Source organism: Chamaea fasciata, unplaced genomic scaffold (genome assembly GCF_029207755.1).
Source record: "Chamaea fasciata isolate MVZ Bird 193981 ecotype frontalis unplaced genomic scaffold, bChaFas1.0.hap1 SCAF_1, whole genome shotgun sequence".
Lineage (NCBI taxonomy): Eukaryota > Metazoa > Chordata > Aves > Passeriformes > Sylviidae > Chamaea > Chamaea fasciata.
This window is the reverse complement of record NW_027094086.1, coordinates 25723088-25845088: the sequence shown is the minus strand read 5'-3', so window position 1 is coordinate 25845088 and position 122001 is coordinate 25723088. Positions and strand designations below refer to the sequence as shown.

At 39.1% G+C, this 122001-nt stretch overlaps 2 protein-coding genes across 2 annotated transcripts; one reads left to right on the top strand and one right to left on the bottom strand.

Annotated features, from left to right (window-relative positions):
* The first annotated feature begins 2377 nt into the window (after positions 1 to 2377).
* On the top strand, positions 2378 to 18288 carry DECR1 (2,4-dienoyl-CoA reductase 1). The gene is made up of 10 exons (XM_066179065.1): positions 2378 to 2444; positions 5637 to 5836; positions 6793 to 6850; positions 7006 to 7092; positions 9458 to 9605; positions 12848 to 12947; positions 14267 to 14339; positions 16186 to 16332; positions 16649 to 16711; positions 16805 to 18288. The coding sequence occupies exons 1-10, from the start codon at positions 2379 to 2381 to the stop codon at positions 16862 to 16864; spliced, it is 1002 nt and encodes a 333-aa protein (XP_066035162.1). The 5' UTR covers position 2378; the 3' UTR covers positions 16865 to 18288.
* Positions 18289 to 23582: 5294 nt separating this feature from the next.
* CALB1 (calbindin 1) lies at positions 23583 to 40946 on the bottom strand. The gene is made up of 11 exons (XM_066179052.1): positions 40774 to 40946; positions 40400 to 40476; positions 35920 to 35994; positions 31235 to 31318; positions 31091 to 31147; positions 28054 to 28131; positions 25563 to 25618; positions 25384 to 25423; positions 25243 to 25296; positions 25038 to 25109; positions 23583 to 24624 (listed from the first exon to the last, which is right to left on the bottom strand). The coding sequence occupies exons 1-11, from the start codon at positions 40853 to 40855 to the stop codon at positions 24511 to 24513; spliced, it is 789 nt and encodes a 262-aa protein (XP_066035149.1). The 5' UTR covers positions 40856 to 40946; the 3' UTR covers positions 23583 to 24510.
* Positions 40947 to 122001: the final 81055 nt, after the last annotated feature.

Here is a 122001-nt window from a genome sequence, read left to right as displayed (position 1 = left end):
GCCGTGCAAAACCAATACATTCAGTCATATCATCTTGTTCACTTTCACCATTATTTCACAGGTAGCTGTTCGGCACATTCGTATTTTCCAATGTGTAGTTTGTTTCCTCTTGGCAGCATTGTTCCAGTGAAACTTCCTAAATTCTGTAGCATTTGGCAATTTAAAAGCGCTCTTGAACTATACACACTATTTCTCCAACTTTCTTTTTCTTTTTGGCAGTTTATTTCTTGGGGTTCTTTGTTTGTTTGTTTGTTGTTTTTTCTGTTCAGTGATAACAGATGACTTGAGACTCAGTGTGGTTGAATTAACTGATTGTAATGGAATGTTACTATGTAAGTCTTAGAGCCACTCTCTAACTCTTACCAGATACATTCCATGTGCTGCTTTAATGATAAATGTGGCAACTACTGCCCAGCAGCGTGGCACTATTGCTTCAATGACTGCCATACAGTGTACGGAATTATGAAGTTGTTACCTACTCTGGAGCTTACTATACCAACAGAGCATCAACTTTTTTTTTTTTTCCTAAATGCTGAATATTTAGAGAAAATGGTTGTTTCGCCATTTTTACACAGGGCAATGATGACCAAGCAGTAGGATTGAAATTCTGCTTCCTCTGAACTCCCGCAGTGTTGTGTAATCAGTTCACCTGGAATTCTTAATTCAAAAGCTGATAGTCCGGACCCATTGATAGATTTGTTGTCTTTCATACCAAGTTTTGTTACTGCATAGATTTATCAAGTGTGGTGTCCTCCCCTCAAAACCTGAAGCTTTATTAAATCTGTAGGTTCTTACGGCTCCTATGCTACTCCCACAACTCATTTCCCTTCCTTATGGGTAGATAGGACTCTGCAGGTTTCTTTGTCTGATTACCAAGGCTGTGCAAATGGGTGGGTATCAGTCAGTCATTACTTTTTCCATCAGCCAGTCTCTGTGCTCAACAGAGATAAATCAAGTGTCTTGTTATCTCAACATAATCCCCTGTAGCTGAGTATGGTCTGATGTTCACAGACTGCTTAGGCTGTTTCTGGACTCCACTAACAGCACTGAATTTGAAATGAGGATTTCTGATCTTTCTGGTAAACCTTGTTTCACAGCAGTCAGACAGTGTTGATGTGTGCGATGGAGCCAGAATGGAGCCTCTCTCGGCTGCTCAGGAGTGATCAGTGAATGCACAATTTCACCTCAAATCAGGCCCTGCCTTATCCACTCCATCTGAACTCCAAGCTAATATTCTCAGCCACCTCTTTTCTCATATTTCTTTAACAAACAACTCCTATCGCCCCAAAACACATGACAAGATCTGGCTGTCACACTATTGGTAAAGGGCACAGCAATTCTGGGTTTACATACCAGAAGGAAAGCAAACAAAGAAAACCACCAAACCCCCCACCAAACAAGATAGTTATTTAGTATCCTTTAAATAGCATTTAGTAAATCACTTGCAAGAGTAAAATTCCAACCCAGTGTAGCACATGGACTGAACCAAGTATTCTCCAACTCTCACAGCTGGAACTGGAGGCACCAGGGTGGTGACAGTGCCTGAGAAGGTGCCCCTGTATAGTTCCAGTATAGATTCTTTCACCTGGTGTGCAAGAGGCCAATCCACATTTGGTTTACAGTTCTGTGCAGAAAGGGGTATTGGGTGACAAATCCACAAAACGGGCACAAGGACTACCAAAACTTTTCAGTATTTAAACATATTAGCAAACACGGGCATTCATGTTCATTATCTACCAGTTACCCAGTTTTCTTATTAATTAGTATTCTATCTTCTGTTGGTTAATGATTCTCTCACTTCTCCTGCTGTTTAGTCCATATGCTCAGTCTTTCTCTTCTTCTGGATCAGTGGGCAATGCCCCCCATCAGAAATACCTTTTACCCAGCCGGAGCTGACTTGAGCGAAGTTGCTAAGTTGCCTTCATTATTTTTTTCCCTTATCTTGGGGATTCTGCCAAATGCCCTTGTATCCCGTAAATTCTGCATTCTTTGTGTCCACTGTCAGTGGTACATCCCTCTTCGCAAGTTTTGTTAATCACCAGCTAGGTCTCAGATCACGGAAACCTGTCAAGCCCGAAGCCTTAACAAAGCAATTCCACCGACAAGTAATTTGTCTATCACCTGGACATCGCTTAGCGCTTGTTTCCTCCTTTCTTTTTGATTAGGCTTGACAGTATACAAAGATCAAACATCAAAAATCAAACATCACAGAACGTCCTTTCTTAAGAAAATTTTTACATATTCTGTGTTCTGCAAGCCCTGGGGCAGGGGCGGTCCCGCCGGTTCCCCGATCCCCGCGGCTGCCGGCGCCCGCCCGGTGCCCGCCAGGCGGGGCCGCTCCTCCCCCGCGGAGCAGGCGCAGAGCGCGGCGGGGCAAGATGGCGGCGGCGGCGCGGCTGTGGCGGTGCGGGTTGCGCGGCCCCTGTGTGTCCGGCGCCGGGCGGGTAAGGCGCTCCCCGTGCTGCCGGGGTAAGGGCGGGCGGACGGAGCCGCGGAGGAGTTCCGCCACCTCCTGCCCCCGCCGCTCCGGCTCTGCCCCCGCGCCGTTGTCCTGTCAGAGAGAGGGCACTGCGGGGCTCTGCGGTCCTGGCTGCCGGGGTTGGGAAGACAGCCGGGAAGGGAACACCCCCGGTTCTCCTTGGCTCCCGAGCCTGTCCGCCGCGGAGCCCCCCAGAGGTGCGGGCTGAGCTCCCCGGCTTGCGGCCTCCTGCCCCACCGCCGGGCACTGCCGTGTCTCCCCAGAATGGTCCGGCGCCCTTTGGCCCCGATAGCGCAGCTGTGCAGGGCCGTTTAGGTAAATCGCTGGAATATTGCTGTCCAGGCAGTGGCGTGGCTTGACTTGTGACCGAGTTAACCTTATGGCAGCCTTCCAGTACCTGAAGGGAGCCTACAAGAAATCTGGAGGAGAACTTTTTGCAAGGGCCTGTAGTGACAGAACAAGGGGGAATGGATTCCGATTGAAAGAGGGTGCTTTGGGTTAGATATGATCATGTTGCCCAGAAAAGCTGCCCCATCTGTGGAGGTGTTCAAGGCCAGGCTGGATGGATCTCTGGGCAACCTGTTATAGTGGAAGGTGTCGTGCCCATGGCAGGGGGGTTGGAACAAGATGTTCTTTAAGGTCCTTTCCAATCCAAAGCATTCTGTGATTCTGTGACTGTGTGGATGTTGCTGGAGGCCATTTCTAGTGAGTTTTCCGTGAGCTTCTTGCCAGTGACTGTGTGTTTCTGAGATGGCTTTGTGCAGTAATCTCACAATTCACTTCCACCCCCTGGGTGAGGGTTGTTTTGGGGTTTGTCAGTGATTTGTCTGTTTGTTCTTTGATGTTTGGGGGCTTTTTAAAGGTGTTTACTGGCTTCTTTATACCTCTGTTTACACCTGAGATTTAATTTAAAACCTCAGCCTTAAGTAGTGGAATGATTAAATTGCGTGGATGCTGTCATAGACGCCTCTTGTGCAAGCCAATAAGGAGACGATAGCAGTCTGACTAAAAGATTGCTCAATAATACCAACTTTACTGGCTGGTTATCATTACCGTACTTTATTAATCTTGGTGCAGCCTTCTGCTTTCCTCTGCTGTGGCATGTCATAATCTTCCCCCTTCAGAAGCAAAGGGAAAGCTGCTTGCAGTGTTTCTTTCATGGAGAGCAAGAAGATGGGCTGTGTCTGTCACTAACAGAGCACCAGATCAGGGAGTCTTAGTACTCACAGGAGTTATCTCCATATCCTGAAGAAAGGGGGAGCCCAAATGCCGTCATGATTTGCAGTCTCTGCCGTAAGCTGAAATTCTCCAGAGGGAGCTTTTTTTTTTTTCTCAAGAGAGATGAGTAGGGGACTGCTGAGAAATTCCCTGAAGAGAACCTTCACACTTCCCTTTCCTGAAGGCTTAATAGTATTCTGGTACTCCATGAAAGCATGCAAATTTTATTTTCAGTGGGAGAATTATAAAACAGTAGTGTTTTACAGATGTGGTAGTTCCAGATTTAGCTCAAGCTTTGCTTTCTGAATTTTGTCCTATGTAGTGGCTTCAGCTCTTCAATTCAACTCAATTTTAGTTTTTGACAGAACATTCTGAGCTGGGAGGGACCCACAAGGATCGACTCTCACTCCTGAGTGAATGTCCCATACAGGGATGGAGCCCGTGACCCTGGTTTTACTAATACCATGCTTTAAATGGCATTAAATTGTCTGTGCATTTCCATGATTGTTCTGTCTGCTTTCACCTGAGTTACTTATGCTAATTTATGTATTACCACACAGAAAGATTCATGTGCACACTTCTGCAGGCCAACTTCAAGCTCTGATGCATTGTAACTGTGGGAAGTACAAAGTAATTGTCTACCACTAAATATATTGTCTCTTATTTTTAGTGTTCAAAGTGTGAATTAGTAAACAGGACAATAAGTTGTAATATTTTTACTAGTTTAAAACTACCTTTCTTCTTCATGTCAGTCTATTGAACAATTGCATGGTTTTATTAACAGGATCATACAAGAATAACCATTCAGTCTTCTTTTCCAAAATTGTATTAGATTTTTTTTTGTATTAAAATAAACTCATTAAAGGCCCACGTACAAGGTAAAACCAGAGAAAATAAGTATAACTTACAGTCATCTAATTGTTTTGCACATCAAAAATAAAGTAAATCTAGTTTTGTCGTACTTGGAAGCATTTGCAGCTTCAGGTTAAGGTAACTTGTATTTTAAATAATAAGGGAATTTCTGAATTATTACTGTAATGCTGCTGTCCTAAGGCATTTAATTCAATACTTAGATTAGGGCTTGTGTTAGTTTAGCATATTAGGATGCTGGAAATATCCTGTTGGCTATTTTTGCTGCAACTTTCTTGGTGACATCACAAATTTCCCATTACATTAGTGGGGTATTTTCTTGCTTAACATAGTTTTCTAGATGTAATGAATTTTCTTCTTTTTTCATATCTGTTTTTAAACATGTTCCAACCGTGTGTCTTTTTGCAGGGACCAATCCTTCTGAGGCTGATTTACTGTAGATGGTATTTCTGCTGGGACAGAGTGTGATGCTGATCACCTAACCCTGCCCAGTTTTGTCTGAGAGATGGCATTGCTTTCCTTAGCAGCTCCAGTGGCCATTAGGGCAGGTCTTGAGAAGTTTGGTTTTTGTCCTGTTCTCCAGTAAAGAAGGTTTGGTTGGATGCAGTAGTAAAGGATTAAAATCATGCAGCTGTTGCTGAAGATTTTAAATTTGTAAATACATGTGTAACCTAAAATCACATGAATTTGTTTATGCATAAATTGCAGTGCATATATCAACCTGAAGCCCAAGTCCTTCTGTACTGAGTTGTTAATGGTTTGCCACATGCTTTAGTAAAAGTGATAGATACAAAATATGCACAAAGTAGCAAGAAGCAGGACTAAAGTATTTTTCAGTGGAATGTATAAAAATAACTCAGGTGCTTTCCTAGTCTAGTGATAGCATTTACTTAAAGGCCCAGGTGTGTTGTTATAATGCAATCTAGTCATTCTTATATAAATATATATATACTTATAATAAGGGAGTTATGGTTGTTACCTGCACTGCCATAGGAAAATCTGATCTTGCATAACAATCCTGCATACAGAAAGGAGAAAAAACTAACTTCTCTGGGTTTTTTTCTTTCAGTTTTTCAGCCGTGGGCATGTGCTGCATCAAGACAGCAGTGCACCACAAGCTGCCTTCTTCTCACCTCTTCAAAAAGTGATGTTGCCACCAAATACCTTCCAAGGGAAAGTGGCCTTTATAACTGGTGGAGGTACTGGGCTTGGCAAAGGGATGACAACAGCTTTGTCCAGTTTAGGTGCCAAGTGTGTTATAGCAAGCCGGTAAATATTAATGGAGATGTTTTAGAACTTTCATTTCGTACTGACTGCTGAATGGATGTGTTTTCTTCCTTGCAAACCAGAAAAAAAATATTCTATTTATTCTGTTACAGTATACTTTTAAATTACAATGTCATGTTGTTGATTCTAGAAATTCGCAGATTTATCTGCAAACGTTTAATGGTATAAAAATCAGTAGGAAGAAATAACTAAGCACATTTTCATGAAATGTAGAAGCAAAATAAAGAGCCTCAAATAGTATGTATGAATTCGACTAAAACCTTTGTATGAATTCAAACAAAAATTTGCAGTGGGCAGTGTTGAACAGTAATAAATGTTATTACAGGTGTTCTTGATACAGATTTAAATTACAATAAAGATTTAAATCCATTCCTCTTTTGACTTTCAACAAGATCCCTGAGTTTCCTTTAATGATGATTTTTTACAGTTCTCTTAAGTACTGAAGTAGAGTCTAGATGCACTTCAGTAAAGTCCAGGAAAACAATCTCATTTTAAATCAAAATAAACAAAAGCATTGTGACATTCATCCTAACAGTAATTGAATTATTTAGTTTTAAATGTGAATATGTTTGTTTCTTATTAATGCTAGTAGACTAGTAGCTAAAACTGCATTTGTTATGATCATGTGTTTTTTTATGGCTTACCACATGTTGATTAGCTTTAGTCTCTTAGCACTGTCACTTCTGAGTTGCTGTAAAGTAGCACTAACCATAAATTAAAGTTTTTTTTTGTTTGATTTTTTGTTTTTGTTTTTTTCAGAAAGTTAGTGGTTAAACATAGTCTTAATCTTAAAGCTCAATTTTCATGAAAATCAACAACTTGCATGCGCACACACAAATTTCAAGTTTTAATTCATATTTGCTCAGGGGAAAAAATGTTTTAGTAATCTGAATTGTAATTGCATTTTAACTGGTATAAGAGATGTTGATACTTTTTAGGAAGCTGGATGTTTTGAAAGGAACAGCAGACGAAATTTCTTCTAAAACAGGGAATAAGGTACATTTTTTGCAGAACTATGAATATGTTACTTATGATATTCTGGATTTTACTGGATTTATTTTTTTTTTGCATTTGTATGCTTCTATGGACTTGTTTAATTTAACATTGATACAGTTTTTAAGTCTTTCAACTGCCTTTCTATTACTCTTTAGGTTCATGCCATCCAGTGTGATGTGAGAGATCCAGTTTCAGTTAAGAATGCTGTTGCTGAAGCAATCCAAGTGGCAGGACATCCTGATGTAAGTCTTCTAGGGAAAGGCAAGAACTCATTCTTCATGACTGAAAATACTTTGCATAGTAGGTATGAAGAAATTTACAAAGATAGAAAGTTAATGGAATCCATAAAGACACTAGACAGAACAATGGCAGTACTGCAAGGTAAAGCTAACATTCATAGTTAGACCTGTTACTCTCTTCCTGAGGGTCTTAAAATATTTAGTGGCCAAGCAGACAAAACATTTTTACCCTTACTCTGAGGATTAGCATCTTGTTTCAAATAATGGGACAATTCTGGAGGGATTCTTTGAATTAAGGAAATGGAATATTTCCCGTAAATCTTCCTGAAAAGGTGATTTACCTGTGTTTACTGAATTGCATCTTAAAACAATGCCTCACAAATTAGAAATGGAAGTAACCAAAAATGTCTTCTTTGGTCCTTGCTTAGCTTATTCATATACACAAAGAAGGTTCCAATTTGAAGATTAAGTTCTCATAAAATGGAGAAAAAAAGTCTTCAGTCAAACCAAGCATCTGTTTTTTAATAGTTTGGCACAAAGCAGCAGAGCTCATTACGTCAGATTGTGAGGAGGGTGATGTGGTGGAGTCTGAAGGATGATAATCACCAAATTCTGATATGATTGTGAGATAACAACTTGGATTCTGCTAGCTGATAGCAGATGTGATAATGTAGCATTATTGTAAAAGACAGTCAGATTAAAAACTGTTTACTGTAAATTTAAAACTGTTTTATGTGTGTTGTAGACAATTTGCAGTCACGAGGAGCTTCCTATAGATGTGGTAGAGAACCTCCTGAATTTTAAATATTGTAAGAAGTTGAGAAATTGTGTGCTGTATAGCTGTATGCTATAACAGTGCTAGAAATAAGGCAACTCACTGTCCTGATTTGTAGACAAGATTCTCTGGATATTATTTTGACTATTAGTTAACACAGTTTTTTGGCCAAAGTCAAAATCATGATCTTCACTTTTATGTGTGTGCAGAGAGGGAGGAGATCTCTTCCTGAATAGTACATTTTAGAGCACCAATAACTTTCTGAATAAATTCTTCCCATGACTTGTTCTTTACAAGCATTTACCTTCCTTTTAATTTCACATATTTTGTGTGTTTAAGGTAGACTGCAGAGTAAATTGAATATTCAGTTCATTTTGTCCAGTTTTTCTCTTAGTTGCAGACATGAGATGTCGGTTTATGAGTCCTGAGTATCACTCACTGCCACACCGCGTGTGAGGTGAGATCTCAAAGACAGAATTTCATGGCAGTCACTTGAAAGTCTTTCCAGCTTTGTTTTGTTCTTTCCATTCCCAAGAGTGTTACTCCCAATTAGAATGCAATCAATTTTTTTGTTGTGGCTTATTTTGGCAGTCCTACATACCTCAAAGATCATATTGTACAGTTGTTAGTTCAGTAGTTTTATTATTGTGTCTTTCCTGTATTTATTCAGTGATTTGAGTGACCTCCTCAGTATCTCAAGGTGTTTGGATTTTTTTCCTTTAAATTTCAAGGAGGCCTTTAAATTGAATTTGCTGTCCATATGTATAATTTATGACTGTTGTATGTGATTAATTTTACATTCATGTAATATGTACTATGCTCTGTTTTGTTACTGAAAATTCTAATATCTTCATTAGAATTTAGCCCTGAAGTTTTTCAGGACAAAGAGTTTGTCTTATGTGCAAACCTACATGAATCAAGGTGCCATTGCATTAACAGTACATCATTTTATTGCTTCAGCACATTATATCATTAAATATAGATCTCGCCAGCTAGATCTGGCTACATAGTTTTTGGTTTAAATACTGCTAATGTGATGCTTAGTCCCTTGAAATAAAAGTATCCTCTAGCTGATGATTGTTCATAGGAAGGGACAGATGTACATCTATTCGACAAAAGTTTTGTAGTGGTTGTTTGCAGTACACTGTAACATAATACTCTCATCACAACTGATTTGAATTCCTGTTGTGCAACAGTCACTTCATCCAGACTTTAGTTATCAGGTTGCTGCATTTTGCTTCTATTCCCATGCATCCATTATATTAAATAAACATGATGCTGGAATTTGGTGGGGGCAAACTTTTCTGTTAGGATGCACTTGAGACACTCTGGAAAACAGTGACTTAAGTCAGCCTCTACGTTACAGTTCCTCAGTACAGTAGTTTGGAAATACAGCTCATTTTCTGTTACTGATACTTTATCTATGCTGTAGATGTTAAAATTCCTTACAGATTATTCTCCCTGTTCCCCTTCCCCTGTACCTCATTTGATGAGAATATTTTTACTTTTGTCCCTGGAAATGCTAAAAAGTTCCTTATAAAATGTTTACTTTTGTCTCAGGAAGAGTACCTCTTTTCCTTTTATGTGTTTTAGGTTGTGATAAACAACGCAGCTGGAAACTTTATTTCCCCTTCTGAACGACTTTCTGCTAATGCCTGGAAAACAATAACTGATATTGTACTTAATGGTACTGCTTTTGTAACTCTGGAAATTGGAAAGGAGCTCATTAAAGTACAAAAAGGTATCTTAAGCATTGTGACATAGTATTACTTGCTTTCCTTGCCTTACTATTATTATAACCAGTTTTGAAAGTTCATATGAGAAGAGAAATACAATCATGTGAGAAGAGAAAGACAATTTTTAACATTCTTCTAGAAAGGAACTTTTTCAGTGAAAGCTGTACTTAAATGTCACACAGTAGACCTGGCTAACAATTGCTTCATTGTAGTATCAGGCCATGCAATTGGCTCCAGAGGTCAACTGAGGCCGAATATAAAAATCTAATTGCAGAGTTCTAGCTGTAAAACATTTTTTTAAAATGAAAAAAATAAAGCTTTGTGTAAAAAAAAAAAAAAAAAAAAAAAAAAAAAAAGGAGAAAAAGCTGTTATTTCATCTGAATTTTCTCTGTGTATGTTAATTTCACTGAACTGAGCATGGGATATTTCTCTAAATGAGCAGGAAATCCCTTTGAATTTTCAAAGCATATCCCTTTGAATTTTCCTCCTACAGTAAAATAAAATTTACAGCTGTGCTATTTGACTAGTAGTACTAGAGAATATTAACTTTAAGATAATTTGAAAAACAATTTTGAAATTGAAATCAGTATTAGATTTTATTTTCCCAGGTTTAATTCTTAATTCTGAACTACCTAGAAGTTTAATTCAATATCACAGCTTCACCTTAAAAATATGACAGTTCTTTTAATATACTATTTAGCCAACGATTTACTTAACCAGGTTATTGTCTTGAAAGGTGATGAATGCCCTTCTATATTATATAATAGATTATTTACAAAGAACTACTTTCATTTTACATTCCAGTTATAAATTGAAAAACAATGAGTTTATTTTATGAGATCAGAATAATATAATGTGAAATTCATTTAAAAGCAGTGAGATATAATTATGATTTTCCATGTGCCCTCACTTCTGAATCCAGTTTTCTAGGTACAGCCACTGTGTTGAAATACTACTTGTATATTTTCACTGAATTTCTTTAACCTCTGAATTTGCTGGCTTTCTTCAAAATCCTCTCCAAAAAGTACTCCATGAGCTTAATACCATTTAATTATAACAATATGAAGTTAAAGTTGTTTCAATGGCTCTGTAACAGTTTTTGTTAGTATGTAAGTATGTCCCTTCTATATTTTAGCAGCACATGAAATATTAATTTCCATTATTCTAGTGCTGATATTCACACATATGAAACCCATCTCCAGCTATGATTTACTATATCATTATGGCAGAATATTGAAATAGGTTGCCTTATGGTCTTCCAGGTGCATGTAGTGTGCCCATATAGTGATGTGAAATAGGAATTCAAGCATGCTTTTGTTTTTCCTATTGTTGAATAAAAAGCTGCTTTTCTCACTTCCATCCTCCAATTTGGTAAAATCCAGAAGTCATTCACCTTCATGTTTCCTTCTTTCTGTCACTTCTAAGCTTCCAAAACATGTGGATTTCTTTTGCTATTACTCGCATATCTTCTTTCTAGGGGAGTCCTTCTGTAAATAAGACTTTTCGTTTAAGGCTTTAAGACATGTTTTTGCATGGCAAGTAAGTCATGTGTTCCTGTTTGTCATCTCACCTTCGTTTTCTTTTTCTTTTTACTTGCCTTTTTTTTTTTTTTTTTTAGTTTGAGCAGAAACCTTAGTTTCTAAAGTGATGCTACCAACTGCAAATATTTAAGATCAGTCTGTCAGGGTGCTACAAATCTGATTGTTTCTAGAACACTGGGATGGCCTTTAGGTCTGCAGTGTGACCTACATTAAGTCTAATGTAGTAAATAATAAAACTTCTCTGCTATTAGACTGCAAGTTTATGCTGGTATTTAAAACGAATTTGTAATCTTCTAGCATGATACTTTTTTTTACAAACTGAGAGGAGTTAATTGATCAGTTATTGTCCATTTTATGAATATAGGCTTTAGAAATAAAAGTTGTGTATGAGCTGAAGTATTCTGTAAGTATCAGAGCTATAAATTTGTCAGTTTCTTTGTTAGGTTGACCTAACTTACCTCTATTTAACCTGAATTAAAAACAAAACAAAACAAAACAAAAAAACAGTGGTTGAATTCTACAAAATGTATAATTAACAATGATCTCTGGATAACTTCAAATTTGTTCTATGGTTTTTTGCCTGTGTGGATTTTCCCTTTCAATGTCTCTCAGTGAAGACTCCTTTTTTATAAATGGGGCCCACAGTTTCTGGGCATCTGTTGGCATTTCAATTAGTGCTTGTTTATGGTGCTCTTTAGTTTCTCTTGGGTCAGTATTACTGTAATTTTCTACCTGAGTGTCTACTTCCATGCAATCTATCAGTAGTGTATATTGTTTTAGAAATACTCCCTGGGTAGCTATTCTAATGAAATTATTTTTAAAGTATAGTAAGTGGAGCAGTTATTTTAGTTACTGTGACATAAGCAGTGAACTGTCATCCCTCATTCTTCGTTTCCCACCTACAACAAGCTCATGCCAGTCATTGGTCAGACATAATTTGCAGGGTACTATAAAAGAAAGATTAAATAAGCAGTTGCAGTTTCCATTGTATTCCAGTATGTTTTTGCTAATCTGGTATTAAATATAGCATATAAAAGAAAGTCGTTCTTTTGCAATAGAGTTTGTTGTGATAATAGTAGGAAAAGTTATGCAGGTTTACTCTGTAATTGGCTCTGCTGCTGAAAAAGCTTCTGAAAATTGCTTAAAAATCTTTATTTTTCTCCATAAACTTTAACTCAAGCCCTCAACTGTTAATTTGAGGTTATGCCAAACCTAACTGTTCATGTTGATTTTTTTCATTGTTTGAGGGCTTTTTTTGGTTTTTTCCCCCCCCACTCAGTAATTGGTGAATTTAGGGCAAAATATTTGGTTAGTGACAACTAGACTAGGGCAACTTCTGAAAAAACACTTTAAGATCTTAGCCCTTCATTCCAGTTAGACTAATTCATGCATTAAGTTCATTATCAGTAGAAGTCTGAGGGCTTAGACCTTCAGAGCCTAATCAATAGCTACTTGTACTTACCTGGAACAACTCTTAACACTCATGCAAAACAGGGAACTGAGATAAAAAGGCTTGCAAAGAAAGTTTCAAAGACTACTTTTAAAATGCCTTTTCACTGCCCAAAGTGAAAAGGTATCCCTAACACTTGAGTAGAAAACTTCTGTACCATTTAGCTTGCTTTTACCTGAACTTGTGAGTTTGATCTTCAGGGTTGTTTGGCTCATGTGGTGTGGATTGTTTTTTAAATATTTTTGCACCTTCTAGGAGCAGCATTCCTGGCTATTACAACAATTTATGCAGAGAGTGGTTCAGGATTTGTGTTGCCAAGTGCCTCTGCCAAAGCTGGTGTAGAAGCAATGAGCAAGTGAGTAATACAGCAAAACGTGTGCTTTGGTTTTCACATCCTTAAGATGGGGTGATTGGTCTATAAAAATTGTTGTCTAGCCTCCTATTTTACTGTGCCACAAGAGTTCAATCCAGGCTCCAATATCCTAGCAAGAAAATAGTATGTTGACAGCTTCTTACATAGGGAAATACTAACTGCTACTGTTTTTTTTCACAAGACCAAGATTAGGACAAGTAGAACTACTTACCTTGGCATTTGCAAATTCCAAAGTCTTTTTCACAGAGTTTTGATAATCAGGTTCTCTTGCATTCTCATAGGTGAACCAGCACCCAAAGACAGCTATTAGGGGGAACTGTTTGAGATCTGTAGCACTTTCCACATTCTTTTGTCTGAGGAAAATACATGCCTGTTATTTGGGTGCAGTTTACTGTGGCTTCAGCTCTGTTTAGATTCATCAACAAATTTGTTTCCTATCACTGTTTAAAATTAAGGTCTGCAGTTCTGCTTAGTTCAGAGCAGTATCACGTTGACGTATCCATGGTGCTCAGCAAACAAAAGGATTTCTCTCATTTTTGATTTCAGGCTAGTCCTTCACAGCACATAGATCTTCCTCTGCACTTCAGCAAAAAGAATTGAATAGATTGGCAGCCTTTCAGTAACTAGAATTCTTTATCTGGAAAAAAATGAGGGACTGAGTAATGGTCTTGATTTCTGTTCTATAGAGCTGTAAAGGAAATCTGTACTTTTCAGAGACTTCATGACTCAGCTAATTCATTCACCAGAGTAGATCCAAAGTACTCATCATGCAGAGAAAATGTCATAAAGCAAAACTATTCTAGTGGTCCTGTTTTGGAATGTATCCTCTGTTTTGTATTATTTCAAAACATATAATGTGAGACCTGTGTTGCAAATGTTAGAAATGTATACTTGTGGGATAGTCTAAATTGCTACAAAAAGATGATGGCCTAACAGTTGTTTGTAAAGGAATTCAGGTCCCAACACCATCTGTGATTTCTAAGGGAGAAAGAATTGCTCCTTCACACTGCTTTACCTAGAATCATAATTCCTCTATTAAATCAATAGAGGAATTAGAGGAAATTAATAGAAGAATCATAATTCCTCTATTAAATCAATATTCCTCTGTTGGTGAATGAGATTTTTTTCTGCTTCTCTGAAATTATTTTGTTAAGCACAAAAAAGCCCCTTAAAGTAGAAATTGTCTGTTTCAGGAATGTTCTAGTATTTACACATTTGATTAAATTTTAATTTATTTTTTTCTGAATAGGAATTACAATATTGTGTTTAAAATATTGATGCATTCTGTTAATGAATTTTAGGTCTCTTGCGGCTGAATGGGGTAGATATGGCATGAGATTCAATGTGATTCAACCAGGTCCAATAAAAACAAAGGTACATGGCATGAAGTGAAAGACAGCCTTGAATATGCTTTGTAGAACAGACTTAACTTTACAACAGTCTAACCTTTCTGTAGCTGTAAATTCTAATATGATTTCCTTGATAGTCAAGACTGTGCTGGAATATTGAACACACTTCCCTCTTAGTATTTTTGTAAAATAGTATTTCTTGAACTTCTGAGACCTGCCACTGTTCCCTCTACTACCCTTGATACATTTTTTTTAGTGTTTCAAAGAATTGATATATCAAAGTATTTAATGCTGATTGTTATTTCTGTGTACTTAGTATGTCAAGTGGAGTGACTTCTTACACATGTTGGAGTAAAGTTCCTGTTTCTTCCTGAACCCCTAATTTTTAAACAAATCATGTGATCAGTTCCAAAATCTTAGAATCTCTTTTAGGTATATGAGAACAGAATCTCGCTAGTGTTGTTGAAAATCTCAAAGCTAGAAGGAGACTAAGTTGGCAAGGAAATGAGAAGCTTTGAAGTGAGTGAGAAGGAGGACTGGAGGGTTTGAAGGAAGTAATCCAGAGCAGCAGGAACAGGAGGAAGTTCTACAAGAAGAGAAAGGAGGATCCATTTCCCATTGAATCAAATTAATTTGATTATGAGCACTAATAACTAATAATGGTATTACTTCTTCCTGTAAAATATTTCACAGTTGTTTTTGCTGTTGTTTTGGGAATAGGGGTGCAGAGTTGGTTCTTTTTTACTTTTTTGTTTGTTTGTTTATTTACTATTCCTTTTTCCCCTCTTGTCAGTTTTAGATGCCACTGGAAAACTTAGTTTTGACTCTTTTCACTAGAAAGATATATAAGTGGCAAAATTAGCAGGATTATAAGAATGTTGAAATACCCTTAGAGGATCAGACCAAAAGTTCTTCAGGCCTTGCATCTTGTGTATTTTTAAGTAAGAGTAGGAGAAAAACATTTGGCGAGTTAAGGGATTTAAATGTCTATAGTGCTGCCTCCAGTTGATGTTACTTTTTTGAACTAATTGTGTATAACCTGCTTGAGATAATGTGTGTTCTTAATAAAATGCTACATTTGGTGTATAGTTCCAACTTGAAATTTCCCTGAAAGCATAAAAATACAGACAGCACATTGCAAAATCAAGGTTTTCTGCTTTAGGGGCAATATCCATGGCTTTAAAACCTACTGTGTTAAGTCATGGTGGGAAAAGAACAAGGCATACAAGCACAACACGGTTAGGCCTGTAAACCTGCAATTAAAAACATGGCAATATAAGACTTAAATGGCATGCTTACAGCCATGATTACATGAATTACAGTGTGCTTTAAATCAGAACTCCAGCAATTCAACATAAATGTTACTGATACATTCCTGATTTTGAATGAGGAGGTTGTTTCCTTGTGGAGGAGCAGGGAAGAAAAAACCCCTTTTATTTCCCATGCCATTTTAAGCTATTTAAGTACTAAAGCTTCTGGTGACTTCCTTTAGCTTTAGCAGTTGCTGCAATTTAACTGAACTTGATGGGTTTTTTGTTTTCCATGTTATTTACTCTGTCATGTATAATTTCCTCAAATGTTTATCAAGGGTGTTTGAGGAAAAAACCTTTTTGTTTTTCACAGATAGATGGTGGGTGACTATCCCAAATGTGTTTAATCCCAACTTATCATCAGTAGATGCATATCAATGCAACAGGGATAAATTGCTTTTTCTTTTTGACTTCCTTCTTTTTCGTGCTACTGCCAATGAGGGTGTAGACAGCTTACTCACAAATACTAATTTCCATATTGTGTATGTGGAGTCAAATCTCTGTTGGATTTTATTTTCTGATGTAGTTATAACTTTTTTTAATGCTTCTTTTAATTCTCAGGGTGCTTTTAGCCGCCTTGACCCAACAGGCGCATTTGAGAAGAAGATGATTGAGAGGATTCCCTGTGGTCGTCTGGGAACTGTAGAAGAAATTGCAAATCTTGCTGCCTATTTCTGCAGTGACTATGCAAGCTGGGTTAATGGAGCAGTGAGTTTTGGTTGACTTTGTTTGTACAATTAACCTGATGATGGTGTGAGTATGGCTGATATTTTTTTAAAGCTCTGGTTTCAGTAATGAAACCTAGTATCTTACTTCAAAATTCTTTACAAATACTATCCATCTTTTAAGTGTAGTGCAGGGTTGTTATCACCTTTAAAAAGAACTTATAAAAGTGGTTGAATTGCATTATTTTGAGTATGGGCTTTTCTCACCCAAATCAGTAAAAGTTACTGTCACTGTTGATAACAAGGGAATACTACAGATATCCCACTATTACTGAATACACTGTTTGTGCTTTCTCTAGGTTATCAGAATGGATGGTGGAGAATATGTTTCTATGGCAGGAGAATTCAATGACTTGAAGAGGGTATTAATTTTCTTGCTTGCTATTTTACATTCAGACACTTTGATGTGTAATTATTATATGAAATTCCAATGCAATTCTCTTTTCTTTTGTTAGGTTACCAAAGAGCAGTGGGATATGATGGAAGCAATGATTAGAAAAACAAAAGGCTCCTAAAGTACATAACTTTATGGTGGAGATTCTTGGAAATGAACCACTACTTTTTCATTAATATTTAGAAATAACCAATTGAGAAATAGCCTTCAAAATCTTTTTTATGCTAATTTCAATAAAATCTTTTGAAACTGTTGTATTTGGAATATGGTTTGTATATTTTTCTAATCTAAAATCTATTCTGTTGCAATAGTGAACAACAGTTGGTTACTAAAATTTTGTTGTTCTTTAGGTTGTCTTACATAGCCGTGCCACGGTCTACAATCAGCCTTTTTTTTTAATCTTCTTTAAAAAATCTTTAATTTTTTTTCTCAGATATATGCAAGTGTCTCTTAATATTGTAATACCAATAGCATTTCAGTGCTCTCATAACTGAATGTAATCATTAATCTGAAAAGAGAAACAAAATATTAAGTCCTAATCTTCACACTTCAATAAGAAGTTTTAAACTTGCGAATATAGTTTCACATTATTAGCAGGACTACATACACTGAGAAAGGATATAATTCCTCTGGTTACTTCGCAAATCTTGAAATGCATAACCATCTTGGTCTCATCTTTTGTGACATTTTCAGTCTGTTAATTATCTTATTCTGAACTTTAAAATGGCATTTACAGACCCGCAGTGCCTTTCTGAGGAGCTGCTCTTTGTCATGATGAAGTTAATGTTCTTGAAAATGAGAAACCGAAAATCATTTGTTATTACATATGTGTGACTATGGCAGCTCTCCATAAAAAGTGGTTTATTTAAGACTATTAAAGGGATGTTGGTAAATTGGGACTGAAAGTGTTGGAACCTCATTTGTTGAAATTGACAAAAAATCCCTAGATTTCATTTGCATTCACAGGCTGGTACTAAAGGAACTTTAACATGGCATTACCTCTGAATCTAGTCAGTTTATCCATCCCAGATAAGCAGGTGACAAAAAAATTGCCCTCCTTCTTTTATCCAAATTTAGAGAGTTGGTAGATTTTGTCCCTCCTGCCTCAGTGCCTCAGACAATGGCTGGAATTCTTCAAAGAAACTATCAGCCTTTACAACCTTACCTGAAATCAGTGCTTTTTTTGTGTGTGTGTTTAACCAAAGCTCCAGCCTGACCCCACATACAAGCATGTACATGGTTTTGTATGCTTTGAGACTGATACAGTGATTTGTCAGGACAATAGAATCAATTTAAGGATGTCTTCCTTCAGGTGCTGGTGGCCATCATGTATTTTTCTATACAATCCATGACATACTTAACAATGCCAACATCTGACTTTGAAGTCTCTTGATCGGTTTATTACAAATCTGAAGCAAGCTGTATTCTGCTGAAAGCATGAACTGTATTAGTGTGGGTTTCCATGTGCCTTTCTCCTGTGACTGATGGTCCTGTGTGGGATTGAGTAACCACTGATAATAAAACAAATCAACTGTGTTTACCTTAGCAGCCTTCAAGGTGTTCTTGAGCATAATGTAAAGCTTTTTTATGGTAACTTGGGTTTGGTAGGTGTGTTGTCAAGATCAAATTCTGACATGACAGCCACATCTTTTCCCCAAAAAGTGATTGAATTGAGAAGTTAGGCCCATATATACTGGGGTTTTTTCTCATCATCCTTTGCCTATAATTATTTTGCCTCCTTGTATGGGACACAGTTGCATATATAAGACTTTGACACTTGAAAAAAAGTGCTTCAGAAAAAAATTCAAATGTATGTTTGTGAGATGTGGTAACATCAAATATTTCTCTGGAGTGTCTGGTAGGTTATCCTCTGGTGATAGGCAGTCAATAAAAATAAGTTCCTATCAGTCTCTTCGATCTGTGGGTTTTTGTGACTTACTATAGCACAGTGTGTCATGTGATTAAAGTACTGGGCTGAGTCTGGAGATAATCATGCTGAATCTCTGAAATTGCCTAAGACCTCATGTGACCTGAAGTCATTTCTGTAGCCTGTGAACAGCAGGGCAGGTGTACTTTGCAGTATTCCTTCAGAGCTGGTCATGGGAAGCAAGAAGACTGGCAAGTTCCTTTTAGCTCACAAAACATAGGTCCTGTGTGGGGCACAGTTGGAAAAGATTAAGAAAAGAAGCATATTCCAAGTCTCAGCATGAAGTTGGGATCCAGTTTATGCTTGGTTTTGGGAGCTAGGAAACACTTCTGCCTGTCATATAGCTCTCCTCCCTGTGTATGAAATAATAGTAACTTAGGATAGCAGATTTTGCTTCATCTGGTAAATTGAAATATTGAAAGCCTCTTAAAGCCTGTCTTGTAAAGAGATCCTGGGGATTTATTTACTGACAGAATGTTTGTCATTTGCAGAAATGGGTACTGCTTCTGAAGTACCCTCTTTTACCTGTTTACTGTTCATAGCTGAAGGAATTATTAATTGTAAAGTGGCAAACTACTTTTAAGGCGATGGAGCCAGAAAGCACATTTGAAGTTTTAATGAGCATCTATAATGATAGGATTTCTTTTATCTTGCCTATGCCAGTGACATCCATCTCAAACTACGCAAGCTAGTTGCTTTTATATGCTGAGCATTTTGTCTTGACAAGATGTATACAATATGTTGATGCAGGATTTAGAAATGGCATATAATGTTTTAAGAGTTACATGATTCTTAACTTACAAAATACTTTCTAATATATAGACTTAGTTAAGTGAAAAAATGTAACTCTGATCTTGTCATCCACTGCTGCAGGAGAATGGAATAGTCTGACTAGGACACATTTCCTTTAGTAAGTGTTGTTAGACTTGGTAGGGACAGGAAAGGAACAATATTATGAAGACATGAATCCTAAACATCTCAAGTTTATGTTTTGCCTAAATGCAACGTAATTGTTACTGAAGTAGCAACACATGATATCTGAACTCAGGAAAAGAACAAGAGAACAAAGCTTTATAGCTGCTACCTAACCCAGACAGTGTCTGATTTGGAAGCTCCAAAACAAGATGTTCTAAATGCTGATGAGGATTAGACTGTCCTGAAAAGGGCAGTCTAAAACCCAAGAGGTGTCCAGTCCGTAAGCATGCCCCACAGCTTTGTATTACTCACAGACTGACATAAAGTACAGTCATCACAGCTACTTTATTCCAAACATAGCTAAACTGGCAGGAGAGGTAGTGTCCATGCTGTCTTAGGCTGGCATCTTTGCCCTGAAATTATTACATTCCTCACCCTATCTGAGATTGCCAGAGAGCCACAATGTAAAGGGAAGGATGAAAATAAGTCTTGAATAAATTTCATTTTATGAAATTGGAGGGATGGGAGGGGGAAGGGATGAGTCAGAAAAGGCGCTGGTGTACACTGGAGATTGCAGCGAGATTCAGTAGGGTTGCAGAGGCAGTTTAATTTTCATGAATCACAAGGATACTTCCCTAAAATCCAAATGCATTTTTAAAAATTGCTTTTGCATCATCCATCAGTGAAAGGTGTTATCACTTCCATGGACTCAGCTTAGATACACCCACAAAGGGGATTCATTGTCTGTTAGCGACTGAGAAGTATGTCTTGTCTGCTTAATTAAATTTTGAAATTGCCCTGTTTATTTCTGCTGATTTACTGTCTTTGAACTTGTTACAATTTATTAGATTAATTCAGTGCTGCAAAAGTGGTATTGTGCTATAGTAGGGGCTTATCAACAAGTTATAAAAATCATTTAAAATTGCAAATGAGAGAAGCCTGTTATATTACCTCTTCACTATGATACCAGAACTGCTGTCAGTCTTTAGTTCTCCTAGTTCTGGGAACTCTCCTGAATATTTGAATTATGGTTGAGAATATTGTTTGTATTTCCCAAGTCGAGAATTTGCTTTACAAACAGAGGATGATACTGTTTGAGGAAACTCTGAGTTCCTAGCTGTCCATAGTGGCTTCCAAGTTCATGGGCATGTGAACTGCTCATTCATTTCTTTTTTTTCCTCATACTGATAACATGCATCTAAATGACACTGAATTGCAAGAAAGATTGTACCATTGTCTAACTCCATGGAGCATCTTGTGTTGTAACTACTGAATAAGTAATGCCACTTGAACAAAGGGAACTCCACAGTCTTTTATGTGATCATTTAATATGCCATAAAATAAAATAGTCTTTGGGATTTGAGTGTACTGACCTGCTTTTAGCTGCTGTAGAACAACTTCAGTTGATTTCAGAGGGAATTGGAGGTGCTCAACACTTCAGAAAATAAGGCCATGTATATTCAGGTGCCCAAGTATGCATTCTGTATCTTCCCAAATACACAGCAAGTGGGAGTGGATTTCAGTTGCCCTCCATAACCAGTGGCTATAACCATGATTATGATGAGGGCTTAGCAAAAACCAGAAAAAGCAAACCTTATGTAAAGAAACAAAGCCTTAATTGAGGTTTAAGGGGGGTTGAGCAGCAGTGTGTATGTATTTTATTCATTGACAAGGTTAATTTTGCATTTAAGTGCTGATGGCTGACAGCACCTTGGTCTGTATTTGATATTTGCCCATGGAATATGGTGTTCAGAAATTTCATCAGTTTGCATGGATAATCTTTTCAAAGATGGTTAACTAAGTTCTAAACAGGGAGGATTAGATCAGTGCTATGATACTGTGCATGAACAGTTGAAGATAGAACAGTGCAGCAGTGAAGGAAAATCAAAGTACTTGTTTCAAGGGCTGTGCTCAATCCTGATAAAGTTGTTGGTGAAAATTCACATTATGTTCTCCATATTGGCCAGCTGGGCAGTGTTAATGGGCCCTGAGGTGCCCTGATGGACAGTGGTGTGGGCCTAGGTGGAAGCAGGCACTCACTCTGCCCGACCTGCTACTGTTAAGGTTCACCTCTGTCAGCAAACTGCATTTATAATGCCAAGGGTTTATGAAGGGTCTCATAGTTACTATTGTTATTATCTTTCAGTTTGCTGGTTTGTGCTTTAAAATTTCTAGAAGATCACCTTCTTTGATTTGAATACCTAGTGCCATGTTAAGTTTTAATCTGTACATATTTAAGCTAGAATAGGCTAAAATATTTTACGGCATACTTGTAATTTGTACGACAATGGGTTTTGGTATTTGTTAGCTTGAGAGCTTCTTTGCATGTTTATTTTAATGAATTCTGTATTTATAGGCAGCAAAATGGTTAATAGCTTCAGTAAAGGGGATCCCAAGTCACTCTGTCTCAGTTTCTGTGGTTAGCTGCAATATGGCATACCTGAGCTACATCATGTAATTCATGTTCGTGCATGCTACGATTTTACTTTTCTTTGGTGACCAGATGTTTACCAGAAGAAAATCTTCCCTATCATCACCTCTTATTATTATCCCTTGCTCTGCCCCTACCCTGACGTTTAAAAATCAGTCTGCCCAGGAGTGATTTAGAGTTTAAAACCTGGAGGGTTCACAGTAGTTTTGACTGACCCATACTTGTCACAATTTACCTTGCACTGACAGTAGGCACTTTTGCCAGAACTGGGGTTTTAAATTGCTGTCCTTTAATCCACGTTTTATTTAAGAGAAACGACTGGAAGGAAAACATCCTGCCTGTGGGTGACTGAGACCTGCTTTCTGTGTTGTGCCCTGCAGCAGAGCCAGCTGGTAGGCAGTAGCAGTAGCACAAGGGTGGCTTCAGAATGGATCTGTGACAGTAACCTTTACTTATGTTCAGGAAGACAGACTTCAGTTTCTGTGGTGACTCTGTCAAAACACTTTAAAAGCTTTATCTGTCACTGTAATGATGTAGCAAACATATTTTTACACACAAGGTCTGGGGATTTTTTCTTTACCATTTTAAAATGTTAAAATAAGGCAAAATCCAGGGTTTCAAGTGCACAATATGAACAATATCAATCATTTATTGTACTGATAGGCAGATTCACTGTTCCTTCACTTAAATGTACACAATTGTATTTCACATTGCATAGAGAAAAGAGGAGACAAGCAGGTAAGACATTAAATCACTGTGCATGGAGTGGGAGGAAAACAGTGAGAATGAGCTGGCTTAAACTTATTTTTGTTTTTTGTGTGTTTTTTTTTCCCAGCAAGATCCCATCCAGCATCACCTACCCCTTAACTTTCCGAGGCTCAGCCTGGAGAGAGCCCAAGGCCATTAGGCCGTTCCTGAAATGGTTTTTAGTTGCTTGAGTTCACCTGAGGAATTCAAGGATTCATTTCAGTGGGAGTTCATTGACCGTAGTCTTGAAGGATTGAGCCTCATTGTTTGAGACACATTTCAAACAAAATGCATTTGCTTCCATTTGCTAAATAAGACACAGAAATGCATCTGAGAAGTTGTATATAGCTAACCTGCTAACCTGGAATTGCTTCCAAAACAGTTGTACATGGAGGCAGCATAGGTTTATTGGCTTTAAGACACAGCCCAATTTCCTTCCTTCTCCAGTACTTACTGGGAGCAGTGGCCTGGACATTCATGAAGTTCTGTGGCATAAAATTGGTGTAAAGTAAAAAGGGAACCAGGCAAAAAAAACCCCAAGGATGCAAGAAGACAGGGCTGCTTCATAGTATAGTTCCCATTTAAAAAATACATCTCTAATATAATAAAAAGCAGAGCCCACCAAGTAAACTAAATTACTAAATCGTTATAAAATCTGTACTATTTTTTTCTTCATTTAATGTCAAATTTTAATGCCAGTGAGATAGACTAGTAATTCAGTGTAAGATCCAAGGAGGCACATTTTTTAAAATAGTCAGTTTGTCCTTTACATGGTACAGGTACAAGAATCCAGGAGATACACAAACTAGACACCAATAATCTTAGGATATTAAATTTAATTATAGATTACACAGAATATGATGTAAAAACAGCAATTTACTAGAATAATTATAACCTGCAAAATGTGAAAATAGTTTAGAAAATGGATTGTCATATTCTCTGACACAGCAATAGTCATGAAAGGTACACTTATAATATATGTTAATCTGTGAATTAACTATACTACCTGCCATTTAGCCAGGATTTCAAGACAGATTAAAGGCATTTATTTCTGAAGTGCCTATGTTTAAATTCAGTAAAACAGCTAGATTGAGAACACTATATTTTTATCAACTACTGCATGGAGATCTATTCCAGATAAATACTTTGTCTATATGCTATGAATTTGTAATGAGAAGAGTAATTTTAAGACTGCAGAGAGTACAGACCTGTTAAGTGGGTGGTTTGACAACTGAAAATATTTCTTAGTGCCTTATTAAATATTTGAAATCAGACATGCCAATGTCTCTCCTATTTCATACATAGATCATATTTAATCTGAATTCATGTTTTATATTTAAAAACATCATGTTTATTTTTCGTGGGAAAGATATGTGTCAATCTTTTTGTTATGTAGTTTAACAAGAAATGTTGCGAGTGTCAAAGGATATGATGACCATAGCAATGTCAGCAGGTTTAATTTTTCTCCAGCTGTGTTTATGAAACCAAAAAATCCAACCAAAACCAACCCTGACATATTTAGTTTCTTTTTGAATATACAGACTGGCCCAAACACTGACATTCTCTTTATCAATCTTATTGTTACAAAAACTGTACATTACAAACAGTATAGAAACAAACTGAAAGGAATGTGCCACACATCCTGGCTAATTTTCTATATGCAGTTTAAAAATACAGCCTACTCCCTTATAGTGCACTGTTATTGTGTAGAGTACATCACTAGTTAAGTGGACATGATAGAAGAGCTCTAGTTTTCCTCAGCACAGAGAATAAGAGCCAATTCTGCTCGGTAAAGCTTTCCTCCATCAGACAAGGCCATGATGCTTTTCTTGTATGTTGCAAGGTTGGTAATGTCTAATTCCTATTTAAAGAACAGATAATGCTTTATAATCCTGTTTAGTTATCAGCATGAACAAGTTTACTTCCAATGGCAGGAAATGAGAAAGAATCCCAGGTATTCTCAGCCTGTCAAGACAGCAACATACTAAAATGTATTTATATATTTGTATATTAACCATATGATAGCCATATGTTAGTTTGCTGCTAGCTGCTGTCTCAGAAGCAAGCACGCTCTTGACAGTGTAACTGTGTAATCACAACTCCCCTGGTTCAGGATTTACACTGCTATTATTTCCACCACAATTTTTAGTTGTACTTTGACTTCAGGAATTATGACTTAGAAGCTCTATATTTATCTTATTAGGGTGGATTAAAGTGTCCTTAAAATCCAAATTAAATCTAATCTCTAAGGGGAAAGAAGCCCTCTAGGATTACCTTTTTGTTCTTTTCACAGAGATCCTTCAGTAGGGCATCAAGTTCATTTTCATCTATATAGCCGTTGCCGTCCTGAAAAATACCATTAAAGATAATTTTAACCATTTATTTTTAATTCCAGAGGATTATGGCTAGTTTTCCACAAATTCAGAAAATAAATGCCAATAAAATATGCCGTTAATAACAACATTTTTTTAAGACTTACTTGATCATACATCTCAAAGGCATTATTGAATTCTTTTGCACACATTTTGACACCCTAAATGCCAAAAGGAAAACAAACCCATTAATGACACCAGTTATGTGTGATGGGAACAGGTTACCTGAAGAATGTAAATATTCATACCTGAAATTTAATAAGAAAATTTTCCTGTACAGGGAGTAGTCTTTGGAGAGAAAAAAAAACAAAGGTCAAAATATTTAACTCTTCCTATTACAGCAGTATAGGTATATGATATTTGTTGTGAAAATGATATATGATATTTGGTATATGATATTTGTTGTGAAAAGAAACAGAAGACATACCTGGCCAGTTCAGTAAGCTCCAGCTTTCCATCATTGTTTGCATCGAACATCCTGAGCTGAAAGAATAAATTTACATTGCTATTCAAAATGAATCAACCTAATGAAGAAAACACTTATTTGGAAAACTTAAATCCAATTAACTTTGTCCTGAAATGATGTCACCAGGTCACATTTGCTGTGTAATATGTTTATTTTAAGTACTAGGTAATTTATAGTAATTAATTTTACTGCAAAATCTTGATAAGAAACCAGATGAGCAATTCTGATTAACCTGTGGTAAGGTAGGTCTTAATGTGCCTACACTGATTAATTAATGTCCTGTAGGAGAATTGTGCATGTAATTATTTATAAGTGACAGGAGTGTTGATGTGATAACATTTTACTTTTGACTTCATGTCTCTTGATTGGGTGATAGAATCATCATTCTCTATTCTTAAAGATGAAAAACTGTTTGGTTAAGTGCCATAGAAGCCAAGGCATTCAATTCCACAGATAGAAAACAACAGACATTTCATTCATTTGAATAGGTTTAAGTATATAAGTAAAGCTAATGTTTTGTTACTGTGATATATTAAAAAAAAGAAAAAAAGTGAACAGATGTTGCAGATAATCATATTTTCTTGATGGTATGAAAATGGGAAAATAAATGTCTCCAAAAAAGCATAGCTAAATTACAGTAATGACAATGTTAATACGATTTCACAAAATGAGTCATTATTATTTATAATAATTTTTCATATCTCTGCTATTAAAGTGTTTTCCTTTAAGGCCTTGAAAACATGAGCTCCTGCTACTTGAGAGGCACAAACAGCTTATAATAGCTATTAGCAGTAGATGAAGATATTGCTCCTGCATAGGACTTTCTCTTCCAGTATTTATGTCTGCGTAGTTCTATTTTTGTACTTTCAAACATTATATTACACTTGCTATATAAAAGAGTACCAAAAGCAGCAGAGTACAAAACATTGTATTGAAGGCACCATCACCCACATTGCATCCCATCACCTGCAATCCCAGTAATTTTAGATGTAATTTACAGATAAGAGGAAAAGCAACATCCTGTACAGACAGATACATAAACATATATCCTTTTAAAGAGGGGATTGATGTAATGCAATGAAAAGGACCTAATTTCACTTTATTAATACCACTAGACGACAAAGCACACCAGGAAAAAAAAAAGTGGCCAATTCTACAAATGTTTATTTCCACACAACAGCATGGTTCCTTTTCACACTTCCTTCCTTTATATAAAAGCATCTGCCTTGCCCGCATTTCCCAGGAAAACAGATTTGCATTTGGGGGAGGTAAGCAGTGGGAGCTGTGAACTTTATAATTTTATATTTTGATGAGTTGTTAGTGGCTGGCTCTGGCTGCCAGCAGCTGCTCAGGACTGTGCATTTTCTATTATCTTTCTGTTTTCTGAGGAGATGATTGGAGAGCTGGGCTTATTTTTTTTTCCTCTTATAACTAAATTCTTTGTCAATGTGTTTCTCTGCAGAGGCCAGAACTTAGAGCACACTTTAGGATGGAGGTCAAAAAGCTCCCTGAATGAAAATGTTATCTTCAGCAGTGAATGAACAGTGACAATTCTATGTAAATGGTTTATACTGGTACAACGAACCAGCGGGTTTTTCCAGGAGAAACACAAGTTTTGTTCAATCTTAAGTCAGTTTGATGGCTACTACATCTACCTAGCATATTTTTGATTGTTAAAAGTATTTTAGGATGAAAACAAGCTGGTAAAACAAAAAATGTAGAGTTATACACTTCCTGAAGACCAGAAATCTGTCTTTTTTTCTTGAAAAGCCCATGCAGAAGCCAGTACTGGTCCTTACCATGGAGTACCACAGTAATGGGATGGATGGATGGATGGATGGATGGATGGATGCATGGATGCATGGATGGATGGATTGTTTCAAGGATGGGCTGATTTTAGGCCAGGGAAGCAACAGTTTTTTATAATGTTTATCTAAAACATCAATTTATCTTTCTTGAAGCAAGGGGAGAAGAAAAGTGTGAGATGTTTGTAAATCTAAGGGAGCCACCATGACTTTTAAGACAAGAGACAGACATCACAGCACTGTAAGAAGGCAAAACATAGAAAGTAACACCAAATTAATTTGATCTAAACATAATAATATAATTATGACAAGAACAATTTTGCTCCCATGAAATGTGAAGACTTTGGTTTTCCAATTAGAGGCACAAGGAAGCAAAACAGGGAAAATACTATGGCATGGCATGATATTATATAAATACCAAGAAGGTTAAAAATTCCTGGGCTTTTCTTTTTAAGCAGTGCTGAGAACTGCCCATCAAAGCTCCATAGCTGCAGAAATACTTGCAGGCCCAGGTGCCACAGTTCTCTCTCTCTTGTAATGGCACAGTCTGACTGGGACCTGGTGGATCTCCAAGTCATTTGGAGCCTTCCAGTGGCTAAAGATAAACAGAGTTTGGATTAGCCCATTATGCCTGTAAATAAACTTACCATTATTTCTGTGTATTCTGTTAGCTTCGAGTCTTCAATCTGCTTATTCGCTTTCTGTAATAAATCTTTCAAGAAGCTCTGTTAAAATAAATAGAGTTTTAGGTGAATTTTTATCTACAGAATAAAATGTTTGACTTGCTAACTTCAGATTAAAGAAACAGAAAATACTATGTTACTTCCACTATAGTATTTACTACTGAAGTTCCAAATAAAGAGGAAAAAATAGTTATTAACAGCTAAGAATATATGTTTCTTTTGATAAGTTCAAGAATATTGCATTTTATTCAGAAAAAGCAACTAATAAAACTTCCTGCATTGTATGCCATTTGTTGTAATGTGAATTTGGAAAAGAAGTTTGGCTTTCAAGTATACTGCTTCTTAATCAGCTCTGGCAGTCAACTAAACTAATTAACCTTGGGTCTCCTTGAAAACTTGTATGCCTAATCACTTCTTGCAACATCGGAACATTTTTACAGAAAGGATCAATGATTAATCAAGTTTTGTCCTTGCCTATGGCAGTACCTGATGCTAGAAGTAAATATTGCTTCTTCCTACCTTGTGTTTTAATTGTGTGAAGCAAATTTCATTGCATTTTTGAATGAGAATTTGATGTCACATGACTTGAAACACCAGCCATTTTTACTTTAAAAAATAAGATGGTTTCCACCCATTCAGTGTTTTAAATTTCTGTACTAGATCCATGACATCAAAAAAAGAAAGACACCAAATTGTAAAGCAAGGACATTACAAGACCTGATGAAGGACCTAATTCCTGTCATCAGTTGGAGTGTCATTATTTTTGTACAAGTTTTGGCCACATTTCAAGATAGAAAATGGGAGAGCTTATAAGAAAATATCCTTGTATTCCTGAACCTGAATGCAACCATGTCAACAGTTGTATGACTAAACCCCATTACAGTTCTTTTAGCCTGGCCCACTCCATGCTGGAGGCCCTTCCTGGTAGCTTGTATAATGAAGAACACAACTGAATTGTTGTGAATGGATGTTACAGAAGAACGTTTAATTTTGTGTGCTTCAATGGAAAATAGAATTTGAAGGGAAATTAAAAGGCTATTCAGTCCACATCTCAAGAAAGGATTCTATCAATCTAAACTTCCTGAATTACTCTCTGATCTGAGCTATTGCCAAACCTTTTCTAAATACAGGCCGTGATGAAGAGTCTTCCTCCCCCTTAGACAATATACTGCCATTACTATTGTTAGAAAGTTTTCCTGATTTCCAGCTTAAATTTCACTTACAAAGTTGTAAGTGGGTGTACTCCTCCCATAGCAAATACTTAAAAATGTTTGGGCTTGCCAAGAAATACTGATCTAAAAATAAAACTGGCTATCTATGTCTTATTTTCAGTGTTAAAATGGATTCTTCCTCTGAGGCAAACAAAACCTCACAGTACAGGAGAGATGAACCATTAGAGATTTAGTTAAAACACCTTAATTCTTCAGCTGGCCCTCAATCAGCCCTGCCTTTTAAAATCTATTCTAAAATACAGCAGTCAGCAGGCATCATCTAACAGCTGGAGAGTTCTCAAGTGCTACCTTTTTCTGATCCTACCAACTTTAAATACACTGACCTGGTGCAACCAGTCAGCAGAAGAATGGGCTTGTCTGCCTGAGAGTTACCCTAAGCTTAGATCCTCAGCAAATGTCACACAGATATCAAACTCAAAAAAAAAAAAAAAAAAAAGGAAAAGGAAAAAAAGATTTTCTGTCATGAATTCTTTTTCTGAGCAGAAGAACAGTAAAGATTTTGAACAGTTTGATCTCCTGGTGCTTTATTTAAAACTTACATCACTCTTCTTTATACCACATATAGACAAAATAGTCCAAATTAGATGGATAAACATTGCTAGATCTTTCTCTTGCTATGAATTGCTTTGATTCCTTTGAATGTAAAGCTACAATAATGAATCAAATGCAGTTGAACTGTGGAAAATGGCACCTTTCTACTCAGAAAGCTGTTGTATATGAGCATCTCTTCTATGAAGAAAGGCAGAGAAAATTGGAACACTTAAGCTTGGAGAAGAGGAGCTTCAGGAGAACATCATCAAAGTATATAAATACTTCAAGGGAAGATGCAAAGAGGATGGAGCTAGGCTACTTGACAGGACCAGAGGCAGTGGTCACACAGTGAAATACAAAATGTTCCCTCTGAGCATCAGGAAATACATTTGCACTGCAAGGATTACACGGCGCTGGCACAGGTTGCCCATGGAGGCTGTGGAGTCTTCATTCTTGGAGACATGCAAAGGCCACCTGAACAAGGTCCTGGGCAACTGGTTCTGGGTGGTCTTGCTTGAGCACAGGGGTTGGACCAGATGACCTCCAGAGGTTCCAAACAACCACCCTGTGATTCCATGACACTAACTCAGCATCAACAAATTGATGTTGGTTCTATTACTAAGGAAATAAAATCACTCTTGTTTCAAGATTTCTGAACTGTGCAAGGCTGAGGTGGCTAAAGGGATAACCTCGATTCTGCTCTTATTTGTGCACATTAAAGCTGATACCAAAATCCTACTAGGTTAACTAAGCAGAGGCAGCACAATTCCATTTGTGTTAGTCTAACAGTAGTAGAGTAAGGAAATTGTAGGGTTACGTGGTACTTGAGACAGCATCAACTGTCCAGCAGCGTATTGATTAATAGTAGTGGTGCTCTTAAGAAAAAACACAAAAAAGCTGCTCTTTTCCCTAAGAGGCCTAAAAAATAACCAACATAGCTGTCAGAGACTCATCTTGCTTTCTTAACCTTTCTTACTTCTAAGCTACCTGGTTCCCTTAGTCATTTGATACCAACGCTGATCTGAATTAAAATATGGCTTAAAAAAAACATTGATCAGATTAGAGTTTCACTTTAAATAATTTACTGGTGATAAAAACATCAGCTAATTGTATTGCATTTTTTGTCACGTTTGAAATGCAAAAACATTCACAGTGGATATCTGAAGAAAGAGATAGCAGCACAGGCTGTAATCCAACACCTGTTCTCATGTTGATCATGCTCATAGATACTAATTTACCTTAAGTTCCTCAGAATCAATGAAGCCACTGTGGTCGCTGTCATATTTCCTCCATGTCTGCAATCAGAATGTGAATACTTTAATGACGTGTTTATGGCAAACAGGTCTTCGATGGTTTTACAACAGGCAATTTTCATACTGTACCTGCATGAAATCTTCACTTGACTTTAGCTGCTGGCATCTGAAGAACAACAGGAAATTCTCTTCCGTTGGCAATACCTGAGCAAGCTGTAAAAGAATTTAAGATTAAATTTTGGCTCTTCATTAGGCCAGCTGAGCCTGTAATGGAGCATGAAGATTTTTAAAAGTGTATGAAATTGTTTGTGCTCATACTGCCGCTGCCGTATTGTGGCCCGCTTGGAAGCTTCATCCTGCTAGCTGGAGTGTTTGGAAGATGCCTCTGAAAGGCTTCTGGCTCACAGCTTTGTCATAGTCATCAAGATCAAACAGAACTTGAGGTCGGAGAGAAGGGAGTGAAGTAGCACTTTACCAAAAGGATAGCTGGGGAAAGGGGAAAAAACTCACCCATGCAGAATTAGGATCTGTATCCATTGAATCAGCATGAAGGAAATCATAATACAAGGATTCACAGAGGATAAGTGTGAAGGACCATGAATTAGGAAACTGAGAAATACAGACTACTCAGATACCAAGGAAGAGCAAGAAAGAAAGGAACACTGACATGACAAACATGTGTGTAATGTAAATGGTTAAATATAAGGAAAAGCCAGGAGGAAAAAAAAAAAAAAAGAAAATAGGGAGGATAAGGGATGGCAGTTCTCATTTGTCAGTCACAGAGATGTGTTCATAAAGAGCTATAAATACCAGAAAGAAATCAAGAGGGCTTTTAGCCCTGCAAATCCAGGGATGGTTTTTCCAATGCCTTTTCTCTACAAAAGGGGTTTTTTAAAATCAGACATTATTGTACTGATTATTGAAAATGTTCATTTACTATAACTCAATTTTGGCAAGTGACAAATGTAGAAGATGGAAAGTATGCTGTATAATTTAATGTAAAATCATGATTTGTTTTTAACAAAAGCCCAAATTTTTTTCTGTCCTCAAAATGTATGAAATATGTTTTGATTAAAAAAAAAAAAACTTTTTACTTGAAGAATAGACCAGCTGTGCTTACTATGGAGAAAATGGAGAAAGATTTCTTAGCTGCATTCTTTTATGTGAAATGACATCTGCAGACTTTCTGGAGTTCCATCTTAAAATTTTGATTCAAATTTTTGTTTTTCTGCCTTCGTTTCACACCCTCAAATCTTTTGTTCTGCCTATTTCAGTGCTATTGCCTAATTGCTGAGGCTTTTTTATTGGAAACCAGCAGAGCCATAAGTGACTTCAGCTCTCGCCCCACAGACACAACAAAGTTATGGAGGCATAGCTCTTGTTTCTCTAAAATCATATATGCAAGGAATCAGTTAAATTCTTTTCATGTTGGTACAACTGAAAAGACACATCAGAGCACTCTCCTTACAGAACTGGCGCAGCTGATGACAGGCTGTCAGGCCCATCAGAGACTTCTGAGTGCTTTTGCCAGGCTGAACATGAAATCAAAATCAACCTAAGAAATGCGTTTTTGTCAGCAGCTTTCAAAACCTACTCCATTATAAATAGCATATACACGTATGGGTAAGTTTATATTTACGTGCACACAATAGTTAAATGTGTGTAGCTTAGTCCTGATTTATGAAAAAATGTCTTTATTTCTCTCATGACAGAAAAGCTTTGATTTTTAGAGTACACTCCTATTTAACAGCAAATGCTGAATGGAAGAACTGTTTAGAATGAAAAAGATAGTTTGGGACTGATTACAACAATGGGCAAGGATTTGCTTGTGTGGAAAATATAAATAAGATGTCATTCAATGACATAGCTAACTCCTGTGAATTTTGCAAGGGCACCATAAAATAGTAACTGTCCTATGACAGTAAGGATCCTATGATCATTAACAGCTTATTAGCAGTATCAAACTGTGTTTGAGGGACAGAATATATTACCTCTGGAAGAAAATTACCTAATTTTAAGCTATACTGCTCACCCTTTGTAAGTCTCAGGGGAAAGTATTAAATTGCTTTTTGTGGAAAACTCTGCAGTACTGAAGGGATGGGAAGATTGTGTGGAAACTGGTTCAACTTCCCAGTCCCAGTTTTAAACCACTACCAAGAAGAAAGATGGAAACCTGGTGTTATTTTCAGTGATGACTTCTTTGTGGGGATAAGCATAGGGGGATTTTGTGATAATGTTTGAGTAAGAGTGCAGATCACTGCAAGTCTGTGTATAGCAATAATAGTACATTAGTGAGCCTTGAGCTTTGCTGCTTTTATGGAGAAGGTTGGTTATCTCTGGATCACAAATAATAGAGGACAACTACAAAGCCTGAGACTGGTTTGACTCTCTGGTCAGCTGCAGGCTAGCAGAAAAAATACTCTCAGTACCTAAAACAATATCAGAACTATTTTCCAGACATTGTTCTCTAAGTAAATTCCATTGATATTTAATGCTATTTAAAATTCCTTTCACCTGAAAGAATGAATTTGCTGTTTAAAATCCCATAATAGAGCATGGGAGTACAAAGAATATTTTAGGCTAATAAGTAGATTTTATGGGAGCAGTAATCTTCAAATAATTTGAATGTGAAATTGCTGCAGTTCTGGGCTTTGAAATCTTGGGTTTCACAGCCACATTTTAGTAAAAGCATTGGTCTGAATGAGTGCAAAAGGTGAATTAAAGGTCTCTTACACAATGGCAAGAGAGTGGGCAGGTCAGGCTCTGCCTTTAGCTGGAGGACACTGGGTTACAGCCAGTGAACTAACTGCAGTGTGCTTGCAAAGAAAGAATCAACACTTAATCTGAGCTGAAAATCCACTTATTCCTCTGTGAAGCCTCCCAGGCCTCGTCTTTATCTCAGTCAACAGACCTTTCCTGAAAACTCACTATTGGCTGGCACATTCTTCATCAAATGCTGGGTGTTCATTTTGGGGGCTGGGAGTCTGAATGGCTTTACGTAAGCTTTCTTAAACAGTGCTCACACAATTTTTCAGAAAAACTATTTGATGTACTATGTAAATGAGAACAATCTGGAATTACTGGATAATTTTTTTTTTTTTATATATAAGGAAGGAGAATCTAGTCCAAATACCAACTTTAATACCATACTGCTCTGCACGTACCACACATTTCATGAGTCCCATCAGCAGTTTCCAAATCAAGCTTCATGCTGATGTAAGGGAAACAAAATATAGCTATTGGGTTTGGAAAGTGCTATATTAAGGGAGAAAGTCCCTTCAGTCACTGAACTCCATACTATCTCTATTCAGTTGCTTCCGTGGATGCTGAGCATGCTTGGCACTTCACTGGGGGTGGTGAGCCATATCAGACCCCATTGGATTTGCTCATCTTCCCTCATTAAGTCAGTATCAGAATCAGAAATAGAATTTGAAAGGTAGAACTTCAGTTATCTTTCCTAAGTGAAGAAGCACTGTCTTTTTCAGGCACTGTTCACACATTCTTCTTGCATCAGTGCTTGCTATACAGATATTGAAAAAAGACTAACTTAAATAAAATTCTTCAATAACAAATAAATTAGCATTATTTAGTCCAAAACAAAGAAAATTCTTATATCAAATAAACACTACTTCCCTCTAGATGCAAAGCTATTTGATCCATGCTAAGTAGTGTTAAAAGATGCACTTTTAAAAACCAATTGTGTCTGCAAGCGAAACAAATTGTTCGTATTTCTGTGGTAGTTTAGTCATAATTACATATGCCTTTAAACAAGTATATAAAATTCAGACATATGACAGAGGAGAAAAGGTATCTTGAAATGATCTGTTGTATCAGCAGTGATACTTTCTATTGACTTCTACAGATTCTATTCAGTCCTCTGTTTTAAAATTAGATACTGACCCAAAGCTGGTCACTGTAGAAATTTTGCAGGCCTGGCTTGTTTCCAAATGTTTTTTAATTAGCTCTCTAGGTCAGATTTCTTATTATCCAGAAAAAAAATATAATATCATTTAATAAGAAAACCGCAGTCTCACTGCACTCAGAGTGACACAAATGAGTCGATTTAAGCTCAGAGAAGTGACTCTCTCAGACTGTAACCCTATAGCCCCACAAACTCTCCTTTTTGACTTGCAGTGCTGAAGGGTGAAATTCAGAGAAAACACAATGGTTCCCCCCTTCCTAGCAAGTTGTCCAAGTTGTGCAATTGTTGAGCAGCTGTATGAGCAGAAACTGGTTATCTTCTGCCTCTTCAGAAAATGAGAGTAAGGAATGTAAGAATTTTCTGCCTGCAGTTCTGCTAAAGTTCGAGAAAGGAAATCCTAAGAAATTCTTCCTTAGTCATGATTAACATGCTGGCTTACCATATTTGGAGTTTTCTAGACTAGACTACACACAGTGACTGCCCAATTAAGTTCACTCGGCTGTTATCATCACTATTAGGAATGGTGACAGAGCATGAGCTCAAAATCACAAGTAGCACTACCTCACATTACTTTTCATCAAATTACCTTTATAATTTAAATTTCTAAACCAGATTTTTTTATCTGCTTTGTAGAAAATTTAAATTGCTGTCGATGCTTATTTGCATTGAATAAAGAGAGAAAAGTCAAATGACTTGTGGTGAAATGTCTGGAATGTGGTAAGTAATACATTAATTGTTAATTAAAAGGTTTCGTTAGTGAAAAGAAAAAGATCTTAAAGGAGAGGAAGAAATATTCTTGTATCTAAAATTCCAAAGTATTGGCATATTATGCTCACATTGTTCTGTGCTAAATGTATTTTCTTCAAGTAATGTTACAAAGTAACTGTCTTACCTCAACTATACCTATTTTGCCATCAGTAGACTTCCCGTATTGGTCCACAAAAGCTTTCATTTCAGGTGTTAAATCCTACAAAGTTACAAAGATAGAATTATTACTTTAAACTACAAGAAACATATGTAAACATACTTGAATAATCTATTATTTGCCAAATATATACCACATTTAATGAAGTACACCCACATTGCAGCTACACTCGCCAAGTGTAAATGAAAATGAGTGTTGTTTTTTGTCATAAATAACGTCATTCTGATAAATTTTACTTCCTAGGGAATTATAGCCGGAGTGAATGATTGGCATCTAAATACTTAGAACGCTATTTTAGTTTACAGAATGAAAAAATTATAAAGACAGATGTGTTGGAAGATGTGTCTAACAGTTCCTTTGTTTAAGATGGTGACAGTGAAGTTCATAGGCAATTATTACTCCATTTTCTCAGTTTTCATTTTTAAATTAGTAACTGGAAGGCAGTGCAGAATCTTTCAAAATACAGAAAAATTTTCAGTATGATACATCTGATCACCAAAATAGTCTTTCCACGTCTTTGAGTGGATTTTTCCTGAACAATAGATGCTATTTTAGTCTTAAAAGATCTCATCACAATATTATATTTTTCCCTGTTTAGTATTTGGTTATCATGGAAACAGAGTCAAAATGTCACTGCTTAAATGTAGAAAGGGAGATTTAGGCAGAAGAATACTTTAGGCAGTACCTTAAATATGACAGAATAAAGCCATCATTTTTGTCTATATAAATTATGGTCCCTGCTATACATCTGTTGACTAAAGACTATTCTCATTCTAGGTTATGGCAAAAAGTGCCAGCCTTGAGGTAAATATCTAAATATTTGATTTCACACTTCAACTTGACCTGCCTTTCTTTGATATGAGATGTCATCAACCTTTAATACTGATTAAGCTTTTAATTTTCATTGTCTTTCTCAGAGGTGGTAGCTTGTGAAACCATTCAGCAAGAATAGTTACAGTTATACTGAAACAGTGGGAAATTCTACAGTTATAGATGAAGTTACAGCAGACTTTGGAAATTAAAGATTTAGTTGTTATAATAGATCTGATTATACAGGACCTAAGTGATTTTCTCACTGGAGATACAGTGACTCCCAGCTGTACAAAGTCCATTGTAGCCTGTCCCAAATTTCACCTGCCAAAGCTAACTAAAATGTCAGTTCCTTGTAGCTGATACAGTCACGGCCTAGTATCCTATTTCTGTCAAAGTCATCCATAGCAGGTTAGTAATTTGCCATGGCTTTAATTAGAGATGTGGTTATTAATATAATGGACTTCAAAGTCACCTTTCATCTAATGATCCCAAAGTGGGGACAAGTTTGCTTAGCAGATAGAATGGAGAATTAGACACTTGGATTTTAATTAGTCCTGGTTAAATATTTTACTAATCTTTCTAATAGCAGCTCTGCAGTGCCAGACAGTGTCCAGCCATTGAAGGAGGCATAGTTGATTACAGGTTAAACAAAACAGGAAACTTATCCTCTAGTTCCTTATTTAGAAATTATGGTGAGTTTTTTGGTGTTCACTTCACCTGCTCATGAGCTGCCTGAAGAGTTATTTGAGTTATGCTATTCAAATAAATATTTTTGGTTAAAAAAAACTTGCCTAAATTTAACCAAGTCTAGTCCTAAACCTTATACAGATGCAGTGCTCAATTTCTGAAATGAAGAAACTAGCCCTTCACACCTCGGTCAGACACCTCAGAAAAGATACTTTTCCAACAAGTGGAAAAAATCAGTTTTTTGATAAGATTTGAAAATGTAAGGATAGTTGGCACTACAGAAACACTCACATAGTTGTACTCATAAATCACATACTTCTAAGGAGAAATATTTTGATTATCTGTATAGGCAGGGAAAGTGAGAAACGGATGTGGAATAGCTCAGGCAAGATCCACCTACTGACACTTTATCAACCTCTGAGTTGGTCACTTACACCCCAGAGCTTCTTTCAGCAATTGGCACATCCAAATAGAGAAAGTATTGCATAAATGTGGGTCACAATAAACAGAAGCTATGTTTAGACACTTTTGTAGCTCCAATCTTTAAAAAAGAGTTCGATTAATGTGGCTGAAGTTAAACCAGATCAATTCAGTATCTACCATAACGCATGAAACAAAAAGGCCTAATGTGACTGAAGCCCAAGCACTAAAACTTCTGAGCAGACATTCCCCGCTTTCAGGGGGACTAGCCTGAATCAAGCCTGAATCAATCTCTGTCTGAGAAAAAGCAGCTGTGAAAGCACAGGCTCACTGAGTGAATTAATACAAGGATTAGCATCAGAACATAATTAGAACAGTTCCGTAGTTGGGAAGAATATTGGGAAATATTAAACCATCCTATTCAATGACAGCATCAATGTGATTCTTTAATGCATGTGGCATGACTGATGTAAAATCCAGCTATGAAGAATGCATAATTGAATATTTCAAAAATAGTGAGCAGAAGAGTGACCTGAAATGCAGAAGTTAATGATGACAAAGAAGCTTTGGGGTGTTAAAAGAAGGACAGACAAGGAAATGACATATAACCTACACTAGTTTCTCAATGTGTCCCTTCTGGCAAAAGAACTGATATTCAAAGATCCTGAATTAGTATCCCGTGAGACAAGAAATGAACTAATGAGATGCTTGTTTAGCAAATGAGTCTTCAAATGCAAGAATTAGGTAAGATTTGAAACCTAAGATGACATATAGCCGTACTCCAGAGCCCACAGACCAGGTGCTGAATTTGGATTTGTTACAGTAGATTGCTCTTTTCAGCAGAACATTCCAAAGCTGGGTTTGAATCAGAGAAATGGGACAGAAAAACTTAAACATCTGAGCATTTTTAGAATACAGTGTCAGATACCGGCAGGAGTTATTTAAAAAAATTCACATGCATTATAACATTTGTAGCAGGTAAGAATAATTCTGCAAGGGTTTCTGTGTTGCTTTGATTAGGCTATGTTTTTAAGAGATGCACACTTGCTTTGAGAGAGAAAAGATCCTGACCTTAAAATTATAAATATTTTTTTCCTTGAGCTTCTAATTAATTTTTAAACTACTTAATAACATATTAGCATTTCTACTAACAATGCCATTCATACTAAATACAGAGGCTTTGATATCTTCTTTCTACCAAGCAAACTTGAGTTTCCTGCACTTTAGCATAGAAATTCGTTCTGTTGCAGTACTTGAAATGTATTGAAGTTGTTTAATCCTTTCTGTGAAAAAAATAAGAGTTTTTCCTTCTAAAAAACTCACATTCCTTTCCCAAATTTCTGTTTAATTTTGGGGGTTTTTAACTTCAATTTTGCTTTATTTTGGTTTTAATTTTAGTTTGAACTTACACTCAGGAAAATGAGAGCCTACACCAATGTCTCTAATAAGAATTAAATGCTACCTAGACTGCAGGAACATTACAGGCATTGCTGGGAGACAGATTTCCAGATAAAAATTCCCACAGAAGCTATTAAGATTCATATTGATTAATTTTTTCTGCATTTATGTCTAAAATATGTAGGAAGTTTCAAAGCAAAGTTAATTATTGAAAAGCTATTTCTCATTTTGGAGGCATTCTTATTATGAAGTATTAATCTATTTCCTCCATGCACACATCATCTCCTTTTTTTTTTTTCTTTCTTTTTTTCTTCAGAAGTCTTTTAGCATAGATTCATTTAGACCAATTCCATTAAGTTATGGGCTTTGATGCTAAAAGTGGCTGTATGGAATCTTTAATTTCTTTCTTTCTCCCTTTTCTTTCCCCCGCGCATAGACAGAGTTTGGAGGAACTGAATAATTAATGTTTTGATAACTCATACACAGAAGTGTTTTGACAACACTGTCAAAAACTTTGCTGTCTCTCTGAGCCATTTGAACAGCCAGGATTTGGTACTCATACTCCCGGTGAAGAGCAGTGTTTAGGAGTATCTGCAGATCTATTTAGTGACCACCAAGGGGCAGAAACGCATTTCAGCCCGTGCTGCCCATTAGGTGTGAAATTAAAAGAGTCCAACTACCCTGAAGTGTTGGGGTTTTTTCTTCCTCTTTTTTTTTTTTTTTCCTCTTCCCCCCCTCTCTCTGCCAGTTTTAATGAGTGCGTATCTGGATCAGATAAGATTAACTGCAATGGGATAAGGTCCCATCCAAGACAAAAAGACAGCATCCATACATTTCTTGACTTTTCTTTTTAAGCACTGTCAGAAGTATCAGCTTGTAGCCTGGCAAGGTAGGAGCGGGAGCCGCTCATCAGTGAGGCGGACTCTGGTTTCACCTTTCCAAAGCAGACGATTTATGTGATTTGCAACCTGCCCATTTCTAACCAAGCTATTTTCCTTTGCCCGGTGCGGCAGATACATGAACCGTGTGATGGCAAGAGAGAACGGAAGGAACCGGGGCACTGGAGTTTGCTCAAGAAAACTCTTCTTTCCCGAAGAAGACGGAAAAGTGGGGCGAAACATTAACCTACCAAGCCCGCCTTCTTCCGTGCCTGCTGCAGCTCCTGGATGAAGTTTTGTAGCTCCTTCCCGTCCATGAACCCATTGCCTACAACAGAAAGAGTTACGGCTGCCGTCACCGCTCCCTCCAAACTCTCTCTCCGTTCTCCAGCGCCGGCAGGGGCGTCTCCGACCCGGCTGTTCCCTGCAGGGCGAGCGGCTCCCCGCGCACCTCGCCCGGCACCGGCCCCAGCCCCTGACGGCTCCGGGGCTGCGCCCGAGGCTGCGGGCGGCGGGCGGGGACCGGGCCGGTGTCGGGCGGGCAGCGGTGCTGTCCCCCCAGCCTCCCGCGGGCTCGCCCCCCTCGCCCCCCGCGCCCCCGCCGCCCCGGAGGGAAAGGAGTCACCGTCGGAGTCGTAGTGGTGCCAGATCTCGAAGAACTGGGCGGCCGAGATCTCCACGCCCTGCAGGTGGGTCTCCGCCGTCATGGTGGGCGCGGGGCGGCGCGGGGGGGGGGGCGCTGTCCGCGGTCCTGACTGGGCTCTGGCCGCGGCCGGCGGGAACGACAGCGGCGGCTCCGACGGCTCCTCCCGCCGCCGCCCCGCCGAGGGCTATTTATGAGGCCGTCCCGGCCGGGCCACTCCCCCCGGCGCTGCCCTCCCTCTCCGCGGGCCCCGGCGCGCCCTCCCCGCCCTGCGCGGGGGGGCCGGGGTCTCCCGGCGGCGGCACCCCGGCTGGGGCCGGCCCGGCGGCGGAGCCCTCGGGAACCGACACCCCTCGACGTGGGAGGGGTGTGTGCGAGCCGAGCGGGAAGCCCCGAGCGGAGAGAGCACCGCTGAACGACCCACTCAGGAGTTACTGCGCATCCCTTGCTGTGGAGGGATGCCCGTGAGAGCCGGGGACAGAGGGTGAGCACAGCCTCCCAGTTTAGCTGTGGGGCTTCCATGTGGAGGAGGGTCCTGAATTTTGGAGCGTGGCTTGCAGCACCTCAGGATGTCCTGGTACAAGAAAAAAAAAAAAAAAAACACCAAAAAAAAAAAAAAAACCCCAACCAAAAAACACTTGGGACTCCGTGAGGGGTGCAAGGACCCCATTTTTCACTGTTCCATGCCCAATCCAGACCTGCAGACATCTTTGTACAGGGCTGATCACTGAAGAGCCGCAACCCTTTACCTGATATTCCTTCTGAGATATAGTGGGGTATTGAGACATCCGTATTGAGACAGCATAAAAACTGTGCAGAGGCATGAGGGACACTACCACTGTCTGCTCTGACTGAACAAAAGCTTTTTTTTGTTAGACCAGCTTTGAAGACTTGGTCTCTTACAAGCAGCGAGTTGAAGGGACAGAGCAGCTTTACAAAACTCTTCCTCTTGCAGTGGGGAAACACAGTGCTGTGCTGGTAATGCTGACTATGTCCCTTTTGGGATGACTGGTTTTCGTCATTAGGGTATGCTGAAAGCACTGAAACTGCATTTCTCCTTCCAGCAGTATCCTTCAAAGACTACACTGAGTTATGATGGTTTGATGGTCAAGATGACTGGCTGGCCAAACATTGCCAAATGCAGTAGGTAGTACAGTAAAGATGAGAGATGCAAACAGCTGGTAAACCAAGAAATCTCCATGTGTTAAGGGATTGGCATGACTGACAGTAGAACAATAGTATGTTAAGACTTAAAAAGAGCACAAGCATAAAAAAATAACAGGATAATGCAGACGACAGCACAATGCCAGTGGGGATGGACAACCCATCAGGACGAGAAGGGGATGTTTAGTAAAAGGCTGACATGTCACGAGAGGGATTTCACGAGATTGGGTGGCTGAAATATTGGATGCATTATGGAACAAGATGTGGACATAGTGATTAAGTAATCATGAGACCTTACACCTGATTCCTTCCATCTTTCCATTCTCCTGTTTCTCTACCTGTTATGCGCAGCTCTCTCTCCTTCTGGCAGTGCCATTTGGCTGTGAGTTCTTCAAGAGATGCACCAGGTTGGCCTGCATTTTTTTAGCTGCTGAACAAAGAAGCAGCTAAGAGAAAAGACACAGAAACTGTTTCTTCATCTCTTCGGTTCAAAATATTTGTATTAGTGAAAAATGTTTCGACTAATTTTGCTGTCACAAATACCCATTATACTTGCAAAAGGGCTGAAGAAATTTTAATATTTCCTTACAATCAGGCTCTGTGTTTCACTGTGTAAAAAAGAAATAAAAAATCAAGACTGGACCGATTTCCCACCGCTTTTCAGGAATGGCTTTCTCAGAGGAGACTTCAGTGGGAGCCATATTATGAAACTTTTGTAATCTGCCTACATCTTTTCTTGAAAATAAAAATCTGAAAGTAACACCTTTCCATAAAGTAGCAATAATGACCAGAAAAGAGAGAATTCATGAGGCTTATTTTTTACAAGGAGCAAGGACATGGCAGAGCTCTGTCCTCGACAAATGGAAGCACAGTGAATCAAGCCTGGGATTATTCTTTGTGCTTTGAAAAGACAATGGGGTGCCAGTGACGCAAGGACACTGGAAGGAGACAAAGGTGGAACTAGCATTTCCTTCATTTTTAGATAGAAGATGTCTGTGCCAGTGAGGCAACTTCTTACACGCCAAGCATATTGAATTACCCTGTCCAGTGCAGAATTTCAGCTTCCAGCAAGCCTGCAGGAAAAGAAACCAAGTACTGAACCTGTTTCAACAGACCTCTGACTTGCATCTGATGTTGATTTGCTCCTTGCTGCTTACCATTTTCCAGTGGCACATCACATCTTGTTCTTGTCCCTTTTCCCTGACCCAAAAGACTGTAGCTGAATGGGAGCGAAAAATTTAGCATTGTTTGGGGCCAGCTCAACCTTGTTCATCTGTCTGTTCAGACTTTTAAACAAACAGGAGCTGCAATGTTTGCATTTTAAAAAGTTCTTAGAATAAAATATTTTACATAGGTCATATGTGGCCAGGAGGATTTAAAGTAAGTCTCATATGAACTTTTGCTGCTTCTCCCCGTAATTGTACAATTGAATTCAGAAGATTGGACACGTTGACCTCTCATTATGCTAACATCTACAAAATCAGTATTGGCTCCAGAGCATTTATGCATCTTTGTGTGTTCTTTATAAAACAGTATATCAAGGTGAATGGGTTTCTGAGTTCTCTGCTGCACTTGACATGATCCTTCTGCACAGGCATAAAAGTAGCAGACATTTCTGTGCAAAAATAATCACTTACATAACTAACTGCACACCATATTTTTATGATTAATGAATAAACAATCCAGCATTCATATTTAGTCCCACTGGGCTCTGCTTATGCAAAACTAAATCGGAAACTGGTCATTTCAATTCAAGAAGCTATTAATTTCCATCGAAAGAGGAAGCACTGGAAAAGATTTAAAAATGTAGATATATACAGGATGTGATCCATGACCCAATGAAGTCCATGCAAATTTTCCCAGTGATTCTAGATTCAATGATTTTCCCAATTCTTCTCATTTTCAGAAATTATATGTATGGTGATAAGCAGATATACACATTGATTAATGAATTACTTTACTGAGAAGCCCAAGCCTTGTCATTCATTTTTACAAGAGCTGCATGAGCCAGATCCATATCTGGCAGAAATCAGAAAAGCTACACTGAAGCCAGCTAAGAATTTGACCCAGTATCTGCGTGATGATGATTTTCTCTGAAAATATTTGTTCAAATGCTTTTCATTAATAATTTTTTTTTTTGTATGTGGCTTTTCTGAGGTTTCTTAAATCTGACCACCAGACTCTCTCTCCACTCTCAGGAAAGCACCTAATGATAATAGCCCAAGGGTTTCTCAAGATGTGTGGAAATCAAACAGGCCAAGCATAACTTAGAATATCCCCCAAATAAATAACAGGGCAAGTAATTCGCAGTCAAAAAACACAAGAACTTAAGCATCATGTGAAGCATCACAAACTTGATCTTGTTGACCAGAGATCAAAAGAGATGCAAATGAAAGAACTTTCAAATGAACATGTCCAACGTGAACGACACAAAACTCCATAAGGACCACAGAAGCTGTTTACTTAGCTATTCTAAGTCCATCATCAGAAGTTATATCGAAGGCAGGGACTGTTTTGTCACCTCTCTTTTGAAAGGCCACATTCTTGTTTGAGCCTGAGTCGTGGCTGGATTTGCCTTATGAATTTCTTCTTTCCTAGTAGATCCTTAGTGACTATTAGCAGTGCAGTCATTCCTGAGAGACGTGGAAGGAAATCTGGGACTTTGGCCGAATTTGCCAGCTTTTCCACATGGAACCATAAGAGTAAGAAGCATTTTGAAGCAAGTGATTTCAGAGGTTTTAATTATTATCTTTTCATGATACAGAGAAGGTCTCTCTTGCTCTCCTATACTCTTACATTAAAATACGTATCTGAAAAATATCATAACTGGAAGTCTTTCATAAAAGTATGGAGATTATGTTAATTCTGAAAAAGGGATAACACCAATACCTGTCAGAGCATGGCGTAGCATAGCCTGGCATAGTATAATATATCCTGCTATTGTCAGTCTTCATGGTGAGAGATGTACAAACCAGCTGATAGATAAGGGCTAGTGCTTTATAAAGTGATCCTTGGAACCCAAACCTTGGAAGATTTTTTTTTTCTTTTAAATCTTTGATTCAGGTACTGAAATAAGATCCCCAAGCTTACTCCTGACACATAAGCCAGGCGGAGAAGCGGGAACAGTGGTGGTACCTGGTTTCGGCTGTGACAGAATTGCAGAGGTAGTGTTGGGCACTAGAATGCAGTTTGAGGTGGGTGCAACTACCACCAAGTATGGCTGCCTGTGGGTGGGGGAACATGTCTTTTCAGAATATTTGGCTAATAGTACAGAATAGTTTATTGCTTACTTCTTCTTTATCTATATTTCAACCAGTATTTGTATTCTTTAGAAATGAAAAAGAAAATGCAGCACTGAAATGCACTCTCTGTGTTAAATTGCCCTTGGATTATACATTTGTTATGGTGAACCACTATTGGCACAGGAAATAGATTATGTAAATAGTGGAGTACACGAGCCTTTGCTGGTTTTTACAGACAGTATTATATAGAGATAGAAATATATTTTTCATGCACAAGGAAGAATTGTCCAAAATAATTTTGAGGACATAAAATATATTTTAATAGAAACTGCAAATTGATGAGTCACTTGTGAATTCAGATTGCAGCATAATCCAAGCCTTAACCTTCTGACAGGTGAAGCTAGGGCCTAATTCATCCCTTTCTAATCTACTTTACATCTTTACAGTCTCATCTGTAGCTTTCCAAGAAGAAGGATAATGACAAGGCAATACTCAACAATAGTTTTGTTAGCATTAGAAGGCCAATAGTCTGTGCAACCATGCTTTGCCATGTCTTCCCACCCTGTAAGATCTTCAGAGACACCAGAAAATTTCATTCTTTACTTTCCAGCTCCCTTCCTTCAAAAATTAAATGGATGCCCAGCACAGACCTCATAGGTGGCATTGACCTGACTCCAACCCAGCCATTCCCAAGAGCTGGGAGCATGTTAGCCTGTGGTTCCACACATAGGGAAACAGCTTTTTTGTTTGAAGGAACACAACACCATGTTCATGCATTAAAAGTTGTACTGGGTTGTCAGTGCATCAGTATCACCAGAAATAGCACTTGATGTAGATGGGATCTGTTTGATGATCTGTTCAGTACTACAGACCAACTATAGCCAAGCAGAAAACAAGTGAAATCATGCAGCATTCTTGCATTTAGCCTCAGCTTTCCCAAGAGAATGCCTAACTTTGTATTGTCTTGTATTTTGCTGCTAAGTACCTGGCTAACTATGAGATTTAAAAGAGCCTTAGGGATGACCTAACTCATACCAGTAGAAAGCAGCTTGGGGATGATCTAACTCATGCCAGGAAAACCAGCTCCTCTTGCCCACCTGCCACAATCCCATAATACCTTTACCCTGGGAGCCTGTGAGGTGTGCAGTGACTGCTACAGCCAAGGCTACTCCTGCCACAAGCAGACCTTCAGCTGTTGCCTCCATGGCACAGACTGACTGGGGATGGGCTGCAGATCACTAGGCCCAATGCTATCTAGGAGAGCCTGATCCAGTGTTTGCTAAAATCAGTGTTCATCCTTGATTTTCAGTGAGTTTCAGTGGGATTTTTAGTGGCTTTTGTTGCTATATGACAGATTGGATTTTTATTTTCTTTTTTGTTTGGATTTTCCTCCTGTTCCACTGGTTGGATAGTGTATCTTTGCATGCAATTCCAAGCAAATCCAGCAGAGTTTAATGTCTAGCAAGTGCTTATCTGGGATGTTAGTGCTACTAATGGTGGTAGTCACTAAAGCTTTCAGAGATCCACCTTGTGAGACATTTTACTGGAAGACAGGTGGAAATTTAGGATCCTAATTTAGAAGGTTTGACTGCCTCTTTGGAGGATTTCAGAGCTCCTTTTGAGTATTTAGGACACTTTCACTCTACATCCTGGAGAATTCAAACTGTCTATTTGTATTCCTGCTTTGCCAAGCATTAGCTCTGCAGTGGGAGGAGAGTTGGGTGTGTGTCAGTGTTCTCTGTTCCCAGAGTCCTCACTTCCTGAACACTGGCTTCTTTTTTTTTGCAAAGAAACTTGAGCTGACAGCTGAAAGGAAAATTAGCACACCCACAGGTCCTGCTGTCCTGGTGAGTGGGGGAGCAGGGTTGTGGGGAGCACCCTGGGGCACACCTGCCCTGCAGCCCAGGCACATCCACAGGGCACTGTTCTACTTGGAGGGAAAGCTGATTGTGTGGCCCAAGGCATGGAACTTAGGGGTACATTAGAAGCGGTGGGATCCATGTTGAATGGTTTGGTTACGTCAGTTCCCTGGGGACAGAATGAGAGACAAATCTTTCTCTCTGTTTTCTTTGCATCATCTGAACTGAACTCAATGCTCTTTAAGAAGAGCATGAATCATGAGAAACACAACTTGTGTCCCAGAGTAGTTATTTAGGATGATCACATACTGTTAATTTGTAACTAGGAAATGCAGTGTTCTTCATAAAGGTTGAATTAAAAACATAAACCATAGTCTTTTCTTGTTTGGGTTCACAGCACAGCCTTATCCCATACAATCTGTGTGCTGCAAGGGTCTACCACAATGTAACAGATGCCTGAAAAAGTATTCGTTTTAGCAAAGTTACAGACTATGATGTTGTTTAATAAGTAGCTTCAACCTTTTGTAAGTAATGGAAAAACTTGTGTTATCTCATTCCGAATTCTTTTATTACAGTTATAGGTCAACCCACACAACTTCAAAGCCATAAAATTACACCATGAGAGTCTCAAAGGGTAATATGGAAAAAAACAATAAATAAAGCAAACAGTATTATAAGGTGAACAGGTTCATCTTCCAACTGTGTTGAACTCAAAACTAGCTCAGCAAAAATGACATAAGTGACATTGTAATGAAAATTTCAGTCACTGCATGCTGCTGCACACCATTTTGAGTTCTTGGTATGAACAAAAATATGTGTGATCAATTATTACTGCAGCTAGAAGTCTACAGAAGCAGGCATGTAACTCTGTTTACTTTTTCCACACAAACACCATAGCTATAATTCAGCTGTAAAGTCCATTCTTATGCACAGTTCTCACTGAAGGTCAGTGCCTGGTAATCCTGTATAACAAAGGGAGAATAACTCTTCTACATGCTGTTTTATCTCCCAAATTATATGAGCTCTTTTTTCATAGATTTTTGCATTCTTCTATTTTTAACTTTTTTCTGCACTTCATATTACCATTGTCTTATCTTCTTTCTTATCTACAGATTAAAATGTGTGTGTGATTTTATCAGGAATATAGAATGTTTCACTGTGCAAGGAGAGACTTTAGAACACTGTTTTCAATCCCCCTGATCTATTAAAAAAAAAAAAAGGGTTTTAGAAATTTAAATAATTTACTTTGTAGATGAGTTCAAAATTAGAAAAGAGAAATTTAGTAAGGAATCTCTTTTTAAATTCTCTTAGGTATATTACTTCTGAAGGGAATTGACAGCTTCTTCTAAGTAGCTCCTGGAAATGATTGCAGCATCTGATAAGCACAGCGGCTTCTTGGAACTTGTAAATGATGCATTAAAAAGCATTTATTTTGTTTTATTTCAAAATTTGATCCATTCTGCATGCCTGCACTCAGGTTCAAGATTAGAAGCTTTCCTTCCAACAATTCATAGCATAACCACTTATCAAAATTGTCCAAGATTTGCAGTAAAATTGTGATTAGATGGTCTGATATAAAAGCTGGACCCTTTTTTGAGCAAAGATCAGGGCCTCACCTCATGATTGTGGAAAGAAATGACATTTACAACAGCCAGAAAATGGAAAATGTTAGCAAGTTAAAGCAAACAGAAGCTAAACATTAGGCTTTCACAACACAACAGCGCAGTGTGTTCAAGCTGCTATCAGTTTACAACTTTAGCCTCACAGTCCTCTTTCCAAACTCACTGAGTTCTTTGTTACTCTTTGATTGAGATCGACCTGGATTGCACGGCCATTCCCACTGCACCTCGTGCAGCGCTGCTGCTGTGGGAGCCAGCAGAACTGTAAGGGCTGTGCGGACTAACCTGCTGCATTATTGTGGGCCTGATATTTCTGGGTCTGAGAGATTTTAGCCTGCTAGCAGCTGCTAACGTTTTCCCAAGGAAAAATTTCTCAAGAAAACTTCTTCTCAAAACAATCTTGGCAAACAACTATCCTTTCTCAAAATCTTTCTCCAGGTGGTGTTTTGCTGTTTCTCTAGTTTAACCAATGGCATTAGAGAGATGTCATTCCTATTCACCAATCATGTTAAGTCTGTATCAGAACACATAATAAAAGGTAGTAAGAATTAGACAATAAAGCCTTTTTTCTGTGCTCTTTGCCGTCTGAAATATTTGGAGTCTCTCATCTTTCTTTCATGTCCTACAATGACAATTTCTCATCAGTGAATGTGAGTATTTAGTACCTTCCATGGAAAGATTTTGAGGAGCTTGCTTTCTCTTCTCAACTAAGGACTAGCTGTGGCCCCCAGCAGAGCTGCCAGTTTGACCAAGTGGAAGCAACGTAAATAAGGAAAAGTTCATCCTATATTTAAATAGCTCTGAACTAAGTGAAACAATGACATTTTGCACTCAATCATATAGGAAAAATGTGTCATTCATACTTCAATTGGTCTCTGTACTTTCAGGGCACAAACTTACTTGCCCAGGTGGTTTTGTCTTGGTCTCACCAATTGTAACACAAGAATGACCTCAGCTCCATGTTTCTAGTCCCATGTCAGTTTGTGTGAGAAGCATAGAGACACTTCCAGTGAGCCTCTTGTCTTCCACAGTCCCACCAGCAGGATTTTTACACAGATTTTCTTTGTGTTCCACCATTCGGTGTAGTAGGACTCTTCACATGAACCGTGGGAATCCTACATATTCAGGTGCTTGGGCTGGCTCTCAGATGCCAGTTTATCTGCAATGAATCTATCCCAGACTTGATGGGAATGAGAATAATAGCCAGAGGTTTCCCACAACTTTTCAGCAGCGTCTCACTGGCTGTATCAGTCACTCAGTTTCAGAATGACTGTTTTGAAATGTCTGTCCCTCTGCTTCTCTCCACATTCCGACTCGTCCCACAGCCTGGAGGAAAGTAAGGAAGTACTTGCTGCTGTGCTGTGGAAAAGCATGGAAAAGGCAAAAGTGACAGATAAAATCTGTACTCTCAAAATGAGTGTGAAACAGCCTGAAAAAATATATGAATCTGTGGCCAGAATGGACAGAGGAAAATATCCCAGAAAGCCACAAAAAATTAATAAACCAACTGAGAAATAGTGGAACTTGTGAGCTTTAACACCAGCATCGCTGTAGCCTGACAGAGCCTGAGTTAGACCTGAAGGAGGACCCAAGAAAGGATTATTCTTCTCGTCCACCTGTATGGGGGGTGACTCTATCCAGCCATACATAAAAAGATAAACTGTTCTGATGCAGACAGCTCCAGTACCTTCTCTTGAAGTCATCCCAATGGCTAAAGGACAGATACACCAGAAAGTAAATATTTGTTCTGAGCTCCATTCAAGTCCTGCATTTACGTAATGGAGCATGTGCTTGACTGACCAAAATCTTGCACTGTGGGTACCTCACATACTTTAGAGCAGGCTTATTCTGATTTGCCATTCTTATGCCATTCTGATTTGCCAAAATGTATTGTTTCCTTTATTTCATGAATATCCTATATGCCTTTTGGGGTGACACTTTTTCTCTTCTCTTCTCTGTGATACTCTCTAGTGCACAAATAAGTGGAGGAATTAGGAGTGTTTTGCATGGCTGCTCTTCAGATTCTGAAACACACAGAGGCTTTATCTTTGCGAAAAGTTTGCTGACTCCAGTGAGCCTTTCCAGTACCGTTTACAAAGACTTAGAACAATCTCTTTCACCATATATTTTCCATTGACAAGCCAAGTTCCTAGAGTGGGATTATCCTTTAATCTTTATAATTAATGTTTCTTGTAACATGGGGATGTATTTTTAAGTACTGCAAGCTGCATCTTCCTTGGATGCCAGGGCAGGACTTCTTTTAGTTCACAATGCACATGTGTATGTCTGGCTTGTTGATGCTTTGCATGTTGATATAAAAGCTATAATGCTTCTCCAGTTTCTTACACAGGGCTCATATTCTTCCCTTTTGCTACACATACAGCTTCAAGGTCATTTGTTCTTAAAACTAATGTACAAAGCAGATACAATTCAAGAAAGTGGGAGGAGGCTTTGATTTCACAGGAGGCATAGTGGGCAGCCTGGATTCTTTAGGCAACAAAGTCAGCGGAAGCTTTCTTCATGGTCACTTCTTCACGGGGAGAACACCGGTAATTGCAATTCAGGATCTCCTCTCTCTCCATATCATTGAAAGACAGTGAAGCACAAGGAAACAGAGCAATAGAGTGCTCCTAAACTGTTGGCAACCAGAAAGTATATGGCACTTGCATGTTGAAGATGTGGCCCAGGAAATCCCACCAGAGGTGACCCCCATGGAGAAGCCTGAGTTAAAGCTGGATCTTTGCACTGCGCTAGGTGAATGTACAGTGTGATTTTCTGTTCTTTGAACCAGAGTTGTTAAAAAATGCTAGAAAACAAGTAAAAATGTAACACTTCGCAACTCAGCTTTTCAGGTGGATATTTCTTTATCCTAAGAGGAGGAAAGTTTGGCAAGAGAATAATACATATTGTTTAGTCAGATGGCCTGATAAAGGCAATACAGTTTGGAGATTTATATCTGGCTCCAAAGTTTATATCTAGGCACCTGTTAACACACTTGTATGACTTTCCAAAACTCAAATGCATGCAGATCCTATTAAGGCATTGGAAGCAGCAGATACTCACCATAATTTCCTGAAGGCTTTTTCCTGAAGGTGATAAGTATTATCATCCTCATCAGTTTTAGGACCTTTTGTGGTGTGTACCTGTAGCTCAAGATGGAAGAAAGTGAATTTCTTCCTAAACTTCCCAAATGGAATAAAATATTTTTTTAATCAGAATAGTAGCTAATTTATGATTACAACTGCAAGGGCCGCTGAAACATACATAACTGTGCCTGAATGGTCTTCATATTTAGGTGTCTGTTTCATTTAACTCCACTGAGCTCAAGCTTTAAGTTTGGAAAGTCCACAAATTTCCTGCATCTACAATTCCGTGCAGGCTACATAATGATCAAGACATTATATCAAATTTTCCCAGCACCAAAAGAGAGGAGATGAAATGAAGTGACTAGTCTAAGGTGAAACTAGTTGGATCAGATATAGTTAACTTGAATTTCTTGTGAAGATCTATTTTAAACTTAAGATTAACAAGTTTGTATTGCTGCAGGCATCACACTCTCAGACTGGTTAACACCAGTTGCTCTCCCGGACATGCTCTCCAGATTAACCAGGCATGAAGTAACAGAACCTAAATATAGGTTTCTATTTTTGTTAGAAGGTGTTGTCCTTACCAGGTAAAATTTCTCATTCCTTCTCTTAGTAGGATATATGGTTTTTATACAGTCCATTTCTTTAAGCAGAGGCAAAGCAGCTATAGAGTGATCACTGGTAAGTATTTGACATTTGCAAATATAAGTATCTGGGACCATCAAAGGGAATTTGGTGCAATTATTTTGGTAGCTTAATGATGTTGAAGTCTTTCTAATGCCTTTAATTATGTGGCATTTATAAAAATATGACTTAAGTCACTGCTCATGCAAGTGCTGTAAGCTGTCAGGGAGTGCTAGTCTGGGACATGTACCTTGGCTTCAGTCTCCATTATCAACTTTTTTGGTTTTTGTTTTTTTTCTATGTCCCTTTGGATCTGAATTCTTTTCTAAGCAAATATTTGTGTATTTGTGTATAATTCAGAATAGTCTGGAGTCTTTTTTATTTTGTTAGTTAGTTAGGAAAAAAAAGACAACAAAAACTTTCAAATGTGTCAGTTTCTGTGGTGTTAGAAAACAAGATTAGTTGCTCATTTGTAATTTTTTTTCCCTCAGGGTTTTATTTATGAGAAGATAAGGAGAGAGGTCCTTTAAGCTTTAGCAGGAAATAGCCTTGTTTTACCAGCTCCTGCAGTCTTGGCTCAGTAAGGCACCTTGTTACAAGTACCAGGTCACCATGCCCAAGAAACCTCACACTACTGGAAGGAGTCCCAAATACGCTTGTCCAAACACTCCCCCAGCTCAGCCTTGTATCATCCACACAAAGCAGCCCTAACATCATAAAAAATGGTCTCCAGATTATCCCCAGCTTGGGGAGACACTTGCTACTGAGGAAAATCAGTTTGACAACTGTCATGACACCTCTGTGGACCAAGGCGGCTTGGTAGGTGAGCAAATTACTCTCAGTAATTAGAGAAATCCTTCAGCATTTCTAATGACCAGGACAGGACATGTAGGGGGGACTAGGAAGAGGGTGAATGTCCAGGTCAGAGGGCATAAAAGGCACCTAAGGGCCTCCTCATTAAAGTGATGAACAGTACCACAAGTCTCTATATATTTGTGTTAATGCATCGAAACCTAAATTTTTCTTACTGCATAGCACTCCACATTTGCCACTGGATTAGTGACTAACCTGCTTGTAAATGAGTTTGGCAATTTCTTGTTCCCACCTGTGCTTAAAAAAAAAGTGGTTCTGGGAGGGAAAGTCAACTCCTGCAGAATAGAGATAATAACCTAATAAAGGAAGGAAATTCAGAAAAAAAAGAGGTAAGTAGGAATCACTTCTGTGTTAGCTGCTGTTAATTGTATTTTCTTGACATTTACAGCTTCAAGACCTGTAGGGTCAGTATTCAAGATTTTTGCACCTATGGTAATTATTCCTCCAAAATTGATGCACCCCACTTTTCTTCATTCATATGTAGGCAAAGCTTAGAAACATTTTGTTTTACAAGGTATAAGTATACAAATGTTGCCTACAGAGCAAGACTCTGACCCAGAAGAAAAGAATCCTGTTTTCCCCAGCGGAATTTGAGTGAAGCCTGAAATGTATTTATATTGAAAATAGTGATGTGCAGATATGTACCAGTGTTTCTAAAGGCATCTCTTCACACCCTCCAAGGCACTATTTCATATCTAGTTCACTTGGGTAATATGAAATGCAAGAAAGGATTAATCAGTCTTCTAAGATACCTAACATAGAATTCATTGTTTACTTAATAGACATAAAAAGTTCCAGTTTGTTTAATACAGGTTTGAATTAAATTTGTATTGTATAAGTGAACTTCTTGCAGGTGACCTGCATCTGATGAAGGACACAGAACTCTTTCCATGCTCTTTCCATTTCTCATAATGTTGTTACCAGGACTTAAGTGGTGATAGCCGGGTATGACATTGATGTGACAAATTCTCTTTATCCACAGTAATCTCTTGTCTTTCATTTCTTCTGCATAACCTAAAAATCTAGAAGGTATTTGAGTCTATGACTCACATTTGAAAGTAAGTATATAAGGACCACAGGTACATTTTTCAAGGAATATTTTCCTATTTTCATGGGTGATTCAGAACTAAATAACCAAGGAATGCAAGCTGTGCTTTTACTGATGTGTAGAGTGGATGACCATAAGGCAAGCATCAAGCTGGGGCACATGGGTCCTCTGCCTCAAATCTTTCTTCAGAAGTTGTCAGGTCTTCTGCTGAATCCCAGACCTTAAACCCTAGTGCTGCTTCCAGGCTTGTGACACTTGGTAATGCAGCCCTAGATGTCACCTGTCTTAATTTCTGTTTCCCTCAAATCCCTCTTTCTTTGATGAGGGGTATGTTAAACTCAGGATTTTAAATCATTCCCAGAACTACAGTTGCTCTGGATTTCAGTGGACTCCGATTCTTGTGGACCTTGGTAAGGTGTCTGTCTTGCTCCAGGATTTGTACCTCTCCCCTTTCTCTTCTTTCATCTCCAAAACTGTAAAGAGCAGTTTTACCCTCTCCTTTCTATCCATAAGTCAGCACATTGTGGGGTACCTCAGGCTGGGGTTCACTCCATCCTGTCCTCGCCGCTGTTTGGCACTGAATTGTGTAGCTTCATGTTCATTTGTCCAAATAGAAGGAGTCCCTTCCCAGCTGCTAGGCACTCTCCTGAGCTAAAAGGAGGAGAGCCACCTGCTTTTCTGTCTCTGTGCAGGCATTAACAGGAAGCAGGATAGAAACAGGGACATCCCTTTGCCCAAAGGAACACCTAGAGAGTAATGCTTATCTTCTGGCCAATTAATATTTAATCATCCTATATAAAATGTGTGGCTCCAACAGGAAAAATTACAAGTGGGATTTTTTCCCTTCCCCTTATCCACAAGAATATCTGATAACCTAAAAGTGAGACCTTTCCTCCCCTGAAAAGTGTAAGGCACCATGAGTTCAAATCCTTAAGAGCAGAGCATCAGGGTATAATCCCAGCTCTCAGACCCTACCAAACACTTTGCTCAAGTTTATGGTTAAAGACTGCAGTGTGGAAGTTTCCCTTTTTCTGAGGTCGCTGCCTGGCTTGACTTATATTGTAACAATCCCTGACAAACTTCCCAGGCTTATTTAAAAAGCGCAGTTCTGTGGCTGCCCCATTCTTAAGTGTTCTTTACACTGTAAAAAGAGACATGCCTATTCTGAGAAGAAGTGCTTTAAAATGCCCCAGTATCACATCATACAGCCAGCATTTAGGGGCTGTGGGTAATGCCCTTGGGGCCTGGGCAGCCCCTAACAGACTGAGCACTTTGGAAATTTCCACTTGGTTTGTAAGAATCTTCGTCCCTGCCTTCGTCCAGCTCCCAGTTTCCAAGTCTGGAGATAAAGGTCAGAATACATGGCCAGAACATTTACTCGTGCAATAGTTGGGTTTTACGAGGTCTGTTCTGAGGACTGTCTTTCAACAAAGCACTGGCCCATTAAAAATTGTATACTTACAGTATGGAAAACTTAGAAATTTGCCATCTCAGAGTATTCTGCTGCCTAAGTTGGAGCATGATAAGACACCCTGTTTACTTTTATGGTCAATAAAGTAAAGCCTGTTCTCAAATGCAGGGCTCTTAAGGGGCTGTCCATTGCTAACATGAGACTTTAGACAGATTTTATCCTTCTGACGTTCAGTGGAACAAATATCCTGTAGTTTGCAGATAAGGATCACTCCAGGATCAGTTTCAGTTTGACACAGTTGTTTCAAAATTCACCTTGGGTATATTTTTTCCCTTCAACTTTATCTAAAAAACTAATCAGCCTGGCTAATGAATTAAAGGGATCAGAGGAATCAATGGTCCTTATTTGCATTAATTTAAACTAACACATACCTGTTTTATTGAATAAGGAGAGACAGATCTGGTATTCATAAATAACGAATAGAGAATGAACATAATTCAGTAAAAATATTCTGGTTCTCTTGTTATGAACATACATTGAAAATATAAGTCTTTTTTAATTTAAAAAGACTTATCATGTGAAAGTGATCTCTGGACAGGTAAATGGTGCAATTGAAAGGAAGGATGATTGAATAGCTGAGGTCCTGCTGTTAGACTTAGGAGGTCTGGACTCAGTGCTCCCTGAACCGACTCCCTGAATGGCTCTGGGAGCTTTTTGGATCTCTGGTGCTTCAATTTCCCATTCATGAATTTTCCTTCTTAGAGCAGTATGGTGAAAATGAATACCTGAGAAGCTAAGGATGTCAGATTTTCAGTTGTGCAATATGGTAAGAATAGAAGACCAATACAAAAGAAAAAAGGTCAGTCTCTTCTGAATGGGTTAAAGAAATGTTGTGGGAAAACTGGAAGGCCTGACAATGCTTTTTTGTTAAAGTCCCTCTTGTTTTTCCATGACATGCTAAGCTAGCTCTATAATATGGAAGGCTATAAGAAACCTTATTTGAAAGCATAAGGCTTGTTTCCAGAACTGTACAGTCCCTAATCATCCTTGAGACTTCTGGAAAACTGCACTGCACTCTTCTGGAAATTATTATATGTATTTAAGGTAATGAAGTTAGTTGTCTGACTGCAGGCTGCAGAGTCAAAAAGACTCATGACTATTCCTGTAATATTTGCTCAGAAAGAAAATACTCTGAATTTAGGTCCCACTTCTGCTGAAGCATACCTGCTTTTCATTGCAAGGACAGGAGATGTCAGCTGGCAGAGTTAGTGAGTTGGCTCAGGTGGGGAAAAAAGCTTGTCTGAGCCAGCCCCCTTTCTGCAGAAGTAGCAGACAATTCAATGACACACAGTTCAGTGCCATGCAGAGAAACCTGAACCATTCCTGTGGCTCCAGCTGGGACCAGAGAGGCTGGGTAAGCTATGGCAGCCAGTGTGAAATGCTGCACTAGCATGGCCCCACTGAGGCAAAATGGGTTTATTTGCAGCAAATACTAAAGGTGTAACATTTTATGCAACTCATTTTAGTTCCTGAATAATTATAAAAATGAACTCATCAGATTATCTGTGGTAATCGTTCATTAAAAATTGCTTGATATAAGCCCCATAGTTACTCTTAGGTGTATAATTTCTCATATAAACTTCCTCAACCACTAGATAGAGAAAATGTATTTTCCCTTCTTCCATGCAAAAATGAATGGTTTCATGGCAGGGAGGAGATGCTTATTTTGCAGGCCACAAAGAAGCAGGGTGATAGATGTGTAGACAGGGCCCTCTCATGCTCAGAGTTCAACCCTATTAGGACAAAAGCAGAAGCTAAATGCAGATCTCTGCATCTCAGACAGCTGCAGACACCAACAGAGGAAGCAGATCCCCATCAAAGGTTTGAATGAGAGGGTTGTGTCATGATCAGTTTAGGAAAGAAACAAACCAGCAGGGTTCACAAGCACTGTGGCACCAGTTCAGCATTAACCAGCACCCAGTGTAACTCCTACAGCCAGGAGAAGATTGCCTGGTACGACACCGATTCCTGAACGGCCATCTCCTCTCCCCAAGGACCTCAGTGCTTACCTGTATGGGAGGAGATTTTGAGCTAACACTTGCAAAAAGGGATGATTTTAAGACACCTCTCTGGGGCTTTTCTCCTTTTCAGACTTAGGTGACTTTCCCCTGGGTTACCAGTTTTGCCTATCTCTTTAGAAATGCTACTCTATTTCCAGCCTGTGTAAGCCAGGCAAGCTCCCTCCCAGGGCCCTACATCGGAGGGCTAGAGGACAGCTGTCTAAGATCCCTAGTGCTTCTAGCCCTTTGTTAGTATTCATAACAATAGTTCAAAACTGAAGGCATTCAAATCTTTTCTGTCTATAGAGAAAGAAATGAAACAAATATTTAACTTAACAGCAGGGCAGGAAGGAATGTTCCACAGAACTCCATAATGTTCCTATTGACTTTCTCTGTGCACCATGCTTTTGAATTTCTTCCCTCTTATTTGGTGAAAATGTAAGGACAAAACTCCCCCAGCTCTTTTTATCTCTGCAACAAGTTCTGGTTTTAACAGGAGTCATTTTGAGGGTACTAGAAAAAGAAGAAAGAACATTGGACTCTGGGGACACATTTCCATAGGGTAATGCTATTGAGCTGCTTGATTGGTGCACAGCATTCTGCCTTGGGATTAAAGCTAGGAAGGTATTTGGAAAACTACCTGCTCACTCATTTCGTTGAAGTGTGCTCACAAAGCACCCATTTGTGTTTACAACTGCTCCGTGCAGATTTTTGGCAGATGTTGTGCTGTTAGCCTGAAATATGGCCCTTTGTTCTCCTTAGTGATCAAGAGCTGTTAATACCATGCTGTGTTTCTGATGTCTTTCTGTTGGTCAGTACTCTCTGCCCTCTTTGCTCCAGTAGAAACAGGAGTGGAAGCAGTGACAGCAGACCATTGCAGCTCCCACTTATCTGATGTTACAGGGTGGAAAAGTGAGAAGATATCTGGGAGGAAGAGCCATTTTCTTCTAATCAATTATTAACTGGTAGGTCACTCCAGCCAATCTTTGCTCAGCAGCTAAGTGAAACTTGTGAGCAGGTTTTTGAGCAGACCAGGCTTAGTTCAACCAAGTGCTAGGAAAGTAATATTCTGGGCAAACCTACTGAAAAAATTAGGCAAATGACAAACTGTGGAGAAAATGAGAGTATGCCTACTTATAATTATAGAAATGTTCTCATCCTAAGTATCATAAATCTCTTTAAAAACACCTAGAAATCCACACAGTGTGTTTTGTTTTACTCTTAGAAACAGTAAGTTTCTAGAATGAAAGACGAATGAGAGAGGAGGCCTTTCTATTACCACACATGGTAGCACTGCAGTGAAGAACACCCTATCTAGTAGCAGGTTATGTTGGCCAAATATAACTGCCTAGTACCAGCTTGGGAAAGTGTTGTTACTAGGACAGTTATTTTTACTGGGAGAGATACAACACCTGTAGCTAGTAGATGCTGTCAAAACACTGTTGATGTCTTCATCACCACAATGCCCCTAAAAATGGAGAAGTGCACAGATGCAGTACAGAAATAAAAAACCCCCCTCATTTTAAACTCTTTTTTTTCTCAGGGAAAAAATGAAAAGCTACTCAATTTTTATTTTATCCTCACAATAAAGACTAATTGTTAATATGATAAAAATAAAGATATATCCTGTTTAGCAGTCACACAAGCTAGGTATTCTGACAAAGGTGATGAAAAGGTGCATACCATTTAAGGAAATAGGGTCAAAGTTTTGGATTTGCTATGACATTGGAAGTAAAGAAAGCATGATCCAGATTAAGGTACATCATAGTAAGCGTCCGAGTTGACCTGCTGGAAAAAGTAATTACTGGAAGTTTCCTGTTTAATGCTGATATGTGCTCTCTACCTCTGATTCATGGTTGACAAGACACACAAACCCGGTCACCTTTTAACACCAGGAAGACTTTTTATGGCTCTGCAATTGTAGCTTTCTTGGAAGAAGCCCTCTGGGACCTCAGATTGCCAGTCATTCTGCAACTGTGTGCTACAGAGTTTAAATGGGGACTTGAAGTAAACAAATACTGAACATTTGTTAGAAGTGGTAAAATGTTCTCAGAATACTAGATTGTCAAAAAAAAAATGCAGCTGTGTATACTTGTTATAGTTTCCTTCAAAAGAGAACTTACTCCACAGCCACAGAGGTGCGTCGTTAATGAACAGCAAATCAATCAAAACATTCTTCTGATAATGTGCTTTTCTTCAACTTACAGAAGCATTACCTTCAGCAAAGAATTTGCTAAAGAGTTTCCTGCCACAGGAGGACTTACTTAACAGAAAAAAAAAAATGAAAAGATGCACAGAGAGAACTGTGTGAGAATATAATGCTTCTAAATTGTCAGAGTCATTCAAATGCAGTTCTCAGAGCAACTCCAGTGTGAGCTGTCTCTTCTATACATAAAAAAAACCCTGCTCTATGTATATGATTTTTATTTACTTTAATGCACTATTTTGGATCAGAATAATGTTTTGAAACAAATTTCTTTGCTCATGATTACCATGATTTGGTTCCCATCATGGAACAGTTTTTGAAACATGAACTGGGGATTCCTTTTACATCAAACTAAAGGGAAAAATGCTTTCTTGTAGCATAGCTAATGCATTGCAACCACAAACAGGTCTTCAGTCTGTGGGACTGGACTATAGTGGCTCTGGAGAAAAAGGCAAAACAAAACCCTGTGAGAGGTACTGTGTGGATACTGGGTTCTCAGACTCTTTCTCTCTTTAAATCTGCTTCTACTGATCCACATAATTAAATAATAGAGATGGAGGTTGCATCAATTCTTGCTGAACCAAACTAACAAAGCTGCTGTTTGGTTTTGTGTGTCACTTTACAAGTTTCTTCTAATCCAGTCATGTTCTAGTCCATTCCTATGTATAATCCACAGACTTGCTTAATGAAATGCAAAGGATAACATTTGGCAATTTACTGAAGTAGAAAAGGTTGCAAAGGTCTCACTGCAGACTATTTGAAATGCCATGCAGTCCATACACGCAGCTTTATTTGACCTTGGCTGCCTTATTAATGCAAGTAGGAATAACATTTTTAGTACTGATCCCCTGCTGAGTTCTCTGGGCTGAAAAGCATGTACCTTATAGGTATAGGTAAGAAGGTACAGGTAGATCCTAGCAGTACTGCTTTCAGAGAGGAGAAATGCAGTTGACATGAAGAAGAGACCCAAGCTAAGGGATTGGAGATGGATTTTAATGTATAACTAATGGACCAAGAGACAGCATTCATAAAAGACTAAAGATGTTTGGTTACTAGAGTTTTGTAATTACTTTCTGTGTTCGTTCATAATGCATGGGTCCACTCTTTTGTCTACTGAAGCTGTTAAGCATAATCCACCTGGCATCAAGACAGAGCCAGAGTCCATTAGAAATGAGCAGCTCCCTGACAGGCAAATACCATCACATGCATAAACTCTAATGCACTCACCACTGCCTGGGTTGTAATATATTAATCTGTATATTAGATTTGTACACCTCTGTATATAAATGGAAGTGAAACCAATGTATATTTCAGTGGTAGTCGTACAGTAATAATTTTTTAGAAAAATCCCAAGTGTTTGTATATTTTTACAGGGGAAATTCTTCAGATGTTTTATAGGATGGGCTTTGGCTAATACCACTCATTTATATGCCTTAGATAATAGTCAAACTACAGATGGAGGTGAAACAAGTGTCTCTTTTCAAGTTAATTTCACTTCCAAGCCATCTCAGTAGTGCTACTAATGAATTTCTGTCTCTATGTATATGATATTTCTGAATGTCTATCACCAGGGTACCCAAATGTCATTATAAATTTAATGAACAGCTGCTGCCCATTAAAAGTAAGTGTAACTTCTATTGCTTAAATTAAACTAGTTTAAAGTAAAATGAGCATTTAGGTTAGGCAGGTGTTGCTGCTATTTATATCCAAAAGTTGAATTTCTTCTAGACTGAGGGCTAGTTTCAAATTGCATTTTTTTTTTTGGCCACTGTAATTTTGACAGGAAAAAAGCTCCATAAATTAGAATTTAAACTGCATCTCAGCTCTGGTCATTTCTAAAATATAAGCAATCATGGCAGTGGATTGAATGTTATTAGATGAGGAACTTCTAGCATTTGCTTTTTATATTGCCATTTGAAGATATTATGCTGAGGTTAATTGGGCCATTCAATCATGCTCTGCCACTTTGTCTTTCCTGAAAGGATTCAGTAAGATGGCTTGCTAAAATTCCTATTATCTCTGTAACAAATCTTAGTTTTACTACTGCTGGTCTAAGAGCAGAGGAAAAAGATTGAGGCAGTTTCAGTGTAGAATTAATTAGTGTCTTTGATGTTCTTTTGAATACCTGATTACCAGAGTTCACAGAGGTGTCCAGAACCAAACTTTGTCAGGGCAAACATACCAGGACTATTGTAAACTCTCAGCCAGATGACTAATAGCAGCAAAAAAGGCCAGGTTCAGTGTGTCTAGGAGTGCTCTTCACAAGTGACTGAGCAAAGTTCAGTCCCAAATCACAGAGCTGTGATGGGAGATTGTCCTCCTGCTAGCTCTTTCTAATTGTAGGAAATCTGTTTATTAGGGTGCAGAAAATGGACATAATTGTAGGGAAATAGAGAAGCATATCACACATGCACAAATATTGATAGCATCTGCAAGTCAAGAGGAAAAGATGTTGTAAATAAGCCATTTAGCATCCTTCCTCTTCACCAATGAGTATCTCTTATCATTCCACTTTGGATATCAACCCCACCCTCTCCTCAGTTTAGCTCTGCAAAGAGCAGCTCTGTGAAGGTCTCTTTGCCTGTCTCCGGTCCTCAGGGAGCTTTTTCAATCCAGCTGTGAGCTGCTGCTGCTGCATACTGATTCAGCTGCATGACGAGGCTGAGAAAGCAGGGCTTGACAGCAGAATCCACTGAGTGAAGCTTTCCATCCCACTTTCTCTCATCCAGAGGATTTCTTGGAGTGTTTCCTCACAGTGGGTTTTCCAGCCTGCAGAGCAGCAGTCAGGGACTGGCCTGGCCATTTAGAAAGGAATGGAGGTAAAGGGAAGGTGAAGACAGAGCCCAAAAACACCTTTGTTCTTGTGGTGACCTCCTAAATGTTGCTGGAGGACATATTAGCCTGTGCCCTTGCCCAGGGAGGTGTCTGATGTCTAGGGCTACCCCAGCTGCCCTGCTCCCTGGCTGGGGCACTGGGATGGTTTAGGGCTGCCTGACCCTTCCCTGCCACACCTCTGGGCTGCCCTTGAAATCTCCAGCCCTAAGCAGACCCTGGCTCTCTGGGAACTCTGTGAAGGACCCCACTTTGACTGTGTGTCTGCAAACATTTCCAGGTGTTTTTCTATGCATAATCTTAATTATCAAAAACCTCAGAAGACTTTTGACACATCTGGCTGAGCAGATCCTCAAACAAATTTGAATGGAGAGTAAATTTTTCATTTCACTGTTTGGAGCCCACATGTTTTGACTGCACACCTGCTGTAGGGCACTTAGCAGAAGTCAGGTGAAACAGCTCTTTCAGATCCTCACTGGCCAAGGCGATCCCAGCAGAACCAGCACAGAGGTCCTCTGAAGTTTTCTAACAAGCAGGCACCCATTGAATTCACCATCTTATTCAGGTGGTGAAAATGTAATCCTCCTCTTCTACAGTGCTACTGTCTCCCTTGGACTTTTTTCTGCTCTGGGTATTGAGCTGTTGCTGGCCTCATAAATACAATTATTTCTCCCTGCAGTTTGCTACTTTTATTTTGAGGAGAAATTATTGCACTAGATTTCTTTGTTAGCCTGGTGACCTCTTTGAGTAGCAAAAGCAACACAATGCCTTTGTAACTTTTTAGTTTGCTGGGAAAATATCTTCCTATCCCTCTGAACTTTAAACTTGGCATTTACTGTATTGCAAGGGAGAAATGGTGGTTCTGTGAGGTGGTGCCTGACATCTGACTGTGGTGCCATAGAGCAGGTGCAGGTGTCAGTAGGGCAGTAAAGAGTTCATGTGGCACCCTGCCTGAAATAAAAAAGGGAAAGACTCAGTGTCCAGGTGATATTTTTCAGCTCTGTGTTATTTTCCTGTTGTTTGCTGGATTTAGAGGATCACCTCAAAGGATGACATCCAAAATACAGGTAAGAAGGTTTCAGGACATACCACATCCTGTATGTCAGCCATTGTGTCAGTCACCCTCTCACAAATGTTCTCTTTTAGTTGTAAGTAATTCACTAACAGGTGGGTTTGGTTCATCCTTTACAAATAACTTGAAGGAGGAAAACAACCAAATGTTCAACAACAGCAGTCAAGCACCAGCAGCATGCATCTTGTATTTTAATCCCAGCAGAGGGACAACAGAGGGCTAGAAGAATAAGTTAATTTACCATATCCAAACATTCTTCTATGATAATGAGAAAAAACCCAAATCTTTTATACATCCTGAAGCTATTTTAAAAAATGTCTGAAAGCAAATATTTTGGGCCATATTGTTGATGTATGGGACACTTTGATACAAGAAAAAGCCATGCTGAGGAAAGGCCTTGAGGTGCTGTTGTATGACTTGGAATGCAGGATTTGGAGGGTTTGCCCCAGTTGTTTGGGAAAACTGAGTCCAGAGTTTTTAACACTCTTAAAAAGGCTTAAAGAAATGCATTCCCCTTTTTTCAAATTTCCTCCTTTGGTCTTGTATAAGTGGGTCTTTTCAGAAGGTTTCATGCTTCCTTATTCTGGGTGAAGACCTATTCCAATAGGCTTGCTGAATTCTGAATATGAAGACCCTGAGCTCTATTCCAGATGCCATTTGCAACAGGACTGACTTTTAAAATCATATATATATATTGAAATATAAAAAAGCTTGGGTGGAAGGGACTTAAGGATCATCCGGCTCCAACCTCCCTGCCATGGTCAGGGACATTTTCCACTAGACCAGGTTGCTCAGTGCCCCACCCAACCTGCCCTTGAACACTTTCAAGGGTAGGAAAACCATGCGATGCATACGTGTACAAGTACATTAGAGTTCATTAGTCACACTACTTCAATGGAACTAGTCATGCATATATAAATATTCTCTCCAGCCATTGAACTCAGTGTCAGAATGAGCTTGTCAACATCAATGCAACATCAAGGTGCATACTACTGTATATTATATACTTATACATAAGAAAAAGGATTTAATGAAAATGATAGGCAGGCCTGTTCATTCCCTCCCCAGCAGACTCACTCTGCTACTAGCAAACATCTAGTTAATTAGTATAATAAAGAAAGGTAAAATGCTATACAAAGTCACCTCTTCACGAGAAACAGGTTAAAGGACTATGGTTTAAAGACAAATAACAGATGGACAGAACAATTTTTTTTTTGTCTTCCTCATTGCAATAGGATGTTCTTAATTACAAAGAATGGATTATGAATAAAATGCTGGCCAAAGCATGGCTTCACCAAGGACAAATCTTGCCTAAGCAACCAGGGAAGAACTACAGATGTAATCTATCTGGACTTTCGTAAGGTGTTTGATGTGGCCCCCACGGCATCCTTCTCTTTTAAATTGAAGATAGATGGATTTTTTAAATTGGACTGTTTGTTGGATTAGAAACTGGCTAGATAGTCACCAGCCAGTAGTGGTCAATGACTCAATGTCCAGATGGCCACTTATGACAAGGGACATCCCTCAGGGGTCTTTATTGGGAACAGTACGGTTTAATATCTTAATCAATGACATACATTGGGATCATGTGTACCCTCAGCAAGTTTGCAGATGACATCAAGCTGAGTGGTGTGGTCAACACACCTGAAAGATGGAATACCATCCAGAGGGATCTGGACAACTTGAGAAGAGGGCTCATGGGAAACTCATGAGGTTTAACAAGGCGAATTGCAAAGTGGTGCACTTGGGTCAGGGCAGCCTTTGGTATAATACAGGTTGGAGGATGAAGGGATTGCAAGATCTGTGGGGAAGGACTTGGGGATACTGGTGGAGGAAAAGCTGGGCATGAGTCAGCAATGTGCACTCACAGCCCGGAAAGCCAGTCATGTCCTAGGCTGCATCAAAATAAGGTTGGGCTGGATGTTAAGGGGGATGATTCTCTACTCTGCCCTTGTGAACACTTGGGTTGCTGTGTCCTGCTTTGGGGGTCCTTGTTGGACTTGGGCACTCCCACACCCAAGTAAATGTTTCCATATTAGGAAAAGAGTTTAAGTTACACCCTAGGACTTTTAAGGGAGAAGAACCAGAAACTTCTGTGCTTCTCTCATTGTAATTTGCCCAGTGCCAGCACAAAAGCACTTGTTGGATCTTTGATGTGTACCTCAAAACCTGTGGCTGTTTCTATTGGGCAACTTGCCAAAAATACCCTCCTTGGTCCTTTGTACTTAAGAATGAACACAAAGTCTCTCAGAACTTTTTGGGGTGTCTCAGCAGGTGTAAGGGGCTTCCCTGCACTGTGCATGGCTTTTGCTTTTTGTTTTGTATTGTTTGTTATTTTCTCTTTAATTAAAACCTTTTGATTTTTCAAAACACACATGATCAGCTGTCTCGCTAATTATTCTTAAGCTGTTTCTGGGAGGTTGCTGGTGAGCCTTCAGAGCTTGATACACCTTTGTGGGGCTCATAACACTCTGGCCTCACACAGGATTGGATGAGATTCTCAGCACAGGAAAGACATACACCTGATGGAGTGGGACCAGAGGAGGGCCATGAAGATGATCAGAGGGATGAAGCACCTTTCCTGTAAGAGAGTCAGGACTGTTCAGCCTGGAGAAAGGAAGGCTCTAGGGAAACCTTATTGTGGCTGTTAAATATTTAAAGAACACCTATGAGAAGAATGGGGACAAACTTTTTAGTAGAACCTGTTCACACAGGACAAGGGGTAATGGGTTTATTCTAAAAGAGGGTCTATTTAAACTGGAAAAAGAAGAATTTTTTTTTTTTTTTACAATGACAGTGGTGAGCCACTGAAAGAGATTGCCCAGACAGATGGTAGATGCCTAATCACTAGAAACATTCAAGGCCAGGTTGGCCAGTTCTGTCCATCCCAAAGCATTCTATGAATCTATGATTTAAAGTCTTCTAGGCAGCCTATTGAATCCTGTTTAGTACCAGCCTTGAGGTGTTACAAGTAAGTGTAAGGCAGAGCTCTAAATATATTTTGCTGTCTCATAATGTAATTGATCTTGTTTAGATCCAGAGAGGTTTGAAATATATGGTTATATTTTTCACATTGCAGCAGCTGCAGTGGTGTGAAACATTAATCAGTTCTGCATGATTTTTAATTAATGGTCTTCAGTCTCTACAAGTGTACAGTGGGAGTAGTTTTCATTTGTGCCCTACTACTGTATTTGTTTTCCTTTAAGAAAACATGAACAGTCCAAGTCTGTATCACTGCCGAATATTGGGCTTTGAAATGTTAAAGTAAAACTACAGTTAACTCTATGGATCTGCAAAACCCCCAGTTAGGGAAATGACATTCAGAAATTCATGTCTGAATCTTGATTCATTAGGCATCCCATTTCAGAAAAGTTAGTCATTTAAAGAGCACAAGATGTCTCCACATCCCTCCCAAAAAGTGGAATTGAGATAGTAGAGATGTCATCATCAGGCAGAACAAGAGCTGTTAAAACAGCAGCGATCTGCTTAACAAAAAAGCAATACAGTTGAATTATGAGTGCAGGTAAATTACTTCTTGCTGAGGACACAAGTTACTGGAAATTCCTTTTTAAGGGATATTATGCTTTATCTTGGACATGTGTATTGCTGCAATTAGGTAGTTTGCTCTTTAACTTGGAAGCATGAGGTGCCTGGACAGTATTATTAGAGCTAGGTGTATTCTCAGGGCCCTGCTGCGCAGTCAGCAGGAATAATTTTACCATTCTCATTTATGAGCCTTTGGAGCAATAAACACCTCCCAGCTTTTCATGAGGAGCCCTGTAACTGAATAAGCAGTAAGTTCATTAGCAGTCTAGTTGCAGAGAGGAATCAGGAGAGTATACTCCTACAGAAAACCATATGCCTTCCATGTACTAGTTGGTGCAGCCTCCTAATGAGGACTGACAACAAATTCCTGCTTCAACACCACCATGTAAAAATTCAAGGAAGGCTGGTGGGGATCAGATGTGCAGAATCAACTGAAGTTTTTCTTCCCCTTCAAACATTTAGATATGTATATAACTAACCCTTAGTTCCGTAATAACTGGTTCACACCCAGTTCTTGTTAGCAGTACTTAAAACTGCCACAAGATAATGATTGGATTTTAACTTCTGTGAGATGTTCCTTTCCATGTGGATGGAGAGTGACATTATGAATTCCATGACCATAGCTGACCCCAAATCTGGCAGTCTCAGGTGGAGCCCAGAGCTGTAACCAAACCTCTTAGCTCAGAGATGTGTCTTTCTGTATCAGGGTTGATGGGACCTGGTGGGTCTGCCAATACAGGAGCTGACCCTGATGTTAATATTTAGAGGTTCAGTGCAAGAGGTTGGTCATCTCTATTTCCCTATGCCTGTTAGGTTTCCTTGACATTATGAAAAGTGTATTAGAGGATTAAGTGTCTTGCATCTTCAGCTCTGCAGAAGAATTTTCTGCTGCCTGGCTGTGGGATGGTATGTCAGGACCTGTCATATGTGACAAGTTAATAGAAACAGATTTTTACATACTTGAGACCCCCTCATGTGTGTGCTGGGAGGGAGCAGTGCCTGGGGCTTCTTATCAAACTTCTTGCTAGGCAGAGAACTCGTGATCTTAAATGCACAACATTTTCTTATTCATTGTGTATATCTGACTTCGCCCAATTCTATGGGAACATTAGCAGGGAAACACACCACTTAACTGAGTAAATGTGCAGCTAGCTTCCTTGCAAGTACCATCTTTTTTTCTTCGTTCATACATTCATTAATACCTTGTTAGACCGTGGAGAAGGATTCCTTGGCAACAGGGATGAAGGGACAAAACAATTATTCCTCTTGTTCTAATGGACAAATACAGCGGAGTGATTTTAAAGTCTAGTTGTTTGAATACAGATTGTCTCCCCACGCAAAGTCTCTTGAAGGAAAGAGATAGGAAAATAGGAAGAATTTTACCATGCAAGGAAGAATTCCCAGTTTTGCAGCTGGGACAGAGACACACTGAAGCCACACATGCACTCCATGGACCTCTAAAGAATGAGTCCTCCTAACAGAGCTCCCTGCAGTGTCTATGCCATCAAATGGTATCAGGAAATGTCACTGAATAGTAAATTCTTATTATATACTATGTTAGACTGTTAAAACTGTCCCCATTGCAGCCCAGCCTAGCTGCCACTCTTCCATACAATTTCCATGAAATCTGAGGGCCAGTGCAAGCTGGGGACTATTACCGCTACACAGTTTGTATTGGAGGCTGTTTAACACCGTGGTCACAGTCTCTCTGGTGGTAGAGAAATGGCACAACTCTTGTGTAAACATAGCTGGCTGTAGAGCAAAACAACTTTCAGTCTGTATTGGAAGATGAGTTGTAAAGCTTTAAATAAGATATTCTCTTCTCCTGGTGTAATAAATTGTGTTCCTGCTTCTGAAGAAGTAGTGGTTTGGTTTTAGGAAGAGTGGTTGAAGTGCTGAGTTTTTCACTGGGAACAATTTTGCGGAGCACTTTATGGGTATTAAAACTCAGCTGTCCAGAGGGTACGTGTGGATGGGAAATGGGCACTATGATCCCACACATAAGAGAAAGCTGGAAGAATTCCTTCAGGAAAAAGACAAAGGCTGATATCAGAGAGGGTAAGTAGGAGGCCAGAAAGGGGTTGAAAGTGCAGGGACATCTGGCTTTGCTGAAACAGCAAGCAAACTATGACTTGTGATTAGCTCATCAGCTGTGTCATCTGCGTGACCCACAGGGACCCAGGAGTGCATGGCAGGCTACCCTCCTCCTCAGGAGTTTTCCACACTGGTGTTAGCACAGGCAGACCTTGATCCTGGGCAGCACAACATGTGCAAGACATTAAGGAGCACAGCTAGACCCTTGCTTAGTATGTTTAGAATCTTGTGTAGAATCTTATGCAGAGTGTAAATGATACAAGTCCTTAAATTCCTATTAAGAAATAAATCTTAGGGTGACTGAGACCACTTTGGAATAATAGAATAGGAAATGAATCAAGAAATTAAATATGTCTAGAACAGAGAACGTGAATTTATGCATCCAGCCAGTAGCTGGATTTCTGTTCCTTACCCACTCATTAGTCTCTTTTCAGCAGAAGTTTCACACTAAAAGGGATGACTGTTTTAAACAGTATCAATGAGAAAAATATAAGTTAAGCTCCCTTTTTTGGTTCCAGCTTTGTTCTCAAGCTGAAGCATGTGCAATCAGGATGGGATGCGGGGTAAGGCAGTACGCTGGGGAATGCAATGTCTTATTAAGGGATTTGTGAGTGAAATACTTCCACAATCTGCACACATTCACCCAGTGTAAAATAATTGTTACATCCTGAAAGTAAATCAGCACAATGAGATAGGGAAGCTGAGTACCAAGTTGTTTATGCCCCTTCTTGATGTAAGATTTTGGGAGTCCAACAGCTGTTGGAAGAGATAACTCCCTGATTGCTTTTAATCTTCACAGCTAAGGCTGATTTCCATCTCACCTTCTAACACAAAGTTTCATGCTGCACTGCTAAAAAAGTTTCCAAGGTTTATGTACAGGAAACTGATGTGTTTGCATTTTCTCTCCCAGCCCTGATATCTCTTTTTAGGGGTAAGAAGCAGCTGCAGTATTAAAAGAGAAGTTACAGAGACTGCAGGCATAGCATGATATTCAAAGTTTAGGTTAGCACCATCATGAGAATCATGGGATATGAAAAGCAATAGGGAGAAGCATTACATATGCAAGATAGTTCAAAAGAAGGTGGCATTTTGGTCAGTCGCCAAAGCTGTATTGTTTCTTTTCCCAGTAAATTAGTCCAGTTTTTCTTCTTCTTCTTTTTCTTTTTTTTTTTTTTTTTTTAATTATGAAAATATTTGATCCTGATCTCCAAGCGCCTTGTGTGATTTTTTTGTATTTTTATCCCCAGAGCAGGAATGCAAAGGAGGCAATTATCTTGAGCTCCTATTCTTTACTAAAATAATACAAACTTCTTCAATGAACTTTTTTAGATACTAAATCTGTGGGTCTTACTTTCTAACCTACTTACTTGCCAAAAAGGATGAAGAAATTTATCTAGAGTATGGTGAAAACTTCTGGGTGACAATTAAAACAAAGGATTTCCTCTGTCATTGACATTTAGATGACTTCAAGCCTTCCAGCCTGAATCCTGAGATTACATGTATAGTTTTCCAGGTCCATATGGGATTTCACTAAACTGCTGCACAGTTGAACTGATAAGATTTAAGGTAAGCTGAAGCTTACAGGAGACAAAGGCTCTCCTCCTGAACCTGGAGGACAAAGCCCACTTACTTTAAGTCCTAGCTTAGCAGGAGGAGAGTTTGCAAATCAAGTTGGCTCCTGCCCTTGTTGACTCTGATATTATGTTGATATGCACAATGTGAAACCTTCTTATAAACGAGAGCAGATATCATATGTTATGGTAAATCCAATATTTTCCTGGCAGTTAAGAGAACAGGAGATAATCAGGATTGCCTCTGTTTCCCATTTAGGAAGAAAAGTCCTTTATTTTCCTTTAATTTTTCTTCAATGTCCTTTTCCATTTTAATCAATAAATAAGGATTATTAAATTGAAGAGAAATTAAACTTGATATGTTTTGATATTGTTTATGTTAATTTTGTTTATTTTATCCAATGTCCCTCTTGTATTTCTTTGTGACCTTTACTTTTACCTTGACCTTCATACCTTTCACCCTCCTTTGCACTTTTGCAAGGCTCCAAACAAACATGCTTGCGTGAAATGGACCTGGTTGCCATACAGTCTGAGTCTTGTAATTAGGACATTGAATGCATTTCTTTTAAAGTAAGTAAATCAAGTCTGATGCAGGTTGGCCACAATCACACCTATCTTCTAGAAGCTGTCCACAGAGCAGTGTTAAGTGCTTCTTATTTCCTTCCTGACAGAGAATGTCTCAGCACAAAAATGTCTGACATTATAATTAGTTCTTTGGTTGACAGCTTCAATAGAAAAGCCTAGGTCAGAAAGAACTAGAGACCAGACTACCTTAGCAACAGTGATCTGCTTATTTATCGGATCCATGGTTAGCCCAGGGCTTCCCAGATGAGGAAAATTAGGGTCTCTACTCAGATATAGTTAAGATTTAGGTGTTCATGCTGTGCCTTTTATTCAAGGGCAGCACGCATGATAGTCCACACTACCAGACCTGGTTTCTCTAAGCAATGAAGAGAAATGGGAGCTGGATTCAGGCTGCCCTCTACAGCCATGTAATATAAATGAGTAGCATGACTTGGAGAGCTTACTATGTCCATGCAGCAACAGGGCTCCCTATGCAGTCATGGGGCTTCCTAGGCAGTCATGACAGTGATCAGGATGGTCAAAATAAAGAAACTGTGCTGCATCTGGCAGCCTAGACTGTCACCAAGCTGGATGTCACATAGTCTACATCACCCTGAAATGGAGTTTGCCTCTTGCCAGCAGTTGAGACACTATGATTCAAGTCCTAGCTGCTGCTGTTCTCGGCTTTGTGTGCTCTTGCCAGAGGACAAGTAGTGCCCTGCATCCACCTCAGTGAAGAAAGAGGGTGTTTGTTGAAGGTCACCTTGTCCTTCAGTGTAAATTTAAGTTAATAGCTTCAACCTTTGGCCATCTCCACCATAGTGGTCAGCTGTGGGTTCTGAATAACTCTTCCAGGGCAGGAAAATCCACCTAAGTGATGTAACACTGAATGTTGGTCCACCCTAAACTGCATAGAGAAAAGGTCTCTTTTCCCAGGAATTTACTAATCCAATTCACTGCTAATTCCATTTTCACAGGGTCCAAGTTTGTTGCTTTGTATTTGCAATCTTGATATTCTTGATATATTCTCTTCCTTGAGAAGTCAGGAGTGAAAGCATTTCCCTTAAAGCATGCTAAAATCCATCTTTATTCACACTATACACGAACACTGTTATTGCCCACATTTGTGTATGATTGTGGAGTGTGACAGATTAGGAGGTGTGGGTGTCATCCTTTGCCTAATATCACTCTCTGGAGAGCTTGATTTTTATCTCTTTTCATGCTTCCTGATTTATCAAGATAAAGATAACATCAGCTGTTTAAAATGGCTCAAAACTGCTGTTCTTTGGCAAAAAGCAAGTCATTCATGGCTAAAAGGAATAAGATTAAAGTTTAAAATTCTTGCTCCAAACAATAAACAGGCACAATAACAATACTGATTTTTCTGTTCAGTGCTCTTGCTCTCTGTCTTTTATTTTATTTCAACCTGCACAGCTGATCAAGGGCCGATCAAGGAGTATATTGAGCATTCACAACACTTTGACCAAAGTCTGCAATTTGTGGAAAACCAGTGCGTCTTCAACTTTGATCCTGTTAAAGAAATTCAAGAGGATATGCAGATAATTATCTTTTCTTTGCATAAGCCCCAGCTGAAGATTTTCAATCTCCACTTGATACAAGTCTTTAACAACTGTACTTCATCTTATGGATGCTTGTTTTTATGCAGTAAGTTTGGTTTGGGGTTCTGTATTTAACACTGACATGCTAAAAACAACCACACCTCAGTGCTAGGCTGAAATCTTGTTTCCCAGGTCCACTTAAAACTTCAGTGAGAAAGAATTTGGGTCTGGTTACACCCCAGCCTTGCAAGAATATAAATATCTCTCAGCACATTTTGGGGCAGAGCCTCTTAAACACTCAGTTCTTTCAGTGGTGTTCACAACAGTCCTGCCTAAGTCCTCAACAGGTCTAAATGTAATAAAATATCAAATAAAGGATAAAATATACAGGAAAGGCCAAACACGAGTTTAAAAGTCTCTTTCAGGATGTTTGAGGCTGTGTGACACTGCTGCAGGGCAGTGAGTGCCTGCCCCCTTGGCTGCTCCTGTGTATGCAGGATCTTGGGCATTTTACACCCTACAACAGCAGCTAAGATTACATCTGCTCTGGTGAAGCTGTTTCCCACCAGGAGCTTTTATAGCTTTCCTAGAGTAGGCTTAAAAAGCTGATTTCAATTTAATAAAAAGCAATAATTAGGGACGGATTTTTTATGTTTACGACAAAGAATCAAGTTTCATTAATGACAAACAATAATCCTTTTTTTTTGTAGCAAAACAATAGAATAATTTAAATGAGATATTCAGTGTCCATTCTATATTTTCTGACAGATTGAAATAAAATTAAAAATCTGTTAATTTCAAATTAATTGCTGAGCTTTAAGTAGGCTTCTGAATGATATACTGAGTCTGCATGTTGGGAGGATTCATTGACAAAGAGGCTTTAAATGTCCTTTTTAAATTTATTTTTTTAAAAATATATATGAATTTAAGCCAAAAATACCCTGTATATTTGAGTGAATGAATAAATTGTTCACCTAAAAAGTTCAGCTGCCCCTGTGTTATCTGGTCTAACACATTCACCACAGTGAGTTTTTGAATCATATCCAGTATTTTTGAATGAGTGATAGGCCAAGCCCTAAGATTTGAATACAAACCCACACTTCATATCTTTAAAGGTTCTTATCTGGATGAGGTTTGATGTTACGACCATCAAACTCCACTGTGAAATGAAGCTGTTGCTGAACATGGAGCTCAATTGAGAATCTCAAGAGATTTTCGAAGTTACACCTGTGTGAAAAGAATTAAGCCAAAATGGTCTTTGCTGAAACCTGCCAGTTCGAAATAAGACTTGTAGCAGGAAAATCTCTATTGTGTACAGCATCAGTTGATAAGCCAATAAACTGAATTGACAAGAGACTCAATGTATAAAAAGAATAATGTCTCCTTGGGTTTTTAATAGCTTCTCTTGTCAAGAGACTCCTAGTACTTAAATGTCTTTAGCCTTCACTATAGCCCTTACATCTGCTCTTCCATGATATACTTGTGATAAAGATATTTATGATAAGGTAGGATCTCAAGATTTTCTCCTTGTATAATGGGTTAGTAGGGTAGGAGAAGGATGAAATTTGACAACAAAGACAGATAAAATATTTTTTGATAAATTTGCTAGCTAGAAAACTGAGAGGGCTTTATTCAGCTGACTCATTTAGACAACTTCAAGTTATGGAGGGGGAACAATAATTTCATTCTCCAAGCTGACAGACTCTTATTCTTATGAAGGCTTTCAAGAGAGGATAGTGGGACACTCAGATTTAGACCAGTGTGTTTTGGCAACTGGATCTCTTAATGAAACGAGCAGGAGGTCCAGGTATGACAGCTCTGGACAGCTGCAAGCTTGGATCAATAAGCATCAATCTTAGATTAATTCTAATTCCTTAACTCCACCTCTGCGTTTTGTATTTACCAAACTTCTCATATGCAGCTACTCTAGGCACCACCCTCACCTTTGCTGCCCATTTTTAAAAGACATACAGATCATATTATGACTGATTCCTCTCCAAAAGCCAGTTAGGATAATGCTTCCAAAACCCAGGTCTGATCCCCACGAGGCCCTGTGCTTCTCCGCCATGCATTTGGACACAAGATCTGCAGACAATACCAGAATTTGAGACACAGTGCAGATCCATGTGGCCCATTATCCTTCTTTGATGATAACCAACACTGGGAAAAGTATTCAGTAGGGACAGGAGTATCATGCCCTCCAAGATCTCTTCAGCTTCCTGAAATTTGAGACTCAAGTATTTCCTGAACCAAGTTGTTCAAATACTTACAGTGGGTTCCTCCTATTATCCATAAGCCTTTCTTGTATGGAAATAGAGCCTAAAGTCTGGAGACGGTGTCTTGTCTTTCCACAAGGCATCAAGAGCAAAGGAAATCTCTGAATGGCCTGCAGATCTTTCTCACAGGCAGTGAATTCAAAAGCTCCTGCCCATACAAGTCCCACTGAAGCAAACGTCTCTGTCCATGGTACCCAGCACAGCGGTCTGCCTGCCACACACCCACACTGGGAGATGCCTTGAAGCCTGCCTGACTGCACAGAAATATGGGACCTGTTGGGATGTTGGAGTCCGTTGGTGTCTTCTGGCTGCCCAGGAAGACAGATTTGCAAAATTTCAATCAGTTTTCCATGTTTTCCTGGGGCAGCCATTCATATAAAAATTCAGAAATATCACAGGATACTGAGTTCATAAGTGCCTCATCCTAAATCTACCCTCTGCAAAGGAAAGAAGTTGATATTACCTTTTCTACCTGCAGCGCTTTGGAGAGAAAGAACACTATTGGAAAGGCACTCAGCTGTTTCAGTGACAGGAAGGGAAAGAATGGAAATCCTAGATCTGAAGCCAAATTAAAAAGGTACCAGATTGAATCCCAGCAGCATTACAGATGCATTTATGGTTCTAATTGATTTACCTCCTAAAGGACTTAAACTCTTTTACTATCTCATTTAGAAATGCCTTGTGAGATACTCTGCACAATTATTCCTTGTAAGATGCAGAGAAACTTCATGATTCTCTGCAGTTTAAAAAAATCAAACCAGGAAATCCCTCTTCCATTTTCCTTTTCTCACAAGTTTCTGTACATGTGCTTCATCAATGTCCTGGTGTTAATGTGTTGACACTTTTTTATTGCTTTTTCCTGTTAGAAAAATAATATATTTTAAAGATGAACACAATCCATTTGAGGTTATCCCCATCATGTCTAGTCATTTACCTCTGCATAATAAAATATTACAGTTTGGTCATTACCCCTGTCTCTTACTTGTCTATATTTGTGCAGGTTACCCGATGACATCCCCAAGTCTTTGCTTTCTGTTACCCAATTTAGCCCCAACTTTACCAGTGGAAATGCTAAGGCTCAAGGAAGGATTTTTTTACACATATCAGCTTGTGACATAACTTACAATTTTCATCAAGCCTAATTCAGAAGGAAATGCAAAATAAGCCAACTACCAAACTCCTTTCATCTCTGAAGATTTCCCATTTCACAAGAATACAGGAGTCTAACATACATAAAAATGTATTAGGAGACTTTGAAAGAATATTCAGACTACCAGTAGACAGATTATCTCACTATAGGGCAGTCAAAACTACACAGTTTTATAATTTACACATCAGTCTACCTTGTGAGGCTCTAAACTCTTTTATGCCTGAGGCCTTTATGTATTCAACACTGAATATATGCAGGTTTTTTTTTTAGGAACATATTCGGAGTTGTCAAACTGTAAAGGCCTCTCTCAGATATATAGGAACAAAGAGTGTGGGGAACAATAATTAAATACTGGCTGAAACAAGCATTTAATGTGGAAAAAAACCCCAAACCACTGTCAGTGTTTAGTGCAAGGACATGCAGATTTGGCTAGAGTCAGCAAAACCACGAGAAGGCACTGAACTACTGAGGAGAAAATTTATTTAGCTAAATTTAGAACCTCCTCGAAATGATAGAAACTCCCATTAATTTCAATAGAGCCAAGATTTCATGCAGAGCTCCTAAATTTAGTACAGAAGTTGAAACATTCATAATTAGCAAAATGGGAGTTCTTAAATGGTGGGAATGGCTTTATTTATTTGCTCACTAACTTTTATTCCACTGTAATTTGAACAATTATTCATTAGGGGAATGGTTCATATATTTCTGAAGTTCTTTCCTTAAATTTACAGAAGATTTTTGAGGGAAGATTCCTCAAGTCTTGTACAGCTGATAGGATTTTAGTGCACTTCTTGAATCAATAAATGGTAAGCTTCCTTCAAAAATCTGTTTTGATTTTCAAAGAGCTGATGACAGGCTGTTCCCTGCACTAAAGTAGAGAAAGAGGCATACATCCTTTGTCAGTGTAAGAAAAATGTAGATCTACATTTTCATTCATTCATGCCTGGCTTCCACCCAAACATCAGAAAGGATTTCTTGTTTCCTCCATCAATTGTAAACCGGAACGAGCTTGTATCTTTTTCCTCTTGAGAAGGCAGCTGTCAGGCAAATGGTTTCACAAAAAATAATGCTTGTGCATACTCTGCAGTCAGCTCTAATCTGTACGTCCACAAACTGTAAATTGTGCAGAACTGGATCTCTGTCAGCTGACTTCTTGCAGGCAGAGCTGTTAGCTTCAATTAAGAAAGTACAAACACAAATACCAAACCTGCTGACTGGCTTGTATGCAATTTCACCTTCCTTGGGTGGTTTTTTTTTTTTTTTTTTGTTCTTGTTTGCTTTGGTTGGGGGTTTTTTTGGTGGTTTTTTTTTTTTTTTTTTTGGGGGGGGGGAATGAAGGCCCTGAATGGTTCAGTGGACCTTCTCATTTCTTCAGTCAAGTCATATCAAAGGCTAACTAGGTAGCTGTGAAACTTTGATAAGCTTAATCCTGGAATTTTGTTAGGAAATCTTGTGTCTCTGATAGCAAGTTCTTAAAACGCCCTCCCACCTATTCTAAACTTTATGCAGCCATGTAAATCTCAAGGGACTGCTCAAATGAAGGGCAAACTTGCTTACTTTGTAGATAGGCCTCTGCCTTTAACAGTGGAAATGTGGTCTTCACATCTGGCTATCAACATTTCCTAAGTAGTGATGTCTATGATGTGCTCCTCCTTGCTCTTACCTCTGGTTGGAAGTGAGTTGAGCCATCGGTGGCTGAGCACTTATGAAACAATCAAGATAAGTGGTATATTATATTCACACAAGTAACTAATCATAATATTTGTCACAATAAAAATATACAGAGTGTATGTTGAAGAATGAATGAAAAGACTGTGCAGAGAGCTGTCTCCAGCACCACCAGGTAATGCAAATCTTGAAGATCATGTGTAAAAACCAGACATCATTGGCTGATGCTTCTTTTTGTATATCCTCCTGGATATTGCTCCTTAATTTACTCTCTTTCCCTATCATAATTTCTCCATTCTGGAAAAAAAAAAAAAAAAAAAAAAAAAAAAAAAAAAAAAAAAAAAAAAAAGTAAGCTGTTTAGAGATTTCTGGAGTGGAAAGCTACATATATGGTATTTTATATTACAGTATGTAAATTCTTCAGCAATCTGTTGTGTTGCTGAATGCACTGATATTTTGGTCTTCCCAACACCTTGTGCTAGAGTTCCACCTTTAAACTATATCCCATGTGAAAGACAACATTTTTGATTCTTCAGGATGCTGCTTGATAATACCACCATTTTCTGAAAGCATGAAGCAATTTTTTTTTAAGTATACCTCATACCAATTCTCTGTAAGAAAGAAGGCATCTTTCCAGGGAGCTACTGTTTGTCTACTGGCATACAACTCGAACAAGGTGTATTGTACAAAATTGATCCTCTTTCTAATTTAGTGCCTGGCTACCTCTAGGATATATCTAATTTGGGCTATCATGTGCTACTAAAATAGAGATTCATAAATAACTGTCTCAAATATCTCACAATTCCCTCCACCTTTGGTCACTACACTTGCCTGCTTTGCCAGGGCATTCAGAAGCTGCTGAACAATTCTTTCCTTTGCAACAGTAAACTGAGAAGAGAAACCTCTAGGATGGTCTGCTGCATGCTGACTGGGAAAATGAGGTTTCAGAAGTCAGAAGTTCCCTTTGTCATTTGCTCATCACTCAGCCATCCCGCTTTCCAGAGCATGGCAAGTGTTTTTTTGTTGGGTTTTTTTTTTTATTAGTTTTTGTTAGTTTGGCTCTTTTTTTTGGTAAAGTGATAAAGAAGGTTTTTGTCATTTTATTCTTCCCTGTATCCTTCTTTTAGCAGAAAAATAATCCAGTAGGAAGAGGAAATCTCTGTATGAGTTAGCTCCTTTCAGCAACTTGGCTGAAAGGACTTCTTCCCTTTTTCTATTTACCCAAATGCTTGAAAAAATTTACATTCTCAAACAGAAGTTTGTTTGTTCTTTGTTCTTTTGTTTGCCTTTATGGAGAGTCTTTAGGAATTTTAAAGCTTAGTTTTGTAATTATAGTTTCCGTGTACTAAATAAAATAAAACCCTGAGCTTTTGTTGTTGTTCCTCTTTTTCTAAAGTCAGTCAGCCTAGGATAATTGCTCAAAAACACATGCAGAGTGTCAGTAGTCACTTCTAATAGTCTTGGGTTTATATTTGACAGCACATCCCATAAGTGCTTGTTGAATACTTCTGAGGACAAGTGAGAAGTACTACTGCAATACATTGTTATCCTTGGCCAGAGTTACAGTGAGACAGAGAGCACTCCAGGCAGATCCTCAGTTAAACTTCCCAGCTAGGATGGGTGTGTGGCCTTAGACAGGTTGTGTCTTATCCAGGTTGGTTCAGCCTTCCATTTCAGGTAACTAGGAAGAGCCAGATTTGAAGGTAGCACCTCTGCTCTATCTAACCCCTGAAGCCTCCAACACTCCTAGGAGGCTTGGAGAGAGACCATCCTGGACATGATTTTAGGTCTAGATTTTCATGTTCTACAAAGTTTGAGTGGATGCCAAAGAAGCTGTGCCTTGTCCTTGTGGTTTGTGGCTTCTGGGTTTGTTAAGTCCAAAGCAAACATTGATTTCCCAATGGCAAGATAGAGAAAGGGCAGAATCTCTGTTTAGGATACAGACTGCCATCTCCTGTCCATGCAGCTCTCTCTGGCCATGATCACACTAAGGAGTTCAAGGATTATAAGCCAAATATCCAGAAAAGGTAGAGGAAGCAGTTGGTAACCCATGGATCACTTTTCATGAGTGAAAGACATCACCTCTTGGCTGGTAAAAGAGAGGACAGGTTTCTTAGTCAGTCTTTTTACAAGTTTTATATAACTTTTGTTTCCAGTGGGATTTCCATGAGGTGCTGTGATATTCACTGTGGTGTGGGGAGCCAGAGGAATTTGATTGTCTGTTGCTTAAGGAGCATCTGCACACCTAACCAAGATGAAAGAGTATACTATTAATTGGGAATGGTCACTAGCACATACTGACCACTGAATCATCCACAGGTGTTATCTCCAGAAGTGCTGTTCCTTCAGACCCAGCCTGTGTTGGGCTGTTGTGTGATGGACAGGACACAGGCTTGATTCCTTTAAATTCAGGTTCCCCAAAAGTGGGTGATACATTTCTGAAAGGAGCAGAGAGAGGCACTGCTTAGCTGCTAGACCAGCAGCAAACCTGATTTAGCCCATACCAGGGTTGTGCATGCCTCAATTCCAAGAGCTGGTTTGTATGGACACAGAACTAGCAGAATGTTTCAGACCTTGCACTTCTAACTGATGAAAAATCTGATACATCTGCAAGTGATGGTGTTCCTGTTCTTGCAGATAGAGGATAGAGGCATCACATGTCATGGCATCATATTGCCTTTCCACAGTTACCATATGCTTTGTCATCATATCAGTGTCCTGCTTCCAGAGCAGGGTGTTTTATCTGAGGATGGATGTGGAATTCCCACCCCTATGAATGCAGAGAATGCGTCTGGTAGACTAGGGTACTCCTAAAGTGAGTATTGTTTCATCATATAAGGATTTACATATCACAAGGGATTACATTGCAGTGATGGGTGCCTCAGATATAGGCTAAAGATCCAATTGCACCAGGAGAAAAGGTGCATCCAGTCTCTAAAGTTAGATCTGCTTACTTCCTTTAAGGAATGAGAGGCACAAAGATGCTCACTGCAGACCTGTGGACTTGGATGTCTCGGAGGTCGCTCATTCCCTGGTACATTTTGGAGCAGCTGGAAATCTTTCAAGACAAAGCATGTGATGATGATAAGCGTTCAGGAACACAGATGTGTACCCTACCTACCTCCCTACAACTCCTGCTGGCAAACTCAATGGCTGCTGTTTTCATCCCTATTCCTTAGGCTCTTACAAACCCAGCACGTGATTTTGGCTGGTTCCATGGTGCCTCTGGAGGTCCAGCTCCACAGCCAGCCTCCACTACACAGACCTCTCCAACACATGAACTCCTTTTCAAATCAGATTTACAGAATAATTCCTCCTTCCACTGCCAAACAGTGCCCTTAGTCTCATTAAGTATTTCATATACTTCCACTTGGGAAAAAAAGCCAACAAAAACCCACCCTTCCAACTTCCTTCTTTTTCTTCTGGAATATTTATAGCAAAAAGTTTTCTGAAGTTCTCAGCACTATCTTGAAGAAAACACATAAATGCAGTAGTCTTTTTCCTTTCCCTAGGAGTGGAAAATATTCTGCTGCTGCCCATATATCCTGCAGGAACACATTGCCCTGTGAAGTATGCTTATACCTTGCCAAGGATGGAGAGTAGATGAACAGATTACCTGATTTGGTTGAGCCTTGCTCAGTCTTTCAGAGAATTACTCTTCTCTCAAACACAAATTTTCGTTCATAGTTTCTTTTTCTTGCTCATTATCTCAGGTAATAACAGAACTGTTTTGAAGGTGTTTGGACAACTATGCTGTCCATGCAGAGCTGACGGTTTTACCAAGTTTGAACAGTGGAAATAAATTTGCTTCTGCAGTCCTTAGTAAGAACTGTGTTTTGGATAAAAACCTTAATTGTCTAATGACTTCCCAGGGTTTTTCCTGAGGATTCAACAGATCTGTTTCCAGTTTTTTAAGTTTCTCTTAAATTCCCCTTTCTCCACATAACTTGTAACTTTGCAATTTTGAGGTTCTGCTGACCTGTTATACTCTAGCTGAGGTTACACTTGAAGGTCAGTGGGAACGGTTCCTCATGTGCATTGCAAATGCATACCTATTAGGTAGTGTTACCTAGTAATCATTACATTAGCTCATTTCTAGTTGCTCTGATCTCTCAGAAGCACAGAATGGTTGAGTCTGGAAGGGACCCCTGAAGGTCATCTAGTTCAACCCCCCTGCTCAAGCAGGGCCACCTAGAGTCACTGCCCAGGACCATGTATGTACAACTTTGGAATATTTTCAAGAGTGAAGTCTCCACAGTCTCTCTGGGAAACTTATGCCAGTGCTCAGTCACCCTCACAGTGAAAAAGTGTTTTCTGATGCTCAGAAGGAGCCTCTTGTGTTTCAGTTTCTGTTCATTGCCTCTTGACTTCTGCAATTCAAACTGTCAGGCTCCTTATGCGATGCCCAGAGTGCTTTTGTTCTTCTTTTCTGAGAAACTTCCTGTAATCTTCCATACCTCCCCTTAATCCACTTTTCTTGGGGTTGAAGTTTCTTCAAAGCTAATTCTGAAGATAAAAAGTTTGGCAGTTCTCAGCATCCATCACATTTAAGGACTAGCACCTTTCAATCAAGAGGTTGTTCTTTTAATGCTTATTTACACCGAAACTGGAGCTCAAAACACATTATAACGTGAGATTTCTTGACTAACAGTCACTGGAAGGAATGGAAATAACATTTAATAAAAGCCTTAATGCTGTTTACTTTTGTATTTGATGCTCCAAGAAACAGATGTGCTTCTGTGCTTTGCTAATTCTTACTCTGCCCTGTTATACATGCTGCTGCTACAGTGCTCTGCTCTGGATTTGGAGACACTCTGAGAAAGAGCAAGATCAGAAGACACCTAACATAGGGTCTATCTATAGGGACAGAATATCCCATTCATTTTCAATATTCTGAGCTGAACCACGGATTTGTGTACTTGTTTGTAAGGCACTTGTCTATGCAAATTCCAGGTCAGCACAAGTAATCGTTTGGGGGATGTAACAGGTTAATTTATTCCTGCGCATGTTTTATTTTGTCCCCATTTAAAACCTAACATAATTCTTTTACATTAAAACCATTATCAGATTTCTGGAGTTAATGAGCCAGAGAGACTAGAACACAGCAAATTTTCTTCCACTGACTTGGAAAAATGTAGACATTAAATGAAAAGATATCACTTGTTATTCCGTGGGTCTAAAGGTTGTTTATTTATTTGTTTATTTGTTTATGAAAAAAAATTAAAATGACAGTGGCATTAGACTTGGAATGACAGATTTCAGAGGGAGTTGAACAAGCATTAGTGATATCTGCTATTTGAAACTTTGGCTGATGTGTTAAAAATCTCTGCTCTTATATTCCCTCCAGCTTTAGAAAGGGGTGAATGCTGAATAAAGCATCAGGCCCTGACAGCAAGTTACCAGCTGTGATGCGAGATGTGGTTTGGTGTCCGTGAAATCTCTTTGCAGTGTCACAGTTCTACTTCAGGCTGGCTGGTGTGATTGACATCCCCAGGGATTCAGGGCTAGCTTCTCTGGGCAGTTCCATGCAGAAGTTACTGCTGGAACCAGAATACAAGTTCCTCTGCACCTCCTCAGGGCTTAGTTCAGTAGTAAGCATATAGTTAGCATGCATCTAAGGACAGGTGTGGAGGTGTGGATACATCCTAAACGAATCCACTTTCCTACAGAAATGAACATTTAATATGTTAAAAAATAATCAGCATATCCTGATGATTAAACAGGCATTAACGATGGAACAGGCTAGGGAAACTAACATTTTCAACTCTATATCCAGCCACTATAACCAAGGTAAAGCTAGCCTTTACAATTGCTGCATTAGTTACTTGAACTCAAGGTACTTCAAAATGCTGCAGAAATTTCTGGAAGGGTGCAGAGTGTGCCAACACTGTCATCTCAGTATGGTGCTGAAACACTCTTCTTAAACCCCCTCACTGTGGCTAAAGGACTGGGCTAAAAGTAGGTCTATCGACAGTGTGCCGTTACTTGCCATTGGGAGCAAGAATGACGGGCAACCCTGTGTCCCAAGGGGAAACCCATCACCCCCGCTGGCCTGGCTGCCCTGCAGGTCCTGCAGGCAAGAGTGGGAATCTGCTGTGCAGGAAGTTTTCTTCACTGTGGAAGTGGCTCCAGTTTCCCATACTTGAAAGCAAGTCCAAGTGAGGAAGTATGTCCCTCACTTTTTAGGTTTAGAGAAATAACTATTTAAGCTGCTTAAATGCCAGTTGTTTTCTTTCTTTTTCTAGATTTTCCAAGATTTTGGTTCTACATAGTAAAATTACTCCAAAACCCACAAAGATTTGTTTAAAAAGGGTAAGGTTCACTGTGAAAATGTTGCTAATGAACTCCTCAAACCCAAACATTTAACAAGCTCCAGGAAATGAATTTTCATATGAAGATAGCATGAATTTATCTGAGTCACTTTATCTACTTGTCAGCACCAGACTATAACACGGACCAAAATGAAAAGTTGCTAGAAAAATTTTAATTGCAATTGAATAGCCATTTTAATCTAACAGAATGTTGACTACATCTAATACACACTTTACAAACTAAGATCCCGAAATGAAGAGTCTCATTAATTTAGAGAAATGAGCTTTATTTTTTTCAAATAAGAACATCCCAGAGAGCAGATAAAAAAAATTTAAATCTCATCTTCACCAAGTCTAACATCAAAACCATTTTTGTTTAAGAGTTTATTAAGCAAAATGAAGCTAATTTCTGCATGTGTCTCCTTAGAAACTAATACTGTTGAGCTCATTAAGCCTTCTCTCACATCAAAGATATGAAGAAATCAACTCTGTTTGGGTGTTTTTCTGCTGCAGGGAATCTTAGCTGGACACCTGGGATTCTGCCGTGTTTTATTTATTTTAATATCTTAGTCTTTAAATTTTAAAGTGAATCTGCTGTTACCAGAACATTGTGGGAAACAGGCAACAGACATTGTAGCTATTTCTTCAAAAGGCCTCTCTAAAATGGCTTTTAGCATCAGGGGTCTTAATTTCCTTGAACTCACTCACAATTCAAATAACCTCAAAACACTGGACCTTGCTCCCTTATTTACAGAAACAGCATCTGAACTTGTATTCTTTGCAAGAATTTATTTGCTCAAGGATTTTTTGTCAGGCATAATCCCCACCTTTCACAGACTAAATTTCATCTAACTTAATGAATGCATGAACTAAATGGTTCTTTAAAACATTTAAAAAACAAAAGCCCACACTAAAATTTAAAGAAGGTACCTCAGACCAGATTCCAAGGAAAATCAAGAATTTCTGAAGGAGACACATATTGAGTACAGGGATTCTTTTGTTTATTATCCTCATGCCTGTGGGGAAATAAAACATTTTAATCGTGTCTGAAAATTTGTTAGCAAACTACTGATCCTGAAAGGATTGCCCTGGAAATAATTTGTTATAAGCTTCTTGGTGAACTACTGTGTGAAGTGACACACAGACATCTGCTGCTGCTGGAAGAAGAGTTCAGTTAGTTGCAAATATTCTCCAAAATCTAAATTCTGATACCAAGCTGCTGCAATATTCAGCACTGGAATCTATGAGAAACATAATTAAGTGCTATGGCACACCTTCTGAGTGAGACTGCAAGAACTAGTTCTTTGGGGATCAGTATGCTTTACTATCCAGAACAATTTTCAAACTGTGGATTCCCATAAGAGAAATCCCCAAGAGCAGGGTAATGAAAGCAGTTTTACAGGTGCTGTGTGTTGCTGGAACAGGGAAAAAACATCCTGGCCCTGGAATCATAATTCTAGGTGTCAAAAATCTTATATGACTATTTGCAAGACTCTGTAAACACAGACTGGAAATAAATAAGTGTGCTCCTGTGTCTGACAAGAACTGTATAAGGAGGAGCTGGGGAAATGTAAAATCATTAAATTTTTCAGAACATGAAATACATATTTGTTTTCTTCCATGAAACCATGGCAATATTCTGTAACAAGAGGAAAGGGGGTGGCTTGCTCTTGGTTGTTTGATGGGCAGAAATATAACTGCTTTTTCTTGTGCTCTACAGCAAAGTCTCCATGCACACAGACCAAGACAGAAAATCCTGTGGGTCAGAGGCATCTGGTTTATGTGACACATCTAAAAACTCTCTGCCAGTCATGGGCAAGAATGTGTGCAGATACTTTGACAGGAACTCCTGGGAATATGGCAATGTTCTGCCAGACCTTAGGGTTCCATGGTCTGCTCCTAGTCCAGTGCCTTCATAGGTTAAGGAACATAATTCCCCAAAGCCTTTCCTAAAGGTAACCCCGGTGTGTGTAGTGCTGGAGTAGATCCCACAGTCTATAGAGTGTCTGGACAAGGGGGCAGCTTGGAAGGAGCTGCAGTAGAGAATGTGAGAGCTCCTGCTGCAGGCCCATCTTGGAGCATCTGCTTCACATGCAAGCTCTGTCTGGGTAGCCTGAGGAAGAATAAACTCAGTGTTAAATGTTACCAGAATGGTCTTGGAGGGGTTTTTTTTGGCACAGGGTTAAGATGCTGTGTCAATGGAAAACTTAAATCTTGTTTCTGCATTTGCTACACTCTCTGCCACCAGCAGTGATCACTCTGTGTGCCATGCACCAGTTAGGAGGAAGGATGGCCTTGGCTGAGAAACCACTGAAACCCTATGGGTAAAAATTTTGAGATGGAGCTGGGTGGAGAAAGCCATTGCCCACTGAGGCACTGCAGATGGAGCAGGTACAGGTGATTGCAGCATAGCATCAAAAGCAGCTTCCCTGAGCTCTGGGCTTCTCATGTGTGCTCATTTCAACGTACTTTCTTGCTCTGAGATTGAAAGAAAAAGACATAAATCCCCCACAGGGCTCAAAGTTCTATCAGAAAGCCTACGAGTGTTGCATGTCTTCCTGCAGTTTGCACCTTTCAAACTTCTTTCTCTGCTGCAGACACAGCAGCAAAGCTACTATGAAGGGAGCTTCTACATTACCTGCTAAAGTGAAATGTTATGAAAGAAATACTTGATTTCAGTTTTAGAAAGAAATTTCTGAACACAGAGAAAACCTCTCACTCTAAACTTATCTGGATTTTTACTGGAAACTAGATCAGTTCACTAGCAGATTTTACTGTTATAAAAAATACATTAGAGCTTCAGGTAACCTGATAACTGAGCCCAAGTTATAACTCTGTGGTCAGGGGCATCTTCTCTGTCCACAGCCCAATGGAAGAGAGTCCTCAGCTATTGTACAAGGGCACAGGGGAAAACCTCTGCAGAGCTGCAGGCACCACACCTGTCCATTGCTCTGTGCAACACTCCTGGACAGAAGTCTCAGACCCAGTAGCAGAATCCAGCAGCTGGATTAGCTGTAAGATGGATTTTATAAACTGATGGAAAGAGTGGTACCACCTAGCAGTCTGCAGGAGCAGGTAAGTGGATCTGATGATGCAAGGGGTCTCACCGGCCTGTGTGCCTACATCCCTGTTTCATCTCTGCATCTTGGAGATCTTCTCAATGCAGGGCTCCTGTTCTGAGCAGCCTTCAGGCCTCCTCTCCAGGGATACAGCTCAAGGAGCACTCTCGAGGGCCATAGCTGTCCAAGTTTCCATGTAATTATATTGATTTATACAAGTAACTCTCTCCAAATCTGCTGCTTTGAATGGTGTCTCTTCCTCCTTCTGCAAAATGAAACTGTTTTGATTTTTGTCCTAAAACTGCATAAGCCTTTTTCTTTTTTTTTTTCTAAACAGATAATTTTCTCATTTCCCCTGAGTTTGGATAATTTTTCTTTATTTTCATCTACATGAGGTCCCAGGACAAATACTGGTAAAACACTCCACCACACCTACCGTAACTGATTCCCCTGTAAGACACGTGGGTGTTACAGAATTAGACAAAAGAAAGTAAACCGGGGCAGTTTAGCTGATAATGCTGTTTCCCTGTAAGGTTACAGAACGTAGCAATGTGTCCTAATGAGAGAAATATCTCCTTTATCAAGGGAAAGCTATTTTTAACTGATTCTCTTAATTGACTTAAAGTAACTCCTTACATGGAGCAGTGGATGTTGAAACATCTCAAAATCTTCTCTAACTTCCTGCAAAAAACTATATTGATCAAGAATATCTATAATTTTTTTGTGCTAAAATCATAACTAAAAATTTTGATTTTGGCTTTAGTTTGGAGTTGCTGTAGCATGATGCAAAATTAAAAGAAAGGGAGGAAGAAAGAAATTGCCTTTTTTTATTTACTGTCCATTTTGCTCTCTCTGGAAAACTCTGTGTGTGGATGTGATATGAAAGAGACAAAGGTGACTAAGGGTCCCAAAAGGGTCCAAGTGAAATGTGGGTTATATTCTAATTTCTGTCTCCTCCATTATTCTGATTTTGCTGTGTGATGAGCCACTTGTTTTATCGTTCCTCTTTAGGAAGTCAGTGAATACATGAGAATCCCTGTAAGCTGAAGTCTTCCTGGTCCTTGCAGGGGGTTGCAGAGAGGGAGAAGATGAAAAATGGGAGGATGCAATGGGAGAGGCTGCTTTCTATGTGTTTCTTGCAAAAGTCAACCTTTGACCAAGGAAACTGAGGTTAAAGAAAGATACTCACCACTCCTGCTCTGTCCCATAACGCCCTAAGGGTGGTATTCCCCGAGATGTCTGTACTGCCTGAGGGGAGACAGGCTCCCTTAATCATGTTTTCCAGGTCACCAAACAAAGATGCTGGATACTAATAGGCTGTCTACCCTTCATATGCATGTATACTCTGCTCCTATAGTGAGACTCTCAGACATTGAAATGTTTCCAAGCATTTCCAAGAAGCAGAATGTCTCACAGTGCTTCCTCTAGGACATATTGTTCTGCATTATCCTCGCTTCAAACTGAGCCCTGAAGTTATATTTTAGTCTTATATATTGAGAAAGAGGTTTTCTCTGCATGAATTTTATCTTGTGTTCTACTGATTTGCAGGTAGTGAGAAAGCTTTTTTACCCCCTATGCACAGAGAGAGGACTTACCTTGCAACCTACAACAGAGCAATTAGTGTTACAAAGAGTTAGGTGCATAAATTCAATTCCCTAGATAACAAGTACATATTAGCTGCATGGTTATGAATTAGGTGTGTTTTATTTATAGAAATCCTGGCCCCTGGACAGTCACCAAATGTAAGAGCAACCTATTCTCTACAAATGCCAAGAGGAAAGAAACTAAGTCAAAGTGGGATATTGCTGTCCATTTACTGTCCAGGAAGTCCTTGCATCTGATCTGACACTGATTATTTTCAAGTGTCTTTTAACAATAAAAATCGACTCTTTAATTTTGATGTGAGGTTGCAGTGAATGTTAGTAAGCAGAACTAACATTGGAGGATTGTATGGAGCAATCTGTTCTCTGCAGAGCAGGGCAGTAGTACATAATCAGTTCAAGAGCTCAAATAGATTGACTTTCAGTAGGACTCAGTATCCTAAGCCACTAAACCAAGAGACAATTTTGGTGAACCTGATCTCTCACACCAGACCTCTCCTCAAAGGGTTCTGATGGTGAGGTTATCCATACCGGGACTCAGTGCCACAGCTTTTCTCATATTGCAGGACACACAACACCTTTCCCACAACCTGGAGAAATCCTTTCCTATGCACCTGGAAATTAAAAAAAAAGTCTTCTCTTTTAAGCTGCCCACCACATCTTCATGTGGTGTATTTGGAAATATTACCTGCACGTGAGCGGGCTCCCATTCCCCTTTCCTGGGATGTAGTGCACAGGACAAACCTGCCCATCATCCAACAGCAGATGTGCCAGAGTCCTGGTCACTGTGTGTCCTGCCATGGTTTCCCAAACTGCCAACAACCACCTGTGTATTTTTTTCATAACATAAGGGCTCCAAGCAATCTGTTCAATGCAGATATTTCATAGGTCTTTAAAATAATTACCTGGGATTTTTCCCATGCTGTGGCTTCCATTATATATCTTGTGTGCTCTGGAGTGAGATGGACACATTGTGGAGCAAAGGACAGCTGCAGAGTGCACTATGCCTGATCTGCCCCCATACCTAACTCTCTTGGGAAGAAAGCCAGGGAGAGAACTAACGCACAGTGAATGTGAACAGTCAGGGGCTCTGGAAGCCTCAGCTCTGGACTGCCACATTGTAGCAACATAATATGCATGCTGCACCACCAAATAAGTTTTTGGGGAAAAAAAAAAAAAGGTAGCGTGTTCTCATGAGCATACCACGGAATGGAAATACTAAAACAAACAAACAAAAAAATCCCCTCCACATGGGCACTATCCTCTTAAAATTTTATTTCCTCCACCAAATATTGTAAAAATACCCCAAAATCTAGGACAAGCTGACTAGTGCCTTCCCAGAAAGGACTGTATACTTTTTGACTTGTCACACAATGAGGGAATAGACTTTCTGCTAGTAAATCACAGACTTCTTTTTCAGTTCTTCTATTTTTTTCATTAATTTATATCTAGAATAATTACTCAGGTGGATGTTTTATTGTCGGCATTTTTAATTTATTTTTTCTGTGGCATTTGCTCAAGAATACCAAGGTTTTAATTGTACTGTACTGATGCCTAGCTTATTGTTAAGTGTCAATATCATATTATTGACAATTCCTAAGCAAAGATTAAATTTAGGCTTTGCATACTCTCAAAGAGGCCACATTTATATTGAAGTATGTACCACGCAGGAGCCGAACGAGCTCTCTTTTTCTTTTCACATGGGTATATAACTCTTCAATTATGTACACTTAAAAGACAATGCATTCTGAAACCTGCAATGATAACAGAAAGTTTTCAAGAAAGATAAACCCAAACAGAGCCTTTTGTCAGTATTCTAAATCATGTAGATTACAGAAAATATTTCATTTTTTTCCTAGAAAAGATTTCTCTTCAGATAGATGGGAATGGTGATTAGCTTTGCAATGATAATGAGACCAGTAGTACAGTTCCTAAGGGTATGAAATGTTCACCTGCTTTTAGAGTACAGTGACTGCAGAAGAGTCATAAAATCTCCTAAATCTGTATATCCCAGTTAAGTTCACATGTTTCTTAGTAAATGTAGAACAGCCTTTTAAAATCCCACTTCTGCTATCAGAACTCCTAGTATTGTCCTGCCAATACCACACCACATCTCCCCAGATGATTTTTGCCTGGAGGAAAACTACATACAGTTTTTCCATCAGCTAAGTGCATTAACTGAAGAGTGCTGGAAATCTGCTGCTATCTTTTCTGATCTGACATCTGCTACAGAATCTCACAGAATTCCAAAATGGATGAGATTGGCAGGGACATCAGGAGTCATCTGGCCAAACACTTCTTGTCAAGCAGGGCCACCCAAAGATGTTTGTGCAGGAGCCAGCTTTTGAATAACTCCAGGGTTGGAGACTCCACAGCCTCTCTGAATGACCTATGCCAGTGCTCAGTCGCCCTGACTGTAAACAAGTGCTTCTTGATGCTCAAGAGGGAACCTCCTGTGTTTCACCTCAGATGCTGCTATATAGTGTTTCAGTTCCAAACCCAGCTTGAACATACTCTGAGAGACTGATATTGTTGTAGCAGCAGGGAAATGAGAAATTTCCTGACAGTGCTGTCTCTCCTGCTGTTGAGGAGGTCAGTTGTTTTATAGTTAGCACAATGATGGTCGCTCACAGGGCTGAAAATATTGTTTGCTGTAGCATCTCTCTTATGGACTCACATGGCCTATTGTAAAGGGACCAGGATATCTTAGCTTTTTACTGTTCTAAACTTCAAAACATTTCTGTGAAGTATGGAAATATTGTTATCTTTATTTTTTTAGTGGACGAAGCCAGAGATTAGAGAAGGTAAGTAAAGGGTACCCTTTAGTAGCTACATAGAGGAAGGCACTGATCCTACTTCCCAAAGATTTCCCTACAGTCCTTGCTCGCAGGGAGGTTATGGCTCCTCTCCTCACCCAACAGTGATTATGTCCTTCACTGAAAAAAATTTTATGTCGTGCTGGCTGGACAAAAACTTTCCCTTACATATCTCCTCTGCTGTCACTGATGATGTATGTCACCATGGTTCACTGAGGACATACCTCACATGAGCCTGGTTTGCAGACAGAAGTACTTTTTTAACAAAATAATAATTCATTCTGAATTCTAAAGTCAAAACAGAATGTTGGTGATATTTACTTTTTATATCCAGACTATTTGATGTAAGATTCAGTTTTTCTTTTCTTATTTGCATGCATTATGTGCTTGTAAAAAAAGATTAAACAAAATAATAATCCAGAAATAAATCCTTCCCTTTACACAGATTTCAGACTGGAGAAACTGAAATGAAATATTCTGAGCTGTATTCAGTAAAAGAGAACAAGCACATTCTAATCCAGTGAGTACTAGCTATGGGTACAGTGGAAAATTACAACTGGACTTTTATATTGTCAAACTTCTACTGCCTTTCCTAGGGAAAATCTTATAATATCAGCTCTTCTTCTGAAAATATTTTTGTGGCAGCAGAAATGTGTAAAGGGATGTAACAGGCTCCCTCTGCCTCAAGAGCAGTCAACTACTATAACCATGGCAGGCATTCTATGAGCTGGGTTTTTTTGACAAGAACATTCTTCCTTCCAGTCTCCGTCATTATATTATAAAACAAAATGATGGCATTAGCAGGCACCTTCTTACTTCTAATTCCTAACAACAATGTTACACAAACTCTACTGCCTATTTGTCACCCCTAACCAGACAACTCTCAGTGGAAATGAGTAAGATAAGAAGGGTTTTATTGTGTTTTCTTTTGTCAGTGCTGATAGGTCAGATAATTTTTTGCTGGAATATGAGACAAATCAATTGTTTCTCTAACTTCTGCTTTCATAATCCAGCAGATAACCATTGATTTTCAGTAGTTTTGTTAGTGGTGGGTTTCTTCATTGCTGTTGTTTGGGATTTTGTTTTTCTGGTCTTGCTTTGCATAGATGCAGTGCTCTTCCTTCATTTGTCCCTTTATCTTAGGATCAGTCTCTTTTCTGTACGTTGGCACACAGGTTCTCCTGGAAGATGCACCCTGTCATGGTGGTGAGGTTCTGGAGTGGTCAGTGCCCTCCAGTGAATGCTGTGATATTAAAAAATTCTTAAGTTCTGGCATAAAATCTCCAGCAGATCAACAGCTTTGGCATATTAGAAAGTATATCTGAGTTAGACCTATGGGTTTCATCATCTTTATCAAGTCTTTAGAAACAGCATGTTGGCATTTTTTAAGCAGATGTTTACAAAACAATAAGCTTCTGCCTTGAAAACTAGCTTTTCTTTAGATAAACATATACCTAAAAAGAATCATGCATTACTTAAGACACTTCTAAGCATTACCTTTGTTTTATCTACTCAAAAGTAGAGTGTCAGTAATATGCTATAAGATACTGCCATATCTTTAGGTTTTTGCTACCTGTATAAAATTCACAGAACTAGTATGTAGATTAAACAAAATGACAGGCTGGAATACAATTACCGATGAGGAAAAAAATGCCTTGTCTTTGTTTGTGAGATACATAACCAAGATTTATGTATCTCTTGAATAATAGACAGCATCCATTGTAGGGTGCAGTTTTGGGCCATTTTCTTGGTTTTGAATCCTTTACAAAATATACTAGTGCATCAACTTTGTGTTTCTCCTGGCTGATTTCTCACCTCCAGTCATCAGGATGTAAGTTTGCTTATTTTTCAGCTGTTTGTAGCAGAGGCAGAGTCTGACAACCCCCCTTGCTCAACCTCTGCAGGAGAGAGTGAGGGGGCAGGGACTGCTGGTCCCCAGCACGTCACTGAGTTCATGCCAGTGCATCAGGAGATCCCTGGAAAACTGTGCTAGTGAATGAAATGGTGTGAAAGCCTCCCTTTGAGGCACTTTGCTGAGCGTGCTAAAAGGTGACCATGAGAAGAGCTCCCCCTCCAACTCCACCAAGCCTTTTTCTGGTGACCTGGAGGTCCAGGCTTCCACCAGAGTTGCAACACAGAAGCAGGTAGCAATATGTAAATATGTGTAAAGGGATGTATAGGTATATGCTTTATTCCATCAGAAAACACAGCTGTTTCTTTCCCTCCTACATCTTCAGTATGCCCATACTTGTGGGTAGCCACTCCCCAAAATGGCTGAGCATCATCATGAACACAGCTCTCTTTTCTAGCAAGAAGCTGAGCATAGCTTTCTTCCAAACACAACAAAACTCCATCTTGTATCCACTCAAACTCTTTCCCTTCTGAGATATCTCTGCTAAAGTCTTCTTATTCCACATTGGGTTAAAGTCTGGCTTGTCATACTTAAAACTCCACCCTTTAATTTCACATCTGCATACAACTCTTCTCATATTTCCTTCCCATCTTTAAGAGGGCAGAGACTGCACCTTCCATGTCTTTCCATGATCCTTCTCTTTAATACCTCTTACTGGAAGCTCTTCCCTCCACCCAACAGACAGTATCTTTCACATGATCTCTGTGAAACAATCTTTCCTGTGTGCTTTGGTCATTCCTGTTTTCATGGGATAGTTGAGTACCTTCTAATGTAAAAGTTGTATTTCTCATGCCATGCTTTCTAGTGGATGAAACTAATAAAAATATAGAAGACAGAAGCAAATATTTTAATAGCTTCCTTGTTATCTACCTCTTCTTTTCTAAAAAATCTTTTGAAGTCCTTTGTTCTTTTTGTAGCCCTGGTGTTATTCCTCATGCTGCTCCTCAGACCTGCAGTTCCCCATCCTTCAGCATGTTGGGATGACATTTCTACACTTTAAATAGCTCTCACTTTCTTCTCCCACCTTTGCTTGTCCTTCCATCTCACGCCTATCAAGACAATATTGATATCTCTTATGCCAGTAATTCTGTATCTAGCCCATAGAGAAAACTTTCTCCCTTGAATTCAAAAGCCCACTTCCTGCTTCCTTTCCTGTGTTTTGTTTTTGGTTGCTTGTTTTTGTTGGGACACATACTTCCACCTTCTCCCCTGAATGTTTTGACTAAATTTGCTTTTCTTGAAAAACAGTTTTAAAAGAGACAGTGGTGCAGATGTAGAGAAGGAAACAGATTAGAGGCTGAGGGAGTAGACTATCCTTTGTCTCACAGGACAGTAAGCATTTGGAACTGGGTATCGGCTGAGTACACAAGGGTGTGTTTTTTCTTTTCATTAAAAGGAAAGCTATTATCTGTGTACTTAAGCAGGCATTTCTGCATATGCAGGGGAATATCACTGACACTGAACTATCTTCAGGGAGAAACGATTAAAGACCTGATGCTGGTGTATCCCAGCTCCAACCATCACTGTGGTCCACTGAGCAGATCCAAGCTTGCTAAAGTGCATGAACAGGCCTATGTACAAAGCAGGTCCATATACCAACTCAAAGAGACAGCAAGGATATATAGCTATTATCACATAGGCACTGAAGAAACCCAATAGAAGAAAAATAATCTGGGAACATTGAAATAACAGTATATAAATTATGAGAGAGAATAGGAATTTAAAAATGAATTGTTCAAGTAGGCGTGGAATGTTATACATTAAGGAAATTATGGAAGGAAACGGGTGACTTCGATCAATGCACATCCTTCTTTATCAGTGTATTCATGGCAATTGAAAAGGATCCCCAGTAGCTACAACTTCAGACCAACAGTATGAAAATGCCCTACAATCATCCAGAGATCATCTGTATTGTGATTGCTAAGGGAGTTAATAGAAAACCCAAAAAAGGCAGAAGATATGCTAATGAAGACAAGTCTCATTCCTTCCTGCTTCCTTTTGCACCCTCATGGGACATTATACTGAAGGTACATTTTTGGACATAGTAGGTGTTTTAAAATCACTATCTCTTGGAGTCACTGGTTAGAAAACTCATAAACAGAGAAGCATGATTTGATGTAGTCCTCATGGGATCATCTCACAAGTCCTAGTCTGAAGCATTATTAAACAACTATCTTGTCATGCTGGCTTCAATATACTTATACCCAGAAGCCATGTAGAACTGAGGAAAGCTCCCAAAAGACAGGAAAAAGCTCCTAGCCCCACACTCCAGTATTGCTTAGCTTCAAAATTGGGAACTGCATGATGATGATATAGTTTCATCAAAGGAAATGAAAAAGTCCTGGTAAGAGAATAAAGTGATTATAGGTGGGAGGGAGATTACATAAAAGCATTAGATTAGAAGCTTGCATATATACTTTTATCCAAAGTTTTAAAGCTGATGAGACTGTGGTCCTATAGCAGAGAAAAGACATTTCCAGGTGTAAGGAGTGTGGAAACAATCTCCAAACTAGAAAAAAATCACATACTCTGGCATGCTGAATGTAAAAATGTCCTTCAAGACAGGACAGAACAAATCCAACAAGCAGCCAATTGTTCAATTTGTTATATGAATGGTAGTAACTAAACTTCTCCAGCCATACCAGGAATGGCATATCTTTTAGAAAACTTGTAGGTACTGAAAGATAGGTGACTTGTAAAAGGATTCCATAAGGAAGATAAAGAAGCAGCAGAAAAGCTAAGTGCCAAATTTCCATCAGCAGTCAATTTGTCAAAGCCTGAGTCTGGTCTTACTCCCACAGCCTTTCTTTACAGGAAAAGGAGTAGGGGAACCATCTCAGTCAGAACATTCAGCAAAAGATGTTTCAGGACAATTTAAAAAAAATCAATAGAGCACTGCCAGAGCTGATAGAATTTTCCCTGTGGGTCTTAGATAATTCAGATTTGAAATGTTCATGTTTTTAGTTGTGGTGGATAACCTATCACTTAAATTGGCCTCAGTACAAAAGGAAAGGAAGATAGCGCATACAAGACTAGTTTTAATAAGAACTCCTGGGGAACCTTAGAAATTATGGACTAGGAGGTTGTACTTTGGAACTGTTGAGATTAGTAGAAGCTGTAAAAAATAGCAATACTAACAGTATACGTTCATTAGTATGATTCAATAGGGCAGAATTAGCATAGTTTTTGCAGGAAGATGTAACGGGTCTCAAGCCTGTTTCAGTACCTGGAGAACTCATTAAACTATTGTTTATCAATATTAAGGTGGTTTATTTACCAGGCTTGGATTTCAGGAAAACTTTTGGTTATATACCTCTCCAAAAAGGTTTTAGAGAAAGTAGGTTGGTATGGGGTGAAAGGGAAGACCCTCTGCAATAGTAATAGCTACACAGAAGATAGGAAAGAGGACAGGAAGAAATGATGGGTTTCAAAATGATGGGTTTTCTATTGATGGGTGTTCTTTCATAAATGAACCAGAAAAGGGGTTATTGCATCATAAAGGGCTTACAAGCATCATAAAGTCACCCTAGGACAGTTACATAAATTGATCTCAAGTCATAAGTGTTTGTAAGTTTTCTGACTTTACAAAATTATTTAGAGTGGTTTAAAATATAACTGATCACAAAGAACTGCAGATTATTTTGACCTGAACAACTGTTGACAGCTGCAAAGAAATGCACTTACAAAAAATATCTGACATTAACTATTACTCAGTCAAAAGTTGGATCTTAGATTTATTGTCATATGAAAATGTCATCTCAATACTCCCTATAATTTAAAACAAAAACACAAGGTTAAATACCATCAGGCAAGACATAGAGATCTAGCTTTTAAATGTCATTATTGTAACAAACAAACTTGATCACATGCCTGCATTCTGGATTTTGTTTATCCCCCCTCTAAGGTACAGTCACAGATGGGCAAGGAAAATGATCAGAGGTATGGCATGCCTTTCAAGCAGGATGAATCTAAACCGGAACACACTAAATGTATTTAGTCTGCAACAGCATCAAAACAAGCATGTCAGGCTTTGTTAACTGCACATCAAGTAAACTCATTGCCAAAAAAAAAAAAAAAAAAAAGGAAAATAAGATAGCAAATACAAGGCTTGCTTTAATAAGAACTCCTGGGGAACCTTAGGAATTATGGACTAGGAAGAGAGGGAGAAAAGTAGAACTGGGGAGATAAGTAGAAACTGTAAAAATTATAATATTTTAGATACAAAAGTACAAATAAGTTCGGCAACAGATTAAATGAAAGTAGAAAAAATTGTCCAGTAAAGATCCAAAGCTGCAGGTGCCATGTCTTGCTCAGGAAGTCTCTCATCTGCTGCTGTCTCTGAGCAGAGAAGAACTAAAGAAATATTGCTTGTCTTCTTCTTATACCCAGTAAATAACCAATACCTAAAACCCAGGTAGACACTCCTTGTCTGCACCCAGATCATCTATTCTTACGCTTTAGGGTATGTGCAGAGAATCAAACTGTAGAGGACACCTCTCAGGAAAGGGTGTGGCAAGGTGTCTGTAATGAAAAATGGAAAAAATCCACACAACATTTCTGAGAGCAGAATAATCAGTGTGTCTAGCATTGACTGGACGTCAGGTTACTTCACATGCTGCTATTCCAGGTGTCCAGTGAAAAGTTATTTAAGAATGTTTATACACACAACTGGTAAACATTGTGCAGATTATTCCTTCTAGAAACATAGCAGCATTTGGTTAATAGTGCATCATTATTTTAACTGTATTCAGTCCATTGTATTGAAACAGCTGCTGGCCTAATCCCTTCATGCTAATATTTGCTGCATGACATTCCTGCTCCTCATTAAATATGAAGACTGAGAAACACCTGCCACTTAACCTTCCCTTATTTTTAAAAAAAGTTTCTGTAGAAGACTTATCAAGACTTATATCTGTTAGGTTTCTAAAACTCCTTCTGCAAAAATTGCTCATTTTTAAAAGAAAAAGAATTTTGTTTGAATACCCACTTTATATATTCATAAACATCCCCAGCCCAAAATCAATCCTGGACCATAATCAGTTTGCTTCTTTTCTCAGCCATGGACAATTTTTTTCAGATTCATAAATGTCAACATTCTGTATGATGACTAAAACTCTTGATGGATCTGAAAGACTCAGCCACAGACTGCAACATGGAAGTTATTGCCAAGATTTATTTTTATTTGCCTCATTACACTGGCCTCAGTTCTTATCCTGTGATTGAGTAAACTTCTGCCAAGCCACAGGTCATTCATTCCTTTATCCTCATTTGCAGGCATTGGCTGTTTTCAGGGAGAGGGGCCATATCATCAACTGTATCTCTCACTCAAGGAAACCCTTTACAGCGCACAGTGATCCCCAGAGACAGGTGCTTTACCCAGGTGATCTCCTAAGTGCTGGTAGCTTCCTACAGAGAGGGAGTAGCTTATCACATTTTCAATTAAAAGTTTGCTGATGGGAGAGTTCAGCTGTCTGTGAGATCTTGAGGACTGAGAAAAACTCACCTCTGAAGAAGGGAGCTCTGTGAGTCCTGCTGTTTGTCACCTGCTCAGACATCATGACTGACACTGCAATTTTCTGACCTCAGTTTCAAAGTTCAGATCAAGGAATCAGTCCTGGACTTAACTTTCTATTTTGTCTTAGGCTTCTATAAATACACTGGCTTTGGAAATGTAAGCAGTACAGTCATGCCAAGTGCTTTCACAAAGAACATTATATTCTGCTCTTTCTCAACTATCAAAATTATTTTCTTTTATTTTATTTCATAAAGTAGCATATTTATTTTTAGCATGACTACAGTAACAAAACATCTGCATATGTATATAGCACTGGTCTTTCAGAAATATTTAGGGATAAAACCATACTGAACTCTATCCTGGTTTCAGTGACTGCCCAATGTACATGCTTCCCTCCTGCTGAAGCAATCCCTGAGAGCCATCTATTTCCCTGCTAGGTGCAACACCTCCCTTGATACAAGTTACTTACTGACTTGGTGGCCCTTGTTCTTCAAAATGTGTCACTATCTGCAGTGTGTAGATTTGTTCCTTGCATAAGGGACAAATAAGAGCAGCACTCTCTGGCTTCCAGGGTGTCATGCCTCCCACTCAGGGTACCTATTGTGGAGTGACAAATGATGGGGGGAATCAAAACCTCTGCTGTGCTATGGGCAGTGCTGGGACATCTGAGGCACTGGCAGGTCCAGTGAGGATCTGTTTCCTCAGCCACTCTTTGGAGAATTCTGTCCCCTCTGCCTTTTCTCACAAACATGAGATTTTACCTAAATTCATAATAATCTGTACTTGCTTTGTAGTTATACAAATCTGTTGAAAAAGAAGATTCTGCAGGGTTTACATTTTTCTAGGAGAGCATTTTGGGGATGACCAACTTGAGGCAATTGCTGCAGCCGCTGCCCCACATCTTCCTTCGGGACCAGTCATGAGAAGAGCAGGTGGAGTTGCTCATTAGGCTGATGACTTTCCACGGCAGGAAAAGCAAGAGATCCCTCAGTGACCTGGCACTGCAAATCCCCCACCTGGTGTGTGTTTCCGGATTATGTCTGAAGCAGGTAAAGCTCCACTGCACAGGTGCCAGCACAGGTTGGCATTGTGGCTGCAGATTACAAGGTTATGCAATCCTTGCTGGCACTATTTTTATGATGTGAACTAGAATTTGACTCTGGCAGTCTGAAAGACCTCAGTGTAACACAGTGGTATAACTTTTGGTTGCTTAGCTCCCTATAGTTCTGTTTAGCAGAAATGTATAAATAACCATGAACAAATAGATTTATGAAACTGTCACCAGCAAGTTACTGATTCTCTGCTTCTTGCCATGACAGCATTAAAAAGTATTTTAGATATTTAGAAAAAAAATTCCCTCTTTCATGAGAGATGAATGGAATTTTCTAAAGCGCTGGTCTGCACTCTTGAGTGTTTATTGAATACATCTGGCATGTGAGTATTTATAGGTATTCTGTACATGTATACAAACATGTTGTACAAAAGATATTTCAAATCTGACACATATGATACAAATAACAGTTATGTTGAGCCAGATAATATTTTACTGAAGGCAAAAATTCTGCATTGAGCTGTACTTGTCTCAAAAAGGTAATGCCTCTTTACAAGTGAAACAGTTCCAAACGAAACCCTGGATATTGCTAATACCATCCCCTTTATATTTTCCTTAGAGAAAATGTGAAAACTATCCTTCTAATCCCACAGGTCTTAAGAATTAGTACCTGAAAATACTCACAGACAAGCCCATCGCAGGCCAGGGTCAGCCGCTGTACTGCCTGTGTCAGGCATCTGACAGACTCCAAGACCTGAAGGCAGGCTCACAGCAGTTTCTTGAGGGATAAATGCTTTGAGCCATGACCCTTCCACCTGTCCCCAAGCCCTGAGTACTCCCCCGACCACTCAAAAGAGACATGAAAAAGGTAGCCCCCAGATGCTCATACAGCTTGAACTGTGAGTTATAAACAACAATGGTTTGCCACAAAACTGTTTAGAGAAATATTGATAAACTTCCTTTACTTTTGACTGACTGTTAGAGGTTGATTTACCAGAGACCTTTCAAGTCTTAAATAAGAATTTCAAGGATTTTAAAGGTAAATGGTGACAGTTCAAACAATTTATACAAGAAAATGCCTTTATTGGTTTAACGTTCTTGATCTCACAAGGCATTCGTTTTAAAAACAGGAACAATATTTTTGTAGAATTCTAATTTCTGGGACCAAAAGTTTTGAATTTGAAGACCTTGGATGATTCTGGATGACCTGGAAGACCCAAAAGATTCTGGAAAAAGTATTGAAAAGTTTAAAAAAGAAAAAAAAAATCAATTAAATTTTAAAAAAGCCATTGTGACAGCTTCTTCAGTGTCCCAATGTGAATCTGGTTCTGGACCTCTCTGTGATGGAGGATAATAGTTTTCCATGATATGTTCAGTGCTGGTGTTCATTTGTGCAGCCTCTGTAAGTAAATTAGCAAGCATTTTCTGTGACAGATAGGGATGCAGATGTGGAGAGGAGTAGCTGGTGGAGGCATGGAAGGAGTCTTTGGAGACCAGGAAGGCTATAGAGGATTTAAGGACATTTCTCCCACCATGGGTCTCACAGAAAGCTTTTACAAACCAGTATCCCTCACAGTGGAGCAAAATGAAGACTTAAGAGAAGCTGAAACAAGGCTGCCCCTCTGACTGTGCTCCTGGCAGAAACTGCTGCCTCATGACACCTGAAAATTTCCTAATATTTGAAGAGGGCTGCAAGTCAAGGTAGTAATTTCAGGCCAGTAGAAGCTCACACAGAAGCTTTTTCTGTTGCACTGTCTCTGAGAGGAGCTTTCTTTAATCGTATTATGGTAAACCCAGCATCAGGTCTTTCCCTTATGTTGTTTTGACGAGAGAAGGGAGCTGGCACGAAGACTGTATCTATATTAACAAATTAACCAGCAGCAGAAGTGTGTTGAGGCCACTGATGTTTGCCCTGGTTGTCAGCATGCCTTTGGTCTGGGCAAACCAGCACTTTCTGAAACGGAAATAGATTTGGCATTAGCCCAGGACCAGTCCTAAGAGAAAACATGAAGATATTTCTGCAATTTTGTGTTCTTTAAAACACAGCCCAAAACTACAGAAATCTTTTCTCTGCCTCTGGTTCTCTGCCTGTCTTTATGTTATTTTTGACTACTTTCAGCAGTTATATTAAATAGCTATTATCCCCATAAGCATTCTGCAGATGCCAGATAGAACTGAGCTGTTAAATATCAGCCATTAAATTATAGTTCTGTTAGATTCTTTATTCTGGACCTTCTGCAGCTCTGATGGATAACTAGACACAAACAAGTGCCATCTTACCAATGCCTCTTAACAACATCTTACTTTACAAGTTACTTTTTACTGCATTATCATAATTTATTAAAAAACCCACTGGATTCTATTTTTTTCTCTGTTCCCTTTCTCCTCTTAAGGAAGTATTCCAGCTTTATTTAAGGCTTCAGACCAGAGGTCAAGCTGCTTGCAGAGGCCTCAGACACCCTTGGATTGGATTTTGCAGCACCTGTGGGGAAGAAAGTGCCACAGTTGGCAGCAAGCTGTGCGGGTGGGTTCCCAGCAGGAGCAACATGACACAGAGCAGCTGGTGGGATGGCACCACCTCAGCCCCTGAGCTGAAGGACATCTGACTGCTCACTTACTGACCTATTGCATTTCACTTCTGGATACATTTTGGATTACTTTAGGAGGTCGAGAGATCCCTGCGGAACAGGAAAAGGACTTAAAAAATAATTAATTTTTTTCTCTCAAACAGGAGGTCTGTGGCTAACAAGGTGTTATTAACAACAAACTCTAAATATATTCAAATTAGTGAAATATATGTTCCCAGAAATTTATATATCATGTCCTCAAGCCACCAAAATATTAAGTACATAACTTACAAAATTATGTTGTCAAAGGTCCACCAAATTCACACACACTCACAAAAAAAAAAAGCTCTCTGATTTTGAACAGCACTAAACAACTTTACATTCTTCTTATTCAGCAAGTAGATTTAATTTTGAAGGTAAAATGAGTGGCTGACCAAAATAATATTCAGGTTAATTCTCCTTCAGGGATGCTATGGCACTGTTTGAAATTGGTGTGCTGCAGACAAAATGAGTCAGTTATTTCTGAGTGTGAGGTCCATCTCCAGTAGCACCTGGCAGGGTGGGTACCACTGCCACAGCTGGGAGGCTTCGCTGTCTTCCCCAAGGAATGCTGAGGAACAGTCTCTCACACGAGCAGGTTAGTCCATAGATGTTTAGCATGATATCTGTAGCTCTGTCTTTCTCACAGAAAACAGTTTCTTGCCCCACAATCACAGCACTGTTCTTTTTCTCATGTACTGCTGTGGGGGTTTTTATGGGCCAAGTCAAAAGACAGTACCTGAAGAGTTACAGTAACACACCACACTCATTGCTACATGGGAAAATTAAAATCACTAGCACATTTTTATACCTTTAATTGCAAATCTCAGAATTAGTCCAGTCTTTTTAACCCCTCTTAATGCATACTGAATGAAATCAACCAAACAATAGAACGTGAGTACACTCTGGTACAGTGCTGGTTGTTTGATGCTCATTCCTTAGGTTGGAAACCCACTTGGTAGCAGTCATCTGCCTCCTCTCTTCCAGGTCACACACTCAAGAGAAATTCAGCATATGAATAGTCCTGTGGGCAAACATCATGTACTCAAAGTTGTATCATTCAATCCAGATGCAGTAGAAGACACTAAGACTAAAATTCATTAACAAATCCACAGGTGCTTACACCCTGTAACTGAGAGGTTATGTGATCCTATGAGATGGCAGCACCTGAAGTACTGAGGAGGGGATGCCATTCCTGAGTTATGACAGGCAGGTACTCAAGTATCTCAGTGCAACATTGGGCAAGGAATTTCTGACAAAGTGGTGTTCAGAGCTTAAAAGCATTTCCTGATTAATTAAAAGTTATCTTTGACATGCAAAAATAGCATAGCTTCCTTTGAAGGTGTATCTGAAGTACACCTCAATGCCAGTATGAACCCTGTCCTACATGTGTAGATTTATTCTTTAGAAGTGTGTGTTATTTTAAATCTTGGCCTGGAGTTGCAGGCTCCAGAACCGAGCTTCTCCCTTTATCCAGGATATAGTACAGCAGTTTCAGGTTTCGCAAATTCGTATCTGTTTAAAAACATACTAAAACCAAAGTCATCACATAAATCAAGGTTAAACTAAGACAGAAATCTGTCTGGCAGGTGAAAGACTGCTGCTTTATTTACTAAGCCTTATAATCTTTTAACTTGCAGTTCACTGCCAAAGAAGATTATGAAAGAACTCCAGCCCATATCCAAGTGTTACAAGTCTATATTTGTCTTCTATAATGAAGGTTGTAAAAGATTGCCAAGTGTGAAAGATTACCAAGTAGGTTGATAGACAGGGAATAGAGCTGCATTTTGGAAGATGTGAGAATCTGTGCATTTATCAGTATCAACAGAAACCTTTAAACCTTTTCCTAGCTCTTTCTTATCATGCTGTGTCTGAGCTGTCTGAACTGAATTAGAGAGTGCTGCCCAAACAGTTTAAACAAATATTTGGATTTTCAGAATTTGATGATAGGACACTTTGAACAATCTATTTTTATTCATTCATTAATAATTACATTGTTTGGTATAGACACATGGGCCTCTGTGGACTCTTGAGTAGTTCATTGACTGGGCTCAGGAGCCTAGGTGCACTTTTGCCTGTGTTCGGTGGTCAAAACTTGTGTGAGAAGAGCTGGAAAAGGGTGGAAGTCTAGCCCACAATCTACAGGCAATCTACTACCCTTTTGGTAGAAACAAAATGACAGTAGAAGTCCTTGAAAACCCCCAAAGACCATTCCTGTAACTGGATTACTGGTGTGGGCTCAGTATTTTAGAGGGGACTGTGGCAGGTTGAGGTAATAGAGAAGAGTAAATTGCTGACAGAGCGAGTTGACTCGGAGTTACCTCTAAAACAGCCAGTCAGCCCAGACTGATGCATTTTCTGAGAAAAATCACAGTTTTCTTTATTATTATTTTTAAGAGTGTAAGCATGGTGGACCTCCTGCTACTACTTTTAACCATGAGTTACAAGTAGCTACTCATGGTTACAAGTAGTAGAATGACTACAAGTACAAGAATGACTGATCATCTTCTGTGAGGGGCAAAGGATGCAATTACATGTGCCTACTCTCACCAAAGTATTCTGTGGATTAGAAAGGAAACTTAGGGATACCTTGAGAAAGGATTATAGCAAGTGTTACTGGTAGATGGGTAATATCTGATGTTAGCCCTTAAAAATATATTTTCCTCTTTAGCTGTATTTTCGCTGTAAATGCAGAAGTGAAGAAAATAAATCTGAAATAATTACAGAAATTTAAAAATGGAAAATTTCTTAGGATTATTGTTAGACTTCAAAACTTGATCCATCTATTCATGTGGCCTTGAAGAACTGCGATCACCTCACAAGAAATACATCCTGTTAAATTAAATCCAAACACCCTAAATATTCAGATATCACTTTGCTATCAGGTTTCACAAGGAATTTCTGATCCTGTGTAAAATGCTCTAAAATATTGATAAATAATTTAAAGCACACAAAGGCGAACTGCAATCTGTACCATGTTAATAAGGGAAAGGGGGGTACCTTGGAAAAAAAGTGTCACATCAGTCCTTGCTCCCTATGACTGCAGTAGAATCAAATACATCAGAAGTTTATAACAATGCACCTTCCCATCTTGATGTCTCTAGAATATTAGTTTTAACAGCAGGAAGCCCTGTCAGAACAAATATCAGCTTCATGCACCAAAAAAAAAAAAAAAAAAAAAAAAAAAAAAAAAAAAAAAAAAAAAAAAAAAAAGGGACATTGTGCAGATGCCTTAAAGCACATTGATTGAAAACTTATTTCCTCTTTTACTTGCAAGTACCAGACAAGGGAATATTTCCCACTCCAGCCAAGAGTGGCAGAAATTTAATTCCTTCATCTCATTGTCCTATTCTCCACCCAATCCTGAGGGAAGTGAAAACCTTGGCTGTGAAGCCGAGGAAAACGATGGGAGCTGGAGCCAGGCTGCCAAGCAGTGCCATCTAGGGGTAAACCACGGGGACAGTGTCTTCTGCATTAACCTAAAGCGACCAGACCTACAGCTGATGTAGGATGAAATACGTTATGGCCTGTGTCCCCGATCTGGTTTTCCAGCTCTGTAGGATGGCCTAAAAAGACATAAAATGCCACTCAGTCCTTACAGCCTCACAGCCTCCCCTCCATGAAGTCCTATAAAGATCTCTGTACTTTAGTGGCATAATTAATGATGCTCTTGTTGTTACTAGTAATTTACTATTATTTTTTTTTATCCTGTGTCTTTAATAATACTGTGCCTTGATTAACATATCTGATAGATAACAAAGCCCGAGGGGATTTTGGTCAAAGTTTGTGTTACAGGCCATACAGGTGGAAAAGCAATAAAATAAGAGATCTAGTAGGGACCCTCAGGAGCTGAGTGATGGCAAAGTTCACAGGCAGTCACCAGAGATACTCTTACTGTCTGTTTATGTACCTGACTTCCTCAAAAATTAGGTCAGTATTTGGGATAGAATCCTGCTACCTTGTGAGGTAAAATGATGGACTTTCTAGTCCTCAGATCACAGCAGTAAGGAGGAACCCAACACCTAGACAAGATTAATTGGCAGATTGAAGCCCTTTAAGTTGTTCCATTGCCTCTCCTGGAGAGGATGTTTTTCTGCAAGACTCAGATCCAAGCACCTTCACAGACATGATGTGGAGTAAGACGGTAAAATAATAATTTTTCACAATGTGAAGCTTCTTTAGGCAGATGGGTGAATGCTGTGGTATGTGCTGGGAGAAGGAGAGTTATTGCAATAATCAGGACTTTATGCAGCTACCTACTCTGTTGCTTAATTTGCAACATAAATAACATGAAGCTGCAAAGATGCTGACATGTTTAATGCAAAAAACAACTTTTGTTGGGGTCTAGTGTGGCACAACTATACAAGCCACAGCTGAAATAACAGTTCTTTAACTTGAGAAAGTGTGTCAAGATACAAAAAAGATCAGTGCCCTAGGGAGTCTTTGATCTTGACATGAAAGAGAGGTTAGAGAAGAGAAATGTTGTAAACTCCCTCTTGCAATGATGAATTAATGTAAGAAAAGATTGAGTAACCCATGATTATTTAGGAAAGCCTATGTCAGAGCCAGGAAACAAACAAATAAGAAAGCAGAACAAAATACAGACTTGGTGGATTGAAGAATTCTAAACAGAAACTGGGGGGCCTGTTTTTAAGGAAGGCAATTTAAGCACTGGAACAGCTGACTGAGGTAGGTGGGTCTTGGATTCATGATCCTGTTCAGGTGCATCACACTTGGACAGGCAGTCTTTCATAGATGCTGTGACTCCCCAGGAAGCTGCTGGCCAGGGGCAAACATCACTCAGTGCTTTGCAGAGGCACATGGGTGTCCTTCCTCTGTTGCTCTGCACTTCAACAGGGTCTCTGGCCTGTGCTGGGCAGGAGTTGGAGCCAGTTTATCATGATTGCCACACATGACCTTAGCCTTGAGGAATCACAAACCTACCCTGTGTAATAGCAATTCTGGATGAGTCTTCCCAGAATATTAAACATGCTGAAAATCAGACAGTTATCAAGCAGCCTAAGGATGGATTAGGTACTTACTGCTAAAAATCTTGACCAGTTCTTGCAGCAGACAGAAGCAACCACAGGTACCCCTTCACTTCACTACTTGGAACTGATGAAACACTGCCCCAGAACCATTTCTGGCCTCATGTGGATGTGATGATTGCCTTGGATTCCACAGGCGAAAAGCAGACTAGCAACTTTTGCAAATCCCTGCTTTGTACTGCTATGAAGACCTACAGAGGATGCAGAGGAGTTTGGAATGGAAAAGCTGATATTCTGAAATAAAGAAGTGAGCTGTATTAGGGCTGGTGTTCTGAGTCTGCTGTTCCTGCTGTGGGGAGCACAGCTGCTCCTACTGCACCTCACCCCCTTTTCTCCTTCCAAATCCTTGCTGTCTGGGAGGAAGTACTGCCTTGGCATTAGTGTGTGGAAATCTGGGCCTGTGATACAGAAGCGCACTGAGATTATCACAGCTGTCCCTGCCTGCATTAAAGCACACTATTCTAAGACACTGGGTCCTCTCCTGTTCCCCAGTCTGAACTCCTGCATCACTTACCAGAAGAGGAAATCCCACCACATGTAAGTAATATTTGTAACTCCTGCTTATGTATTTTGGACACTCTTTACAATATGAAAGTGTATTGAATGATGAACTATAGATTTTAACTATAATTCTATTATACTTTTCAAATAACAGTAAATGCTGACCAGTGCAGTATAGTTTGCAGGTAGTATGCTGTTTCTTGCTGTTTATACTTAATTGCTGACTTAGGTAATAAAAGTTGTAGAGAAAAATCATTGAAAAACATAAGGAGGCTGTTGGAATTCAGAGGCAGACAGTTTGTGGATCATGGCTTCTGAAAGAAGTTGATTTTGGAATTATTTTTCTGTTTGGTGTCAGACTAAAAAGCTTTCCCCAGAGCAATCAAATGAAGGAACTAGAATTTGCAGCCTCTCATCTGGGTCAAAGGAGATTATGCTGGGTTACATGACTATTGTGTCTTTTGAAGCTTCCGTTGAATTGCAGCAACCTGAATATCCTTAACCTTAGATTTACACAATCTTCACTTCCAGGTGAATGCCTACACTTCTGAAATGTATGTGAAGAGACTCTCCCTCCTCTCCTAGGGGTAACACAAATTCAACAAGGAATGATAGTAAAAAAGAAACACAAAGGAAGGAAAAGTTCTGTTTCTGATAAAGATTTTGGTGACATTTCTCCTGGCTAAGTCACTTGATGGGCTTACTGAAAGAACCAGACTCCTGTAGGGGTGAAAGGGATGGTGGGTGGGCGGAAAAGAGATAAAATGAAGCAGAGGAAAAATGTAAAAGAAAATATTTGAAAGTGTGCTCCTACAAGGCACCTGTCTCCAGGGATATATGGATATGTGGTCTCAGAAATGAGGCAATGCCAAGCCTGCTCCAGCTCATCATTTGAATCAAGAAAATTTGTCAGGACTTCAATGAGAATAATTACCTCAATGTACAGAGCAGGCTGTGACTGTAGTCTGTTGGGACCTGTTTCTTTTGGAAGGAGTGAAGAGGAAGAGCAGTAAGCGTTTCACCTGATGATGTATGGTTATCAACAGGTGTTGATTAATAGATGTTTGTGAGTTTACACAAAGCTTAGATCAGTATCGCTCAAGAATATACTTCAAATTGCACCTTGTGGTTGAATTTAAATCAGATGTTTTGTTAGCTTATTTTTTTTAATTTTTAGCATTTTGACTTATGCAGAAAAGTCAACATTATTAGCAACTAGGTGTGTAAGAGCAGTGTGGATTTCAGATTGGAGAATCTGTTGTGCTATGAATGAAAAATGAAATTGAGACATTCTTAATGGGCTTGACAGCTCACTTGGTAAGAGATTTGGTTTTAATACAGACTTAAATGCTCTGAAGCTTTGACATAGCTTAGCAAGCCTTAAAGCTCATCTCTCTCACCGTAGTGTTAGTCTTCTCAGTTTAGGTCAGTCTCTCCCAGGGATTGTGGAAGAGGAAATCATAGCTGGATAACTTAAGTATTAAAGGCCTTAGCACAACAGCAAAAATGGGATTAGAGCAAACATTGACAACTTCAGACAAAATGTCCTAGAAGCCACCCAGGCCTAGTGAAAAAGAGACCTAAATTTTTATATCCTGCATTTTGAGCTATGCCTAACCTGTGGACTCAGGAAGATCTCACCCTGCTTTATTTTCCCCCAACCACATCTTGGCACCATGTAGAAGTAAGCCTGGATGTGCACTGAACTCTCCAAATCACCCTCTTTAATCCCCATGGGCTGGAAATTCAGAGAAAACAGAGAAGTGTGTGGCCCCCTGTCGCTAGACGGACATGAAAGAACCACTCTCACGCCATCAGGTTGTGAGAGAAAAAAAGAAGGATGTTTATTTGGGATTTCGGTTTATATAGTTTTTGGAGTTTGATCAGCCATTGGGCCATGAGGTTGACACCTCTCTGACCCCACTGGTCAAACTTGAAGTCCATCACAGAGAAGAATGGGAAAACAATCCACTTTGTTTATGTTACAATGTGTGAGAACTCCAGTTCAAAAATGTAAACATCAGAAGGCTGAAAAAGACCTGGGCAACAGCCCCTGAGCAGGATGAGCAGGAAATGCACGGCACGGGCCCTGCTGCCCCTCACACCTGCCACAGACAGGCAAGGCAACATCCTCCTGCCAGCACAGCTGTCTCTGACATCTTCCCATATCCTTCTGCCGTATCTTCATTTCCAGCCTGAGCAGTGAGAGTCTGGTGTCGTTTTAAGCTACACAGTGCCATTCTGGCACATCAGGGCCAGGGAATGATGTCCCTGCCCCAGCAACTGAGACAGGTTTGTCAGGACTACAGGATCTGAGGACTGCATCTGCTGCTGCAATCCCTGTTCCCAAAAACACCTCAGTATTTTTCTCAGGCACTTCACTGAGCAATCTGAACTCGAATGTGCATACGCCTCCAAGAAAAAAACACTCTTTATGTTACAAAGGTGTGCTTGGAAATGGCACAAATATATGTGCCCTACTTCTGTACAAACTGAAGTCCTGTCACCACATGGGAAATCTAGAACTTGTTTCAAGAAAGACAGATGACCCTGACATTCAAAATCAATCATTAAAGGAACAAAAAATCTCACCAAACAGTAGGCTAGTACCATGCCCACTACCCTGACCACTTGTTTCAGGACTGTGTACTTGTTGGGAATGCCTCCACGGCAAGCCAGTATAGAATAAAGAATTTCCAGAGCTCATTAGATAAATAGAGATAAAAACATGTCATCTGATACATGTATTGATTGGCACTTTTTGCACTAATTTGACATTTGTTGAAAGAATTTGATGGTGGTGGAATTGCACAGAGCTTTTTCCTATTTCATACCTCTCATCCTAATGTTACAACTTCGTGTGTACAACAAGTACCTTAGGAAGAAGAGTAGAAAATTCTTTCATTCCTGTCTCACAAGAAGAAGATCTCAAAGATGCTTCATTAAGTTGCAGGAAGGACACATTTAAAATATATAAGGAATATATTGAGATAAATATTATCAGTAATAATCATGTTATGTATAAACTTTATGGAATGATATGTATATACTATAGAATGTGTAACATATACTACAAAATATATATGTGCTCGTGCTTATCTATAAATTACACTAAAGCCGGGCATAAGTTAGACAAGGTGTGACCTAAGGATTCAGATTTCCTCATACATACCTACTTTGATGTTCTGAATACTGAAAAGTAAACTCCACTGTAGTGGCTGCTGTCAGATGCAAAAAGTTGGTCTCTTTGGATCTCTTTGGCTGAGGATTACTCTATCTTGCATATTCTGCTGATGTGCAAAATTACTGCTAAAACGTTAAATTCAACAAAAAGGACATGCCTTTTTGTACCAAAAAAGACCTAATGCCTTGGATATTGCAAAAAGAGGTGTAAAAAAGAAGCACTCACTGAAAGTATTCTCAAGAAAATTTATACGTTAGTGTCTCTGGTCATAAAGTTCTCTGAAGTACTTTCTGCCATGGTATCAACATGGTTCTTGTGAACAAAGAGCAGAACAAAGGTGTTTGTGCAGCCTACATTGCTTTAGTGCTTTGGAAGCAATGAAACACTGTCCTAGCAGAATTCTGCTTTGAGCTGTGTAACATCCACTGAGCAAGAGGCAAATATGATTATATTTAGTTATCAAAATCATATGGTATTTATGTATTGTACGCAAGTCATGGGCTAGAAAGCCTCAATGCAAACATGAGTACATTATGGTAGAAGGTGTCTAGCAGTCAAATACCCTCTAGATCTTACATTTGATTAACAGGTTTAAAGCAAGGACATATTTTTGCTGTGAAACAGCCTAATACTATGCTCAATACTCACCAAAGATCTGTATCCCATAACAGTGCGCACATCTCAGCATCAAATTCATAATGAGATATTGAATGAACTGTGGCATAACTTTTAGAAATATACTTAACCCTGAATTAAACCTTTCAGTGATAAAGAACACACCATCTGTTAGTTGTCATCAGGTAGAACAATAAAGACTTTGTTTCTAGACTTCGTTTATATTTTACTTTTCATCACTGTATCTCACTGTGCCTTATTCTTCTGAACAGAGACCTGTTTACAATCAAAGATCTATTCCCCAGATAGATATCTGCAGACAGAAAGCAAGTAATTAATTTCTCCTGAAAAAACATTGTAAGTCTCCTCCATCTCTCTCTCAGGCATGGGTGCCACATGGGAAAAAAAATTTGCAACTCTTTTCTAAACACTTTCAATTTTCACTATGGTCTCAACAATGCAGGGTTGACAAAAGTGGACACCTCATCAGTATTGGTCCTGTCGCTAACATTGCACAAAAGTGAAACCATCCCCACAGTCTTCTGAGAGATCAGCCTGCTGGTAAAGTCAAGGATTTCTTAGCTCTACGCTCACATGAGGAGCTCATGTTTAAGTGGTGTCCACCAATGCCGTGTTCAGGCAGAGCTAAAGCTGGACAGGTGGGAATGGAAACAGGGCTAAGGGTCAGCTGACATTATTGCTCATAAAATATCATCAGGGTTAGATTGTGGCATTTGGGTTCAAGTTTTCTGGTGTATTTGTCATCTACCACTGCTCAGATGAACAACTGCACCCCCCAGCTACTATTGTTTTTGGCATGACAAGCTGATCTTTTATTACCACTCTCCATGGAACAATGCTGGGGGCTTTTTTCCCCTAAAATAAGGATTCTAAATTTATGCAAATGAGATATTTTTTAACTAGGCTATGAGGGACTCTGCAAGACCACTCAGACTTGTTACTGCTCTATCCTGTAATCTTACTTTTCACCTACTAGTATCAGAGGTATTTTTTGACTCCTAGATTGTGTGTGATAGGAAAAGAGAAGAAAATAGGGTTTGGATCGTGGTTTTTGTGTTGTCAGTGTCTGGACAAATAAAATGCAAAGACTTCTTTCCCACCTCTGTTCCTTGAATAGAACTGCGGGGACAGTCTTTCATGTATGTCTGGGATTTGGAGAAGACAAAAATAGCCGTACCTCACACTTTCTTCCTTTTCCTTTCTTAATCATATTCATCTCTGCTCAGCAGACCTTAGAGATGTTTGGTGAATACTGACACTGACTTTGTAACATCTAAATTAACATTTGTCTGATATCCTGTTAGGCTGCAACAATCATCAGCTGGAGTCTTTTGATCTAGTAAGAGTTGAAGGGAGATTAACACAGGACAGACAGCCCTTTTAATTGATTAAAATGATAAGCAGAGAAAGAGTGAGCTGTTTCCAAAATCCTACAGCTCAGTGGCCAGAGGAGTGTTCACAGTGTATTTCCTAATCCCTTACTTGCTAAGCAGCTTTGACTAAGATCCCCTGTGCACTTTGGGAGTATAAAAGGGCACAGGTCTTGAATTTGCAGATCAAGAAGTGTAATGATGTCTACAGCAGTTTTGTGCTCTCCTACACGGAGAGAACCAGACGAAGCATATGTAACAGATTAAAAGATCAGACAGCTGCTGTAGGTTTGCATGTCAGAAAATCAGCTTTTGTTGTTCAGGTATTAGGGGAAAAAAAAAGATGATTTATTTGCATATCTGTGTTTAAAATAGACATGCACTAGGGCAACCTTTTAAAATTATGTGCCAGGGAAAATACATTCTCAGTAACATCAGTGAGAATTACCCCTTTAGATTTACAATTATCCCTTTCCAAACTGGACTGTAAACTTTAGATACACGAATGATAAAGAGTTCCATCCTGGTTTTGAAGCACTTCTACTTGTCTTCTGCTGAGCAAGAAAACTCAGAGCAAATGCAAACTTGGTGTAGTGCAGACACTCCTGAGAACATTGTTGATGTATGCCTTTTACATAAAGTTATAGGAAGGAGAAATTTAATTAGAGAGCACCCTAGTGGTCAATTACTGAAAGAAAAAAAATTAAGTCTGATGATACGTGTACAAATTTCACAGCAGCCATCAAAGTTATTTCTCACACAATAAAAAGGAACTTGTTCAAGTCATGTGTTAGGTCTGTTACTTTCCTGCATCTCACTGATGGTTGCCACACAGTGTGTGTCTTCAGGGGCTGTTGGAAATGTGCAATAGGTGTCTGTTTTTTATTTTTATGGTGAAGAGGGGAGAACAAATCCCTAGACTGGCGGACTGACAAATTTTGTGTTATTTTGTATTGTGGTGTGTGTGGTTGCTCCAGAAATGCAGACTGCTATCTCTGTCCTGCTGGTTCAGTTCCCACTGGGTGGGCTTTCCCCCATGGAATTTAGAAATAAACTCAGTGGGTAGAACTCTTTGTGAGAAGTGCTACACAAATACACATCCCCAAAAGAGACTGCAACTGAAAAATTACACAATGGGTAATCTTTAGACAAATGGCACACACAGGGATGTGCTTGGGAATAGTGAGAGTATTTGACAGAAAAAGAGGCAACAATCTTCACTCTTGTCAAGCATTTTGTTGGGGTTTTTTTTTGGTTTTTTTGTTTTTTTTGTTTTTTTTAATAATCAACTCAAAGAAGAACTTACAGCAGAGATGAGAAGGAAGAAAATTAAGTTGATCTGACCTGTTTATGGGTACCGTGAGAGGAAACCTGACAAAACCACACTCTGCCTCTTGTAAGTTCATTGCTGATGTGTGAGGATCAGTAAATGGAGCTGCAGAGACACAACAGTGTTCTTCTGCAGAAGAAAGTTTTGGTCAAAGCATGAAGCTAGGATGGTGGTCTTGGGGAGCAGCTGTGAGAAGCCTGGGACTGTCTCTGCCAGTGTAGCTAGAGAGAAGATACTGAATTAAGAGACTGAGACTGGAGAAAGAACTTTGGGTACAGGCTAAACCGGAGAGTGAAGCAAGGGCCATGGAAATTTCTGACTGGTAGATGTGAGAAACAAGTAAAGTGTGTGGTGGTGTCCATAGGGATCCTACAAGAAAATAAGAAAAAAGATGGAGAAAACAAAATCAAATGTCTCTTGCAGCATTGTTAGCTAGGACAGGATATCATGATATCATGAAGGACATGCCAGAGACATATGTGAAGTTTAAAACGTGCTTTAAAACATTGGATCTATAACTTATGTCAAAGGACAGAACAGATAAATTTGCATAAGATCATAAAAATATGAAGGGGTGAAAGAGGAAAAACCAAAGCATGGAGCCTTGTGGGGTATTTCTCTCTAAAGCCACAGTGAAGGAACCCCAAAGAGACAGTAAATTTTTAAGGACACCTTCAGGCTTGTTTCCCTAGGAACTTTGTTGTAGATTGTCTATACCTTCAAGCAGAAGTGTTCACATTGTGCAGCACACCTAAATCCTGTGCACGGCAGCATTTTTAGGGGTCTGAGTCAGTTCTTAACCCATTTCATGCACCTTTGACTTGCTTTCAGTGTAATAAGTTTGCCAGTCACCTGGACTGCTATACTCATAATTCTCTGCCTCTGCTGATCTTCTTAACCATCACTTCTCTGTTATGCATAATCTGGATCTTAGTCTGTGCAGACTGCTGTGTCAGTGAATGATGTGCTGTCTACTGACACAGTGAATGAACACCTTTGCTCTTCATGAATGAGCACAGACCTGCTTTCATCAATCTGCACTGAACGCTAATCCATTCATATTGCAACTTATTTTCAGATTACTTACATGTGGCACAGAATCGCCTTTAGTCTGTGTCATCTGATTTTGGAGTACTGCTGAAATAGAGGCTTTTCCTCACAAGCTCTTTTCAAAAGAAGGGGTCAGGTTGTTGATAGTAGTCTTAAGCAAAGCATGTGTTTCCCCTGCTGGTCACTTGGTATTTATCATGGCATTATTCATCCCTCAGATTATTTAGCAATTGTTCTATCCAATTATTTTTCAATATATTTTCAGGGATTCACTGGATTCTATATCAACTGGGTAATTCAAATCTACCTACCTCTCCTATCTTTGCATAGCCTACTAATTTTGTAACAGCTTTAGACCACCAGCTGCTCGAAATTTGATTATGATGTTTATTGTTTCTAAAATCATTCACTACATATTCAGATAATTTTCTCTTAATATTCATTCCACTGATGACATCTAGACTTCCTTTAATCAATATCGGGTTTGACCAAGCCCTTAATGCTTGACAATTTATCAAACTGCTGTCTTTAAATATCAGCATCCAGGTTGCCATCAATTTTATCTTTTTATTTACCTGTAGGCCTCTATGATGTTTACAAAGTCTCTGTGTATTATTTATAAAAGCCTTTCTGACTTCTCCCAAACTTTTGGCTAGAATTGCATCAATGTATCTTTAACTTTTAATGTTCTTATAGATCTTTTCTCAGTGTATATACAGTTAGAAAATTGTCCCTTACCTTCAATTGATACACTTGATAGTCAGGGTTTTTAGTATTGGACACTGGCCCAACTCTCTTATGATCCGCAGTAGATCCCCTACTCTTATTTCTGGTATCTCGGTGTCTGAGTCATCCTCATGTTTGAAAAGAAAATGCTGAGAAGCTCTTGGCATGCCTTGAGACAGTGATGCTCAGACTAGGTAAGCACTGTGAGGGGGCCTTGCTCAATTTCTTCTCAGTCTTAGGATGACAGCATGATTAATAATAACATTTCAGTTCTCATCCTGCTAATTGGACTGGGATGCTCATGGCTGACCTTCTTTTTCAGTCTTCTACCTCCTATGGTGTGTCTGTTAAAAGACCACATCTGACCACTTGTGTAATTCAGTGTGTCTTATTACTGCTGCTGCTTAATTAGGAGTCATGTCTTCACAATGTACTACACAGACAGAATTAGCTTCTTGGAACTTCATTTAGGAAGGGGAACTAGGATGGGGATTTCACTAGAATCACAATTTAATCTCCTTGACAGATGTCCATAAATGTCTACACCTGAGCTGGAAATACTGTTATATTTTTATTGTCTGCTTCCAGGTATGATTCTTAATCTTTATGTCACAGAGACTAGTGGTTTTCATTTTGAAATCTTCCATTTTTAAAATTAATTTCTAAGTATTAAAGTGACCATTTTTTCTGCTTTCCCTCAAACTAGAAGCCTTGGATATTCTTCTTTTGAATTAAGCATCACTCAGTTTAGCATAAGATTCAGCTGTACATGAGCTGTAATGAAAAATTCTTTAAGTTCCCTCATTTTTGCATCAGATTGCCAAGCTTCCTTGCATATCCTGACCAGGGCTATCAAGCATCATGCATATCCTTATTGTCTCCCTTTGAGATGCTGGGACAGGGACTGAACAGTCAAATACATTGGAAAAAAAGGTTAAAAGACAATGTAACATGATGGAAGCAAATATTAACACCTTTTAAAATATGTAATTTCATTTGGCTCATCTTGCAGTGAAACTACTGACAAAGACAATGAGATTTCAGAAAAACACAGTGTCAGATAATGATGCAAAATATTTTGTATACTGCTACTGTCATTGAATCCAGTGATTATTTAGTACAATATATACAGAAAAAATCCAGGAGGAAGAGATCTTTGGACTGTGTCATCTTGGATGGATATTTCCTCACTAGGTAATACAGCCACACACTGTTTCTCCGACTTTCCTAGCTGAGCAGTGGTTCAGCTTCACAGGATGTTACCGAAGCTGCCTCTTGCAGCGACTGTGGTCATGTACATGATTTGGATTCAAATGCCTGAAGCAGGGAAAATAAAATCTTTGTTTCTTCTGAATAAGTATTCTAACCATTTGGAAGCCTGTTAAGAGATACATTTGGCCTGCTCTTTTAAGTTTTTAAATAACCATACCAGAAAATTTTAAGTATGCCTTAATAATTTTTACTGCACTAAATATAATCATATCTCTGAATAACCTTTGACTTCCACTGAAGAAAATTTCATAGATCTTCAAGCTTCCAAGGAGTTTCTAAAACCTGTGGGAAGTACTCTAGGCACCAGGGACTGAGATGAGTCTGGATGACTCTAAAGGTACCTAGAAACTTTCAGGATTCTTGTGAGTCACACTGTGCTGTGAAAGAGAAAGATTTCTTTCTCCCTAGCCTTTAGGAGTCTCTTAAATTGTGCCAAATTTAGGCAAGGTGTAGGTGTAATGTAAGTCCTTGTCCAAAGGAGTTAATATAGCAAAATCTCATCTCCTCACTCACTCAGTGGAGCTGACACAATTTGGGAATTTATAGTGACAGTCCCCTAAACTGAGGATGTTGGTGACCTGGAAAGGCTGAGGTTCTCGCATTGTTAGTCAACACCTTACTCAGAAAACACTTGCATTCTTTAATTTCTAGCAAAGCATTCTATCCAAGGGTGAGTAAGCAGTGCATCAGGGCAAGAAATACTTTTGTTGGACACTAGATTCATATTTTTAAGAACTACTATTGCTTTCATTCAAATTATTCTGATGACAAACAATACATAATGTTATGATCAAAAATCCAGAGAATATATTGAATAAAGAAAAGCCCCGTAAGCATTTAGAGATAATCAGTAATTTCTGAGAATAAGTTATAGTTTAAAAAGATAAGAAGTTTATTTAACTGGATTGTTATTTTTCACGGTGTCTGGGGCTAAAATAATTCTGCAGGCCATCCTGCTATGTGCACTCCCTCTTATTCTGAGAAACACCATAACTGTTCCACAAAGGAAAGGTCCAAGGAGGAAATCTTTTTCATCCTACAAATATTTTGAGTATTATCTGGGATGAGGAAGGCTGGGTGGGCATCCACTCCTTCTGCAGAGGAGCAGGGTCAGCTTTCCTGGCAGTGACATCAGGATTAGCCCCAGAATACCCTTGTTCCCACTGTTAGAAAGATGCTGTCTCTCCCTTCAAATAAACACAAAAGCTCAGGATTCCCTTGTAGCTTCAGGCATGTGGCAGCAGGGTGGCTTAGGGGTAATCATCTTAGCAGCCCTTGCTTGGCCTTCCTGCTCAAGTATTTCACACCTCCCAAAACAAGGAATGGAGGTGCATTTTATGCTAGGGTTGTGTTTTCAGGGCAAACTATCTGTTATTTAATGGTCATTACTCACCCTACACCATATCCAAAAGAAGGGAACACAGACTTTGTGGTCATCAAACTTGTTTTTGAATGAGAGACTCCCTTTTGATTTATCTGTGTTAACAAGTTCATTACCTCATTTTAAGTGCTCTAACCCACTGACACACGGTTTGCCATGTAACTCTCAGCTGATATATTAGGACATCCCATTGTCTGAAGACATGTCATAGATTATTTAGACATTGCAAAGCAATCAGTTTTCTGGAAAAATCATCTCAATTTTTAAATGTTTATTCCATTTTTCCTTTTCAAATCCAAATTAGGCCTCACTTCCCATTGGCTCAAACATTTTATAAATGCTTTAAAAATGTGTTTTTCATTGATACTGTCCCACAACACTAACTTCCACTTTTTCCAAAATCTTTCTTCAAACTTTACCGAAAGAAAAGAAAAAAAAAATTATCTCCTATTCCTCCCCATCAGATGTACTGACATTTTAACTAAAAGACTTTTTCAATATGTTACATGTGAGGCTGTATCAGGAGGCATGTGCACATGCTGGCATCTGACATTTCTGCACAATTTAGCAGACTATATATAGTAATCTAAAATAGAAACATTTTACCTGGCAGAGCCCTACAGAGTCTCCAAATAGCCCAGTGAGCCAAGAGCTCCCAGCCCAGTGGGTGCCTCTGTGGGTTCTTAAATAACAGTGGGACATCAATCATTTCTAAGTAGAGAAGGAGGGAGGGAACAGTGTCAGGATGACAATAGCTTTAAGCTTCATCTGATCAAGTTGGAAGAAGAATGATCATATTGGCTAATTGGCTAATTTACTAAATTAGGACAACAAAAAGACCTGTTCATCTATAGGAAATAATCATTTCCCCATTCAAGTATTTCTTGCAGCAAGTTAAAGAGGGTGCCCAGGTCACTGCAGAGAGACCTGGAATGGTTGGGAGGATGGGCAGAGTTCAGTAGGTTCAACAGGATGAAGTTTAATAAGTCCTAGTGCTGAGTCCAGCATTTTGGCCACAATAACCCCCTGCAATGTTATAGGCTGGGGACGGAGTGGCTGGACAGTGCCCAGGCAGAAAGGGACCTGGGGGTTCTGGTCAGCAGCTGGCTGAACATGAGCCAGCAGTGTGCCCTGGTGGCCAAGAAGGCCAATGGCATCCTGGCCTGTATCAGGAATAGTGTGGCCAGCAGGAGCAGGGAGGTCATTCTTCCCCTCTACTGGGCACTGGTGAGGCCACACCTCGAGTGCTGTGTCCAGCTCTGGCCCCTCAGTTTAAAGAGGACGTTGAGATGCTTGAGTGCATCCAGAGGAGGCAACAAGGCTGGTGAGGGGCTTGGAACACAAACCCTGTGAGGAATGGCTGAGGGAGCTGGGGTTGTTTAGCCTGGAGAAAAGGACATTCAGAGGTGACCTTATCACTCCTTACAACTTTCTGAAGGGTGGCTGTGAGGGTTGGTCTCTTTCTCCAGACAGCAACTGACAGAACGAGAGGACACAGTCTTAAGCTTTGCCAAGGGAAATATAGGTTGGATGTTAGGAAAAAGTTTTTTACAGAAAGGGTTTTTACAGTACTGGAATGGTCTGCCCGGGGAGGTGGTAGAGTCACCATCCCTGCATGTGTTTAAGAAAAGAATGGATGTGGCACTCAGTGCCAAGGTTTAATTGAGGTGTTGGGGCTGGGTTGGGCTCAATGATCTTGAAGGTCTCTTTCGACCTACACATTCTGTGATTCTGTGATTCTGTGGTTCTCTCATGTCAGTCAGTGAAGCTCCTTGGTACTCTCATGCGCAAGCTTTTGGGATGTTCATGAAGAATCTTCACATGTGTGAAATGCATAATGGGGACACACAAAAAATCATCTGATAATCAAGTAATTGCATGATGGGGGTTGGCTTTACAGACCTGAGACTCTTCTTAATAAATGGCTTTCTGTTAATACCCAGAAAGCTGGAGACACTGGTGATCACTCAGTCCAAGAAAGAATAGCTCCTCCTTCATTTTCCAAGAGAAATCAAATGGTAATATTTTCCATTCAATGCCATTTTGCCTTTCATTTATCTTCGGATAAATGTTTGCTTCCAACCATTTATGCCCTCTCTCCTAGTTTAGTTTTAATGTGTATCTGAGTTGATCTCACATATGGTATTGGAGAGGGTTTTGATAACCACAGATGGTGCATCTGAAAACGTTTGAAATCAGCTTTACTATCCAAACATCCAATACTTGCCTGTGTCCCAAATGGAGTTGGTAAATGCCTGATGTAGTTATTCACTCATAATAAACACTAAAGGGTAGTGAGTTGTTGACAACTAAAAAA

What these genes read in the sequence shown, in the direction of transcription:
- DECR1 (XM_066179065.1), top strand. Translation starts at nt 2,379, where the DNA reads ATGGCGGCGGCGGCGCGGCTGTGGCGGTGCGGGTTGCGCGGCCCCTGT. An exon ending in CTTCTAAAACAGGGAATAAG is followed by an intron (nt 6,851 to 7,005) that starts GTACATTTTTTG and finishes ATTACTCTTTAG; the next exon opens with GTTCATGCCATCCAGTGTGA. An exon ending in CAGGTCCAATAAAAACAAAG is followed by an intron (nt 14,340 to 16,185) that starts GTACATGGCATG and finishes TTTAATTCTCAG; the next exon opens with GGTGCTTTTAGCCGCCTTGA.
- CALB1 (XM_066179052.1), bottom strand. Translation starts at nt 40,855, where the DNA reads ATGACGGCGGAGACCCACCTGCAGGGCGTGGAGATCTCGGCCGCCCAG. An exon ending in CCTTTGAGATGTATGATCAA is followed by an intron (nt 25,110 to 25,242) that starts GTAAGTCTTAAA and finishes GGTATTTTTCAG; the next exon opens with GACGGCAACGGCTATATAGA. An exon ending in TCTGTGAAAAGAACAAAAAG is followed by an intron (nt 24,625 to 25,037) that starts GTAATCCTAGAG and finishes TTCTTTAAATAG; the next exon opens with GAATTAGACATTACCAACCT.